Here is a 121,896-nt window from a genome sequence, read left to right on the forward strand (position 1 = left end):
CGTTTTCAATTTTTCCAAATCTTCGCTCGAAGGTACGCTCGTCCGTAACGATTCCAAATCACCCTGTATGTTGTCGAGTACGTGATGAAAATGAGCAAGATTGGATTCAACGCTCAAATTTTCTAAATATTCGATCTTCTGCTGAACCGTGATTAACGTGTCCTGAATGCTCGTCAACGCGCTCGCTTCAGCGTGAATATTTTTAATTTCTTCGTTGATCAACTCCAGAGATGCCTGAAGCGTAGCGATGGTGGTTTGAATGTGTTCGAAATCTTGATAAGCCTCCAATTGAATTTTTATGTTCGCAACGCTCTTGCCGATGACCTGCAGTTCGTCCGACGATGGTAGGTTCGTCATGGTATCTTCCAAAGTCTGTAACTTGGATTTAATTTCTTCCAACGTGGTGGCGAATTCTTCTTGTAATTTGGAAACGACGACGTGCAAGCGTTCTACATCAATATCCTTCACGAGGGTTTGAAGTTCAGAGAAATTTTTTTCGATTGCGGAAGTTCGTTCTTCGATTTCGAGTTTCAATTTTTCCAAATCTTCATTTTTCGATTGAAATTGCTGTAATTTGGCCAAATCATTTTGAAGCGAATCCACGCTCAACTGTATATTTTGAACGCTGTCGTAAGAAGGTACGTCGACATAATTTTTTATGAGCGTTTTCAGTTCGGAATCGATTTTCAGAATGGGGTCGAGACATTGCGTTTGGAGCGTAGCGATTTCCGACTCTAAACTTTTGTTTAAGGTCTCCTGCAAAGCGATTAAATCGCTCCTCAACTTTTTAATTCGGGCGTCCAACATGAGAATCTCTTCTGCGTGGTCTACACGCTTGGTGTTGCCGAAAATGTCGTTAGGCATTTGTTGGTTAACGGTTATTTATAATAGGATAGACGATACGTAATTCTACGAAGAGAGGAATGAGTTTATCGTAATCTCCGAGGAGTTCCATGTAAAGGTAATCTCCTGCAGAAACATCGTATGCCATGTTAGAAAGCATTTTGTCGTGCTTGATTCGAAAAATGTTCTTGCCGCTAGATATTTTGATTTCGCCTACGTTCTCCGGATTCACGGTGATTTGAAGTTTCCCACCGATCGGAATTTCGTAGAAATGTAAATTGTTATTAAAAACATAAAATATCTTGCCCACGTCCTCATCCAATTTCGTCCAAATGCTGTTGAGGTGAATGATCAACAGACCGTTGAGTTTAGTTAATACGGAAGGTAGAAATTCATGATCTGTCGTCGTGCGGTGTACAGTCTCCATTGTTTGCTTTCGGAAACCAAAGAGATTCATGTTGGTTATTTAAGAAAAAATTGAGAACGTATCTAATATAAATAACACCACAAAAAAATGAGTGCAATTTAGCAACTTCATCTTTTTTTTCTTAGCAAAAAATGGAGAAGAAGGAAGCGAAACGTGCATGCGACCAATGTGGGATATATATATCTATTTCTAACTTGAGTAGACATCGGAAGAATGTGCATGGCGAAGGATCAAGTAAGAGAGAGCTCGATGTTGACGATCAAGCGCCACGAAAAAATCAGAAAAGTGCCGGCGAAAATATTAGAAATATTTTAACCAAGGAGACTTTCCAATCTGAAGAAACATCTGATCTAAACAACTTTTTTCATTCGGTCAAAACCAAGTTAATTTCGTCTATCACCGAAGCTTTGTTGCAATGCTCGTTGAAAATCCACCTCATCGTTTCCGTCATTTACGAAAACGTAAAAAAAGAGCGAGAAACTTTCCATCATTACACTGGTGTAAAGAGTCTCCACGCCGCCGACGTCGATGAGGTGGATGCCATTTGCAACCAGATGTTTGACGCTTTGTTGAACAAGCACGAGACTTTCCAAGAACGCGGATCGGGTTGGACACTTTGCGGTTCGTCTCACACTTTAACTTTGAAGGTGGCACGATACAACCCGATGGGAGCATCCAGCTACATCAATTTGCCCCCGGAAATAGCCAGTAAGAAAGCCATCATCAACATTCAAAATGAAGATAACAGATGCTTTTTGTGGTGCATCATTGCCGATCATCACCCAGCCGATAATAAGAAACATCGTTTATACCACTACAACAAGCCAGAATATCTCTCAGAATTTGAAAAACCTATGGCTGGCATTAATTACCCTGTAAATCTACGAGACATTAGTAAATTTGAGGCACAGTACAAGACAGATAAAAACGAAAATATAGCAGTACACATCTTCGGATTAGACAAAAACAACACCATCTACGTTCTCAGACACAGCAACATTAAAAGTAATCGCGTCATCAGATTACTCCTGATCGAAGATGATGATAATTATCATTACTGTCTAATCCAGAATCTTCCAAAATTAACAAGAAGTCAAATTACCACACATCACCATAAAATTGGAGTATGCGACAGATGCCTGAGTATATTCTACGGTCAAGGAAAAAAAATGCTGATGAAGAACTCCGAGATCATCATGAAATGTGCAGTAAACATTCGGCTACGACTATCAAAATGCCCTCTCGAGACATGACATTTTCCAACTACAAGGCGTTACTCTGGCATCCCGTGGTGATATGCGCCGACTTTGAAAGTTTCCAACTTCCACTCGCCACATGCGAACCGAATCCCAGCGTATCGAGCACCACCGAAATTCTACATCACGAAGCCTGCGCTTTTGGATTGATGGTCAACAACACAGGCAATGTTATTTTATATCACGGCAATGATGCTCCACAAAAATTTGTTCAAACCTTGAAACGGATGGCCATACAATTCGCTCCTCTACTAAGAGAAAACAAAGCAATGGAGCCTCTTACCCAGGAAGAGAAGGAAGCATACGACCTTGCCTCTCAGTGTGATGTGTGCGAAAGTAACTTCACCCTCGAAAATGTCAAAGTTCGCCACCACAATCATCACACGGGAAAATATGTGGCCCCCCTGTGTAACAACTGTAATCTACAAATCAAGAAACCAAATTTTATTCCTGTATTCATTCACAATTTGGAGGGCTACGACGCCAAAATCTTCATAAAGGAGATGGGATGCGACGCTCAACCCATTAGCGTCATAGCTCGCACCAATGAGAAATTCATTTCATTCAGCAAGAAGGTGGACGTTGGAAATGGCAATCACATAGAAATTCGCTTCTTGGACTCCTACAATTTTCTGTCTTCGAGTTTGGCGACACTGGCATCTCAACTCACCGACGATGATTTGGTCGCCACCAGGAAATGTTTTGGCGACCAACATTTAGCACTGTTGAGACGCAAGGGTGTTTACCCCTACGAATATATGACGGATGCTTCCAAATTCTCAGAAACATCGTTACCACCGAGAGAAGCATTCTACAGTCGTCTTAGCGACACCTGTTGCAGCGAAGAGGACTACCATCATGCTCAGCTCGTGTGGTCTACATTATCTTGTCAAACCATGGCCGACTATCACGATCTGTATCTGAAACTGGATGTTACGCTATTGAGCGACCGTTTTCATCTCCATCGCTCGAGAGGAATGGCAGCATATGGTTTGGACCCCGCTTTCAGCTACACCACACCGGGTTATTCTTGGCAGGCGATGTTAAAATCCACGAAGGTGAAGATAGAGCTCATCAAAAACATCAATCAATTTTTGTTTGTCGAAGAGGCAAAACGCGGTGGAATCGTCCAGTGTCCCCTTCGATACGTCAAGGCCAACAATCTATATGTCGGCGATTTCGATGCAGGGAAACCGACAAACTTCTTGGCATACTGGGACATGAACAACCTGTATGGTTATGCCATGTCCGAGCCTCTGCCCATCGGAGAATACGAATGGATGAGCGAGCAGGAACTTCAAGATTGTTTGGAATGGAGCGAAGATCATGAAAATGGATGTTTCCTGAAAGTAGATTTGGAATATCCTGCATCGCTTCATCGAGAACACCATGGATTTGCGATGGCACCTGTAATGGAAACGGCTCCGGAGAAAAAGCTGATGCTCACCTTCAAGAGCAAAAAGAATTACGTGGTGCATTATCGTCTCCTACAATTCTACCTCCAGCATGGATTGGTTTTGAAGCGCGTGCACTCGGGATTAAAGTTTAGACAGACCAGGTGGCTAGCACCCTATATCGACGGCAACACTCAACGTCGAGCATCAGCCTCTTCTTCCGCAGACAAAGACCTATACAAATTAATGAACAACAGCATCTACGGCAAGAGCATGGAAGATGCCAGGAAAAGAAGAAATATCAACTTGGTCTCCGACCCGAAGAAAATAAACAAGCTCGTCGCTCAGCCCACGTACAAGAACTTCACGATACTGAGCGACACGTTGGTATTGATCGAACGTGCTCTCCGCCACATAACATTCGACAAACCAATCGCCGTGGGAGTCGCGATCCTCGAGTTGTCAAAGCTGGCCATGTACAAGTTTCACTACGACATCATGAAACCACGCTATGGAGAGGCGATCGAGGTGGCGTACACCGACACGGACAGCTTCGTGTACAACATCCACACCGATGATCTATACGAAGATCTGAAAAACATGAGCCAGCATTTCGACTTCTCTAATTATCCCAAAGATCACGCTCTCTTCGACAACAGCCAGAAAATGACGATCGGGAAGATGAAGGATGAAGTCAACGGCCGCATCATCACAGAGTTTGCGGGTCTTCGAGCGAAAATGTATGCCGTGAAAATCCAGGACGAGACCGAAATAAAAAAAGCAAAAGGGGTGGGGCGTTCGAGCACAAACAAACTGACCGTAGAAGATTACAAGTCGTGCTTGTTCGACAAAAAAATCAAACGCATGACCGAACATCGGATCACGAGCACCATCGACCAGTTGCGTACATCCACGATCAACAAAGTGGCGCTTGATCCCCACGACACCAAATTGAGGCTACTCGACTGCAACATCCACACCCGAGAATGGGGATGCCATGACGAGGAAGAAACCTGCTCGCACCATTAGACTTCTTCATCAAAAAAAGTATGTATTATTTCTTGCACCACTTTTTTTTAAAAAAAACAATTATTCAGACTAATTTTTGCATTCACATTTTTTTTATATTTTTCTATCATTTTTTTAAAGAAAAACAATCATTCACACTTTTTTATATTTTTCTATCGTTTTTTTTAAAAAAAAAAAACAATCATTCACACTAATTTTTGCATTCACATTTTTTTTTATATTTTTCTATCATATTATGTACACTATTTTGAGGATATTTTTTTTTTTCAGATGCAGCACCCTACGGAAACTTTTTTACTTCTTACACTTTCTATTCTTAACCAAAATTTTTTCTTCTCTTCAATCATAAAACACACACATTACACACGGAGGTCCTCTGTAGGGAGTTATGGGGGGGTTAAAAAAAAACACGTGAAACTCTACAGAGGCATGACTTTGTTAGCCGTGGCCATTAGAACTGTGTTGGGCACCACGCACCCTCGCGAGGTTATAGGGGCCAGGTATCCTAAAAGACAACAATTATTATTTTGTTTGTTTGCTTGCGTCACAATACAGGTGTGTGCGCGCGCGCGTGTGTGTGGCACATCGTTCCCCCGAGAGAGGTTTACAAAGGTCACGATATACGGAGTTGGAAAATTACGATATGGCGCATTCGCTCACCACTGTTGCCAGCCATGGGTCTCTCTCTCTCTCTCTTCATCTTACACCAACGTTGGCATCTCTATTTTTTTTTAGTTGTAAGTAAATTGCCAACACACTCTAGTTAATAATGCTACATATTATACACACACACGCACACACATACTGCGTTGCCATCCACCCATCTCTCTCTCTTTTACAGCAGTGCCGGCTCTCCTTGCCCAGTGTGTGCAGGTTGGCAAAAATTGCTTTATGCGCTGTAAGGCAAGCCTCAAGCAAAATTGCCAGCTCCTTGCTTTAGGTTAGGTTAGACCAAAAAAAATCTTGGTGATTTTTTTTCGAGTGAGGAGTTGGCAACGCTGATCTCCACTTGAGGGCGGTCAACCGGGTTGATTGCACAAGCAAAATTGCCAGCTCCTTGCTTTAGGTTAGGTTAGACCAAAAAAAAAATCTTGGTGATTTTTTTTCGAGTGAGGAGTTGGCAACGCTGATCTCCACTTGAGGGCGGTCAACCGGGTTGATTGCACAAGCAAAATTGCCAGCTCCTTGCTTTAGGTTAGGTTAGAGCAAAAAAGGCTGTGGGTAAGCTGTCGGTTGTTTAACTCTTCCCTTTCTCTTTTTTTTTTCTTGTAAAAGGCTATGGCAAAAGTACCAGTGGGTTGGCAACCTTGCTTTATGCACTGTAAGGCAAGCCTCAAGCAAGGTTGTCAGCTCCTTGCTTTAGGCTAGGTTAGACCCAAAAAAAAAAACCTTGGTGATTTTTTCGAGTGAGGAGTTGGCAACACTGCGAGAAAATACCTCAAGCAAGGTTGCCAGCTCCTTGCTTTAGGTTAGGTTAGACCCAAAAACAAAAACCTTGGTGATTTTTTCGAGTGAGGAGCTGGCAACACTGCGCGCGAAAAGTAGGTCAAAAGGCCCTTCCAGAATCGCCCATTCCACCTACTATAAAGCACGATTTTACTATCTATTCTCACATATTAATGAATATTACATTATGTTCACAATATGAATGCATAGGATACACAATCCGAAAATTAAGTAATGAGACTGATTTTATATTGTGAAAACGAAACAAAATAATTTAACACTGCCTGTTTATTACTCAAAACACATCCCTCCTGCATCAATACAGCAATTGGCACGGTTGGCCAACGATCGATACGACATCTGCAAGTCTTCATGTGGTATGACTTGAAGATTGGACGTCACAACCTGTTGGATGGTCCTGTGTTCATTAAAAGTGTGTAATTTCAGCAGCAGCTTCCCTTTTGAGAACAGAAAATAATCACAGGGGGATAAATCTGAAGAGTAGAGAGGAAGATTCAACACATTTACTTGCTTTTGGACCAGGAATACCCAGACAAACACTGCTTCCTGGCACTGTGCATTATCGTGGAGCAGGAATGAACTGCCCGCCTCAGGAAACAGCTCGGAGAAGTTCAGTTCTCTTTCGTACATTCAGAGCACTACGATAGCAACAGCCAATTACAGTTTCATCCTCTGGAACAAATACATTATGAATAATGCCTTTTCTGTCGTAACAAACACAATATTATCTTTACTTTTGAGTCTTCGAGCTGCATTTTCTTCCCCTCTTGGTAAATTTAACGACTTCTATCCTGCGATTTGTCGGTTCGTACAAGAAACGTAGTGAAAATGCTCTGTTTGGTCCTCCACAACAATACAATTCAAGAAATGTTTATTCCCATAATCAATTTTCAGAATGTCTTTCATGAAACTTGATGTTCACTCGCTGCTCCATAGCTATTACTTGACGACATGGCGGCATAATTTCCCAGCATGCCCATCGCAAGTTCATGAGGTGTTGCCAGGTTGTGGATTATGGACCACACTACATCATGAATGCGTTACTTCACAGATAGAATGCACACGTGGGACAATATAAAACCATTTTCATTACTTTATTGTCGGACTTTGTAGTTCATTATAATTTCATTTCTCTTCATCGTACAGCGAGTCAATTTATTCCTGGTTTTTAATTCCACATCTCAATTGCTAGTATGCCTATCCTTTGTCTTTCAGTCAGTTGACCTATTGCGAAACATCGAACTATTTTCTTTTTACGAGCCCTCACTTCTTATACGCTTAAAATTCACTTTGGATTTGTGGACCCCCTTTCCTTCCTCTCGTCTTCTTTTATTAAAAAAGCGGAAGCGAAGTTGTGTATTACGTAAGTTCGGAACTCCCATGAAAGTTTCGTCGTTCCTCTTATTTAGGTAGAAGTTTAGAAAAGGCGGGGGACTTAAACAGGAAGAAAAAGACACCGAGGGGGGGGGGGAGGGAAGGAGAGGGAGAGAACGGATAAAGTAGGAAAAACATAATAATACCCCACAATACTTGCGATGTTAATGAAATACTCAAAGTGCTTCGGGTAATATATAATTTTGCATGAGAAGTGTATTTCATTTTATGGAATAAAATTCACATGACGTAACACAAATTGACCAATTGTTAAACGAAAGGGACTACAACCATTTAACAGGAACAACACATAGAAAATCTTTAGCTGCTGGTAAATAATAAGAATCGAGGGTTAGAATCTCAATATCACTTTTGATTTGTGTGTTTTTAATCCACTTTATGCTGAGGAAACATGCACTCCTTCCGTGAACTATGAGTTACAGTTAGTTATTTTTTAAGGTTTCAATCCATGATCGTGATACAAATTTTTATGATTTGGATCCCACAAAAAACTGTAGCTCCAATCCTCATTATATTGTGAGTATAAAGCGAGCTTAACCATCGATTTGCCCATATCGAAGAAGGAAGAGCCATGCCAAATTCAAATTGAAGAACTGCAATTACTCTACCCCAAGAGCGATTGACCAATGCGACTGATTCATAAAATAAGGCGGCGTTTCCCATTCTCTCCGACTGCCGCTCGGATTCCAACAAGCTGTCGATTGATTGCAGGCGTGCCTCGGATCTTCTAGCGTCTTCGGACTTTTGTGGGGCCGCGGGGACGCGAATTCTCTCGCCCATTGTTGCTCAGTTGTTGACGACGGGGCAGAAGCCGAGCACAATCCATTACGTAGTCGAGGGACGAACCCTCCGCCATAAAATAACCTCCCTCTTCTTCTCACGACCGCGTTACCTCGTTCATTCTCCACCGCTTCGGAGATGAGAAGGGTGCCCCCGCCTATTTCCCTGGGAATGGAAACAGATAAAATTTGTTGTCATTCTGTGAATGTCTGCATGCAAGGACGTATTGGCCAATGGGGCAGGGACGCATTTACCTCCTGTGCCCACCATCCTGCGGTGATGACATTTTGGGCCGCTCGTACTGATGCTGAAAAATCAAATCATCTTATATTAAACTATCGATATGAAATTCAGTGTAATATGGTCGATTTAAGAAGTACGTACTGTATGAATAAGCAAACAATGTCCTACTTTATACACAGACAGGCCCATCGTGGTTAGAATACTTGAGCGGGTATCAGAGCTGTTGAAATGCATATTCCTAATAATACATTATTTCCTCTCCCCTATAAATTTGATAAATTGGAGTTACGTTTATCTGGTTCTCACACGACGAATTTAGTATGTTTTCTATCCAATCTGAAATGTCCAACCAATTCTCAGTAATAGCTAAGAAGTGCACAAAAACATTGTAATAGTCTTCAATATGCTTTGTTGCGTTACTGCGTTCAAAACCTTGGCTATCTCCTAGATTCTCTAGTGTGCGAATAGACAAAAGTATCTGTCTGTATGTACGTGGGTCGTTCAATATATAAGTTTCCGTATGCTGTAAAAAAATGTTATTTTTAAGATACATTAGAAAACTATATATAAATGTGTAGGAGGATCCTTCCTCACTTCTCCACATAATCCCCATAGAGATTCAGGCATTTGTCCCACCGTTGCACCGATTTGTCCATACCCTTTGCAAGAAAATCAGGGCTCTGGCTATTGAGCACTATTCTCACATTCCGCTTCACTTCTTCATCTGTTTCGAAACGGTAACCTTGCAATTCAGACTTTAACACCGGAAAAAGATGGAAATCACTCTGCGCTAAATCGGGCCTGTATGGAGGGTGGGGCAGCCGTTCCCATCCCAATTCTTCAATTTTGTGTTGTGTTTGCACTGCTGACTGGGGCGAGCGTTATCGTCAAGAAGAATGACACCAGCTGACAGGAGACCTGGTCGCTTATGTCGAATTGCGTTTTTTCAGTTTATCCAATGTTTGACAATAACGGTCAGCATTAATTGTTCTTCCTCGTTCCAAAAAGTCCATAAGCAGAACGCCCTTAGCATCCATGCTACTGAATTCCTTATGACGCGAACCCGCGTTTTCCGAACACACATTTACTTTTCGCCCTTGAGCCCATGCGCCTTCTCGTCTGATAACGAATCGATTGTTGTTCCTTGTAGACGAATGATGGCGCTTGTCAACCATGTGCTTCTTTTTAATGGCATTGCTTTATACAATATTTTATAGCACAGGGAAACTTATATATTGAACGTCCCTAGTATTTTCTCAGCTGTTGAAAGAGTCTCGCTTTTTGTTTTCAATCTAGCAACAAACTATGGAAGCTGGACACACTGTTGAGCTTTGAGTAGAAGGAGGGATGACAAACTTTCATCAAGAATCCAGGTTGACAACTCATGAACCACGATCGCCTTATTGAAATGAACAATTTTATGTACAGGGTGAGTCAGAAATATGGCTACACGTTTGAAATAAATGTAGTGTGTTATTGTGCAATGTAGAGGGAAATGTTACGTGTAGCCATATCTCTGACTCACCCTGTACATTTTCTAATCGTTTTTCTTCTTTATTTTAGTCGGTAGGCTTCGCAGTTAGCCTAGCTGGCCTAGAATATACGTCACAAGAATCATTTTGGCCTGGTGTGCCATATAACTCTCATATCATTCAAATTCTCTGCCACTGAAATTGTGTAACAAATTCTGTATTACTATATGTAAAATTTGTATTGTAGAAACCTATTGATGGTTATATTCAGTCATTTTTGGATTTAGACCGATTCGTTTAATACTGCCCGGGCTGCTCGGGAAAGCAAATGGTGAATACTTTGCACTGCATCTGTTTTAGGGGGCAGAAAATCCCCCAACAGAAAAACCCTGTGAAGCGGAGGGTGGCAGAACGTGAGGGTTAATCCTCCTCCGCCGTTTGTTCTTCTGGCTCCACAGCCCATGCGTGTCCCAGAAGAAAGATGACCGCGTTCCACGGGCTGGAGCGTGTCCAGTGGTGGTGGCTGGGAGGGCGCTTATTTGCTGGAATTATTCAAGGGGATACTTTACATTTCCCTTTGTGGTGAATTAGTAAAAGCTATCGGGATTATTCTTTCTGGAAGCCCCATGTTCCCTTGTAACATAAAGTATTGAACACTCGGCATGAATGTTTTACCTGGAATAATGGGCTTTACTTTTTTTGATTGAATGACCATATTTTCCTAATGCATATTATCATGGAAGGTCTTTAGGGATCCGTACTTGACTGGTAATGGTCAGTGCTGATTTCAATCACGTAGCACATACATTTACACACACACACAAACACACGTGCCCAGAGCTAGAGATGGGAAGAGGTGTTCAATTCACTTTTCTTTCCCGTCTAGCTTTGTACCACCTATATCTTTTAACTTCTATTTTACACTTCTTAATAAAGGGGAACATTTCAGTTCTGGCTACCACATACCCTTTTCTCTCCTGTTTGGCAATGCCTACACTCTATCCCAGGAATCTCTGGAGCGTGCGAACGAAAACGAGTCCTCTGCGCAAGTAGTGACTCGAGAGGGCTCGACCAATTAATGCGTGCGAGGGGAAATGAGTGGGAGGAAAACACACGGATACAATTACCAACCATTTTCAACAACGCTCACTGCTTTTCTCTGTCCGCTCGCTTTCTCCCCTTCTCTACCATCATGCGCAGTCTTGTTCCACAGATTTCCAGAGATAGAGTGTAGTCTAGTTCAAAACGCAGAGTGTAGTCGAGTACAAAACGCCCACTACCCCAGGACCAGCTGCCATGTTGGATTTACATATAATCAGCATTAAATATTGTCATTATTATTCTTCTTACTATTATTACATTAAGGAAAGACAGGACTTGCAACCAGCGGCAATCTTAAGAGAAAACACCATATTACATAACAATAACAAATAATTTGCATTTCTGTTTTACAATTTGCATTGTCAGTATTCGATTTTGGTCTCCTCTATGCTGAGGTATGCTGAAAAGGACTAGAACTATAGTTTAAAGTGGGATCCGAACCGCTCCGCGAGACATCAAAGGTGGGAGCCCTTGATTAAAAGACTACGGCGTTTCCACTACGCTAACAGGGAGGGCTTAGTTTGTATTACATAGAAATACATATGTTTTAAACATAGGAAAATTATCATAAAAATCAATTGGAAAACTGAAAATTTACCTGTATTTTGTACGTGTACATTTATGATATGCTGATTCTCTTATTTTTAAAAACATTAGTTTGAGTTTTTGAGAAACTTTATATGTAACCTTCCAATATTGGTACTTCGGTGGCCAACCGTGTTTCGAAGGTTCTGGGTTCGAATCTCTATCGGGCATTGGTGTTTCGTCTATTCCCCTTTCATTTTCATTGCCGCGGTTAACCTGTAAAGGCTGAACAGCAACGTTAAATAAGGCAAATTCGATACAGTTCAATACATTTCAATCTACTATGCAACGAACATACCCTGCACACGAGATCATGCAGCACATCCAACATGAGGTAAACGATAGATCATTGTAATGCAGAGAACTCATTATATTGTTCCGGCAGCTTGGAATTGAATAAAGTATGCTTCATTCGTTTATTTAACGCACACAGGAGCCGAATCACATTACACGTGATAGCACGACACGAAATGACATAGCTGCATGGCTTTGTGCCTGGTGTAACACACAACAATGATGCCGTAAAAGCCGTGTTTGGTGAATTATCCTCCTACAATGTCCTCGATGTTCACACGGTGTTGTGCAACAATGCCGCCTAACATATTCACTGTTCGTGTCATGCAGTGTTAATTGCACTGTTCTTCAAACCGAGCGCCATTATGGTGAAGCATTGTCTCCGTATGTGCGCGGTGGGGATTGGCGAACGTGCTTAGCTGTTCGCACAAATGGACGTGTTCGTGGGAACAAATAGGCGTCATGATCATCCAAATGAAATCAGAATTATTATAAGATTTTTTTTAAAAAAAAAATGCAAAAACCTCATTTGGTTGCGTGCACTTCGATGGGTGAGTTTGACATGCTCGCGTTCATGTTTCAAATCTATCCTCATTTGTACCGACAAGTTATATCTTGCTTTATTTACCCCTTACGTACTTATTTGGAGTCAGCCAATGGTTTCTATTCTTCTGGAAGGGGATAAATTTGTTATGTGTCATAGCATTTGTAACATTTGTATCATTATGCATGGCGAACTGGAAGCTATGACCAAGTTTAATAGTCTGTGCATAGCAACTATTACGATCTTTGTTTGTATTTGTCTTGTTATTGTTTCAGAAATTACCAATTTTAGGGATTACAAAAATCTGCCGCTAGGCGACAGTTACCCTGTAGGAAGGCTAAGTCGAAGATGGAGGGACAACATTGAGATGGACCTAAAGGAAATCGGTAGGGATGGAAAAGAGGATATAGATCTTGCTCAGGATAGGGACAGATGGAAGGCCTGTGGTGTTGCTGCAGCCATGAACCGTCGGGTTTAAGAAGGCTAGAGAGTTAGTTAGTTAGGCGACAGTTACATCACTTAGTGTCTTGTTCAGCTGCTCTGCCACCCCCAAGATCACCGGACCTAACACCGTGCGACTTCTTTTTGTGGAGTTTCGTCAAAGACAGCTATTCGTCCCACCGATGCCGCGGGATATTGCAGACCTAAGGCGTAAGGGAACTTATCATTGCAGCGATAGACACTATCGACATGTCCATGTTGATGCAAGTGTGGCATGAACTAGACCAATTGTGTCGATGTGTGCCGTATTACCCATGGTGCACCTATAGAACATTTGTAAGTGTCAAAAAAAAAGTTTTGAGTTCCTCTTTTTGTTCTGAACTGGTTTCATTAACGTAAGTTCAATACTTGCAATATATATTTTTTGTAACCTCTCAATTATTTCTGAAACACCTGGTATTTTATGAAATTCCTGTCTTGACATGTGCATTTCTGTGTGTGTCATGAAAATTAAGACTTAACAAAAATGTGCGACAGTGACAATATTTATAGTAACTTTCAGTCTAATTTACCACTACACAATCTTTTCACACACTGGCATGGATATTAGGTACCTGCGTTCTGGAGGGGGGTGGGGTACACAATAAAATATTTCTTAAGCTTCGTCTTCAAGCTTGTTCAAAGACAAAAAAAATGTAATCGGGGGTAATTTTAAGACGGGATTTCAGTCACCACCACTTTGGTTTTCCCGAGTTCTTTAATGCTTTCATTTTGAAAATTTCGATTTTCTCAAAATTTCTGGAGGGGTTGTAGCTCCATCAGCACCCTCTCTGCCTACGCCAGCATTTTGAATTTGAATTTTATTTTTCTTCCGTTGACCCTTGATTAAAAGGGCATTGAAAACGTCAAGATACATAATGAAATAATAATTAGTTTAGTACATCATAACAAAAAAGAAGAAACATTGTGGAGTACATTAGGCTACATCACTACACCAAAGCAAAAATTGAAAAATACACTTCATTACACTACAATAAAAATAAAAACACATTATCATTGTTGCATGATTGAAATAAGAATACAATTAAAATACATATTGTTTAGTACATTGGCCCTGTATTGTCTTGTTCCATGATTCTCTGATACTGTAGAGAGCTCTCTTTGTCAAATATTTTTTTATTGTTTGTTTATTTTTTGGAGATATCAGTTTATAGTCAGGGGGAAATTGCAGGTATGTCAACATTCGTCAAGCTTCAGGAATGAAATTGTAATTGTAAAATGTTACTGGACATGCAAATGAAATTGCACAAAAAGCATATGATTCGGCGAATGGAAGTTTTAAATGCATGGAACAGAAGAGAGCGTGTTGTAAAGTCCAGTACAGCATCAACATGACAGAAAATTGATTTTACTGATTTTTTTTTATGTCCCATCATATGCACTCTCTAACTTGTAACATCGTACTGCACTTAAAAAAACTCTCCTAAATTTTACACAGCACAGCTCTGCAAGGTTTCAAATTATAACAAGCGGGTTGCAGAGGTTCTGGAGGAAATCAACACAAAACGAAAACGAGATTATGCGTCGTTTCGCTGGGAACTGTGGTTGAACATTTCACACAGGAAGGCAAGTTTCGAGGCCATTTGTCGGGCGGTAGTTTCTTCCGTTTAGGATGCCTCCTTCCTAGGTCACGGGTTTGAGCACGGAAATGAGCCCTCGTTTCCTACAGAAGGCGCCACCCTTAATGAAACTGTGATGGAGGCGCTAGGGTGGAAGAAGATATAAGAACAACCCCTATTACGAACGTAATCACAATCGTTATTGCTGGATAAACGCGCCACTCGGCGACTAATACTTCGTTATTCGGGACCTCTTATTGTCCTCGGTTTATGCTAATATAAATGCCCTCACTAGATTCTTTTCTTAAAGAAAAAAAAGATGGCGGCACTTTCTTCCGGTCTCACTCCTGGTCCTCATTTAGAATTTAGATACTTTCCCCCACCTGCTTTCTAAACTTGGAAGGAATCCGTCCGACGCTGCAGAAGTGTTTCAGTAAATTGGTTTAGTTTTCAGCACCGAAGTAGGTCCACACTCCCGATGACGTCATCACTTTGAACGCCCCTTTATCTTGCAAATCTTGCCATCTGCATTTGAAGGCGGGTGAAGTGGAAGCAACAATGGCATTAGAAACTCGTGTTCGGGATCCACCAACAATGGCCTGAATGCCTACGTACTGACAAAAGTTAAAGAGCGGTCATTTCTCTTGTGTGCCTCTATTATCTTGGTTTGAGAAGTGAGTTCGTTCACCTTGTTCAAATTCAGAATTGAAGTATGGACCTATTGGATGGGATGGTCGAGAATTTTAAAAAGAGAACAATCATTTTTTCCCGTTACTCTGACCAGAATCAATCGAATAATTTCCTGTTCTTTTTCGTAAAAAGTACTTAATGAATAATTAGGAACCTAAAGCAGAATCACCCTGAAACCGGAAATGACATAGTACTGTCTGTCTTAGGTAGGAGTCTATGGAGCAACGCCACACACAACAGTAGGGAAGGAGAGAAAGGGAGTGGGCGGAGCAAAGCAGTGCGCTATGCAAATGATACTGCTTCATAAGAGCTTTTTTTTCCGGAATGAAATCGTAAATATGCTTCTGTACACACATGTTACAGCTAAAAATTGAAGCACTAGGATCAGTGCCACCTCGGTGTCCGAGATCTCGCCATCAGAGGTTCCCTGTTCGAGCCTTGGAATGGGTAGTATTCCTCTTGAGAGTGCCCCTTCATCAGAATCATGTACACTGTGGAGCAAAACCGAACGAACGCAAGTCCTCGGCGCAACCAGTGCCTTGGAAGGGATCAACCAATGAACGCGGGAGATGGAAACGCAGTTGCAGCTACCAGCCGTTTGAAGCAGCGCGCACTGCTGTGCTCTGCCCACTCGCTTTCTCCCTTTCTAACGTTATGCGCGGCCTTGCTCCACAGATTCCCGAGACAGAGTGTAGCCAAAAGTAGCAGAAAAGTGAGCTAAATAACAAAAATACAAATAGGTGTCCAGAGAAACCTTCCCTTACATCCAAAATCTCATTCCCAAGGACAGCTACCCCAAAGCTGCATTATTGAGTCGGTTATTTTACGTCGCTTCTCTGTCACTGTTAGCTAAATGCAACGATGAGGATGAGTGGTGATAGGATTGAATTAGTGAGAGAACACCTGTGCCAGACTGAGATTCGAACCCGGGGCGTCAGAACGCTCTTCTAACCACTTCGCCACGGCCAAGCCTGCATTGAACAATACATTTAGTATTTTGGCATTAACATCCCGCTAAATATGTAAACATAATCAACCGTATTCTTTTATATTCCACATAAGGGACAGTGGTACAGAACTGAATGTCTGCTTTAAGCCTTTTGCTCGAAGAACGTTTGTAATTCCTCTTCTTAGCACCAGCTGCTCCAGATATGTTCGCTAATTAAAACGGGCTTTTACCAGTGCTAAGGTGTGGTAGACTTAATTGGTTGAATAAGGTGCCCTAATAAGGCAAGGGAAAAGGAGTCCTGTTTATGTTCGCTCAGGTTGACATATTTTGTACGGTTAATCGTGTAGGGGAGGTAACCGAAACAAAACACTATCTCCTCCTAGCAACACCTGGTGGAGAAAAACGTAAACTGACTCAATTAACTTGCTAATGCTTGACCGCAGAGCTGCTATAGATTAGTGAGCAGTTCTGCGTCTCGTAGGGTATTACGAAGAGATATACTGGGGTGGAACCTCCCCCAAGGATTCCTAATGGTACAATGTGGAGCAGTGTGCGTTGTCTTGTGTGTCCGGAATTACCTCTTCTGTTAATTTGCTTCACCTTGAATGTGCACAGCATATGTTGGTGAGAATAACATATTTAGGAATGCCCCAGTGGACGAATATAAACGGAGTAGAGAAGTTGATTTCGTCCTTCGACTGTGAACTACTTGAAACACGGATTTTTGAAACAATACAATGATTCTTTCTCTAGGAAAACCATTAAGCGTTTAATTATTGAATGGTTCCCTATGAAAACTGAGATGTACGGTCACCGGCAATAAAATTGAAACTCCTAGATCCATGGAAGACGTTGTGTGTGTTGCCTAATTCTGAGGAGGTGAAATTGCCATTGAAAGTATGCTATTAAAATCCACTTAGCGCCGTAGAGTTAGGCAACACACATATCGCCTTGCAGGGAAGCGAGAATTTCAGTTTTGCCGTTGACTGTACTAACCTTGTGTGTTCCAATATACAGTAGGATCTACCTACACTCTGGCTCGAGAATGTGTAAAGCAAGGCCCCGCATTACGATAGGGAAGGGGAGAAAGCGAGGGGATAGAGCAAAGCAGTGAATGCTGTTGCAAACGACTGAAGCCGCGTTTCCCCTTCCAGGCATTCACTTCCCGTCTCACGCGTTCATTGGTCGAGCCAAAACTTGCACAGAGACTTGTTTTTGTTGTCTCGCTCCTAACAGACTGTAGAGCATTTGCAGGAGGTGGCCTCTGTCCAGCATCAAAGCACTTTTTTTATCCGGGTCTGCAAATTGGCGAAGACATGTGCTAATGTGACATCGGCAATGAAATCGGTAATATTCCTCAAGGTCTAATTTCCTCTGACGTTTACAGAATCCTCACGAACTCGGAAATCCAGAAAAAATTGAAAAAGTGATGGAAATAGAACAATGAAAGTCATGAAAAGGGTGGAGAATAATAACAATGATTGCTTAGACATTGAAAATATTTTAGTACATATTTGTAAGCACACTTTCATATATAAAATGAATTGTCTTTTAATAAGAACCAGTACTTAAGTAAGTTAAAAGACTAAAATCTTGAAAATACAGTAAAACCTCGTTATCCGGACTAATGGGGGGTGTTAAGTTTACCGGTTTGACGAAAGTCCGGATTAACTGAAATAACCTAAAATAACAGTAGAAAGTGCATTAAAACTCCGTTTAAAGCAACAAAACACGTTCATTATGGTGTATTTAAAGTGCATAGGCCTAAATACACCATGCAGTACAGTACAAAATCTGCGGGAAACAGAATTTCATCAGCGGTTGACTCCCTTTTCTTTGGGAAGTTATCTTGTTGGCTTCTAGCCACATATAAAACCTTGTATTCTTTTTTTGGTGTTGTCTTTTACCTGTCCGGATTAAGCGAAGTCCGGCTTATCTGGGTCCGGATTAACGATGTTTTACTGTACCTGCAAAAATCAGGGAATTTATTTTGGCAAACTAAAGAACTCTGATAGGTAGCTTTCACACCGAAGTGACAAACGACACAGCACATGCAGTCTGTTAAATAGCTCCAACTGTGCATGCAAGACCAACAGACCGAGACGACACGATTTTTGCACGAGGAGTTGAGAATTTCGATTCAGAAATGACCAGCTTGAATTCTAATTCGACACCGAATTATGTATCAGATATCAGTTCGCCATCCCGTACTAGAACTGATATTGGAAGGAATCATTTCAGTTCTGCCCGTACTAGAACAGATATTTTTAAAAGAATCATTTCAGTTCTGCCCGAACTAGAACTGATATTGGAAGGAATCATTTCAGTTCTGCCCGTACTAGAACTGATATTAGAAGGAATCATTTCAGTTCTGCCCGTACTAGAACTGATATTGGAAGGAATCATTTCAGTTCTGCCCGTACTAGAACTAATATTGGAAGGAATCATTTCAGTTCTGCCCGTACTAGAACTAATATTGGAAGGAATCATTTCAGTTTTGCCTGAACTAGAACTGATATTGGAAGGAACCCGAACTGAAATTAGTTTTAGTCGCGATTCCTGGTAAGATCACAAGTTTCCTGTGCACGCCCATCCGATAGAAGTCGAGTTAGGTTTCAAGGGAGTGCTGGAATAGCAACTTCAACAGAGGCCACATGCGACACAATTCACGTTCTCTGATAGGTTCCGTTCATTTAACAAAACGGTATAAACACTAAAAAAATGTTTGTATGCTTCACCTAAGCCACCTTGCTAAAAGCAGCGTGAAATATTACTCCCATTAATTTGCAAGGCGTTAAAGAAAATATACCTAAGTGCGACATAATGCAATACAAGGGGCTTTCATTTACTCTTTCTTCACGATTAAAGATTGCAGGATATCCCACAACCCTTTGAAGAACACTGCCGTTAAAAATATGGTTGGAGAGAAAATACTTTATGCTCCGTTGGCTTTCTTTCTGTATCGTATTTTATCTTTTTTTTTTTGTAAGAAATTTTTCTTTTTTATTTGGAACGTCTGAAGAGCGTCGATAGGGAAAGCATTCCTCTCTGGTATTGAAATAAAGTTTCTTTGAAAACTTTTAAATTGAATTCCTTTGAATGCTGGCCTGAAGATTAATTACAAAGGTTGTCTAAAGAGAGGCGGGCCCAGGGAGCTGGGAACCGAGGAAGATGCTGTGCTGTGGGAAGATCAGTCTATTCTGATGTTTGAGAAAATTGATTACATTACTAGATAAACTGAAGATTGGAACTTACGCGTTAGGAATTTGGACCCGTGTATTGTACTACTCTGAAAGATGTTTTTTCTAGTCGAATAAGGAAATTAAAGTTGCATTTTCTTTATTTATCCAGGATGACCACGACGTTAAGTTAATCAGGTAAAATTGTTCACGGGAAAGCGGTGCAAAAATAGAAAATTCAAATATATGCCACATTTCTGGAAAAAAAAAGTATCTAAGTAAGTTGCTATGTTAAATGATACAAAATTTTGTACGTTAGCACAGCGCGCTACGATGCCAGGGTTCGAATCGCGGCCTCTGCACGGGTGTTCTATGTGAGTGTCCCTTTAGCAGTTTCACCATATCATCACTCCTCATCCTCAACTTTAGGATTGGCCAAAAGTGGCAGAAATGCGTAGTGAAATAATCCAAATCAATAAAACAATAATAATGAAACAAGTTTTAGTGATGGCTTTCAGCTTATCAGTGTACAAAAAATGACTTGAAATTTTTCTTTCCGGATTTTTTGCATTTACTTACAGCAGGAGAAATGTACTTTTCCTGCCGTTCTTACTGCCATCTGCGACCAGGAAAAGAAATGTTGTTCATTCTGTATTGTGTATGAGTGCTGTTTGAATTCCTTCAAATTTTCACGAACTTGAATGCTGTCGTCCAAGGTCTCTTGCATTGTACGGCTCTCAGATTGTGGGAGCCACCGACGCTACTGATATGTCCTTTGCGGGGACGTGCAGATTTCATGTTCGGCTTGAGCAACTAGCTTCATTTTGCGGAGGACAGCGAGCGCTCCGTACGGTGCGAACGTCCCGCCTGCACACTGCACCCCAAGGCCAGTAAACATCTGAAGAGTGGGTGAGTCGCTTCATTGATTAATCTGGTTTATTTTAGTTCGCCTTTCTGACACATTTGGTTAATCTCGAAGATGAATATGAGTGATAATGTGATGAAATTGATGGACATCCACAAAGAATAGTCATGCCCAGGCAGGGATTCGAACCCGGGACCAAGCCAACCTCACTTCCACGTAGTACACCCTGGACTGAAGACTAACGAGGCTCTGGCGACTGGCACTATGGCCAGTATATTTTTTTGTGTTGTCCTGTTTTTTGTCCTTGTGTGTGCTGAGTGCTCGTTTACAGCGTCAGCTTTTAACAGAAGTCAGAAGATTTTAAGATTTTTAGTTATGCAACGTTAGAGTTATTATTTGTAATGATAAGGGGCTGGCCCCCGTATAATGTGAAGGGTGCAAAATAGCCTAAGTGCTGACGCACCCAAAATTTTAAATTCAAAATTCAAATTCGAACCCGGGACCAGAAGTTGCGCTTGCGTTCAGGATGCTGTAGGGAGAAGGAGCCCTTCTTTCCACGAAACCACCTCCGGTGTCTTCTGCCATGGTTACAATGACACACTGTTAGTGCTACTCACGACTCAGATGGCGAGAGGTATCCCACTGCACGAGCGAGACCGATGAAGACTCCCGTCTCGTTCGCGCCCTTTATTTTGCCGCTCTTAAAACGCTACAGTCCCGCTGCTCGCTCTGACGTCCACACACGCATACGAGAGCGCTCTTTCACAAATACGGCAAATTAGCAAAACTTATGTAAATACACATCAGTAAATTCAAGTTTGCTCTGTCTGTCCATATTTCCAAATGTAATCGTGAGAAAATGAATCGGTTGAGCAGAGATATGCCAATCTTCGTAGCGGAGTGGTTGATACAGTAAAGGTGCCAGGTTACCGGGTTCGAATCCCGGCCTGGGCATGCGTTTCTTTGTGTGCCCTCAATTTCATCATATCACCCATCATCATCGCGATGAGCCAAAATTGGCCGAAGTAAAATAAACCAAATCAATCAATCAAAGATATGAATTTCAGGTACTTGCCTAGAAATTTCCCCAATCTGTATTTTTGCCCTTCTGGGTGGGAATAATGTTCGCATTTCGATGAAGAGAGATTTTTTTCGCGTGCTTGCAAGCAGTTTTACTCCCATAGGAAATTCAATCATCTTCGGGTGACGATTTTTATTTTTTTTTAAGGAAGAAAGTGAGTAGTTGGGGGAATATCCCCTCTCTTTCTCTCCCTCAAAAAGAAATAACGTAGCGCTTTCAGGGTTAACCTCGTAGACACGGAATGCAGACAGCGGCTGTGCATGAGATATTGCCGTCGTCATGCAGGATTTATTGTTGCCCGAGGGAAGTAAACATCACGTTGTTGGTCATCCGGAAGTAGACCAGCGTTCATCTTCATCCTTCAGTTTTTTCCCTCTCCCACTGTAGCTTGACCTTCCATGCAGCTAGGAGACAGTAAAATTTCCCTCTGTAGAAACACGAACGGGAAATTCCGCACGATACCAAAAATCCGGTTTTTGGAGCAAGTCCTCTAAATCATTCTTTAACATTAACTGCCATGTATAACAAATTGTTAAACAGGACGTCTCCTGTCGCACGCCATGCGTATCAGATCGATACACAACTTGCAGACAGCTTGTATAGCTCTTATACACAACTCCTTGAAAACAAGTGTGTGTATAGCTCTTGTACGCAGCTCCTATGAAAGCAAACGAATATATAGCATTTGAAAACAAATGCGTGTAGGCCTATACCTCTTATTCACAGCTCCTTTGAAAACACCTGCGTATAGCTCTTGTACACAGCTCCCTTGAAAACAAATGTGCGTATGATTGGAATTTGTTACTACAGGGTGGGTATAATTTTATACACACGGGCTAGGGAAGAAGAAATTGCAAAAAGTGTATTTCACGGGCCGTGTGCATGTTAATCATACACACCATCAAAATAGCTCCGACCTCCCACAAGAAAATGCAAAACTCTGTTTGGTAGTTGAAGTATTGAACACCAGAATCTCAAAGAAAAAAATTACGCATAATTTACTTAAAATAGCAATTACAACGGTTGTGTGTGTGACATGTGTGCAGTGGCGGGGCGATTAGGGGTGCCAGTTGCCCCCCCCACTTTTCGCCACTTTTGCCCCAACACTATGCTAAATCTTATCTACAAAGGGAAATATACTGTTGTGACCTTTGACGTTGGATGCGACTATTGATTGTTCTAGCAAAGTATCTGTGACACCTAAAGACCGTGCTTTCACACGGCCATGGCCCCACCCACACCCCCCACACGCTGAAGGAAGATGAATCACGTTACTCGCCCTATCGCTCACCGCCCGCCACTCCCAGCCCCCCCAATTAAAGCGCGGCTCCCAATGTTCTCGACATCGGCAGGTACGCGCTGAATGATCTCTTCAAAGGACGGGTGCTAGAGCGTGGCTATTCCTTCAGAGCAGGACTTGTTCCTTCAGTGTACATCTTATTCCTAAAGTGCATGAAGTGTTCGTTCAAAGCAGGAACAAGCACTCAGTGTAAAAGTCCTGCTTGTTCGGAATATGCCCTCTAAACAACTTTCCAATGTTAAGCACCGCACCACCCCCCTCAACCCGCCCTCCACACCCGATTCAGCTGTAACTTCACTTCCTTCCCCAAAAATAATTAATTTATAATTGGCATTTAATTGCAGTTATAACCCACTCCTCCCTCCGTACTTTGCAATTTTGTTAGGATATTAGGTTTTGTTACGTTGTTTACATTATTTTAATATATTCAGTCTCTAAGATTTAGTCCATTGGTGTTTATATTCTGATTACAGTTCCATCTCGGCTGTTGATTAAGACAGTATTCAATCGAGAGAAGTCCCAAAAGTTCTGTTTCTCGCGTCAGCGACCTGTAATATTTTATCGAATTAATACTATTTTAACATGAAAACGTCCCATGGGTCGCGAGATTTAAAATAAAATTAAAACTAATGATAGACTCAAGAATTGACCCTTCACACTGAAACATTGTTCTCATGTGCTTGATTCCATCATCACATTGCATACATAACCCCTGGTCCAGAAAACCGTAAAACAACGACAATGGGACTAGATGGAAAATTACAAGCCTTGGTTCTCGAAAGGCTATTACTATTACGCCACTGATTTTGAGTGAAAGTTTATATTTGTATCTACAAAATGCATGTCTTACTTGTACTACCGATATGACTGAATGTATATGATATATAACAATCTTTGAATCCTGTTAGTTTATAACCTATGGAATTTTTTTGTAAAAATTCAATTTCAAACTTAACATATGGCGACAACCAATTATGTATTGCCCTCCAATAAATTACTTACGCGTGACATTTGAAAAGAATTTTACCAGATTTGTGCATCTTCCCTTTCAATGGTCTTCCTTTGAGCAGCTAAATTTTTATACTAAACCTTACTCTGCTCACGATGAATATATATTACGCGTATGTTTATGCAAACAAATCATTTGTTTCTGGGTAACATTCGAGTATTGGAGTAATGTAAATATCAACAATGCGAGGAAATCGTCCCAAACTGTCGTTCCATTGTTAAGACAATCTAATAGACCTTGCTATCGCTTATTGACAATAATAATAAAGACAGTAAACAAGACAATAATGAAATCTTACATTCACATTATACTGACAGAAGTATGTGTTGACAGTTATCATTAAAAGAAAAATAGTGATGGACACATCACTATAAAGAGTTGATTGAGGAAATGACGGTCTCGTCAATTTTCGCTGCCAACAAACTACAGTTAAAAAAAATGAACGTGTCCGTTTATAAGTAGAGCGTGCCCTAATTAATGTAAGTTAATGATTTAGTTTTGTAAAATATATTTATGGTTTAAGCAACTGTAATTTATAATTGTTACTTATCCTTATACATGATAAAATATTCAAATGACAATGAAAAACGGTTGTGTACCGCTTTTATAAATTAACTACTTTTTAACGGTAGAATATTGTGAATTTAACGGTAACTTCTAACAGTGCACAAGGGAAATAAAACTTGCAGATTACAATTTTTAAAATCGTCGAAAGTGAGAATAAATTTAAATTGTAATTCGAATAACCTACTGTACATAAATAATTAAATAGGATATTTATCGGTGAATGTAAGTTTGATGTAACATTTGAGTCAAGTCTTTTAGCATTCCTCAAAAATTGTGTTCCTTTCTTTCATTGTTAAATTTTATAAATATCGCAATCTTAATTCGACACATTTTACAGTTTTGCTTTCGTTAGTGCATCAAGAAGCAGTTGTTTTTAACACCAGCAATTGTATTTTATCGCGTTATACATTCTGCGCCATTGTTGTTCCATAGGCTATTTTACTGTACTACTGATATGCTTGAATGTATATAATAGATAACAGTATGTTTAAAAGACGGCCACTTTTTCGTTATTACGTAATATAATTAAGCCTTGTTTCCATATTAAAACCAATAAGTTGCTGACCAAGGCAGTTTATTAAGATAAAACACTTAACACGTAACATTTCGACCCTGTATCAGGGTCTTCCTCAGACGAAGAACTAAACTAAAATGATGAAATATATCTTTCTGTGTGTAGTATATTTCATCATTTTAGTTTAGTTCTTCGTCTGAGGAAGACCCTGATACAGGGTCGAAACGTTACGTGTTAAGTGTTTTTATCTTAATAAACTGCCTTGGTCAGCAACTTAATGGTTATTACGTATATTAACTATTTTGAATCCTGCTACTTAATAATTTATGATAATAACCTGCAAAAACGTGCATTTAGATTTGAAACTTTGCAAATAGAGAATACAAGGTGTTTTTTTTTAATAAATATGAATTTCAGGTACTTGCCTAGAAATTTGCCCAATCTGTATTTTTGCCCTTCTGGGTGGGAATAATGTTCGCGTTTCGATGAAGAGAGCTTTTTTTCGCGTGCTTGCAAGCAGTTTTACTCCCATAGGAAATTCAATCATCTTCGGGTGACGATTTTTTTTTTTTTTTTAAGGAAGAAAGTGAGTAGTTGGGGAATATCTCCTCTCTTTCTCTCCCTCAAAAAGAAATAACGTAGCGCTTTCAGGGTTAACCTCGTAGACACGGAATGCAGGCAGCGGCTGTGCATGAGAGATTGCCGTCGTCATGCAGGATTTATTGTTGCCCGAGGAAAATAAACATCGCGTTGTTGGTCATCCGGAAGAAGACCAGCGTTCATCTCCACCCTTTTTTTTCCCTCTCCCACTGTAGCTTGACCTTCCATGCAGCTAGGAGACAGTAAAATTTCCCTCTGTAGAGACACGAACGGGAAATTCCACACGATACCAAAAATCCGGTCTTTGGAGCAAGTCCTCTAAATCATTCTTTAACATTAACTGCCATGTGTAACAAATTGTTAAACAGGACGTATCCTGTCGCACGCCATGCGTATCAGATCGATACACAACTTGCAGACAGCTTGTATAGCTCTTATACACAACTCCTTGAAAACAAATGTGTGTATAGCTCTTGTACGCAGCTCCTTTGAAAGCAAACGAATATATAGTATTTGAAAACAAATGCGTGTAGGCCTATAGCTCTTATACACAGCTCCTTTGAAAACACCTGCGTATAGCTTTTGTACACAGCTCCCTTGAAAACAAATGTGCGTATGATTGGAATTTGTCACTACAGGGTGGGTATAATTGTTATGCACACGGGCTAGGGAAGAAGAAATTTCAAAAAGTGTATTACACGGGCCGTGTGCATGATAATCATACACACCATCAAAATAGCTCCGACCTCCCACAAGAAAATGCAAAACTCTGTTTGGTAGTTGAAGTATTGAACACCAGAATCTCAAAGAAAAAATTACGCATAATTTACTTAAAATAGCAATTACAACGGTTGTGTGTGTGACATGTGTGCAGTGGCGGGGCGATTAGGGGTGCCAGTTGCCCCCCCCACTTTTCGCCACTTTTGCCCCAACACTATGCTAAATCTTATCTACAAAGGGAAATATACTGTTGTGACCTTTGACGTTGGATGCGACTATTGATTGTTCTAGCAAAGTATCTGTGACACCTAAAGACCGTGCTTTCACACGGCCATGGCCCCACCCACACCCCCCACACGCTGAAGGAAGATGAATCACGTTACTCGCCCTATCGCTCACCGCCCGCCACTCCCAGCCCCCCCAATTAAAGCGCGGCTCCCAATGTTCTCGACATCGGCAGGTACGCGCTGAATGATCTCTTCAAAGGACGGGTGCTAGAGCGTGGCTATTGCTTCAGAGCAGGACTTGTTCCTTCAGTGTACATCTTATTCCTAAAGTGCATGAAGTGTTCGTTCAAAGCAGGAACAAGCACTCAGTGTAAAAGTCCTGCTTGTTCGGAATATGCCCTCTAAACAACTTTCCAATGTTAAGCACCGCACCACCCCCCTCAACCCGCCCTCCACACCCGATTCAGCTGTAACTTCACTTCCTTCCCCAAAAATAATTAATTTATAATTGGTATTTAATTGCAGTTATAACCCACTCCTCCCTCCGTACTTTGCAATTTTGTTAGGATATTAGATTTGGTTTGGTTGTTTACATTATTTTAATATATTCAGTGTCTAAGATTTAGTCCATTGGTGTTTATATTCTGATTACAGTTCCATCTCGACTGTTGATTAAGACAGTATTCAATCGAGAGAAGTCCCAAAAGTTCTGTTTCTCGCGTCAGCGACCTGTAATATTTTATCGAATTAATACTATTTTAACATGAAAACGTCCCTTGGGTCGCGAGATTTTAAAAAAAATTAAAACTAATCATAGAGTCAAGAATTGACCCTTCACACTGAAACAGTGTTCTCATGTGCTGGATTCTATCATCACATTGCATAACCCCTGGTCCAGAAAGCCGTAAAACAACGACAATGGGACTAGATGGAAAATTACAAGCCTTGGTTCTCGAAAGGCTATTACTATTACGCCACTGATTTTGAGTGAGAGTTTATATTTGTATCTACAAAATGCATGTCTTACTTGTACTACCGATATGCCTGAATGTATATGATATATAACAATCTTTGAATCCTGTTATTTAATAACCTATGGAAATACCGGCATTTAGATTTGAAACTTTAGAGAATACAAAACATTTTGTAAAAATTCAATTTCAAACTTAACATATGGCGACAACCAATTATGTACTGCCCTCCAATAAATTACTTATGCGTCACATTTGAAGAGAATTTTACCTGATTTGTGCATCTTCCCTTTCAATGGTCTTCCTTTGAACAGCTAAATTTTTATACTAAACCTTACTCTGCTCACGATGTATATATATTACGCGTATGTTTATGCAAACAAATTATTTGTTTCTAGGTAACATTCGAGTATTGGAGTAATGTAAATATCAACAATGCGAAGAAATCGTCCCAAACTGTCGTTCCATTGTTAAGACAATCTAATAGACCTTGCTATCGCTTAATGACAAAAATAGTAAAGACAATAAACAAGACAATAATGAAATCATTTGAGGTGACTCCCTCAAATAAATTACCTACACTTCACGTTTAAAGATAATATTGTCCACTTTCCATTTCAATGGTCTTCCTCTTATTTTACGTTCCAAAGTTTTACACTATACCTTGTACTGCTCACGATGAATATATAATATATTATGCATTTGTTGTGTACACAAATCATTTGTTCCTACGTAGCATTCGAATGTTGGAGTAATGTCAATGTCAACAAAACCATTCTTCCATTGTTAATGCATTGTGATTTATTACCGGTTCAGGACTTCCCAACTCTGGAACTATGGAAATTCCAATGAAAACAGTGCAATTTCATGGATATTTCAGTGAAATGTCTTCCAAACGTCCTAATTGCCTGGGGGAAGATGAATTTATGTTTGAAATAGTTGACATTACACACACCTGTGTAACTGCTAACTTAACCTAACCAACAAGCTAAAGATCTGAAATATACTCAAAATACATTAGACGAAATATTACATTAAGTTATATTACGTCGCTTTTCTTCCACTTTTGATCAATGGCGACGATGAGGAGCGATGGTGTGAAATTTATGGAGGTTCATTCACAAAGAACATCCTTGCCTAGGCCTAGATTTGAACCTAGAAGCCTTAGTACAGATACATATAGGGCAGATCTATTTCGTAATAAGAGTTGAGTAACGTTCAAATCTTACCATCTGCACATCTGCTGGATGTGACCGTTAATTAAAGTGTCTGTGACACCTAAAGGCCCCACCCCACGTTCGCTGAAGGAAGCGTCAATTACATCGCTGGCCCTCCCCTCACCGCCCGCTCCTCCCACCCCCCGCTATTTCAGCGTGACTCCCAATGTTCTCGACATCGGCAGGTACACGCTGAAAGATCTCGTCAAGGGACGGATGCTAGAGCGTGGCTATTCCTTCAGTGCAGGACGTGTTCCTTCAGTGCAATACTTGTTCCTTCAATGCATGAAGTGTTCCTTCAGGAACAAGTCCTGAAGGAACAAAACCTGCACGTCAGGAATAAACCCTCTAAACAACTGTCCCCTGCTAAGCACCACACCGCCCAACCTCACCCACCCATCCCGGCCCGGAAATCAGGTGTAATTTCACTTCCCTTCCCCTAAATAATTAATTAATTTTTAATTCTAATATTTTACTACAGTTATAACCCACTCCTCCCTCCGTACTTTGCAATTTTGTTAGGTTTTTTAGGTTTTGTTACGTTATTTACATTATTTTAAAATATTCAGTCTCAAAGATTTAGTCCATTGGTGTTTATATTCTGAGTATAGTTCCATCTCGACTTAAAAATAATACAGTATGCAATATGTAGGCTGAATCACGCGAGGCTAGATTTCTACTAAAAATGGCAGTTGGACTTGGACTATATTTCTTTTCCGGAATGTCTGGAGGAGCGACTCGCAGAGGCGGAAGCTTGTGGGCGGGGCCAGTTTATGAGGCGCTGTCCTAAATGCAGAATTCCCACAGAACTACTGGACCACGAATGACCAGTCGAGTCACCCCTCCCGCGCGACCCCTCCCCTTCGCGCGTTCATTGGACGAGGCACACACCGCAACGTGCGCGGAGTACGCGTTCGCATTCTCTTACTCCAGACATTCCGGAAAAGGAATATAGTGGTGTGGTACTGGCTCACTTGATAGTTTTCGCCTCACACAATACTTTTTACCGTACTTGTTAGTAGACTGTAGACTTTTGTTCCTACAAACAGCACTTGAAATGGAACATGTTAGCTATGTTTGGTCGAGCTGGGGGGGATACTACTATATTTTAACACGTCAACAGTAAGACAGCTGGCGGAATGCTTTGCGAAAAGTCCAGTGTATCAATGTATGATGACAACCAACTATGTATTGCCCTCCAATAAATTACTTACATGTCACATTTGAGAATTTTGCCTAATTTGTCCATCTTGGCTTTCCAGTGTCTTTCTCTTGCCGTCTGATGTTTTATACTAAACCGTGCTCTGCTCACGTTGAATATATATATATATATATATTACGCATATGTTATGTAAACAAATCATTTGTTCCTAGGTAACATTCGAATATTGAAGTAATGTCAATTTCAACAATGCAAACATCGTCCAAAATTATCATTCCATTGTTAATACAATCAGTGCGTCTTTACAGTGATCCAATGGACAGTTCAGCATTTAACATTGAATCGACAAGAAACAGAGTCTACAGCAAACAAATTAAACTTAATTTTGATGGTGATTACGTTGAAACAGTAGTCATACACAACGACTGAGGACCAGTCAGGACCTATAACAACTTATACTAAGCTGCAGTACAGAAAGATGCAATGACGTACAAGAACATCTTCGACAATTATTGCCATCACCACAGATAGTAATGTTTACCTGCGTAAATGCAAGCGCCCAACGACATTGCACATCACTTCGCGACAATACGTTACAACAATGAATGCAAAACAAAACTTAACAGTGGTATCTACTTCCAAAGGCAAGAAGAACACTGGAAACTTTAAAGGACAGGATATGATCTATAATGCAGTCACATTTACTAACCACTCTTGTAGGTTTTCTCACATGGCATGCAGTGACCCAAGAAATACACAGATGGAAGACTGAATTCAGTGTAAATGCTGTTTGGACAAAATTTGTATGTGGCATGTGTTAGGTTTCACCACTTTAGTGCAGTGTCATCAGTAGTAATCTCATGTTACCCGCTAGTTGCCCCGTTAGTGATCTTTTTTACTCCTGCTTTCAGAGTAAAACAGATCAGCTGCAATGCCTAACTTTAAAAAAAAAAAAAAATCGTGTGTTAACTTGTGGCTCATACGAACATGTAGTAAGACTTGTTATTATTTTGATGTAGTTTTGTGTTAATGAAACTGCTGTAAAGAAATATTCGTACTGCCCTGATCTACCATACTGCGTGGAAGAGAAGTTTACATTTTGATGTCTTCAAGAAAGTTCACCTCTTATATCATTTATCATTACTGCTCTGTGCGGAGCCGACCTCCATGCCGTAGTTATCACATGGTGCTACGACGCTACTGGTCCCGGGTTCGAATCCCGGCCTGGGCATTGGTGTCCTTTGTGAATGGCCCTTTCATCATATCATTACTCATCCGTATCTTTGCGATAAGCTAAGAGTGGGAAAAGCGAAGTAAAGTAAGCCAAATCAATCAAGCTCTTTGTGGCGCTTAATACTTTTACTTCACAACAAAATAAGGCCAGTCTGTTTCTCCTCTCTAACGAATCTTGCCACTACACCCGGTGAGGTGAAAAATCTATTGTCGTCTCTTTCAGCTCACCGTGCCCTAGGTCCGGATGAACCTGTTAAAGTCGTCTTAGGTTTACTGTACCGTTTCACTGAAATTAGTGTCATCTCACCTTGTACTTCAAATAATTAATTTCCCCAATAATAGAATACTGCTCTCCCGTCTGTTCCATGGCATATCTTTTACTTATTTGTTGTTAATTTTCTATTCACTTTTGTTTTATTTTGTTACTTTTTTATTTTCTTATTTTTTTTTGCTTATTGTTATCATTGCATTTTCATTGTTCACAATTTCAGTGTAAAATGGCCACCGGTGATGTATCTGGAATTTTCTCAATAAATAAATAAATAATAAAAATATATGTACAAGGGATTAATCTTAATCTCCACTACAAAAAATAAGAGGCAAATAAATAAAATAAATACCGAAACTGAATACATTCAGTTCAACCATAACTCTAATAGTCAGGCGCTTGCTTTAGTAACATGAACTAACTATAACGGCTCATCAGCAATTCTGGATAATTAGCGTGAACTGAACAAATCAATGGGAAGCATCTGGCCAACTTACATTGATTTCTTCATCCTGATGTTACAACATGTAGTAATTTATCTGTTACTCTTATGCTGTTGATCTTTGTGCAAATAACTAACCCCTTGTACGTTAGTTCAAGACCTTCCGACTACTGGTTTTCGTTCGCTTGCTACAGAGATTCCCGAGACAGCGTAGTAAACTAGCTTTTAATATTTTGTTTGTTTACAAGAACAATTGTTTTAAACCGGGTTTTGCCGCAAATTCATGTGACATATATGGAAGTGTAATGCATGTAACTAATTACCTCCGTCCGTCCCATATCCCCCTTCCTTTCCCCTTGCTTCTGCAGTTGTTTAATCTTGAACGTATTTTTAAAAAGTAGAATCAGAAGAGACAGTGCCTTTGACACTCTAAAAAAAAAATATTTGTATTTGCTCAAGGAGCTTCTTCCTTCTTTTCCTTGAATAGGATTTACCTCGTGAAGGTGTCCTACCATATCACCCCGGCAAAAGACAGTCGAGAGCTTTTGGCCGTGTTTTCCTTCACCTTCGAACTTCGGGGTTGAATTTTCCCTCTGCGCTGGCGAAACCTCCCCCTTGGGAAAAGGAAAGCTTTCCCGCTACAAGAAGGGGCGGACGAACCTGCGTATCTCAGCATCCAAACATCACGCACGGAACCTAAGTAAACCCGAAGGTGTTGTATGCACCTTGGTAAACATCATTCACGGTTAGCGGAATTGTATGCACAACGGCTTTTACAGCATCCCTCCCCAGAGTTTACTGAAGCTACTAACGAAGTAAAGAAGCTTCCGACAAAGAACTGCCGACAGACGGTTAAAAGATGTTTTTCCATGCTTTAAGTTTATTTTGATAATGGAAAGCGTTTGTATTACCCTTGCAAATGCACATCTAGGAGATACCGCAGTGTAGACTGTGTGGAATAACCTTGCAGCCTGTGAATAATAGTCATCCCGCATGTACAGGGTGACAATTAATGAACTATATGAAATAAAACCGTCAATTTCTGAACGGTTCGCGTGATGACGTCCAACTGGCCACAGGGCATGATGGGAATTCGTATGCGTATGCGCACGCAACGTGTTGATGTCGGCCATTTGCAAGCGAAAATGTCCTGGAGGAGTATTTTGGGGACCGCATTCTGGCTCTGGGGTACGCAGAGGCCACTGGAAGGGGGCTATGTTAAGGACAAGGTGTACAGAAATAACCCCAAAACCATTGCCGAGCTGAAAACTGCCATTCAGGAGGTCATCGATGTTTCGACACTTCAGCGGGCCATGCAGAATTTTGCTGTTCGTCTGCCCCACATCATCGCCAGAGATGGCAGACATATCGAACATGTCTTAACCTAAATCCGAATGTCTGTAGTGCCGTTTACATGTGCAATACAGTTTGTGTACTACGTGGTTTGTCACTAATTTCCGTTTTATTTCATATAGTTCATTAATTGTCTCCCTGTAGTAACCATTACACTTGCATGTTTTACAGTAGAAGAACTATTATTGCATAATTTGTGATTTTATTTTGGGTACAGATAAGCCTCGTTGGTCTTACGATATTCACATTCCCGATAGCATAGTGGAAACTGTCGCTTTGGTGTCAACGATTCTTGGTTGATTGATTTATTTTACTTCCCTTTTCTGCCGGTTTTGCCTAATCGCAAAGATGAGAATGAATGATGATATGATGAAGATGGAGAAAGGGACACTCACAAAGAACACCCATGCCCAGTCGAACCTGGGACCCCCGGCCTTCGAATGCGATGTGCTAATCACTCCGCCACGAAAGTTGGCACAACGTTTTTTGAATTCAACCCTCATTGAAGCTACATTTCAGTACACAAGACTTCACTCTGATATCTGGTTCAGGTCACCCTATATGTACATAAGTGGACTTGATACAAGTTTGATACAACCGTTCCGATAATACTCAATAGTTATTAATATTAAAATACATTTAATGGTATTTGAATTGGGAATGTTTTGAAGAAATAGAACACATTGTAACAAATATCGTAAAGTATTAAAAATTTAAGTATTGTTTATAATTCAAGATAGACTCTGAAATTATAGAAAATTTCAAGCACTAATTTTAACTTTCTTTATGCAAACATTCAGTACATATTGTATCTCCATTACTGTTCCTGTTGCTGTGAATGAAGTTTAACTGAAACCTTTAAAATGACACATATTTATAATTTTTATGAAATATTATATTTTCTGTATAATTAGAAAAAATACATATATGTTTGAAAAACTAAATATGCTGACCAAGGCAGTAATTTATTTTATTAAAAACATAAACTAAACGTAACGTTTCAACCTTCTAGCAAGGTCTTCTTCAGACTCTGTATCAAGTACAAAAGTTGAAGTTGCTAGAAGGTTGAAACGTTACGTTTAGTTTATGTTTTTAATAAAATAAATTACTGCCTTGGTAAGCATATTTAGTTTTTCATAATCATGGAAACAAGGCTTAATGGTGTTATATATGTTTTGATATTTTAATTTTGTATTTGCCATGACGTTTTGGTGGACGGACAGTTGCCTCATTTTTCCGTCCCTCGCACGTTTTTGTAAAATTATCAGCCCCCTTCTGTGTAATGATTTAGCTTTTACTCTCCCCATGATACCATACGGTATCATCAGAGTAATGTCGTACTGACCCGATGATACCATATGGTATCATGGTGCTGATTACGAAATGAATGTGCTTTTTCGACCTTCATACTCTTATGTTTGGATGGAAACGCTGACACAGGTCTGGAGCAAACCTGGGAAATTCACATTGATGACCAACCTCCTCCCCCCCCCCACTTGCAACATATCCATGCCACATTTCCGAACAGACTTTCACATTTTGGCTCATTATTCAACTTGTATGGCACCCAGAAACATGAAACATGCTTCATTCTCTTGAGAAATGTCCATTATTTGAAAAGAATACTAAAGTTTACGCCCTCTCCCCAAAATAGCGGGAGAAGAGGGGGCAAACTCCAGATGTTTGTATTTTCCATTGAAATTCAGGGGTCGCGCCCCCAAACCCCCTTTCCTCGGTCCGGAGTTCTGCATTGTACACGGTTGCATGCTCTGATGTTTTACCTGCAAAACAAAAGTTATCCGAAGTAGATTGCTTCCTTAGTGCCCGAGTTATAACACTTTTCCTCCAAAAGTGCGAATTACTTATTTTTCGTAAAAAAAAATCACATTTTGGCTTATTATTCAACTTGTGTGGCACTCAAGAACATGAAACATGTTTCATTCTCTTGAGAAATGTCCATTCTTTGAAAAGATTACTAAAGTTTGCGCCCTCTCCCCAAAATTCCGGGAGAAGAGGGGGCAAAACTCCAGATTTTTTTTTCATTGAAATTCGGCGGTCGTGCAACCCAAGCCCACCTTCCTCGGTCCGGCGTTCTGAATTATACACGGTTGCATGCGCTGATGTTTTAGCTGCAAAACAAAAGTTATCCGAAGTAGATTGCTCCCGTAGTGCCCGAGTTATAACAATTTTCCTCCAAAGAGTGTTCGAATTTAAAATTCCCGCCGAGAAGCCCGGGCGAGAACGGGGGTATTTTCGTAAACCTGCTCGGGAGTCTAAAGGTTAGTAGTGCTAACTTGCCAACCCACGTTCCTAAATGGTTAAGGTAGTGTGCTACGAAACACGTTCCAGGTTTGATAGTCTCTTTATATTATCTATTTCATCAATTCATCATTAATCCTCGCTGACCCCATTATTTGAATAACACAGCGTGCTAGGACACCAGGGATCCTGGGTTCGAATCCCCTCTTGGGCATGGTGTTCTTTATGAGTGTCCTTTCAGCAATTTCATCATATCATCACCCACCTTTATTTTAGCCAATTGTGGCAGAAATGTAAAGTAAAATAAACCAAACCAATTATTTTAAACACGTAGAAAAGCGGCTTTGGTAATATTAGTACATAAACCTATGTTTTACTTCAAAACAATCTTCCTGCATGACCTCTGGTGGGAAAAAGAAGAACCAACCAGTATTGATGGCGGACGGATACGTTACACGGATCATATCAGCTAACATTAAATTTCAACGATAACAAGAGTTAACGAACGATTTCGTTGAAATTGTGAGTTATTGATGTTCAAAGCATGTTAATAGATAATCGAATCGTAAAGAAATTTATAGGCCATGAAGCAAAAAGCTCGTGATTTGCAAACTTTCATGTTTTGTTTTTTTCAAACTGATCTCAATCGCTTTCTGATAACTCTCGAAGAAGCGGGATGAAAAACCCAGCTTCATAAATAATTATTGCTCTCGTCGCTTCGTATTTGCACAGCAGACCTAGGCAGTATTGAAGAAGCTTTAAATCCAGCAAACACCGAGGCGGTTTGAGTGTTTACAGTTTATACCACTGTGGCGCTGTAAAACGCTCCGAGCGTATCGGGCTGTAACCGCAAATGTGGAACGGCTTTCGAGTCCTCTTGGCGAAATAAGCTAACGCGGAATTCATCATTGTTGAAGGTACTTTATGGGTTTGAAATTTTTCTTTTACGACTTGCGTTTTCATTATGAATGCAGGTTACATGGAAACTATAAAAATTATATCTAAATGGCTTTTCATTAACAAGGGATAAAGGGTTGTTTTTACGTTCTATTTGTAGAACAAACGATGGTTCTGGCAATACCGGAACTTTGACGGATTTATTGGATATGATTGCTGTAATTGACAGTTGGACGAGTGACTGGCTAAAAGATCGTTTTTGTTAATTGTTCAGTTGTGTTTTATGCCTTTAGAACATTAATTATAAAGTTTTCTGTTGCGTTTCAGTCAAACAACATTTATATTTTATGCCGGGAATCTGTGGAGCAATGTCAGCATAACGGTAGAGAAAGCGAGTGGGCGGAGCGATACATTACACACTACTGCAAAGGCTGGTAACTGCAGTAGCGTTCCCACCTCCACGCAATGCCGTTCCCTCGCACGTGTTCATTAGTCGAGCCCTCTCGAGTCACTACTTGCGCAGAGATTCGTTTGCTCCCTCCAGAGATTCCCGGGACCCAGTATAGTCATGGACAATTTTCCCAGTAGTACTTGCGCATCCCACTGTACAGGGTCAACGAAGTTAGTAATAAGGTGTGTTTTGTACAGTGTATTGTATATTGATACACCTGTAGATTGAATTGTATCGTCTGCAAAAATGCTGTATAAAGAAACAAACTGCCGGAGAACTAATTGAGGTGAGTGTACACTGGGATCCATGAGTAATACCGTGCAAATTGCCCATCACCATGATCGTGCACTTTATTTGACCCAATAAGAACTTCAAGAATTAAAAGAAAACTGGAAACAAGCTGTTGACAACTTCTGCACCAGCATACATAAAAAATCCATCGCTTAAAAACACATAGTATGTAAGAGAAAAATTAATGAAAATTGACAATTTGCACTGTAATACTCATGGATCCCACTGTACATACTTAGCTACTCGGTATGCAATCCAGACTTTATAGTGCACTGTGATTGGCTAAGGGGTTCGGATAGAAATGACGTTGTTCATTTGCTTCTGATACTGACTGTACCAGAATTTATTTCGGCCTAACCACCGGATGACTCTTCTCCATAAGCATTTGCAGACTAATGTTAAAAGGCCCAAAGCACACCATCTGCTGTGGTCTGTGGCAGCGCTACCTGCATTGGCGTCTCAGCCAATCCGTCTGCGCAACCCTCGAGTTTTAACACAATTACCCAACATGGCATCAACCCTGAGGACGCATTTACAATGGCTCATTCAGTCTGTACCGTGTATTATTACATGCCCATGCTTCGTTCGCTGTATGCATATTTATTCCCAGATGAGAGAACCCGGAGTGAGTCGTACGGTAGTCAGTAATTTTGGTCTGAGATGAGAGCGAGACGCTTAAGTGTTCTAGGTCTGGTAATGGAATGGATATGCACCGGCTTCGTTTAGGAGCCGACTCAAGCTTCAATTTGATGACGCAGGTGCTAAAAGGTCTGTGCGTGTAGAGGGGGAGGGTTAGCGTTCTTCGAGAGGAAATTTCGCGAGTTTAGCCTGTTGGAGAGAATTTCTCTGGAGGGCTATAGAGCTTCAACGTTGTGTCTTCCCTACCCCTCCAGTCATTGCATTGCCTTTTATGTTGATGACTTCTATTGGCGTCCCTGGCCGTGGGACTTTGTGTTCACGACGTCCGGTGTGTCTTAATTTCCGTTGCAGAGGAAGGATTAAATTAAATCAGATTAAATTATGCACATTGCCGCAGTATTGTCGTAATATTTGCCCTATTATGTACTGTGTGTCGTAGTTAAAAATAGCCAAGCTCAAAGACATTTGTCTATGAGGCAAATGACGGCTATAGTAAAATGGAATAGTCCATTATAATGTGAACCATGGTAGGTACTAAAGGTCATCAGTACACACATTTCATTTCTTTTCGTAATCCTTGGTATGTAACTGTTGATCAGACCCGGGCTACTTTTAACTGGGACACCCTGTATTATCTAAGTGAGGTTACTAGGAGGAAATTCCTAAAAATGAGGGATGTGTCCAACTTTTTTGGTCATCGAGGATATATTTTAAAAGAAAGCTGAGTCAGTGGGGGTAAATACCCCCCAGAACCCCGAGAATGAGTCTTTCCTCCCACTTCCTTGTCCCATTTTCCTTGCATGTCCCCATTGCAGCTATTCTCTTGATACAAATAAATGACGTAATTCAATCAACCAACCAATCCCAGTTATTTTCCACTTCTCGACGAGAGTGGATGATGAACGTCTGAATAACCTTATGAAATATGTGCGTTCTGGCGGACTACGGACTCTCTTTTTTAATGCGTATCACAACAGCAAGACCACGGAGTCGTACCATCTTTATCATGTAAAAAGTGCTACTCTCTGACTCGGGAATCTGTGGAGCAAGGCCGCGCATAACAGTAGAGAAGTGGAGAGAAAGAGTGTGCGGAGCAAAGTAGTGCGCGCTGCTGGAAACATCTGGTAGCTGCAGTCGCATTTCCACCCTTTCATTGAACGACCCCTCTCGAGAGACTACTTGCGCAGAGGACTTGTTTTCGTTTGCTTGCTCCATTGACTTCCGGAACAGAGTGTAGTAAATATGGTTTAACTAGGGCGTCATGCTAGTACGCCACTTAAAACTCGTCAGGAATAGCCTTCGACACTACTAAAACGAACTAATTATGTTATATCTTTGAAGATGAAGTAGAAAAATACTCTGTAGTGAACCGTAGCAGATCATGACATAGGTTTATCCAGAATTCTTAATTTTGGGAGGGGTGTAAGGTCGTTTTGGGGAGTTTCCAGTTAAATGTAAGGCCAAAATACCCAAAACTTAAGGCCAAAATGCCCATAAGTTGGCCTTATGTGAAAAATTTAAGAAGAACCTGTTCCAAATTTTGTAACATATTAGGCAAATAGTGGGAACATGTGAAAAAATTAGTGTCTTTAGGATACGTTGCTGTCATTAAATACTATTTTAACGGCGTATTTGTAACACATCGTACCTGGGCAGAATTTTGAAACATAATTACCACATGTACACAAGAAAGTAATATTTGCTGAGACTTGACATTTTTATATGTTCTGGTTGTGCTTTCTTTTCCACAATGTCTTTCGTCTTACTTTTTGCACTTTTTCCTTGTATTATTCCATTGGTCAAAAGTTCCCTTTCTCAGATGTGTGAAGTGGGTTCTTTCTACCATACGTCAGCTGTTTCCCCTACTCCTGCTCCAGTTTTCTTCCCTTTCTTTGCCTGCTTTATGTGGAAGTGAATCCCAAAGAAAGGACTTGTTCCTTTTTGCTTTGAGTCAGCACTTTGGTCAAGCTGTAAAATTTGAAGGAAACCGGATACCATTCTTTGCTTTCTTTCACAATCTCTCATTGTCCAGAGACGAAGGGTTCCTTCCACTTCATCACCTATTCTTATTCTGTTTTTCTTTAGCAGATAACAGATGCCATTTGGCACCAAGTTTAAATAGTTTGTTTTTCCTCCTCAGGCACGTATCCAGGAATTCCTTTCGGGGGGGGCTCAACACCATTTTTTAAGGGGTATAGTAAGAACCTCACAATTGTATGTTTAAGACCAATGGTGGCAATTGGGTTCCAAAACTGGGGGGGGGGGGGTGCGGAGGGCGTTGCAAGGAAAGTTTACTTTCTCTTGGTAGCCAAGGCTTAACATTAAGAGGCCATAATGTTGAGGCAGAAAAATAAAACATGGGGAGCAACTATCCCTTAAATCGTTGCCACTGTAAGGCTATCATTTTAATCAGAATGTGAAATCGGAACATTTTTTACCACTCGACTCCTCTGTTTACATGCATTAATAATGTGTGCCGGAACCATCTCAGTATGTGTGTTTGTCCATTTCTTCTCATCAGGCATAAAAACATCTATGGTATCTTTGAGTGTTTTTACGAAGCTGTTACACATGCACGGGATGGACAATCCACTCAACAACGCGAGATTCAAATTGTGGGTTGCGGACAGCTCTCTAATATTACTCTCTGATTCGAGCCTGAACACCACTAACGTGTCTTGTCCTCCAATTTTTTTAGCTCTTATAAAAGCCGAAACCCACCAAATTGTTCAGATTCAGGCCTTAGCACTCGCAAGTGTTCAAAAATGCCTGTCACAGCTTCCGCTGTCTTGTTATATATCGGCACGAAACAAAGGAAGTCTTCTCGAATACAGGTGGATCACGAAACAATTAATGCACAGTGAAAAACCCTTCCGTTCCCAACACATCTAATGTTTCGTCTCCCAGTATGATCAAATGCTTACTCATTTATCTCCAGTGACGTGCCCAAGGGAGGGTTGGTGAAGTAATAACCCCATTTGACCCAGTATTCCTTTTTTTAAAAAAAAAGAAAAAGAAAGGAACGTCAAAGACAGGTAAAAATGGCAAAATCAGGACTGACCACCAAAAATAGTATGCGTAACCCCTCTCCCTTACGAAAATCCTGGGCACGCCTCTCTTTATCTCGGACAATTTTTTTTTAAAATGCACTCACCAGAAGTTTTTATCATCGTATTGGAGATGCGTTCTTCCTGCAGGTTTGAATATGATCCTTTAGGGTGCTGTCGTCTGCCTGCCTTCACACCTAACCTTAACAAGGCCCTTATTTTCCATCCTTGTGACTTGGATTTTCAAGACTTGACTTCCTAAGACTTAGGAAGGTTTCAGACCGAAGGGACACGCGATACATGTCGATTGGAATGGGCCAATCAACAGCAACGTTTCACACCGTAGCGACACAAAAGGCCGCACAAACCTAATCTTCAGGCGACACGGTGTGAAATCTCCCTTATTAGGCCACTGTCATTGTCACCTCGAAGTAGTAGCTCTTGTTGACTACAGAAAAAATTATCCTCAACCGGTGATAATGCTCCTCAGTTTTCTTCTCTCTCCTATATTTTCTGTGCTTGTTCACTATACAGGCAACACCTTACGATTTGATATACACAGGACATGTACTATGTAGACATTTTAACGAAAAATCGGTTGAAGTAAAGGATGACTAGGTGGCTCAGTTGGTAGAACCCTGATTTGGATCCTGGTAGAGCCTGCAATTACCGCCTAAAATGTCTACATATGGAACATCATCTTGCTTTCTCTTCTCGACATTCATAAAATTTTCGGCTGTCTCCTTATGATAGTTAAGTGTTTGAATGTGTTTCGAACCCAGTAGGCTTAAACAAAAGTATTTTTTTATATCATGAAATTCTCACACTGCATATACGAAATTTAGTTCTGGCAAAACTAAAGCATCACTCAAAACTTTGATTTTCAGTTGATCTATGCAGTTTATTTCTGTTTTAATATCTGGTACTGATGAAATATTCACTTGAGAGAAGAGAGAAAGAGAGAGGCATTGATCTCTTCGGCCCTCGAACCGAACTAGCACTACACTGAGGCCCGGAAGTTCTGCTGTCGTCAATGTCTTCATTTTCGAATCACTATATCTTATAAAGCAATCAGAGGACGCTGACTGATCTGATCACCAATCGACTGTATGAATTGTCACACTTACCTCTGAAATCTCATTAACCGATTCTTTGTACAGATCAATCGAAAAATTGAATCCGCGTATTTATATCCTCATTATATTGTAGAACGTTCCGCAGATGAAACGATTCGTTAATATTGCCAGTAGTTGACTCCTTCTCTCATTCAAGAACGTTCCCTCTCCCGCCTTCCAGAGATTAGAAATTACAACGAATTGCCCTACGTGTGGCGCTACCTTTGTTGTGCAGCTTCCAAATGCTGACAAGTCTCTACATAGTCCTCAAGTGCTCTGAGACAACACCGAAAGCGCAAGAAAAGTTTACGTGCAATATTATCAACAACAGGGTTATAGAACATTCTCCGTCTTGCCTCGATACTTGTCTATCTCCTTAAATCATCGTTACATTATTCAAAAAGCCAAAAACCTAATTTTATCTAGTGTAAAATAAAAAAAATCATGGGGGGGGGCTCGAGCCACATCAACCCCACCTTGGATACGTGCTATTAACAATAACAGGGTTATAGAACATTCTCCATCTTGTCTCGATAATTATTTCTCCCAAATTATCATGACATTATTCAAGAAGCCAAAATCCTAATTTTATCTAGTGTAAACAGAAAAAAAATCCTGAAGGGGGGCTCAAGCCTCCTGATTCCCACCTTGGATACGTGCTATTGACAATAATAGGGTTATAGAACACTCTCCGTCTTGTCTCGATAATTATTTCTCTCAGATTTATAAATTTATTATCTTCACATTATTCAAGACGCCAAAAATCTAATTTTATCTAGTGTAAATTTAAAAATTTCCTGAGGGGGGGGGGGCTCGAGCCACCTCATCCCCACCTTGGCTACGTGCTATTAATAATAACAGGGATATAAAACATGCTCCGTCTTGCCTCGATAATTATCTCTCTATTTACATTATTTTCACATTATTTAAGAAGCCAAAAACCTAATTTTATCTAACGTAAACTGAAACATTTCCTGGGGAAAGGGTCGAGCCCCCTGTGCCCCATCTTGGATACGTGCTTTTATCAATAACAGGGTTACGGAACATTCTCCGTCTTGCCTCGATAATTATTTATTTCCTTAAATTATTGTCACATTATTTTATTTCACACCACAAGAAACCAAAAACCTCATTTTATCTAGTGTAAACCTAAAACTTTCGGGGGGGGCTCGAGCCCCCTAAGCCCCCCCTCTGGATACGTGCCTGTTCCTCCTACAAGATACTGAATCAGGAGGATGTGTGTTGTCAAAACCTATCCAATCACGTGGTACAATAAAAAAGCATGTTGGCTCTCATTGGTTATGTAAACCAACATGGATTTGCATCATGGTAGAAAAATTTCCTGGCTGATCACATTAGGTTGTTGACTAGATCTAGACATCGAAGTTCCCAGTTTTAAATCCCCTCCTGCACAAGTATTCTCTTTGTGAGTGTCCTTTTTTCAGTTTTATCTAATCGTTACCTATCTTCATCGTCGCGATTTACCAAAAGTGGAAGAAAATTGACGCTAAAGAACAAAAAGAAAAAAAATTCCAGTAGCTTCTATCGAAGCATCGATATTTATATGCATATATGTGGATAAGTATATATAGTGCTCGTAGTGAGGAGGATACGGGGATGGTATCACCCCGCTGTCTGATTGTCATCATGTTAAACATAGGAGCATCCCCCCCCCTACCCGACTAAAATTTCCGCCTCAATCGCTGGATATAGCATCTCCCAGGGATAAAAAAATTACAATAGGGGATACCCCCTCCATACCACCCTGTATAATTGACTACCTGAATGAAAGTGGTCAATCTAAGAAGGCTGATGACGTCAAAAGACTGGTCGGTCCTATGTTTTGTGGAAATACCGTAACAATCCCTAAGATTGTATGTTTATTTTATTAAGTCTCTCTGAACGCTTCATGTTGACCAGGGCATTCACTTGTTTTTCTCAGCTGTCTCAAGCCTCTTAGGTATGTTTACATTGCATTGTGTTGTGCCATGCAAACCTCCTGAGCATTCAGGAAACAGGTAATACTTCTGGTTATGGAGTCGGCGGTTTGCATGGTAGCAATTATAATAAACACGATTCGGCATTGAGGAAGAGCTCGATGGCCTGGGAATATAGAGGTGAGACAAACTGAGGGAGGACTGACTTTTGGGATTGAGTTGAGAGAGAGAAGGTGGTCAGCAAGGCAGTAGGTCAGAGGTAGAAGGACGGTTTGGTCAGCATAGGAGAGAAGCTTACAGAGGACTTCGCTTATTTTGGATTCAGCTAAAGACTTCAGATAGACAGGTAATTATCCTACACCCAGCCATGATTCAGGCTCAATGGTTCGCAAAACCCAACGAGTGACCATTGTCTTTTCTGTAGTCTAGTTCCTAGTGTAATAGTGTACCTTTCGCATTGCCAAGCGATAACTCGCGTGCCTGGTTAAAAGAAAAGGTCTTCTACAATCTAGAAGAATTCGAAATCCATCCCAAGAATGATTTAATATTCTAGAATGTTTTGTATTGTTTATTTCCTGTTTTATGAATTATTGTTATGTATATTGCCACTGCCATATTTATATTATTTCATCGTCACTAATATTATAATTGTCTTATGTCTATGTACTCTTACTTTATATATGCATATACTCTCATATTAGTATCTATAACATATTGGAGTTCCATGTAATCCCTCTCTCTATATATAATTATATATTTACATATATACAATAACAAATATGTAACCAATAACTGACGACATCTATTGCATTGTACAATGTCTAACGATGAATAAATATATTGTATTGTATTGTATTGTCATGCTAATGACGAGTGGTCTCATCAAGGATGAATGATGACCAATTTACATCACCCCAGCAATTAATTGCATAAACAACTGGTTCAGATCCCCTCATTCTTTAGAATGATACGTGGTTGAGGTGCTGGGATTTTCATTTATTTCTTCATGAACTAAATGAAAATTGAAAGATTAGTTTTTGTAACCAGTTTAGAATTATTTCCCACCCCAAATTTTGACACGTAGTGGAGTGCTTGATACCACCCCTAAGTTCGTTACCCACCCCAAACATTTTGCTCATTTGTTTAGTTTTTTAGTATGTCCTTGCCATATTTTATTTTGAAAATACATAGGGCTTAAAGGTTTTAACATTAATGGGGGGAGAAGAATTTACTTGTGCCATGATAGATGTCGAGCTTTCACCTTGCTGATGAACTCGACGAAACATTAGATCAATTATTAGATCAATGACGTTACGTGATTCTGTGATTGAGACACTCCACGCTTCACCCATAGGATTTACCAAATGTTACAACGTTGCATTATCACGAATTTATTTTCCAAATATGAAGTTATTTATACAGAGGAATATTAGGGATTGTTACGATACACCTATTTGAATGAGCTAGTAATAATTCGTAAAACAGCTCCTTTAAAAATATTTATTTCAGAGTAAGGATTATAATTTCAAATTTAAAATTATTACATAATTAAAAGACTAATGATTATGCTACCTTCGCATGGTCAAAATACCGCTGCCATTAAACAAACATAATTGGGCAGGTTATACTTCATATAAAATCATGAAGAGATGTTTTTGATAAACAGGCGAGAATAAATTTTTGCCTAGTTCCTTTAATTAATTAACATTTTTGCGTTTGGATGTATAGCACAAAGGCCATGTCCGAAAGATGCAAGACCGTACTTGAAGCGAGCATCGTCCAAGTATTGTCTTGCAGTGTGGTCTTGAAGCCGTGGACTGGAAGTGAAAGTCTTTTGAATTGCACTTCGACTGCAGTGCCAAATAGATCAGTAGATAAAACTGAGGACACTGTATTTTCCCCGTGTTTTAAACACTTGTTTCTCACCATGGAAATCACATAACATTTTCAAATGTTCTTGAACACACATATCCACACATTAGAAGAATTTTAACCAACAACTTGCTGGCCCATGACGTATATTTAACCTGTGGCTTTCAACCTCCGTGAACAACGAGTGCGGAAATCACGTGACCTAGTCAGCAACGATCTGTGCTGCGAGCTGTGTACTTTTGTACTTCGCGCTTTCGAACTGTACTAGGTGACGTCACTTCTGTCAAGACCATACTTCAAGTCTGTACTTTGTACCTTTCGGACAGAGCCAGGGGCCTCCCCGACGGCGCAATGGTAGCGTCGTTGCCTTGTAATCAAGGGGTCCCGGGTTCGATACCCGCTGGAGGCATAGTGGTTTGGATCCCACTTTAAACTGTAGGTCCATCCCGATTAGCCTTACTGTGCATAAAGTGGACTTAAAACACCAATTCAATCAATTGGACAGAGCCGACACTCAATGGGGCTGTTGATAGCAAAACTTTTCTGGTGACGTCGTCAGGTTCATTGATCCCAAAGGAATTTCGTTCCATCATTTGGTTGTAAGCTTTACATTGAGCGCGATGGATTGGCTATTCAAACTTTATTTTCACGAAGGTAGGAGTTTCTCGTGTAAATTGATAATATAAATTTATATTTAGTAAACCTTTAAGACTATGTTACACATGAATGCCCCTTATTGACAAATTAAATCCATACAGATAAACAATTCTGATTAGAAGTGATTCAAAATGTCGCCACCATTGTAATTCATTGAATATATACAATAAGCAATAAATGTACACATTTATGGCACACATGTACACACATCACCTATCTATCTGCTATTACCATCATTATTAAGTTTAATAATATGTTTACATATGTCTTGCAATACATACACAACTGATTAAATGCATGTACACTAGATTTTCTTGAGTACTTATGCATTCCTTTATTTTTACAGGTGGACATCACTGTGTGGTGGTAGTGGACATTCAACCCAAGGAAGCAGTTGTAAGGGTTGGGGACAACATAAAGATAATGTGTAAAGTACCTGAAAGAATACAATATTGTCGATTTGAATTACCAAATAACAAGAACTATAACCTTCGTCCACAAAGTACACCTACTGATGGTGGAAGAATCTCATATTATGGAGCTAGTTTAGAAAGTGGACAGTGTGGTGTCGAAATTAAAGATGTGCTGGTTGAATACAATGGGCGGATCAAGTGTAGTATGGGAGTTTTTTCACAGGCGCATGAAGTGGATGCAGAAACAACATTAATAGTTGCAAGTAAGTGAAGACTTTTCCCTTTACCGTGTATACCGTATTTCAAAAGTAATGTGGGTGTATTTCTTTTACGTTTTGTGTGAACAGTGTATCTGAAATAGATTAAGTGTTACACAATGGTTGCTTATGATTTAACTACATTCTAAGTTCTCCATTAGAAAGAAATAAGATGTAAAAAAAATTAGAGAAAAATAAATGCAGAAAAACTCTGATTTCTACTGAAAATTGAATCAAAGAGGCTCGAAAACAGATCAATATGAGAGAAAATCATTGCAGAAAGGCTGGAAATCAGATCAAAACTAGTGAAACAAAGAAAATCAGTGTAGTAATGCAGTACAGACAGAAGTGGTACTGGTGGGTTCTGCTGTAAATAGTAACCTGAGAGTGGAGTGGGACCAGAGATTTATTGTCACGATCCATGACCAAAACATAACAATAAAAGCCGTACTCAATGTGGAAATTGGTAAGTAGAGAGATGCTTTTTGGAGCCTTATAGAGAGGTGCAGGCAATTTTCCTAGATGTAGAGGTGTTGTTTGCATCCCATCACATTTTGTGGGGAAAGACATACAATATCAAATCAAAAAAGGTCTATACAGAATGGTTTAGTAAATTTTTCTTCTTTGTGAGGAGATCAATATTAAATCTCAGCACTTGTCAATTACTTAAAGTACTATTTTACTTCATTAAATATCCCATGTATGCTGCCATAAGAACACACAGAAAGTGTGAAAGTTCTGATCAGAACAGAGGATGGAAGTGTTGTGATCAGCACCACATTAACTGCATTTTCCATCAGTATTAAGACCAGGATTATTTCGTGGCAGGGGGCGAGGGGTCATGGCCAACATTGTGATCTGAAAAAAAAAAAAAAAAAAAAAATAAGGTTCTCAGTGAATTTTTACATAAAATTTCATATTTCATGGGAGTTATTTCATTCCAGTCACAGCACTTTGCATTATCATAATTGATTATTAATTACATATTTTAATTATGTCTGTCTGAACCATTAATAACTTAAGATATTTAAGACAAGGTAATGCTTTACAAAAGAATGCTAAGAAATGTCTGGCATGCAGACAACAGGAACAGTTCACTACAATACTTTCCAGCCCTACAGAGATAATGTGGACTATATCTCACACCTTGGAAAGTTTGATGGGACCTTCCCTTTGAGAATGCAAGAAATGTATGGTTCTGGTGCTAAATAGAGGGAAGACAGTCTACATGTTAGTGGAAGAAACCAGATCTATGTGGGAAATATAATTTCATTTGGTTTGTCAACTTGAGTTATCTGTACTCTTATGTAAATAAACTCTGCTAGTAGATGCCTGTTACGTCACACTCACTCTCAGTCTCTCCAGAGTTACTGGGCTATATGCATACACAGACATGTAAAGAAGATATTGTGTTTTTGAAACCATTTAAAGTATACTTCTTTTCTACTGTGGGACAGGTAGGATGCTAGATGGGGGCTGACAGATCCCTGGTCAACCAGTCAGCCCATACAGGTCTCCAGGAAACAAAGAAACTAGATAAATAAGTGTCATTATAGGTCAAATATACAGAAAATATTTCCGCTTCTCTCTGCTTCTCCACCTTTTTTTTCCCCTAGTGCCTACACTGCTTTTTGTAGGGGGGAGTCTTGAGCCCCAGAAGCTCACTTCCCCCCTCATGATTGTGTTCGATAAAAAAAAAATGCCTCGATGTCATTCCCAACAAAGGTCTGTTTTAATTATTCCAAGTAGCATCAAAGTCAAATAAATGAAACAGAATAGCCCTTGCATGTGTTGAGGAGGATAATTTCCTGACTGAAAACAATTAATTTAATTAATGTTTCAAAGTGTTAAAATTACTTAGTGGTCGAAATGGAGTAGTTTAATAGGGATGGTATAGCGGAACCACAAGCAAAGAAACCTGCGCAGACCCGCGACTCCTGTGCACCGTACTCCCGCATGGAGGGGAGGGGGAGAGTGGGCCATGCTTCCTTATGGCCCAAGCTGAACGGAGGAAGGGAAAACTGTGCAGGGACTTTTTGTCCAAGATTTTTTTTTCCTTATGGTCACTATATCAATATCAGACATGGTAGAATTTCATCTCGAGTTCTAAATGTCTATTCACTCGCTTGCTAAGTGAGAGGAACGTTGTAAGAGAAATGGGGTAGGTCTGAAGAGCTACGTGTACACTCAAACTGCAAGGGGACTAGCCCCGTGAAATAAGCACACACTGACATTTATTTAAAAACACTACCTTGGACTGAACAGGCAGGGTGAGGAAGGACATAAGGAATGTTCGTTTACCTGTAGTTCTGCGGCGATCTCTTCTCTGCTGGTCCTCATTTGTGATGTTGCCCTACTCTGTAAGAAAAACGGATGAGGGAGCAACTCTGGGTTCCAAACTCTGTACTTTCGTAGACCGATATTTTAAACGATAAACTTTAACTTCCCGATCGTTCGTTCGCTCCTTTTTCTAAACTTATGACAACTGTGGAGCTCTCTCGCGATAACTGGATTCAACGTAAACTGAAAACCACTAGAAATTGAGTTCTTTTGTAACTACTTCATCTGACGTAAAATGGAAGACAACTAAGAAAGAGAATTTCTCTCGCGACCTATTTAAATGAAATTTGAACTATCGACCGTTAAGACGGTTGACTCGATCGTGTCTTTTGGCAATGGCGAATCTGAGGAAAAATGCTGATTTCATGATTTTCATACTGTGTCGGCCTAATGCAATGGCAGCGGTTGTTTTCCAACTATGCTGAAGATCGCTGTCATAATTAGCTTTTAAGAAGCTCTTTTTCAATGCTTCAGCGGGCCCGTTTTTATAACATGATTAGCTTATTTATTTATGATGCCCGGGTACTAGGTTCGACTCATGCCTGTGGTGTGATACGATTCTCAGTCTCATTCTAAGTGGGCAAATCTTAGTTTTGTCTCAAATCTTGGAATACATAGTATAATCAGTGTCACTTTACACACTTTCACGGCATATGGAGGTCAGATTTTTTTTTTTATACACACACACACACACACACACACACCTTGATGATACAAAACCTCAAGAAACAGAATTTTAGTCTGAAACGATGCATCCTTACTGCATAGGTTGCCATACTTGTCACTACTAGTTAAATTTTGGAATCTATAAAAGATCAGGTAGATCTCTGCCTGTGTGTCTGATTAAGTCATATGTAGAGTAATTTTGCACGCATGGGAGATAAACTATTAAGAAATTTCAGCAAGAAATGTAGGCTTGACCAGGACTCAAACTTGGATCTCTGGCATGCCAGTATGCTGACATTATGGTAGTGTATTACACACAATATGAATTGTTATTTGAGTTAATTTCCTTTCAATGACACCTTTCAATTTAGTGTTTTTCAAGTTACTTTTTTTGCAATGCTCTTTACTAACATAAATTACTGTGAATGAAATTAAATTATACATGTAAAATACATAATTTTAGGTTGATATTCATTTTCAGGGGGCACTTGCCCTCCCATCTGCATGGCTATGTGAATGAGTGTCCCTCATGTAATGAAACGCGCACATCTAAAGCATGCAAATTAATACAGTTTTGAATGAAAATTATTTTCTAACCATGAGAAGATTTTGTACTGTTTAGTTTCATTTTTATCATGAATTAATTCATACTGGAGACCATATCACCTCTATTAGGGAGGGGAGTATGGGTATATCTAGCATTCTAGCATCCACTCCATTTATTTTGCAACCTGTGTGTGTGTGTAAGTGTTTTGCCAGCCTCTGTGATTGTAAAGAACTTTGTTAACAGACTTTTCCAAAATTTCTAGAGCCACCAGATCCACCTGAGTTGAGAATTACACCCAGCTACAAGATGGACGGTGGCTATAAAGAAGGAGACTCATTTTCTGCAGTGTGTGAAGTGAAGAGTGCTCGTCCAGCTGCCAACATCTCATGGTTTTTAGGTAATGTCCTCAAATATTTTTTTTTTTTTTTGGCATTTCAAGAAAATGTTATGCTTCATATGATATAAAGGTGGTTCAGGATCTTTAATATGACTCAGTGAAGGCTTTTGTGAACAACTGCTACAATATTCCAAATTCTTGAATGTTACACCTGTTTAGTAGTCAGTCTCGAGCAATCATATGAATTTATATGAACTTGATAGATATTTGTGATACAAAATAGGCTTATGGAGCCATGAATCAGTTTCAGATATCTAGGCAACACTCAAAGCAAACCACATTAAGATTTGCTGCAATGCTGTAGAGTAAATTCTAAATACAAGTAATTTTGAAAATTGGAATAACACAGAGCTTTTTCAAAATGTGAGACATTTTTACAAAATGATTTTACTGAAACATTTCAAATATCCAGCAGCACTTTAAGATGTATGTGTGTATTCATCCAAGAATATATCTTACTTTGATGATTAAAAATGTGTGATGTAGAAAATAATGAACTTGTTCAAGCTAATCATTATAAATAATTTCTACTAATTATGGTTCTTTAAAGTTGTTTTGAAATAAGAACTCTTTTCCCCTTGAGGGTAATTTAGTAATGTGTATAAACATGTAATATAATGTAATAAACAAGTGCTTTTATGCTGATTGGAACTATAATAGAAAAGAGAAATTGTTGACATTTCTAAATATTTGTATTAAAGAATAATGATACATGAATAAATCATAAATTTGTATGTGTTTTTTATGGCAATTGGCACTTTCTCATTAAAAAAGATTGTTAATTATTCACATGAATGTTATCACACTTTCTCTGATCAAAAAGGGGCTTACCAAACCTTGGAAACTAAGAAAAATCTGTGTAAAACATATGCCATTCTCTGTATCGTGTTCCATATTATGTGTTGTCTACTTGCAACTGGAATGAACTTTCTCAATATTGTTCCCAGTTCCCAGAATTCTTTCCAAGATTTGTAGAAATCTAAATAAATTATCTCCATATGTAACTGTGGTCCCGCACTGTGACTATGTTGTCTAATGCATCAGGCTTTGGGCTTGGTCTACAGGACACATGCTTATTTGAGTCTCCTAGAGTGAAGCATAAGAACTTTTCTCCTGAGATTTCGGCCATTGTATAGGACCGGTGGCCATCCACCATTGGGAGTTAATTGGGGAGCTCCGAATGAGTAGCATAACCCAGTCATGGAAATCTACGGCGATGACTGGTTGGTTGATCTCCCACCTCTGCTGAGGCATGCAGTTGGTGGTAGGTAGGCCCTGGCCCTCAAGGGCTGTTGCACCATGGGTTATTATATGTTATTGTGGTTTTCATCCATTTATAAATATAACAGCGTATGGAAGTTGTCACACCAAAGTGGCATGCTACACATGAATGTTGAATGATGTCAATTGAAATGTTTAAAGAAAATAATTTAACTCCTCTTTTTTTAAGTAATATTTCATATTTAGAAAGTTGCCTTATTAAAACAATAAACTATGGTTTATTCACAACACACATTGTATATTAATTGTAGCTGTATGTTTATTCTTCTTTGCAAGTAAAAATAATATTATTTTCCTTGCAGAAGATGTACCTGTCAGAGAAGGCTTAAGCATGCCCCTCATAACAGATGTTGCAGGTCAAGATCTGTTCACAGTCAGCCAGAATATCACCAAAACACTTACTTGGGCAGACCATGGGAAGAAATTGGTCTGTGTTGCTGAGCACATAGCAATGGATGATCGAAACAATCAGACGTCTTATCAACTGAATGTTTTGTGTGAGTTCAGTATATGTACGATACACATTATCTGTGAATACATAAGCTATCTCATTTGAAAGTATAATAAAACAAAAAATTATTTGAAAGTTTTTAAGATATTTCGTTACAGTTTTCCCTACTAATACAGTAACTCAATTATTATTTTCTTTTTATGTACCTAATATACACCTCAATATATGCACCTTTAGTGATGTTACAGACATCCAATGTAAATTTAATTTCTGTCCATGTATTGTACAGAATTGTAGGCATCACATTCTCAATAACAGCCCAAAGGTGTCGTCGTTGATCAGGAAGATCAGGTATTTCTGTTTGGTACATGTGACATTATACAAATCCTCACAGAAAATGAGTGTAACAGACTTCAGCTTGGTGAGAGTAAACATGTAAAAAAACCTTCGTCAGTGAAATCCACATGGTTACTGATACAGATGCTGACTGCTTGCTTGTTCAGTCAGCACTGTCAAAAACAAAAAATAATTAATATATATATATATATATACAGAAGGTCTTCTGTTTCTTCTCACACCGATGATGCTATAAATTAGCGAAAATTTTGAATTTTCCTACTGTCCGGTGAGTGTTTCCTTTTACCTTATTTGATTTTTATATATATATATATATATATATATATAGATATATATAGATATATATATAGATATATATAGATATATATATAGATATATATATAGATATATATAGATAGATAGATAGATAGATAGATAGATAGTTAGTTAGTTAGTTACTCTGAAGAAACTGATCAAGTTTCAAGTTATTATTTTCTGTTTTATTATACTTTTAAATTAGACACCCTGTATGTAACCTAACTGCAATTAATACATTCTTAATTCCACAAATCTGGGTACAACATGTCACATTCTCACACATACAATTAATTTCAGTCAGTTTTCTCTAAATGTCATGCACCTGTGTACTTCACCTATTACTTGGTCAAAGATTTATCAGATGTTGAAACATTCCGTATTAAAAAAAAATGACCACAGTGTTATCTGCATCAAAATCAGGAAATATAAACAACTCAAACAGCATGAAAATAGAAGGCTGCAAAGGGCTATTGATCTTTCGGAGCTATCTCATCCCCCACATTAAGGATAAGAAGGAAGGAGAAAGGATTAAAAATAAAAAAGAATAACACAGAGAGATCCCTGAAACGTCATTAGGCCATTGCATCCTTTTTCATGTTCATGTTTTGTTCCTGGTTTTAATGCAGGTAAGATTGTCTTCTTTTCTGGATGACACATGTGTTTATACATATTTAGAGCAGGAAAAATTAAGTTCAACATATTTATGTTTTTTGTTTGTACCAGTCATACAATGATCCACTTGTCTAGATTCGTTGTACTGTAGTTACACAATCGAATTCTATTTTAAATTCCAATTTTTAACTTTTTCCTATGTACTGTACTTTTAATCTCCCTGGTCTCAATGAAACAGAAACTTAATGCTTTCATAAATTTTATTTTTTCTGTGGTGTATGTTATATTTTACAATCCATATACATATATTATAATCATTGCAAAAACAATCACAAATGGCATGATTATATGAATTCTATAGATAAAATAACCGGCAGATAGGTATGATTTAGTAGGATTATCAACAAATCTACAAATTAGAAACTTGATCATTATCTTAATTGGCCATATTGTTAATATAGTCTATTTAAGAAAAAGATAAGAAAAGTCTACATATATCAAGAAACTGAAGAACTTATTTTGTTTGCTAATAGTGTGCAATGCAACAGTAAAGTGATCCATGTGGGTAGTAAGTGATAGTGTAATGTGATTATTTATATCACAAATTATGTTGTGGAATTACTTTAAAGTAGAAAAATCTGATAGCTTTCAAGTGTCATATGTTTCTTTCAGTGTTAGTGACAGTAATTCTTTATTAGTATGCAATGTTAATTCGACATTATCCTTTTTCTTTTACTTATTGTAATGCTGTATTTCAAGAGAGTATGTCTTTGCTGAACCTGAAGATGAAACAAGAGGTGCTCAGAGTGTTATTGTAGACAATAGTGAAAGAACTAAAGAACGGATAACATCCAACTAGCATTATTTGTTAATTCAAGTGCATGAAATAAAAGACGCGGTAGTATATTGAATGGATGTAAAAAAAAATACTGCAAGATCACAAGTTTCCAAGTGGATGGTGGCAGGGGCCACTGAAATTAACAGAACAATTATAAGTAAGTCTCACAAATAAAATTAGTAATTCGCTTACATGCATTATGTGTTAATTCATATTTGGGGAATAAAAGATGTGGTTGATAATAATTAGCGTAAGTGAGTTACTTACTTTTCACACAAAACTTACTTGTAGAAGTTCTATTAATTTTAATACATGTTCCCAAGCAGAAGTTCTATTAATTTTGGTACATGTTCCCAAGCAGATGATGGCAGAGGCCACTGAAATAGAACTTTTACAAGAAAAAGTTAGTCTATTATGTGTTAAATTAGCATCATTATGATAACACTGAAGTGTGTATGCTATTGATATCATAATTAATAGTGAAATACATTATGTGTATTCTCTGTGTTCTTTTAGTTTCCCCCAAATCAGAAGCCAATCCAATAGAGCAGTATGGTTACACCTTGGCAACAGAAGGTTCTGTTACTCTGGAAATCCATGCAAATCCTCAGCCTAGATTTACGTGGACAGTTAGAAACCAAGAAATTAGTGAAGGCAGAAGTGATGAATCTGGGCTCTACAGTGTAATCAACACAATTAGTAAGGTCTGTATAAGTTATATTTTCTAATAATCCTCTGTCAATTTTTCTTTTAAAATGCAAATTTTTTGATAGACTGTAATTAAATTGGTCAGTTTTGTCAGTATTTTTGACCCTTTGATTAGTTGCCACCCTGGATTGTGTCAGTTTGATATAAAATTGCAAATGTTCCATGAAAACCGTGAATTAGTAATTCGCCTCCTTAATTAGTGTATAGAAGCATGTGACTTTTATGAGGTTTGCTTTAGATAACTTTGTCTCTCTCTTCAAAACCAGAATAGGTGATTTACAAATTTACTCAAGAAATACTTGCACCTAGATTTTGAAAAAGGGGAAATAATTTTTAGGGCTGAACCAATACCAATGCCGATACTCTTACTGATACTGATACTTGAAAATTGCAATAATTAAAACCAGTCTTGATTAGCCTACTGAGCTTTTTTTTTTTTACTAACTAGTATCTGTTACCATTGAAAATAGGAGAAACCAACATTTCTACTGAAAAATTATCACACATTTGTGTAAGATGGATGTTATGATCAAAGAAGTCTTGCTTGAGAAAAAAGTGAGGGAGATTTCATTGGAAGATTTCATTATACTCTCAAATTTCCTGCTCCCAGTAAAATAAAAAAAAATCCTGTATTTTAAGTTTTCGACCTTGGTCTCATGAATAAAGTAAAATTGAGGTTTTACTGTGATTTCCATTTACTAAGATTCATTCTATCAACTGTAACCTGTTGTAACTATTAAATTAATGGTAGTTAATAATTTGGGCTGATGTAATTTTAGGACTGTACCATTACAAACTATTTCAGTTACAACCTGTAGTAGTACTTGGTAAATGATGCTTTGATGTCATCAAGGCCGCGGTGGCTGAGTCGGTAACGCGTCTGACTACCATGCTAAAGGTCCCGGGTTCGATCCCCAGCCGGTTCAAATCCAGGAACTTTTCTAACGTTGGAAGCGGCCCCGGCGCCCACCCAGCGTCGAATAATATGGGAACCTGGGGGAAACCCTGGGGGGTAAAGGTGGGCTTTTACCCCCACACCCCTCTATATGCCTTCATGGCATGGTGCTAAGCACAGAAGAGCACTTTACTTTTTTTTTTTATATCATCTGCTTCAGTACAGTAATTCTCGTTTGTAATTCTGATGGGTGTTTGATATGAAGTATTTGTTTCTTCAAGTACATGCTTTTCTACTGTAGTAATTGAATTTTAATATATCTGTGGCATTTGACACAAATTTTAAGTGTATAATTATGTTTATTTTTGTAAATTGCAGGGAAATGGTGTATATGAAACAACATTAAGAATAATGTCTGTTTCACAACCAGACATTGATGAAGAATTCAAAGTCCTTGCTCGTAATCAAATGGGTGAGAGAGTATACACTGTTAAATTATCCACAGCTACCGAGCGAAGTGGTAAGTATTATTGTTCTCCACATTTTTATTATTACTGTAAATATAACAAGCAAATGATCATCTATAATGTTTTGATTGATACTATATATTTTTGCAAAAAATAATCACTACAGTGAAAGGAAATATGACCAAACTACAATTTTTAGTAGAATTTAATATTTTTTATATTCATTACTGTAATTAAGGAAGTTAAACATTGTAAGAATGTGTAATCCACGTATCAATTATATAATAGTTAAATAGCAGTATTTAAGAAGTTATTTTAAAAAGTAACTAAGTTACAGCTACTTCGTTCAAAAAGTAACTAAGTTATCATTACTTATTTTAAAAAATAGCTCAGTTACAGTTACTGGTACTTGAAAAAGTAATTGTAGGTTAATTTTACACTTACTTTCTGCTCTTATTTTCATGCAAACAAATTACACACAATCATCATTAATTGTAATAAAATAAATATATTAAGCTGGACATGTGTCTTATGTACATATGTTTCTGGTACATAATATGTCATTAAAATGCAAATAAAAATAATGGAACAAAATACTGAATCACAATCTTGATGAGGTGTGAAGAGGCATGTGGCCAAGCCATGTCAATGGAGAATCCATTTTGTACATGAAGTTTGGAAGAGGTAAAGATGGTGGCTTACCCTCCCTGCAGTCCAATGGACTACATACAGGACATAAACCACTCGCACCTCCCCTAACTCAACAGCCCAACTGATCCTTTCCCCCTACTTTCTGGGGGATTTAAATATTTTTTTAGGAAGGCTTGGTGTTCAAGCACATTGGTGGTCCACTTTAATCTCACTACCACTGCAGAGATCACCTTGTAATCAAGGGGTCCCAGGTTCAATACTTAATGGAGGCATATAGTGGTTCGGCCACTTTAAACTGTAGGTCCAGTCCCAATTAGCCTATTTGGGCATAAAGTGGACTTGAAAACTTCAATTCAATCTCATTACCAAATTTCCTCAGTTTGAGACCCAACCTGGGCACAGATGTTCTTGTGAGTGTAGGGTGACCAGACACATACATTCAAAAAAGAGGACAGAGCATGGCGAAAAAGGAGGACAGATCATGGAATAAAAGAAGGACAAAGCCCCAAAAAGGAGGACACCGCAAAAAAGAAAATCGTTACACATTTGCCATTATTACTCTTAACCCTAGCTTACCCGATGGAGATGGAAAGGGGGGAGGGCTTTCAGACCCACCACCTCTTCATAAAAACATAATGTAATGTACATAGATAGATACATAGTGATCGAAATGGACCGGAATGGCGTTCCGGTTTCATGAATATCTGGAACCTTCCCGTTAGTGACTGACTACTTTACACCTTGCCTCATATTTGTTTTTCCCATCCTTAAAACCTTAGTATCGTGATAATGTAGAGACTGTATAATACTCTCTTATGATACTGATACGTTTGGATAAAGTGACTGTAGATCAGCTCTCAGATCCTCAGTGAGCATTGCTTGAATATGTAACGTGCTCAAAGCGAGGTAAAACATCCAAGCTTTAGGTATAAAATAACAAATGATGATCCTTATCCATGGATACATTCTCTGTGCAGCACATTCGCTATGGCCCATGCTCTTTCCAAAAAAGGAGGAGTTTACGAATTTCTAAAAAATCCGCCCAGATGCCAGACAGACACCTAAAAAGGAGGACATGTCCGGATAAAAGAGGAGGTTTGGTCACCCTATGTGAGTGTCACTTCATCAATTTTACTAATTCTTACTCAGTGACAGAATAGTGATGCTAAATAATAAATAATACAAATACAAAGTTTTGATCTTAATCAACAGATTAACTATCACACCATTTAAGTTACTGATCAATGGTTTCTCAGTGGAAGTTGTCCAGTTAAAATACACAAAAAAGTATAATACAAGAAACACAAAAGATAATGTCAATTACACATGATTAAAATAAAACACTCTTAGCATGACACTGCACTAATAAAATGTAGGAAGAAGTATACATATGGTAGTAAAGTACTATGCTCTCTATTACCCCTATTCATACTTCAAATTGCCGGCCCTCGTGGCAGAGTGGTTAGCAGATCAGGGGTCTCAGGTTCGAATCCCGGCTTGAGCATGGATCTTTGTGAGTGTCTATTCATCAATTTCATCCCCATCTTCGCAAATTAACCGAAAGTGGCACAAAAAGCGAAGTAAAATAAAGCAAATCAATCAATCAATCATACTTCAAATCAAAATCAACACCATGCACAATTAATTTCAGATTTTCTCTTTTGTTTGACATAATCCAATTTTCTCATTACAGTTATAGAACTGGAAACCGGGGCAATCATAGGAATCGTGCTAGCTATCCTTGTGGTATTCCTTCTCATATTCTTGCTAATATTTGCAAGAGCAACTGGAAGATGGTGTTTTGCTGGTAAGTTGAAGAAATATTTTTGTTCAGTATTCTGTCATTTCCTGTGTACTTATGCTTTTGTTTCTATTAAGAGTTTACGAATCCAAATCGTGAACAGCAAAAAATATTTCTCTAGGATTTTAAATAATATGAAAATATTGTGTCCTGTATACTAATTGAACTCTCCTTAATTAAGGATGAATTTTCAGTTAAAGTTAGCACTTATAGGCTGACACCTTTATACATATATCTAGCAGCAGCTAGACAGTGGCAAATAACACACTTGTGTTACTACATAATGCATCACCTATTTGGTGCTTGCATTATTAACATGTTACTTTTTTGCGCTTGCACTAGTAATGTGCTAATGTACTTTTGTTACCTAAATAAATTCCAAATTGGAGGGTTTATTTGCCAGGATAAAACATGCTTGTTGTATTGTTTTTAATTTGAGCATTAAATGAAAGATGCAGTATTATACATATATAATACATGTAAGAGAATTACTAACTTTTTTGCAAGGTATATGATTAAAAGATATCAGTGAAATAACAACTTTCCATGTAGGTGATATCGGGTGTTACCAAAATTAATAGAACAATTATGGAAAAGGTTAGTAATTCACTCACATGCATTTATTTGAGCATTAAATTTGTACTACAGAGAAAAGATGTGACTCTTGTGTAAACAGTTAAATGTCCTGATTGTGTGACAAGATAACAGTGGCAGTAACCCATTAATTTTGGAAGCAAAGTAACTGTAATGTATTTACTTCTTTGAGTAACTTGCCCATCTCTGAATCTAGATATGAGCCAAGTACGTAGTATCAAGTTGTGTGCAAAAGTGCTACTTGGCGCATTCCCATCTGTGAATACTGGGGATATATACAACTCTTTGTACAGCAAGTTACACACAGACAATGTCCATAGAATTCATATTTACTTCATGGTTGCCTTAAAGTTTCTCCTGTTGCTAGCAATTAATCTGCAGAAACAGATTTACTACTGTGTATACTGTTGCTTCCCAGTGGAACATAATGAACAAACATATTATTTGATCTCAAGTTCTGATCTTTGAAGAATTGTGCATTAACTTCTTCAGTGATTAATCTGTGAGGAGGTGCTTGTCATGAACAAATAAAGTGAAATAATAAGCTGAGATAATATTTGCTCTTTTCGTGTGATGTTTCTGTGATTTTTGGAGATGAAATAAAGTATAGATTGGTTGTGTACTTCAATTGAAGATGTATTGAAGAAGATACTGGTAGTGAAACATTCTAAATGCATATTTATGCATTTCTTAATCCAATATCTATACTGATACAGTATCATATCCCAAGAATTTTGATTCACCTATATAATTTCATTACATAAAATCTGATATCACATCCAGTGGAACATAGATTGATTGAGTAAATATGTACACAACAGTGAAAGCTGCACAAATATTAACCTGAATGTTCTGTGATAAATTCTATGACACTCCTCAAAATTAAATGTACATCTTTTTATTCCTAGTGAAGCCATAGCAACTCTCTAACAGAATAGTAATGCAAACATGTTTCCACTCTGAAATTTTCTTCTGATACATGAAATTAATAATGTCTTGCAATGTTTTGAAAATTGTTCAATGAAGTGTATGGAGGAGCAATGAATGATCTACTTGTGTGCCAGCCTCAATTGGCTGTTATATTTAATATGAATTTGCTTGAAAGAAAAACTCATTCATCTACTCGTTCGGTGATCAACTCATGCTGTGAGAATTTACGGAAAAATATGAAGGTATGGCTTACCATGTTATTTGGAAATAGCTCTATGGATCCCGTGAGTGTATGAGGTTATGATGAATATAAGCAGGATTTAACTGTGTGTAGTAGTGAATACAAGCTTGCATTAGAGGTGTTGGAACTTTTTAAAATGAATGTCAGTGGTGGAAACTAACACATACTGTGCCAGCTACAATGTAATCTAATTGAATCAGGATATTCTCTGGAATGATTAACACACTTCCATTTTTTTTAATGTAATCTCAGGACATGGGCAAACAATTTGAGATTTTTACTGAAGTTTTTCATGCTTGTAAATAAGCTACCGGACAAAAAATTAGTCACCCCCTGGAGACATCACTCTAATACCGAGTAACACCACCTCTTGCCCTGATAACAGCCTTGATTCGACAAGGTAAGGAATCCACAAGGTTCTGCAGATATTCCACATCCAGTTGACACTACTCGCTGATCAGAAGATCACGTAAGTCCTCCAAATTGCCGGGATGCTGATTTCGGCGTTTCACCCGCTGTTTCAAATAGTCCCACAAATGTTCCTTGGGGTTAAGATCAGGTGATTTAGCGGGCCAGGCAAGGTCTGAGAGGGTGCCTGAGTGTTCATCAAACCACCCACATACACGTGCTGCCCTTTGAACATGGCAGTTGTCATCTTGATAAATAAGGGTGTCCACAACGTGCTCATCATGAAGATGTTGACTGAAGGGAAGCACCTGATCACCGAGAATGTTCAAATAAACATACTGGTTCATGTTCCTGGTCACCTGAATGAGTGGGCCCAATGCATAGTAAGAAAAACACCTCCAAAACATCTCAGAACCACCCCCTGCCTGAACTACACCTTCCACACACTGCGGATGAAATGCCTCATTTGACCGTCGGTGCAGTCGACGCCTTGCATCATTTGAAAAGAGGCAAAATCGCGATTCATCAGACCACATTACACGCTTCCAGTCTGCCACTGTCCAAGTTCGGTGTTGTCTGGCCCAAGTCAGACATGCAATTTTATATGTCGCTGTGATCAAAGGCATCTTTCGAGGTAACAGACTCCATATGTCCATGGCATGAAGTTCTCGTCGCAATGTTCACTCGAAAATTGGTTGGGATGGGCCTTCATTCACTGACTGCAACAATTCCTGTCTGCTTTGAAACCGATTGTCATTCACAAGACATGACACTCGTCTCCGGTCCCTCTGGGCTAGGATCTTTTTCCGACCACAGTTCTCACGCCGTGTTTCATTGCCACCAGTGGTACACCATTCCTTGTACACACGTTGGACAGTTCGCGTCGATACACCAACAAATCTGGCAACTTCACTCACTGTGTGACCATGGGCACGCCCAAACATGATAGCCCATTTTTGCCCCTCCAAGACATCACTGGCTTTGCCCATCTTGACACACTATTCCCGTACTGGACAGCGTCTTCCACAATCAACATTACTGCTAGTCACACAGAACTGATCCAGACATAATGCATCTTGCCACTCCTCTGCAATGCCATCTGTAGGGGCATCAGGAAACCACCCTGCTTTTGCAGGGGTATATAGTGTTAACATATATTATTGAAAATTTGCAAGAGTGCCTTTCACCACTTGAAAGAAATTGCCTTTTAATCTAACTATGAATAGCATGAGAACTACATCTGATTTCATGTATTAGAAATTGCTTTGTTTATGTAACATGAAAACCACATGCTACAATTTATACAACACCAAGTTGCCTGTCCTTATATATCACCACCATATTTAGGCATATAAAAATTAGAACATTGTATTTATCTGATGAGTCCTCCTCCATGGCTGTGCGGTCTAAGGCACTGTGCTTTGGGCTCCGACTGCGAGATGGCATGGGTTCGAGTCTGCCTGGGTTCAGCCTCTGCATTTAGGGCCAGTGGCAACCCACCATTGTGAACAAAATTGGGAGCTACGAGTGATAAAATGTTTAAATGATGGGGGAAAAACAAGGATGAGTCTGTGAAATTCCTCGTTATGCCGGAAGTGGCTTACGCTGCCCAGAAGATGAAAGAGTTTGCATTGGAAGGAACGTGACCCACGTCTGCATCTGAGGTCATTCAGCCGTTTGGGTGGCATGGCAATTCAGCTCCACTTTTGTTATTACCAAGGCATCTATAGTTTTTAACAGTCATGTAATTTTATGCTTTTAATCCAATCCTAGATTGTTTTTTAACATGACAAAGTATTTTATGTGCTGATAACGGTAACCTGAAGAAGAGCACAGCTCCGCGAAATGTCGTATGCAAGACTTTTTAACGATACTCACTCATGTAAGTGTTTATACATATATATTATTTTAAATATAAATAGTGAGTAAACTCACAAACTCAATATTTGTGAGTGAGTAGCGTAACCCAGACTCGAAAATCTCCTATAATGGCTCAGGGTTTGATGTGCTGACCCCACGTTACCCCATTACCAGTTGAAGATCTTCACATCTCTAGGTAGGATTGTGGGAGGGAGACTGGCAGTCAGGAGATTGGCCTAGGCCCTTCAAGAGCTGTCGAGCCACGGGTTATTTATTATTTGAAATTTAATCACCAATACCTGCCGATACTTTTCCGGAGTTCACAAAAATTATGTGTGCATGGAAAAACTGTGAGGAGGCAGAATAGAAGACTGAGGATAAACATCCTGGAAATTATGCAAAATTCATGATTTACATTATTTTTTGTAATACCATTGTGGATAGAAATGCATTTTGCAGTTAATTTATTATCTTACATGAAATTATAGTCTAAATATTTTAAAGCAAAACTCTGGTACCTTGATATGGTATAGTTCCAATAGAAAATGTGTAAAAATGTAACAGAAGTGTTAAAATTTATAAATATCTAAGCTACTTTAAATTGTTTCAATTTCAAAGTATCGGCATCGATATCAACTGGAATCTATAAAATTATTGGCACTGGTATTGGTATCGGGTAAAAATGGTATCTGCTCAACCATGATTATAACAGGTACTCACTTTGGCATGTTGTAAGCTTGTGATCCTATATATTTACCATCTTCATTTGTCAGATATAAAACCGTAAGAAAATTTGTCAAAACGCTAACACTTCTACATTTGATAACGATATAATTATGCATATGTGCAAAATTCTAGTTATGAGTCTTGAATATGGCTGAGACTATTTCACAGACTCATTATTGAGCCTTAAAGTCTTTTCTCACTCCTGTTTTCTAAATATTAGTATTTATAATTTCAAATGGCAATATGGAGTGTTGGTACTCAGTAAACATCAGGAATGTCCCCTTCTTATTTTTGTAACAAACATTCTATGTTTGGCCAGTATTTTTATGCATGCATCAGAAGCAAAACTACTTTAATGAGAAGTTCTGATTTTCTACTTCCTTTTTGACAAATTGTGTGACTAGTTTGTCTGCAGATAAACTAGACAGTCATCCTTTCATATTAAGGTATTTAAGCTATCTTCCTGAATTGAACTTCTATTGAATAGATCAAAATGCCTTTCAGTTGCCAAAACGTTTGTTGTATCTAACCAAAAGTGGCATTAACCCGGGATCGGTCATGCTCGCTGTAGTCACGTCGTCGGTCGCCGGTGAGCGCGGCTGATCCTTGCTTTCCAGGCATATTTCACCGTATTTTTTTTAAATTTATTTTTTGTACTTGTAATGATCTATTTATTATAATCCTTCTTATTCATTACATTTTTATTTCAAAATGTTTATTTGTTTTCAATCATCGTCAAAGCCAACAAGTCTCAGAGTTAACAAAAAGTGCATTTCCGCTGAGGTAGTTCCATCTGATCTCCAGAAATCTGATATGATATAAAATCATTGCAACACTTTTCGAATTTTCGTACGAAAACTCACTAGAAACAGGATAGACCTATTGACAAAATAATGCACATGTGTAAATAAAACAATATATAACGTAATCGGTTTCATGTGAACTGTGCGCTCACTCTGACAACATTATTTCCACAACAATGGTCTCTCTAATAATAATGCCATATACTTCCTCTAATAAAAATTTGATCAGGTCGTTTGTGAAACTTTAAAAGTCAGCTAGAGAGCACCACAGGTCAATATTTTAAATACTGTTAAAATGGCACTTCATTAAAATTTAAAGCGAGCACAGTGCTCAGCCGCGACCGATCACAGGTTAATGCAACATCAAATAAATTACATCAATCAGTCAGTCAAGTTGCCAAAGTGCTGAAAAATGAAATGTATACCTTCTTATATCAGTGTTCAATGGTCTTTTGGTCTTATTGTTTGTCGATAACACAAAGGGTAGATTTGAATTCATACTAAAAAATTATGAGAACTAAACACAACCAAATAGATTATTTTTCATGTATAATTGGAAAGTTTGTCACAAAATATGGAAATACATGTAACAATATATTGGAAAAGCAAGTTCTGTTTTTACTTACTTTCATGATAAAAAATGTAGTGCAGTTTGCAGATAAACCTTTTTTGCCTAAAGCAATATTATTGAATTATTAAACTTGAGTAACTGCAGCATGTATTCTTATTTGTAAATATGATGCATGAATTAAATTATAATTTAGTTATTTTATAAAATAGTGAAATTTTGTTACTGCTGTAGTGGTGATTTATTTATTTTTTATATGATTGCACAGGTATAATAGTGAGTAGTAAGAGTTCCATTATTTGGTGTTTTGTTACCTGTAGCTATTTATAATTCTTAGAAATATGGCACAATATTCAGGATCATTCTTCTGAAGCCAAACTTACATTCATTACAGCAAAAATTATACATAGTCCAAGAATAGTTATAGAAGTGACCTCAACCCTCAGTTATTAAAAAATACCTTCGGTTCCATGGAAAAATTTGAGGAGAAAAGCTGAAGAACTTTCACCAATCTGCCTTAATAGTAGGTTGGTGAAATTGTTTGTCTTTGGTGTTTCGTATGGTGTTGTCAAAAATAACTCTTTAGCTGGTTTGTTGTTTGCTTCTTCGTCTTGATAAAACCTGCAGATATTTCTGCATACCATGCCAACCTAGGGTTTTCATACATTTCAAGTCTCAAAAGAAAAACTAGGATACCAGATATTCTTTCAACAACCACCAATATTAGGGTCATCTTCCATTTTCTGTGTCAGAAAAAGCACATCTTTCAATTGTATAATATTGTGCCCATTTTTTTAGAAATATATATTTACTTCTCCGTATTTCGAATATTTCTACTATACAAGTATTTTCATGATGCAAGAAATCATACATAAGCAGAAAAGTTGTAAGTTTGCACATTCATTACATGGAAACCCTGATCATAGCTTCTTTTTTTTACAAATTATTCAACTCAAAAGTGTCATGCAACACTACAAGGATAAACAAAAATAATACTTAAGAAAGCATGTTTTTAAAGGCAGATTTTGTATTCTGTGTTTTAGTTCCATTTTGCTGTGCATGCCATATTGAAGCATGGATGTTTCATTACCTGTGTCTATTTGATTTTATTGATGTTGATTCAGGATATTATTGTAATGTTGCTGATGGTTTATTTACAGAAATAAATTACACCAAAATGAAAGAATTGAAACCCTACTTCTGTACTAAGTATTCTGGTTCATGCATTTTTTTTTCCTGAAGTTGGTGATGTTTCGTAATTCATAAAATTATGTGTCAAATTTAAATGTTTAGTCACCTCACCTGTGTCCATTTTATTTTAATTTCTCTCTTATTAGTTATTTTATGTTTATTGGTAATTTACATGCTTAACAATTATTTTGCAAAGACTTCAGTTAGATATAAAAGGTTTTGTTTCATTGTATTAAAAGCTATGGTTTTGTGGGGTGAAAAATTTTTGGGGTTTGATTGAGAACATGTGATTTCTCCACTACATAATTGTTTTTGATTTGTTATGTGAAGAACTACTATTTCTCGAACATGTCTGATATTTGCAATGCCGAAAACTTACCTTCGCTCATTTGTCTTTCTAAATAAAGGTATGCCATTTTAATGGTTCTTGATTTATCTACATTTGCTGATGGTAGCCAGTGGAATGTTTGTTGTATTTAAAATTGATGGGAAATGGTTATTATTCTGGAACACGTATTGGTGCATCAGATACTCTTGTTAAAGTATTGGTTAACCTGTCTGCACAAAATAGACTTTAGTGAACTTTTTTTTTATATTTAGACATGCACAGTCAATGGTCTTCATTGCTTCCAAGGTAACAGATCCTATTGCGGTGTCCCTGACAGGTACGAGTTCAGATGCCCAAGTATTTAAAATAGCCCCAGTTGCAATACATGCATTCTCCTACCTTTTGATGAACTTGAGAATGATATTTTACTACCTTTGAAAAGTAGAAATCTGAATCCAGATATGAATAACAATTGATTGTTGGCTTTGCACTTTTAATTTATTGAACAAGAATTCATTGAAAATTAATTTCATTAACATTACTTTATGTAATCAATTATTATATCCATTGACGAAAACATGGATTATTGTAATCCATATATCCGAAACAAAAACAATAAATTTATTTTTGTGAAATAAGAAGTAACACATCCCATTCATTAATATCGAGATAACAAATTCACACATGACACAGTATCCCTCTGAAATTGCTTGCATCTTTAATTATGTCCTCTGAGCCATGATGATATGACAGAATAAAGTAACAGAAGAACACACCACTGCATACAGAACTGTATGCAATCTGTTGGATATTGTAAATGAGGAAAAGGGCAAAACTAAAATGATAATATTACCTTTTTTTTTTTAATGGATCGAATGCATAGATTTTAAAAACTTTACAGATGATAATAGGCTCTGTGAGAGCTTAACACAGTTATTCTGATGGTTGAACTGTATAATAGATATATCATTTTGAAAATGATTGTATTACAATCAAACTTGTACAGTGTGTTGCATAGCATATAACTATTTCAACATTGGTAAACAAAAGAGGTTAAGAGTGTAAATGTGCATATGTGTGTGTGTTGTGGTAGGCATCTTACTAATAACCAAGGTGCTTCTGTACTAACATGTAGCAACTAAATTAATTCTCTGCATGTGTGATTCCTATTTCATTCTGTTAAGAAAAAAGTGAACATTTTGGTATTCCTAATTACTTAACAGTGGTATTGTGAGAAATATTTTTTTCTGAGTTTGTAATAAATGGCAAAAATACAGTAAGGAGTTGGTACATTTTTTTCTGAAAGTAATGCATTTTCTGAAGTATATATATATATATGATGTGACAAATTTACAAAGGTTAAAACAGTCGGTAGCCTCTACCTGGAATCCAGGATGCTAACTTGGTAGCGAAGCACTGGAAGTGGTCAACTTTCAATCTTGCCACTGAAGTTCCCAGGTTTGAATCCTGGCCTGGATTTGATTGTCCTTACATCAGACTCATCTAATCATTGCATGTCCACATCATTGTTAATATTCAAAATTGGCAGAAAGAGATGCTAAATAACATATATATGTCTATAACTGGAGTAAGTGAAAAGTTCTTGCATACAAGTGACTGGAAATGCATATTATCATTGACAGTCATGCTTTTAGAATGAACATTCAAAGAAATAAACAGAGCAAGATGAACATTATCAAGTATATATTTATTTACTTATTTTCTTAAAGCTTCAGATACAGTACTGAAATACTATTTTATGCTGGAACTGTTACAACAGGAAAACAAAAACAACAAAACAAAGTAATACAAGATGACAGAAATTTTAAAAAAATACAGGATGGAGCAGAAAATAAAATTAAAAGTTACATGTCCATTCTTAGTGATTGTCGGAAACTGTGTTCTGGCAAGAAAATGTCGATATTTGGAAGCAGGTTGTTATATAAAGGAAAAGCCTACTGAAAGAGACTGCTATAGAAGAGAGAGCCTTGTAGTTGTAGTGGAAATGTGAAAGAGTTTTACCTTGTATGTTGGCTGTGTGGTTACTCTTGGATTAAATTGATTGATTAGGAATTTGGTTCTAATTTTACCATTGATGATTTTATGAAAAAGAAATCATATCTGCTAGTTCACAATGTGTGTGTGGTGGTTGGATATTCAAAATAGACATAATACCTGTTTCATGGAGGTGTCTGAGCGAAGATATTCTATGGCGAGCAATGTCAAGGAAGAAGCTGAGGACAGAATCAATCCTGGAAAGATTCATTTTAGAAGCCATGGTCAAGATTGGGGAGCACTATTCAAGAATAGGGGAGATAAAGGATTTGAAAAATATGCTAATGGATAATTGGTTTTGGAAGAAAACGAGGAAAATGGTGTAAGGAAGAATGAATAATAACAATAAAAAAAGTTAAAAAGAAGGTCGTTAAGTGGAGTTTAATTTTAGAAGAGTGTACATGGAATGTTCATGTGGATACAAACATCTTACAGTTAAGATTTAATGCTTACACTAGTGTTTTGTTGACGATTTTTCTTGTTATTGTTGCGTTATACAGCACACATTCTTCTTTGTCCTAATTTCACATACATTTTCTTACAAATATAACTTCTTTTATGTGAATTTCAAGCCACATTTTTATTTTTTAAAGAAAAGCTTTGTGGACAGTGTTAAATCAATTGTTTATTGTTGTATAAAGACTGATTGACATTAATTTTGTGTAAATTTACATGCATTACAGACTTTGTGATATTAGTCACTAATTACCTCGTGGCATCATTATGTATGGCATCCATGATTATGGAGCTTATTTAATACAATAATGCACTTTCAGTTATTGAACATTTAGTTGTATTGTAAGTTATAAAAGTGAAGATAATTACTGTCCTGAAAGTACTACATAGAGATGGTAGTACATAGTCAATTTTATATCAGATAATGATGTACTGACTCTTCACGAACAACATAGTTGCTTGTAATACGTTTCTTCTTCATTATTATTTGGTTGCTTGTTAAAAAGCAATGGAGCTCTGAAATCATACAAGAATATCAGTGATATGCAGAAATACCAAATGGAAGACCACCATTTTTTCTCCACCAGTTCAAGTATTGTCTACATAGTCCATATATAAAATCCATATACAGTATGTCATCCTTGTTATACCAATCAGCATTCTGATTATTTTAGTATGTGGTTTCCAAAATTAACTTCAGTTTTACAATGGCTACATCTTCATTATTCATATCTGACCAACAGAACTGCAGAAAAATGGGACAAAATCGGCATGCAACTTGTGACTGAGATGAATACATATGGATAGTTTCTTTTTAGTTTTTTTTTTACACAAAGTAGCTCATAGTGAAATTTGTGCATTTGAATCTGCACCATTCGTCCCTTAGGTTTCAGTGAAAATAACCAGCTTTGGTAAGTTTCTACCAAGGAGGAAACATTGTAGGCTGAACTGCTAAAGCAATTCCAGGCCTACCTACACCAGTAATTTCTCTTTACAGAAAAGGGTGGTTTGGACCACCAAAATGTCAATCAGTCATCAGTGATCATCATCTGAATTCTTATAAGGATTTATCTCCAAGGTAGGTCATGTAGGGGCTTGCTTTGTTTGTCATCGTTTATGAGTTCGTAACACAGTTTGATCCTAAAAGTTTGTTCCTTTTTTTTCTCAAAAAATACATTCAAGCTGCACACTATTAAATACACATTATTTGTGCTTTCTCAATTCTTTCACTTAACCTCTGCAGCACACTTAACTAGGCTTTTCCATTCATAATTTCCAATTGCATCTCGAAATCTGTTCTCCAGCATGGTCCTGTGTTCTTCTTTACTCTACTGCTTCAGCAATATGGAAACAAAATTTCAACAAAACTGCATTTTTGATGTAATGTCATGAGACCACAGAAGCACAAAAAAAGTAGCTGTGACATTGTCTGTAGCATCATGTTTGGACACATTGAATGTGCTAGTGTTCAACACTTGGAGGCTTTATACACCAGTATCATTGTAGCTTATCAAGTAGACCTTGCTATGTAGAAAAAAAAATGTCTTGAAGTGCATAATACTTGGCTTTGTAAAATTTGAGTTTGTCAGTGTATGCGTTGGTAAACACTGAAAATTGGAGTTTATACTACACCTGTTGATTGCTGCTTTTTCCATATTGATAACTCCTACTGTATGAGCTTGGTGAAGAAACAAAAGTAGACATTGTCTTCTAGCAAGTAGATCCTGTATTGACAGTTTTCAAAGTTTATGTGTGTTATTTGTGTGTGTGTGAGTAAATGAGTGTTTGTGTATTAAGAATCCAACAATTTCCTTTCTTCGTAGATTGAATTTCACTGTTGAATAGTTATTAAACTGTTAAGCAAAATGGCAGAATACCTATTCAGTGGAAGTCACAGTATCATCGAGATACTGCTGCAACAGTTTTTGTTGCAACAGAGAGCCCTCTAGAGTTCATTAGAAAGATTAGATTATGGTGAAACTTGGTCTAGAGACTATTAAACCACCCAAGTGTCATGTAGCTTCAATTTTTCTTACGTCTCTTAGATACTGTATTCATATGAATATGAACCCATTGAATTTCCAAAGACCCTTGAATATGACATGAAACCATCTATGTGCTATTTCAATTAATTGAATTATTTGGGGGGGGGGATTATATTCCTGGAAGGTTCGAAGCAAACTCTGACAATATGTACGTATTCATATTAGAGTGCCACATCAAAGCTTTTTTGCTCGATCGTCTAATAGTTTGCACGGATGTCACTAGATGGCTTACAGAATTGACAGTATCTTCACTTGAGCGAATAACACTCAAACAGGCAAACAATCCATATACGCTTGAAACCCAGTAGTTCACGTGTAACCGTAATTTGTCTGTAGTAGTGGGCCTTCAAATATGAATCGTGAAGTGAAAGATGCAGTGAAATTGAAACTAAAGTGAACATAGTAATCATCTCCATGTGAAAATGTAATTTAGTCTATCTTACGAATACATAGAAATATATGAAAATGATTAGATGATTATGGGTTGAAACTACCAGCACAAATTTTACACATTTATTTGTACAATTATTGTCACATGAAATGATATTTGATATTCTATATATTCGAGCAAATCACGCTCGAGCATGGGGGATTCGATCAAGTTTCAGTGAGCAAAAGTGGTCCAATGCAGTACTATATTTTATATATAGAGAATGAATATAAATAGTAACTGACTACTACTACTAGTCGGTGGCTGCGGTGGCTCAGTCGGTAACAGGTCTGACTACCATGCTAAAGGTCTCTGGTTCGGTCCCCGGCCGGTTCAAATCCGGGAACTTTTCTAATGTTGGAAGCGGCCCCAGTGCCCACCCAGCGTCGAATGACATGGGTACCTGGGGGAAACCCTGGGGGGTAAAGGCTGATGCTGATCACATCACCCCCACTCATGATTGGATCAAGAAAGTGTGGGCGTTACCCCCACACTCCCTATACGCCTTCATGGCATGGTGCTAAGCACAGGGGAGCACTTTATCTTTAACTGACTACTACTAGATCTGAATTGACGGGTACTGAAATTTGTCTAAACAGTCATACCAATCTGTGGAGATCAGGGATTTTGTTTTGAGTTTTGGCGTTAGAACATGTAGCCTGCAGCAGATGTACGAGTATGTGGATGATGGAAGCATATCTCTGTGGTCCCCAGTCCGAGCCAGTCATATATTAACCTCTTGCTGTCCCCTTTTTTTGGTTCTTCTTCTTCCAACATTGATATTCAACAAGATGGGATTTTATTTCTAAGGTAGATGGAAAAAATAGTGGTGTGCAAATGTGGTTCGCTTTTTAGCAGAATTCAGGTATTTGCTATCTTATAGAACGCAACAAATAAATATTTAATGCATTTTGAGGGGATTGAAATAGACTTATAATACTCCTGTTGAGGAATTTTGGGGCTCAGAAAGTGCCTTGTACTCTCAAAGTCAGCACGTATGCTCACATATAAAAATGAACATTCCGTGTTGCTATGCAAATATAAAATCTTGCCGATTCAATTTGAATGAGCTCTATCAACCTTCAGCAGTGATTTTTGTGGCTCTAGGATGATGCAGAGTGTAGTTCATTCTTTGCACATTATTGCAACAGTCTTGATAACAAGAAGATACTGTGGTTTCTGCCATCTGCTGTCGGTTGTGAGTTTGTTTATTTGACCTTACACTTCATTGCTAGTTGTCCACAGTTGGATTTGCCCTTGCCACGTAGCCCATGCAGGCAGAGAGAGAAACACTGCAGAAGACAAATCAACTACGTTGCCATACTTTTTGGTGACCATGCATTTGTTACAGTAACTTCAAAACAAAGAATGCTGATTGGCTGTCAGTCACATGACTCTCCATTGTATCATGCATATTCGTTCATCAGCCATCGAATATGGCAAGCTGTATAACAGCACATCATAGTGGATTAAATTATCCATTTCCAGCTTTGCTGCAAGTCTTCAGATGGCAGACATAGTGTGGCCAATTGCATGTGTTAAAAGTGTAACAAAGTAGGCTACATATTTCTGTTAGATTAATTATTATGTGGAACGTACACAACGAAAAGTGGAGAAACTCTTCTTTATGTTATAATAAGGTGAAATAAGAAGCGTTGGGACAAGTCTGTCCTTTCATAGATTGTTTTAACTTTTTTATTTGTTTGTTTTAATTTGTATAATTTACACCAAACAACTTTTCCCTTTCTCATATATATTTTAAAATATAGGATCAAGTTTAGTGCTTATGCTTTAACTTAGTTGTGATGAGTCACACAGAACTCATTTCCTTGACATGACTGCCCTGTCTGCCAGTGGTTTGACATACTGTAGCTTTAGCACATCGTTTCTTCTTTGTCCAGACAGGAGTTTGCTACTTTTGTTTCACCAGCTTGCAAATTGTGCCAAGAATGATGGTTGGCATGAACAGTCTCAGTCCCCACATGGAACAGAATCTGTGATACAGATTATTATATAATATGTAATGCTGAGTTATTCTATTAGGTCAATAAAGTTATTAATATGAAGGGGTTAAGTATGAGCTGAGAATTTAAAATTAATATTCTTTGTATTTAATAAACTTAAGAAGAGAGTTTGAACTAGTGTGTGTGTAAAGGCACATCCCCACTATGCTGGTTGTCAAGACCGAGCAGCAAAATCAATCAGTTTGCCGAACTCAACAGCACTGTGGTCTGGTTCGATATCTAGCTCACAGCACACTTGAAATACTCCATGATAATATATGATGTAGAAGATGAGCTTTTAGCAGCAGCTTCTGTAATTTTTATTGCTAGTGCTATCAAGCATCCACAAAGACTTTGGATTCATCAGAATCTAAAAATTTGGTGCCCTTTTCTCTTTTACATTATCTTGCAAAATGGCTTAGCAGATTCTTAACCTTTCATTCAACTTTTAATTTAGAAGTTAGAAATGAAATTGCGATTTCCACTAACAAGCTGTTCCAATTTTTATAGTCCTCCAATCTAGCTGAGGACGATATCACGGTACATATCTATTAATGTTATAACTTCTGAGTTCGTCCACTCCACAAACATGACCACAGCACGATTTTTTTACTACTAGCCAGTTTGGAATCAGCATGCTGATCGGCCAGTCGGTGCAGGCCGATGGATTGTACCCATTTGTTTGGGTTTGCCGACCGGTATAGTGGGGATGTGCCTTGAAATAATGGCCCAGCATGAAATTTTTACCGATAACTGATATTATGCCCATCTGATATGAAATTGCAAATACCCCTTGAAGAACATGCATAGTTTAACCTCCTTAATTAGTGTGTGTAACCAGGTGACTGACTGGACTGCAATTAGTTTTGCTTTGGGAAAGAAGCTTCCTATTTAGACATTCATTTTACATAACTAGAGCAAAAGAATTGTATGTTTATAGCCAGTGCTTGAGCTCCATGCAGCCAAAGGCTTGACATTCTCACCTTTGGAGCAATGGCGTCGCCAGAAATTATTCTTGGGTTGGGTTCAAGGGTGGATAACATATTTTTAGGTGAGGCTTCTGTGGTCATGACCAGGCCCGACACTAGGAATTTTTCAAAGTTTAATTTGATTATTTTGGCACATATAATCATTTTTCGCACGTTACTGAAAGGAAACCAACTTAATGGAGAATCTAGAAACGTTCTGCACTTTTGAAAGGAAACTGAGTTATGTTAGTCAATTGTTAAGGCCGCTTTGTGTCCTTTATACTAAAATTATATACCAGCTTGTTACTTTGCATTATCTAAATAATATATATCATGTATTCATTGTATTTGGGTGGTCAGACGGGTTTGCTGATACTATTTTAAGGTGGGCTAGAGCCCACCCAGTGGCGACGCCCCTGCTTTGGAGCGAACAGTCCTGGGTTCAATTCTTGATGGAGCCTCTAAAATGTTGGTGTTGACCTGGCATCATGGTGGGCAGTAGCAGCCTCTGAACTCAAAAGCCAGAAAACAACGGCAATGGGACTCGATGTGCTGGCCACTTGGCAGGCCCTGGTCCTCAGAGGACCGTTGCACCATGGAGTTTCAGTGCTCAAGGGAAAATTGTTAGGTAGGGCCTGTTTGATTGAGCAGTGTGGCTGTCTGGAGTGGGATGCTCCTATGTTTTAGCATGGGGTGGGTCATGGATCAAAAGGATTTTGCATACTTCAATTGTGGAGTTTTGCACTTAATTACAGACTATTTGTAGACATGTCAGTTCGTAAAATTATAGCTTATGTTACCAATAAACAGATACACTGATATGCCTATGTTGGCCAATGTGCATATACTATGTCTAATCTGTCCCATCCCTAATGTACATATTAAAAGGTAGAAACTACTAAAGTCTACTCTTAACAAACCATGTGTGTCAGATTTCTTTTCAGCTTTGAAATTACATTTGTTATTTAAACATCTCCTTTATAGATATTATCCTTTTTGTATCTGATGTAGCTCTATCAGGATATCATTCTTTTCTAAAAGAAAGTTCACTTAGTATCATATACAGTGGAACCTTAATTATACACTCTTTAGGGGAAGAAAACCTGAAATGCAGGTAAAATTAAAGTTAAAATGTAAAGTTATCTCCTGTGCATTGCACTGCACCATGAAAGTATATAGGGGCTGACAAGGTAGGGATCTTCTACACATTCTCAACTGCCCTCTGTGGTGGAGTTAGTACAGCACATTATAATGCCAGGTGTTGTGGATTCAAATTAGAGCCTCTCTATAGTTACTCTTTTTGTGAGTGTCCCTTCATTTGTTTAATCCTCATCGTCTCAATTAGCCAAAAGTGGCAGAAAAGCACTAAGTAAAACTCAAATCAAATCAAATCAACACATTCTCAATCTCAGCCACATTGGAGGTGATGTGATCAGCACTATGCTCCAGCTTCCTTTTTGATTATAGGCTGGGTGAACTTCAGAGCTGCTTTGTGCAGGGACATTATTTCAAAAGTTTCCATCTCATATCACCCATTCTGGGATTCAAACACAGTTCTTCTGCATTGCAGTTACTGTTTGGACCATCGTTGGTCTACTATGAGCTTATGCAGGAAGATGTGTAATCTGTGCAAATATTATATAACAGTTTGCTTCCTTGGGAGGAGGTTGAAATTCATATAGCGAGAATGGTACTTATCCGATAAGGCCCGAACACCTCTCACTCATTTATTTCCTTAATTTTAGCATTGATACTTACCTATTCTGCATTGCGGAAGATTCTTTAAGGTGTAGTTATGCCTTTTTCCATAAAATAGTGTCAACTTTTCATATTACGAGTCATTATTTGTCTTCCTTGTTATGCTTGGGCAACAGACAATATGGCGTGCACTCGTCATAGATCATTGTACGTCGTGCTTGTGTTTTGTCGATTTGGAGTGGGTATGCAGTGTTTCATCCTTCTTAACCGAAAAATACCTACTTACCATTATGTCATCACAAACCATTGACGGATTTGCCCCAAAAACCATTCACGATAGCCCCAAAAACCATCCACGATAGCCCCATGAACCATTAACGGATAGCCCCAAAAACTATTCACAATAGCCCCAAAAACCATTTCCGGCAAGGTTAGGTTAGGTTGGGTTAGGTTAGTTAAAAAAAAATCTCGTAAAAAAAGGCACGTTTGGAAACACTGGCAAGACCGTGTGACTTTTGACGCTCACGCCATCTGCACGTACATAATGGAAACAACAGCTTAATGTTACAGAAGATGCAAGTTTCTTATGTAACAAGTGATTATTTCTTGTTCTGCAGCATTCTATGGTGAATTTTTCAGTTTCCGCGAAAGAAAATACCTCCAAGAACTTCGACAATGCTACAGAAACTGATTTCAGTAAATAGTTTCTCCTGTAAATTTGAAGAAATCTGTTCGGACGATATCGGATAATTACTGCGAGAACATGTAAAATCTTGGAATGGAAAATTGAAGTTTCACTGTATACATATGTATTTGTAAATATTCTGGTACAGTTATAACAAAATATTTGATATTTTGTTGTTATATCATGCACATCTGGGAATTCAATACTTTTGTAGTATATGTTTATCTAAAATTAGTTTGTTGTATGGTACTGGTAGAAGCAATAAATTGACTGTAATGTTTTGTAGTAAGTCACAGAAGGAGACTAACTAGTATCATAATAGTAAAGTTATATTGTATCCACTTTATGACTTGCATAGGACAGCATGAGAGCAGTGGGAAGTAAATCTATATGTGGTAATAAAAACTAGCATGTCAGGGTAAGTGAAATACCAAGCAATGTAATTTAGAGGATTATTTCATAGTATTATAGTAGAATTTTCTTAATGCCGGAAATAGCCAGTAGCAGTGGATACAATCAGCATGAATCTTGTAGTGCGCATAGTGCACATGGGTATTATATGTATGTGTGTGTGTGCGCCTGTGTGCTTTTAATGTGCAGCATACTAATTTTCCAATATAAATGTGTAGAAAGAGAGAATTGTATTGTAATTTAGTAATTATTTTGCAGTCCAGTACTTTAGTAGTATTGTTGAATTTACCTTAATAGTTGGGCTGAGCCGATACCAGCTTGAACAGATACCTATAACAATGCTGATGCTCTTACAGATTCCCACAGATGCTGATACTTGAAAATCGCAACAATTAAATATTGTTCAAAATATGTATTAATATATTTGGCATGAAATGTGGCATTTTTGCGGACCCTTGGACTGACTAAAATGCCAGAAATATATCTGCCGGTATCTGTAAATAAAATACAACCGATAGTTCCCAATACCGATATCACTGGTGTTGGTGTTACAATGATACATCTGCGGTATTGGCTCAGCTCTACCTTATAGTACGGATGGATCAATATTAACTTTCTTTACAGATACCAATAAGAGGAGATATAATTTTTTTCAATTTTAATAACCTGTATTTTAACGATCCAATATACAGGGTGAGCCAAAAGTCCCATTACCCCCTATATATTTTGCGCCGAGGGAAGGTTATGGATCTGAAGTAAATAGAGTATGATAAGACATGTTAGCTGAGGAGGTTACAGATAACAATATAGTCCAGAATGTCTGTGTGGACACCACCATTTTTATAACAGAGAAGTATGAGCCTCCAGGCATGCATGCCGAATGTGAGCCAAAAGTCCCATTACCCCCAGAAGTCCCAATCTCTCATCGTGTGATAATGCATTGTCGGGTTATATCAAACAGCAAGTTGCCGGCACGCATTACCACATAGGGGAGACCGGGGTAATTAGAACATGGGGTTATTGGAACATGTTAATGTAGAATAATTTAAAACGAAAAGACTGGTGTAATAACATTTCATACCTATGTACCTACACTAAACCTACATGCAGAAAATTTGTTATTGGAATAACTACACAAAAGTAAGTTTTATTTGACTTTTATTATACACCTGCAAAAATGATGTGACGCATGCTTGGTGTTTCTCTGCTTCTGCATATACTGGATGTGAATGAAAGAACCCTTTCAAAATTTTCTTCACCCCTATAATAAAACATAAGGGCACACATCATTTCATGTGAGTTTGGTTGTCTGTGGGCAATTTGCCTGGTTTTTATAAGCAAAGTTCTTATTACCCCAAAAATTTCTGCAAATGGGTTATTAGAACATTGCATAATTTGCTTGATTTCGCTTGGGTATACTAGATTGTACATGTAACTATTAGAAGTTTTTTCTTTACTACATTGTAGAATGGCCTGTAACCTTTCAAATAAATCATAGAACACTGATTTTCATTCACACATATTTGATTCACAGCTGGGAAATTGAACTTTATGAAAAAAAGACGTTAACTTGGGATTTTATTTAAACAAGCATTGATAACTCCAGAAGAAGTAGAGCTATTGTGTTCAAATTTGCAGGGTAAATGGGACATTTATATATGATGTTCGTATTACCCCAACAGCAATCTAAAGCTATTCAGTTGAAATTTCTAACTTATGTTCCATTAACCCCAAATGGGGTAATTGGAACAATTTTATGGTGTCATGACAATTTTTTTTTTTTTGGACGAGTATTTGCAATGCAGGTATGGTAATTATTTTTTTCAAAAATATGCAAAAGATGTTATTTTAAATGGTAGAAATTTTTAATAAATCCATCAGTAACTTTCTGAGTAATTTACAGTGGAACTTCTACAGGCTGTTTCCTGTTCTAATTACCCCGGTCTCCCCTAATTAACGAACTGAAAGAAGCCATTCAGCATGCATTTGCCACGATCACTCTCACAATGCTGCATAGAATTTCACACCATAGCTCGAGGTGCATAATTCTCTGTTATGAAAATGATGGTGTCCGCACACATGTTCTGGACTAAATTGTTGTCTGTAACCTCCTCAGCTAACATGTCTCGTCTCTTATCATACTCTATTTACTTCAGATCCAACCTTCCCTTGTCGCAAAATACATAAGGGGTAATGGGACTTTTGGCTCATCCTGTATATAAAGACAAAAACTTCATGAAGAATGCAATTAACTTGATCATATTTTTAAATAATGCATGCGATTATGGCCATGCAAGAGCTTTAGATACCAGGTTTTGTTCTTTGTTCTATGCAGAAAAATATCAGCCTGAAATGTTAATTGGGCATTATCAATTGTCTAGTGCTTTTAACTATATTTATTGTAAAACTACATTTTGACAGTCCTGTGATTTTTTTTTCTACAAATCCAGTGCACTAACCAACTACTACACCAAAATTTGTAGTAAAATCACATAACTGTTTTAGGTGTGATCCCCGCCAAACCAACAAAGAAATTTGTTCTCTTGAATATGAGAGAAGAGGTGCTTGTAAATATAGTGTTAGAATAAGTAAAGTTAAAAGCACTTGACAATGGATGATCTCCAATTAACATTGCATGCTAATGTAGAACCATTGCCACGAACATTCAGAGAATTATTAGGAAAATATCACTGTAACAAAGTAACAAAAATTCTCAGGATATCGAAAATATCAGTTTTTGATATATCGATAATTTTGTAGGCCAATGTGATTTTTGGGTATACCAGTATTTTCAACGACCCTAGCAAAACATTGGAATGATTTGTTGCTGTCAACTTCTGTCTTAATTATAACATCCAAATCTTACACAATATATTTAAGGCATATAGCAGTCTTTGGAGAATTTTAGCTTGACAGAAGTTTGAAAATAAGGTCTCCAATCAAAATTCGACTTATCCTAACTATCTTTGAGTTTCTTTGTGCCATAGGTATGTCACATAAAGATAGTGACATAGTATCTTTTAGTGAAAGGAATGTGTGGAGAGGAGGGGATAGGTGTGTAGTTGTGTGCAGTTCATACACACATAAACACATGTGTGTGTGCATATTTTAGAATGAAAAATATACTTTATTTTGCCATGACTTTCTTAACCTCAAATAGTCATCCTCTGGTTTTGTTACTAATGAATCAAACCAGTTATATTACGATTATTCTACAATTCCATATGATTTGAATACATTCTTCCTTTTGTTTTAGTTTTCTACATAATTCTGACCAAACTTTACTTTAGACATGTGCATAGTATTTATATCAATGCCATATATGTTTTTATTATATTTTAAAAATTGAAACATAGAATGAGTGCAACTGAAAGAATGGTTGTTTATTATAACTCATCCCCTTTTCCTGTTTCAGTATATTGTGAGAGAAAAGATATGTTTTCCATTATATCTTAGGTAAATTACTTGTTGCTCCCATATTATGTAATATATATTTTGTTCCAATTGTGCATGAAAATTTACGTGAAAGGTATGTTCTGAGTGTTGTCTGTTGTAGGTAACTTATTTAGTACTTTTTATTTGCACAGGTCATGTGTTTCAATCATAGAATTATCTCAGTTCTTGCTTGTGTATTGGAACTTTATAAGAGAAACATAAAGTTTAGTGATACTAACTTTTTCATTTAACCTATTGTAAATAATGGTGTACAGAATTAAAGATTACTCAAATGCCTGACCAAAACGCTTGCAGTCAGATGTTGATTTGAAGTGATATATTTTTTAAGTGATGTTTGAAAACTTGGTAGTATGTTAGACATCACTTAATATAGAATAATCACATTCAAGTATGTATGTAGTTCTGCACTATTCAGATTTTGTACATAGCTACTACTTTTATTTTTTAAAAAAGAAAACAAAAGTATTTTTAGTACTTTAGTGTTCATGTACAGAAGTAACATGTTTTCTTCTCAATGAGCTGTATCCTTCTTTTCTTGTAAAAACAAGAACTAACCAATTACGAAGGCAAGTGCTTTGGTCACCCTTTTCTATTTTCTTCTTTCATAACTTAGAGGCATTTGACTTCTTGTTGCTTGTGGGTTGAATTTCCTTAATTTCCGTCAGAGTTATTTCTTAGAATGTGACAATCTTCATACATATCAAAAAGTTTTAAAAAGAAAAGAATATATATTTTTAAAACAGTTGAATTTTTGCACTTGCCTTCAAATTTGTTAATTCTTGTTTGCAGCACGTGTGAAGGCCAGTCATTCGAGTAGCGAGGCTCGCATAGACCCAGATAATATTGCACCACCGCCACAGAAGGAAGGCATGGACAACCCGTCAACAAACCACACAAAACCTGATGGGAGTACGGAATATGTGAACGGAACTCATCCAGAAAAGAAAGATGAAATTGACGACAAGGATACTCCTGTGTAAAAAAAGTGAACTTGGGACGTGCTTTCTTATAGCAGAATGGCCAAATCATAGGATGGAAAAAAAACTGAAAATTTGCTTCATATATACAATAATGTTTTATTAAACGATTAAACTATGTCATGCATCATGTGGATCTGGAACAATAGTGAGAGATCTGTGTGTATATGTGTGCATGCATGCGTGTGTGAAAGAGAGAGGTGGATTGTAAGAATTTGCTATAAATAATCACATCACAATATTAAGAAACATGAAAACAGCCCTCATTAAGCATTCATGGTTGTGACTTCAGGATTCCTGCTTTCATTGTGTATTTTTCTGTACACACTTAACGTATTTTATTTTTTCTGTCAAAAAGGGGTACCTTATCTCAAAAAGCTACACATCTATATTATTCCATTTGTTTTATTATTACTGTTTAGAGGGCATGTAGAATATTAGTTTTGAGTTGTATTTTCCTCTTTGTGTGTTTTGTAGGAAATTTCTTTTAAAGCTCAATGAAGTGAGTTGGTATAGTCTTCATTTTTTAGTAAGATAGGACAAGCAGAGGATTTTTCTATATCTTACATGTCTATTTTGTGCCAATTATATTCTGATATCTACGTCTTTAAGTAAAAGTAATAATGAAGTGAATCATTAGCCATCAATGAAATGTGTAGAGAATGTTGCAAAAAAAATAGAAGAAAATGCCTTACATAGATGGTAGTGGCAGTCTTCTCTTGTTTTTAACTTTGCTTATCAGTTTGAGAATTTTAAAATAGATTTTAAACAAAAATAGATCCTCTTTTCTTTTTAAATTGTAGACTGATTTAACTTTAACTTTATGAAACTACTGTTTACATTATTTTAATGTCTAATTGTAAATGATTTATTTTTGCAATATCCTCTACAAGCAGAGGAAAGGGGCTTAATACCGTCCACTTTTGTTTGTTCATTAGCTTTTGAAATGTACAGTTTTAGAGCAAGGGTAAGTCTGTAAAAATAGTTTCCACATGTGATTAATTCAGTCTGGCGACAGAAGAATTGTGGATTGCTTTCACTGATAAATTGGAGGAAGTATTTGCAAAGTATATACATATACTTTACATAGCTTAACACCACAAGATGTACCAGATGTTAATTTTGAATCTCAAGATATTTTACACATCCATAAATTTTTATGTGATGAGAAAATGCTGTTACATAAGTTTTTTTGTGTGTGTAATATGTGCAAACATTTAACACATGATACCATTTTTTCTTATCCAAGTCGCTGCAATATCTAGAGATTTCTAGCAATGTTATTATTACAAATTAATTAATGATAGGCCCCCTTCCTCTAGAATAACATGTATTGTTAAGAATATGTATGGAGTAGAGTATGTTAATTTTTGTTCAAGAGGGAATGTAGAGTGTGCATGAATTCATTATACAAATACCATCAAAAATATGTTTGAGAGAAACAGGTTTTCTAGTTCATTGGAACACTCTTATTGTATTTGTATTGTTTAATGTTACCAAGGTCAGACAAGTGCATTCCTGTTTATTAATTCCTATATACGTGAAAGTTCCATATAGTCATATTTTTTAAAGTAGCAAGTTTAGTTTTGCATATTTCAGTTAGTGTAGTGTATTTTATTGTATGCAGTGGCTTCAATTATTTTGTGTAGCAGCTGCGTAATGTGTGTTTGAGACAGTGATGGTGCCAGGGGGAAGGAGCAAGGGGAGCAGATGCCCTCCCAAGAAACAAGAAAACTTAATAAATGCTCGCATAGCCCTATTGTGCATTTTTTTGTATTATTTTAGTGGTATATTAAATTTAACTTCTCCTACCACAGAAAATAATTCCTCTTTCTGCCTCCTTGCTAATTCTTTTCTTGGAGCCACCACTGATTTGACACTAGAGGAGGCAACAAAATCATTTTTTTGTATTGTTCTATCGGGTAAAATATAAAGGCAGCTGTTTTTGTAACTTAATATAATGAGAAAAAATAATGGCACCTTGCATCCTTTGTTTGTCGTATATTTTCTGTAAATATTATGTTTATTCTGAGAAGGGAAGTAAATGGCAACATTCCATCCAGACTGCCAGTTATGAAGATATTTTGTGCAACTGTGCAATTTGTCTTGAGATCTGATTTTCTACTATTGTGTTATTACATTTTGCTAATAAGCATGTTCATAGTGTATATGTTGTTTTTACAGCATATTTTCCTTAATGATGGTGATCCTCTAAAGAAAATACTGTAATTTTAAATTTTTAATGGATTGCTAATGATAATACCTAGGTAATTTAAAATTATTTCTATTTTTCTGATATTAAAAACACATTAAATAAGATCTTATTATTCAACATCACTTCTACATTAGTCTTAATTTTATTTCATGATATGAATTTCAAAGTATGTTTCTAAAGAGCTTTGTGCCCAATGGAAGTAAATACAATTAAATATCATATCCGTATTGGGACAATTATGTGTTTTCAAAATGCTCAATTTTTTCTGCAATATTCTCAATTTTTTTTATTATTGTTCAGTCTACTTGATACATAGATCTGTTAGTTAAATACTGAAATCTCATGAAATCTCAAATCATGTAAGAGAACCTGACATAATACTAATATATTTGGAAAGTTTACTTATTATAAATTATACTACATTTTAAGCTTTTAATTTTTTCTTAGGTTTGTTCACTATTTGGGCAGCTATTTTTCATTTTTTACATTTCTCCATTTCACAGACTACAATTTATATATTCAGTATTAACTAATGACGTTTTTTCTTCATTTTGTACAAAATGCAAGTAGTCAGCATTATTTCAAATCATTATTTCAGAAGCAGTATTTTGTTCTTCTTGATCTTTTTATCGCACACACAAACAGGATGTGCTTTGTAACTTTTTAAGAAAAGTTTTGCAGGTGTTTTTCCTGATTAATATATAAGAATGTCTACAATGAAATTTCTCATAAACTGTAACCAATATAAAATTGCAAATGTTGAAAAATCCTACTAAGACTAGTGCAGGGAATATTTTTAACTGATATGAGTTAATGAAACTTCATTAGATGCAATCATTATTTATTCCTCCTGTTTATTATTATTATTTTTTTTAATGCCTGCAAGTAGTTGTATTTTTGCCTATTTCTGACAGTATTTATTATCACCATTAAGCACTTTAAAAATATTGGAAACAGATGTTCGTTAAAACTTCTGGATATAAAATGAAACATGCAAATTTTTAGATAAATAGTTGGTACTGAGTAATTGAAGAATTCGAGTAATGGTCAAGTGGTTCAGATTCTAATCATAATTGCATTGTTTTTTGTGAAATTCTTGTATTATGTAAATAATTTTAATTTTTGGTTTAAGCAATTTGAAATGCAGGATATTTTCATTAGAGCATGCACTTAAATAAAACGGTCATAATTTTTAGTTAAAAAAAAATTACCAGACCACATGTACGATATCTCATCATTTATGAATAATTTATATAAATATCATACTTGCACATATGAATTGCTGTTCTATTATCCATTTGACATTGCCAAGATCCACTCATAACCATAACTAGCATTTGCTTTTGACTGCAGAAAGTATCTTGGTATGTGTGTGTGTGTGTGTGTGAGTGTATTTGTAAAGGTTTAATATTTCTTTTGCACTCAAATTAAATTGCCTTGGAAAATTGCATTAATTCTCTTTTGAAAGTTAATTCCTTCTGTACAAAAATAATTGCAACTGGTCAAGGAAGGATAAGATATATATATAAAATGATAGATACACTCTGTTATGGAACATGGAATCAATGTATTAATGTATTTTCTTTTGTCATGCAAAATAGCTTGCTTTAAGAAATTTCAAGGTTGAAACATCATAGTAAATTTTTGTTAATTTTTCCAAATCCACTTCAAATGTATTTTAATTTTCATATAATGGTTTCCTGCAATTTATGGATTTGGCCTTCAGAAAAAAGAATAGGGATCATTGGTATATTGGTACCAGTGTGAATTATTTGAATATTTACAATGATAGGGAGAGTCGGTGTTATGTTTTGTGCCCAGATCTCACCTTGTTTGTTCTGGTATCCATAATTGATACTCACGCACTGCCAGCCCTTTTCAGGAAAGAGTGAAACGTGGTAGTGGATTCCGAAAGAGAAAATAAGTGAAAGCAAAAAAAAATACATATATTGATAAACGTTTGCTCCAGCTAGATATTAATGCTGGTTGCCACTGTGTTTAGAGAACACAGTTGCAATAATCCATTTGTTTAAGTGTAGTTTGTAAACCTTGGAACTGTGTAACAGCATTACCTGTGAGGTGTAATTAGTGCCAATGTCCATGATGATTTTGTCATGGTGTGATTTGATATTCAGTGGTGTTTGTGACACGTGCAGAGTCAAATTTAGAAATGAAATGAAATGGAACAAGACCTCATTCTTAGAATGAAGCTCGTGAAGTGATGTGACACCACTGGCATTCTTTTGTTTTATGAATTTGCATGTTAAGTTCTTTCTGTGATTGTTCATAATGTATTAATCAGTATGGGTATTGCTGCAACTTGTGGAAGTGTTAGTGTCCAGAATGCTTTAGAACTATTTTTAGATGTAAGAAATATTTGTGGTTAAAGCCACTAACTTTTTTTAATTTTAATTTTCTATGCTTTCTTGCAAGTTTGAAATGTTTCTGCATAAAGTCTTGCAAGGATTGTTCATATTCAAGATGATAATAATAAATACCTAATTTAATTTTTGAGTATCGTAAGATTTCAAAGTTTAGCATATTAATCTACTGGGTGATAATGAAAAGAAACCTTGTTTTTTTTTCTAATTTACAGCCACAATACTTCCTCAAGTACAATGCTAAAAAGACATGTTAATAATTTGTTACAATGTTGCAATATAAAGAGTTACAACATTAGGTTTCCATTTTTAGCTTTCACATTAATTCTAATGGTATATAACCAAAGAGAATTTATTGGTTTTTAAGACTTTACATATACACAATAAAATTAAGCATTGCACTTTTCATTAATAACAATTCAGAACTTTTTCATAGTATAACTTCCTTTCTTCAAATATTTTTTTGTATACCACACCCAATATATTACCTAACACTATTGTATTATTCTAACAAGTTATGTTTGAATATGACACCTGTGAAAAATTACAATAATTTGAGAATCATTTTCAACATTAATCTCAGTAGATTAAATCTATTGAGCATCTACATTAAGAATTTGATCTTAGTTAATACTGAAAACTTCAGCAGAAATTAATCTTCAATATCCAGAGCACAATGAAGAAAATTAATTCACTTTAAGAATCTCTTTGCTATGGTATATAGATTTTGTCAGTATTAAGAATTTGCTCATACTTCTCAGTATTAATGATGTCATCATGAAGTTATCAACTATCAATTCACAGTTTTTGTAAAATCATTATACAGTAAAGAAAACTACTGAAGAACCTAAATTTCATTTGCTTGTTTTGAAATAGACATGTGAACAAGATAATTTCAACATTACTATTTCATTGCAAAGTCAAGATAATATCTTGGAATATTGTAGCTGTAAATTATCACAGTGGCACTATGCGGGGAATTATTATTGCTACAAATAATAAGTTCATTGTAATGTATAACATTCCATTTTTCAAACACTATAAATTCTTATTTTATGTAGTCGAGCATATGTAGCTTGACGTTTCATAACTGCTCATTCCAAAATATTTGTACATGGGGCCAATACAATTGTAAGTATTGGATGATATTTTCTAACAGTTTAAATTGTACTGTCCCGAGTTTTTTTGTTTCTAATTACTGGTGATGCTCTAACGTGATTGTTTTTCTTGTAAGTATGCATTCATTACACAAGGAATTATGAACAGAGTTGAAAGATATTTTTGATGAACTAGTATTGGAGTCATTATATTATTATTGATTTGTTGGAAAACTACAAGGAGCATCATTCGTCTTTAATTGCCTCACTATACCAAACAAACTAATGTAAATGCTGTAAAATAGAAATATGGAATTGTACTTAACTGAATAGAACAGATGATGTTATATTTTGCTGGAAATAAGAATTGTTTAATTCAAGTGTAAGTTGTAAATTTGTCTTGTGAAGGAGAAAATATAAAGTAGCTAAAAAAAAAAGTATTCCATGTATTGGAGTATGAGTACCTGTGTACGTGGATTTGTAAATAAAAAAAAATGGCTTTATTCAAAAATATATTGACTGTGTGGCTTGTGAATCTCAAGAGAATATGTGTTTTTAAGTTAAGGAAGGCAGCATCTAAACTGAAGTTGAATTAGAACGTTATGCTAAGCTGTATTTTGATATTCATATAAGTAAATATGTTAAATGCTTATACTTCGCTACAAAATTTAATTTTGTTCACTTGAAAACTTGAATCAATTTCATATTGTATATAGTTGCAAATTAAATTTTGTGAAATTAAAACTCTTTTGTTCATATTTCTCAAATATAGAACGTAACTCATGTGAAGTTTACTGCAAGCAATATTATATAAAAGTTAATGAATTAGTATTTGATATATTCTTGGTAGATAGTAAGTACACTTAGGTTTATGTAAGAAAGAAACAATCTCTTCAAATTTTGCCACATTTGGAGCAGCCATTGTCATGTGGATGATTATTATTAAACTGTAAATAATATCATATTGTGTGATATTGTGAGTGTGCTTGTTTATGTTTTCTTCAGGGGGGTATGAGTAATATACACATTAATCAAGTGTTATGAACTATACGTAAGAATTTATTTATTTGGAAATACTATGGCTGGTTATGTATTAAATCCTATCCACTGACTTCAAAAGATTGAATTCATAGGTTTCAAAATTGCCGCAATGCTTTCTTTGTTACACATAAGATATACAGTCATGTTGTTCCATAAAAATTCCATTATTGAAATGTTTTAAATACATAATTACATATAATATTGATTTGTTATTTTTCCTTGCTCCAACTTAGTGACTATTGTGTATTGAGAATTGATTAAGTGTGATTTCTATGTTGTACAATTTGCTCTGTGTGTCTGAGGATTTTCAAGTCCATAGGTGACAAGTAAAGTTAAGGGGGAAGATATTAAATGTATCAAAAATATTACCCCATATTTTTTTAAAAATATAACAAACAATTTATTCAGTGCCTCTGTGCTAAAAAGTCAACAGTACAGTTTTATAAGTAGTACAATATGCTCATTTATTTTGGATTTTTAACAGTGTCTTAACTAAAATGTTGGGAGTGCAATGCATGTCATGATATCCCTCCCATTACCCCATTACCCCAGCTATAGATTTTTTTTTTGTAATATGAATTTAGTAATATAGATATACATTCAATATTGATAATGTTTAAATCCCTGTTTAGGTTAAGAAAGCAAACTAAACTTGTAAAATCCACATTGTGTGGCTGATGTTTATTGGAAAAAAAAGAAAGTATGTTTTTTACATCAAAATAACTAATGAATGCAAGTTTAACATGTATCGAATAATCAAGATTCAAAAAATAAGTCATGATACAAATTCACCAGAAAGTATTTAGTTGCAGACATTTTGTTTATCAACAAACTGCTTCATTTTTAACAGTTCAATTTTCCTGTGTGCTCAGTGCTCAAAATGTAAATGTTTGTTAATCTTTGCTGAGAATTACTATTCCATAGATATTTTTTTCTTAATTTAAGTTTTGAAAGTGCACTTCCTGGAGAGCCCACACTCATTAGCAAAATGAGGAAAGTGAAACAAGCACAAAAGATGTGCAATAGTCATTTTTTGGAATGTAAGCAATGAGTTGCACTAGCACTCTTTCCAAAATGCACTTTCTTCTTCAATTTGTTGTTTTAAATTCCTGTTAATAGTCACATTCTTAATCCAAGCAGATCTGACTTTAGAAGATTCAATGAGAACACCAGTTTTACCATCAATCCTTTCCAGTGAGAAAAGAGAAGACTTTCTCACATTTTTTTCAAAATGGTTTTGTTAAAAGCCCACCTGGGTCTTCCAGCTGCACATGTGTGTTTAGTAAATGCCTGTTTTAATTAACAGGTGATAAGTAATATGTTATTGTTTTCTCCGATTTAATCTTTATTTAAATGTATACAAAAATAGAAATGAGTGTTCTTTATGAGTTGAAAAATAAAATAATGCTGGATGCCTGCCTCCCAGTCCTTATGCAACACCATCGGTTTATCTTGCACTGATTTTTAAATTTAAATAATTCTTTGATATCTTTTCCAAAGTCCGAATACCACCAGCCTAAAAGATGTCAAAGTACTTACTGGATGTGTCATGTTGCATTAAGAGTTACTCAGATCCAGGGCCTAGGGATACCCAAATTTCTACAGCAAAAGTGGTCCATGATAATGCAATTCAGCTATGGGCAGTGGGGTGCCCAGAATTTTCAAAATGGGGGGTATACATTTTTCCTGGTCAGTCCTCATTTTTCAGTCCTTTCCTGCCTTTGATGATCTTTGTTTTTAGGAATACAGCCTGAATACACACCTGGACTAGCCAATGAGACAAGGCTAAAATAATGCCATTGCTTTGTGTCACGCTTGGACATGGCAGGTGGTGCCACTACACTTATTATTACACTAATTCATGTAGCCAAACCTGTATAAGGTAAGATTGGCGAGACAAAATTATGCATGTAAAATGAATTTCAATGTGATAGTGATTTTAAGTAAGATTGGGGGGAATGCACATGCTCTAATTATGTAGCACTCTACTGTCACAGAAAAAAATTGTACAAATGCAGCACTTCAAGTGTTTGGGAGTAACTAGTCACTTTTTGAGTAATTCTAATTGTAACTAGCTAATTTTATATGTAAGTAGCTACAACTCGAACAGAGTTACTCTTTCTCCAATAGAAGTAATGTTATCAAGAGTTACATTTTAAGTTACTTTACAACAGTTCAATTGTTAACTTGAAAATTTATAACTAGGGCGGAAGAGTCTACTCTGGATGCTAATGTGAAAGGATTTTCATGGAATCTCCTAATACAAGGAAGCTGGTCCTCGTTGCCTGCTAAATTTGGAACATCCACACTGTATTGCAATTCATAATTTCTAATTGCTAGAGGCAAATATTGGTAAATAAGAAAGTAAAATTTTTGTAAAAAAAAAAAAGTCAATTTTGGGTTCAAAAGCCGTTAATAAAATAATATTTCTGTGTTATAGCAGTGAGAAATTGGATCAAAAGCAGTGTATAAAATTACATTTTGGTTCTAAAATTGTGAATATAATCCTAAATTTGATTTATAAACTACACTTAATACACAAAATAAAAATATCCCTTCTAATAACACATTTATATAGTTCCCATTAATTTTATTCCTGTAAAAGGGGGTCCATTTCTGCTTCACAAATATTTACAGCAGAATAAACCAATTTTCCATGAATTGCATAACTTGCAGGAAAATTCAAACTTCAGAAAGTGTTGCATCGGTAAATATACTAAGTTTCGTGTTTGAGTCTTTTTCGCACTTTGCAGTTCATTTCACATCATTTTGTGACAAAACAGGTTCGGAAAATGCACCTCACACCTTTCAGCATGCTATTTCACATTTCGTTTTTTTCGTCAAAAACAAAATATGCATACCTCTACTAATTGCACATTGGTGTTTTGGGTGGATTGCTGCATTCAGTTGGAAGGTGATAGTAAAGCTATTGAAGTCATTGTTGAGTGGGTGGATCTTGCCATGCTTGGAATGGAAGAGAAGAAACTAGTGCAAGTAGATTTGATACCACCACATGCGAAGTACTGTATCTGGCATATGAACAATTTTTTCAAATTAAAATCATTCAAGTTAGATGACCCCTTGTTCCATCATTTTATTTTAAAATTCATTGTTGAAATGTAGATGTATGGAGACTTACACGAGAAACGTAAATAAAACATCACTACTTATTTTTTCCAAGTATCTCCCCAATTGTCCTCATGATGCTGGATCAATGCTGAAATTTTGTGGGTTTCCATCAGGAATCGAACCTGAGACCACTCACACCAAGGGTGAGAGTGTTAACTACTTGCCATGCAGGAGCCCTTAAGTCTTCATATTTTTTTTTTTTTTACAAGTAATGATCATTGATTGTGTGCATTTTTTTTTGAAGCAAATTTTCAACAGGAAGTTACTTTTCAAGTACTAGTAACTGTAACTGAGTTACTTCCTAAAATGAGTAACTATGATTCAGTTATCTTTTGAGGCAAGTGGCTGTTTCTGTAACTCAAGTTACTTTTAAAAAGTAACTTTATAACACTGATAAAGACATGTAGTTACCTGATGAATTTTGATTATAGAGATCCTGAAAAGTAACCGAATTCTTCAATTTCCATGCATTTTGTTTGAGCAGCAAACCCAGAACATAGTATTGCTCCTGAAACTGGTATAAGGTAATTCCAAAATGAGTTGTAGAAGTTTTTGTTTTTTTATGCCTTGGTCTAAGATGCCCTAAAAATAAGCATGCCTTATATGTGAAAAGACAGGAAAATATAGGACTGACAATTAAGAAAAGAACTGTATTTCCACTTGTATGGTTATCCCTCCCTATCTCCCTCATAAGAAAATACTGGACATATCACTGACTATATTGACTCATAATATGCATTTCCTTCCAAATTTAAAAATATAAGGACGAATTACATCTTTATTTTTCAATAAAAAAGTTCCAGAATGGTGCAAAATTTCTATCTGTACTTTTCATACACTTAACAAAAAGTTTTCATGTGCAGGTCTTCGTACGATCTGTCAAGCTGAAGTGTAAAAGCTATTTTTTTTATCAGTTTTTCAATTTTTCTTTGAATTTTTCACTATATTCTTAACCTGGTAACAAAGGAAACAGATATTTTTTACAGCTGACTTGGGAATCTTGAAGAAACACTGTCACCTTCAGGTCTAGCCTAACATTCACTGATAATATCTATATTATTTTTTCTAATACCAGCTTGAATTGAGTTTTGTATTTATACATTGAAGGAACTATGTAAATTGATCTGTAGGTAATAGTTTAGCAACAGATACAAAGGTTGCACAATTATCCTTTGGATTTCTCTCTAATTCCTGTTGTCACCTTGTAATCAAGGGGTCCCTGGTTCAATTCCAAGTGACGGCATTTAACACAGTGATTCAGATCCCACTTTAAAACTGCAGGTCTGATCCCAATTAGGCTTCCTGCGCATAAACCCTTATAACCCATGATTCAATAGCCATTGAGGGTCAGGGTCTACTTACTGACTGCCAGCCTCACATCCACATGCCTCAGCAGAGGTGGGCAATCATCATCCAACCAGTTACGGGGTGACATGTGGTCAGCACAACCGTCAGTCATTGTTGTAGATTTTCTATGATCGAATTACACTACTCATTCTCAGCTCCCCAGTTTCCTCATGATGGTGGGTCGCCATCAGTCTCATAAACTGAGCAAAATCTCACAAGAAAAGTTGTTACGCTTCCCCCCAGGAGACTCGAACCAGCACATATCTCGTAACCCAAGCCCAAAGCCTGACACCTTAGACCACATGACCATGGTCTAACCCGTTGACCAGAAGTTCTTCTAATTGGACACAGCCACCTCACCCATTGTCACTTGATGGAAGGGCTCTCCAATATGTCATGTCTTTGTCTTGTGCAGGTCCCTTTACAACCTCAAACTTTTAAACTTTCTCAAGGGGATTCTTACATCCCTTGTTTTAACATTTTAAGTAAGAATTTTATATAAAGCGATATTTCCCCGAATACATTGAAGGGTGCAAAATGGCCATATGTGCCGACGCATCCACCAATTTTAAATTGATCAATCATATTTTGTGTTAAATTATGGAATAAAATTATTCAATCTGCACTTAAATTCCAAGTAACAGTTCGCAATAACATTGAATTGGGGTTATTTTTGTGACCTCTACATGTTCTTTTTTTTTCTTATTCAAAAAATTATGGTTAATGGTTCTTACTTTTCTTTTCAAAAGTTCTCTGCTGTATTATACTTGCCAATAGCTTCTTTGTAAATATCATACAATGACCACAGACCTTACAATTCACAATGAAATAACTGCTGATCATTTCCTTTAAAAAATTGTTTCTTGTGGTATGAAGCTTAAGAAAGAGCATGCTTGAATTAAATGTAAAATTTGCATGTGAGAAGATGAACAAAACATTTTCAAATTATGGTTGAAAGGAAAACAGAAAATATTGCAACTCTTTATTTTCTATGCTATAAAATTATTTGGGTAATGTTGTAAAACGAAGAGTATAGTGATGGAAAGGAACATTTTAATCCCAGAACACAAATACACTTATGTAAAGAAAGAACAAGAAATAGTTTGAAAGGAAGTACTGTCTATCTAATGCTACTCACATTTCTTTCTTTCTTTTTTTAGCACCCTCTCTCCATATGACAATTACATTTTTTTATTATTATTACCGAAGGGTCTTCAATTAAAAGAAAATATTTGAGCAATGAGAAACGAGATTTTTATTTATTTGATTTTTCTCTCATGCTTGAAAAAATGTGGAGGAGTTCCGTAGCCAGACCTTTGCACTGGTCACCCACCTCCAACCCTGAGACCAGCCCTAAGAACATTGTGAAGCCTTCTCTGTACGATTTTCTCCTCCATTGTCAATGTCATTCTGCCAATATGTGGGAAAGCAATCAGATTGTTTAGAATTCCACAGATTTAGCTACTAAGAAGACACCTGGCGAAGTTTTTGGTGAGGAGGTGTCTTAGAAAGTCAGCTATCAGAGGTCATTCATTCAAGAGAACATAGAAGAATAGGTGAAAATCTGTTGGGGTCAAGTCCAGAAGGTATGGCATACATTTTTGTTCTGGTTGCCATGTTTTGCCTAACACAATATTGACAGTGTGACTGATTCACCATGAATGGTTTCTGTCGGTAGAGTTGATTACAGAAGAGTGAAGCAGTGATACTTCTATTTCTTGGAAGCATCACAATGCCCAAGTTCAGCAGCGATGTTTTTTTGTTTCTTGCCAGTACGTGGGTGAACAGCACCCTCGATATTCCATGATACATGCAACGATTCTTGGTTGGGTGAAGCACAGGTGAAGAACAGCTGATAATGTGGCTGATTCACCATGAATGGTTTCTGATAGGGAGTTGATTTCAGTAGACACTAGGGCTGAGCCAATACTGTTGCCAATGTATCAGTACAAGGGTCACTATTTATATTTTGAGCCTAACAATGAAAAAACAGGGATTTGGCATTGAAAACTGCTTTATTGTTTTTCGAAGTATTCTCCTTTATGGTCAATACACTTTTGCATTCATTCGAACCATTTGTCAAAGCAGATTTTCCAATCTTCTTGAGACACCTCCATAATATAGTTTTTGAACGCATCAACGGTGTCTTCCGCCGACGAAAATCGTTGTCCACGCAATTTATTCTTGACATTCGGGAACAAGAAGAAGTCATTGGGTGCCAAATCAGGACTGTACAGTGGATGACCCATCAATTCGATTTTTTGACTGTTCATAAAGTCGGTTGTTAGACGAGATGTGTGAAAGCTGGCATTGTCTTGATGAAGAATGATCCGACGGCGTTTGTTTGTTTTCCGTATTTGACCGAAGACCTCTGGCAAACAAATTGTTGTGTACCATTCAGAGTTGACCATTCTACGTTCCTCTAAAGGCACAGTTGCCACATGACCAGTTTTCCCGAAAAAACAGGCGACCATTTGTTTCGATGTGCTTCGAGCGAGAACAACTTTTGTTGGATTGGGTTCATCTTGAAACACCCATAGAGTCGACTGCTGTTTACGTTCCGGCTCATATGCATATATCCATGATTCGTCACCTGTTACAATCTTATATACGTCTTTTGAAGCACCACAATTGTATTTATTGAGCATTTGTTTGCACCAATTGACGCGAGCGTCTTTTTGAGTTTTTGTCAAATTGTGTGGGATCCAACGAGAACATACCTTTCTCACAGCTAAATGATCATGTAATATTTTATATATGCTGGTGGAACTAATGCCTATGGTTGCCTCAGTCTCACAGTATGTCGCATGACGATCTTGCAGTATTAGGTTTTGCACAGCATCAATGTTTTCTTGAACAACAACTGATTTTGGACGACCTTCGTGAATCTCGTCGGTGAGCGAATGGCGGCCATGATTGAATTCGTTATACCAGCGTTTCACAGTGGCAAAGGATGGGGCTTCATCGCCAAATGTGGAAGTAAGTTGATCGATGCACTCTTGTCTTGATAATCCATGTCGAAAATCGTAAAAAATCATCGCACGAAAATGTTCATGAGTTAATTCCATTTTATTGTTGTCGCGCAATCTCCAAGGCAACATAAACAACACAAATGAAGCTATTGACAAAACATTTGAAGTACGTTATGGTCAATAATTCCAGACGATTCCGTGCAAATGTCAAATTGCGCCTAACTTCAATCAGTGTTGCCAAGGCTCAAAATATAAATAGTGACCCTCGTATCGGCCAATAACAGTGGTATCAGTATCAGAAAGTATCGGTCGGAATTCATCTACCGATACTGCCTGACACTTTCACGGAGTCTAATTATCCTGGAAATTATGAGAAATTCAAACTTTACTTCTATTTTGCACCAATATTGCATGAAAAACTGTATTTTGTTATTACATAACATCTATCTGATGTAATTCTTGAATATTCTAAAGCAAATTTCTTGGTAAATTTACATATAATTGGAGAAGAATACTTACACACCAATATTGATCAATATTTTGAGCAATTTTTAATTATTGCAATTTTCAAGTATTGGTATCAGTGGAAATCTGTAAGAGTAGCAGCTTTGGTATCGGTTCAAAGTAGTATCGGCTTAGCTCTAGTAGACACACATTGAATGATGATGCAATGTGGGCTCAGATAGTCTTGCTGTTTGACATATGTTCACCACTATTCATTGTCTATGACAACAAAGGACGAAAAATATTGTAGTTGTACCAGAAACCAAAATTGTTCCTACCACATATGAGATGGTTTTCCTGGTCAGGTGGTATAAATTTCAACACATTTTAAAAGCTATGAATATGTACATAGCTTGTGAGAAAGATACATGTGAAGTGTGGTGTAGGAAAATAAAGGGATTTAGTTGATGCAACTACGGTTTTTCATTAATATTAGTTCTGCTATGACTCTGACTACATTGCCAATCACCAGTTTAATATTTTCGCATGTGTGCTGTGGTTTTTAAAATGTAGTTGAAATTTCAGTTCCTGTTAAGATAATCTCTCAGGATGTTTTGCACATAATATGAACACATCCGATTTACTGATTCAATCAAGAATGTTATGGAATTATTGAAACATACAATGCAATTTCTCCAATTTGCATTCTTCATTAAAGACAACCTTCCCTGACATAATATTCCTTGTTTTTTTTTTGTTACCATTATTTAGGTTATCTGCCAGCAAGTGATATAAAATCATAACAGATTGAGAATCTATTTCAATGAATCCATAAACATTTTTCATGACTATACATTTGTTACAGTGTAATTGTACACCACATTCATAATTAATTGTTGCTTTTTTCTCTCTGCAGGTGGTGTTGCACCAAGAGCTGACAAGGAGTCGTAAGTTACCTATCAGAATATTCTTCTCATTTAACAATGCATGATTAAATTCAATATCTTACTTTAAAACATTTGTATTGATGTACAAAATTAATAAGCATATGCATGTTAGCCGCATGGCATTATTAGCATGATACTGATAATTCTGTGTAATTACCTGCCTAACTGCAATTGCAAGTATTTGCAAATTATTTTGCTTCCTTGTGTCATAGTATAATGCATGATAATATGTGTATATATTGGAGGAACTAGTGTGTATATATTGAGAGCATATAGAAACAAAGGGTGTTGGGATTTTACATATCTTCTTAGTATCTATATATTAATCACTTCCACATACACACACACAACACATATGTAAACGATTATAAATAAGGAACCTTAATGTATGCTATTGATTTTTCACATCAACAAATTTAACAAATAACTACACTTTTCAACCATTGAAATGCTAAAAGAAATCTACAAGAATCTCACAATGCATATTTTCTGATACTGTGAAACATGCAACTATGTTTTGAAATATGACTTTGTGACTATATACTCTACATTCAGTTCTCATCAACTTTATTATTACTACTAAGGTTATTGGCTTGCCCAAGTTTTCATATCATAGTACTAATATTCAGTATACAAAATTCACTCAAACGATTTCCTCAAATATTAACAGGTGAAATAAATCTAATAAATTTCATTAAATTTAATTAACTGCGTTGTAAGCAGTGTTTGTGGTTTCTTGAAACTAACATGAAATTTCTCTAAACAAAAGTTGGTTTTTGTTAATATTTATGCAAGTTCTTTCATTTAGACTTTCAGATAGATTGTATAAATAAAAATAACAAAATACTGTTAGGGAAGAATGAATGGTCTTTTAAATATGTACATAACTGATATCAGTTTCAATTTCATGTTAGGAAGAGCGCAAAAGTGATTCATATCACAAAATTTTCTTTTTTAACTTTTAGTTACTTACTCGTATTATTTTTTTTTATTTCTTCTATTTATTTATTATCTGGAAACCATATCTTTTATGTAAACACAAATTTGGTACATCAATGTGTTTATCCCTTACAATCATGCAAGTAGCCAAACATGGCACTTTTATTGTAGAGTATAAGGTATTTACACATTGTCAACCATATTGTTTTTTTTATTTCAGTGGTATTTTGCATAGTTTTGGTTTCCTGCAGCCTCGATTTTCCCGTACTAAGAAGGGGACAGATGAACTAGAGCAGAATAATGAAAGTACAAATCTAAAGTCAACTTATGACGAAAGTGAAAGGCAAGCAAATGCTTCTTATATGAATATCATTTTCAACAATATTAAGATTTATTTTCCACAGAATGGCAAAAGTGGTAAAAAATCATCAAAATAAAATTTGGATGTATAAGCTGGGTTTGTCATTAACTGAGTAATATAACATTTATTGAAGTAAGCCTTGAAGCTTTCCTGGCGACGAATGATGAATAAATTCTCAAACTATCGACCAGGTCAATTCCAAACAGTTTCCAAGCTATCAAGAGCTAACGTCACTCTCATCTTCAGGGTAGAAGTGAAGATGAGAGTGACATTAGCTCTCAAAAGCTTAGAAACTGTTCCAGAATTGACCTGGTCGATAGCCTGAGAGAATTTATTCATAACATTTATTATTCATTATTCCCTACATACATTCTTAATAACCGAGAGAGAGAACATCTCATACTTTTTTCACTCATGTGCATGTACACCTATGTTCATGGAGAAAATATAGAAAAAGATGAAATTTTGTAATGGGAAAATGAATTCTCATAAAAGTTCTTTTTACGTCCATGGTGAATGTGTTAGCACAACATATGATGCCAGGGGTCCCAGGTTTAAATTCCAGCCTAGGCATGGGTGTACCTTCATCAATTTAATCATCATCCCCATTGTCGCAATTAGTCAAAAGTGGCAGGAAAGCAATGTTAATAACAAAAATCAAATCCAAATAAACAAAAGTTTTATCACTTTTTTTACTTTCGTTCCCTTTTACGCTCCCTAAGCTAGTAAAATTGCATCCAATTCCATTCAGTCTCGCATCTGAATCAAAGCATCACTGATTCTTTGAAGAATGGTAACGTTCTCCTTTTATGAAATTTTACTGTCTTTTGTAAGACATTTCTGTTATTTTAAAAATAATATAATGAAAATTGTAAAATTGAAACTCAAAAATTGAAAACCTTTGCTATTTACTTGTATAGGAAGAAATTTATTTCAAAGTATTCAGTATAAAAATTGTAGAAAAGTTAATAAGCTTACAGAGACACAATTTTACTTACATTATTACGAGGGCCATTTTTTTTTCAACCTCTGATGGACCATAAAAAAAATACAAGTGTAAGTAACAAAATGAATTTATTACCAAAATTTATGTACATACCTGGTTACTTTTCGAAATCGTGAAGATTCAGGCATTTGTCATATCGTGGGACGAGTTTTCCGATCCCCTCTGTGAAGAACGTTGCCGCCAGTGATGTGAGATGGGTCTGAACGGTGTTTTGAAGATTCTCATTGGTCTGGAAGCTTCGGCCTCCTCACCCGTTATGAGGCTGTAGGTGAAGGTTTCTTGAAAACAATTGTTACTGGAGATGAGACCTGGATTCAGTACGTCACCCCAGAAACAAAACAACAGTCAAAACAATGGATGCACTCAAACTCACCAAACAAACCGACGAAGTTCAAACAACCTTCAACAACAGGAAGGTTATGGCTACCATTTTCTGGAACCACAAAGGTGTGTTGAGTTTATGGAACCGGGGACTACCATCAATGCAGCTGTTTATTGTCAGAAAAGCTTCAAAACAACATTCAGGCCCATCTCACATCACTGGCGGCAACGTTCTTCGCAGAGGGGGATCGGAAAGCTCGTCCCACAATATGACAAATGCCTGAGTCTTCACGGCGATTATTTCGAAAAGTAACCAGGTATGTACATAACTTTTGGTAATAAATTCATTTTGTTACTTACACATGTCTATTTTTTTATGGTCCATCGGAGGTTGAAAAAAAAATGGCCCTCGTATGTTAAATGGAAGGCAAACATCTTTTATTTAAGCTAAACTTAATGGCTCAACAATATTTTGAGAGCCAAGACTCGCTTGCCAAGAGGATTTTTATTGGGCAGTGTGTGAGAAGTGACAATCGCAGTGTAAATGCTTTCAATTTCTGTACTACTTACCAGGTCTATTAATAAAAAGAAACAATTCTCATTAATTTTGCACTTCAGCACTTTCACTGCTTCCAGTTTTTGTTCTGTGCAGCATGTAAGTACTATTATTTTGTGGATTTTATTTTTCTAAATTGAAATAATACAAAACACAACTAACGCACACTTACCAGCCTTTTAATCGAGGTTCACTAATAAAATGAAAAGATCGTTACATGCACAGTTGCCCACGCTACTGCACACAACAACAAGTGATCTAATAGAAACTGAAAACTAATGTGTCCACATTGAGCCTTGATCTGTGAACATAAGCATATTTTCTCATATTTGCAACTTTAATGCAGATATATAAACATGTAATAAAATGTGTTGCATCAAGGAGAAAAGTGATGAATTCGTTATGTTTCATTCTTCTTTCTTCTTTATCAAGTTGTGCACTCCTGTGACGCACTGGAGACAACATCCACAATGGTTCTGCAGGGCTATTCACTATGCCATTGATAAACATAAAATTTGAATTATTTTCAATTTGAGAATATTCATTTAATTAAGTTACTTAGGGCAGGTAGTAAGTGAAAAATTATTTCTTATGTGTGGAAAATGTGAATGCATATTAATTTAAAATTAAATATATTATATTAGTATATAAACCTGCTTGAAGCCACTCTGCCTTCTTTTTGTCCTATGATTGGTACAGCATGTTTCTCATTCAAAGATATTGGTTCAAATCTCATTGGTATTGTTTTACCTTAGTTTCCTTTGTGTTTCACTGTAACTTATTAATTAGCTAATCAAATATTATATTATAAATATGGAGTATATGCATAAAATACAGTGCACAACCTTTCGTAATTTGCATAATAGCATGTTGACACTCTGTTATTTGTACATTAGCTTGTGTAGCAATTTATATTGGTAGACTTACTATTGCAATAGCAGATGCATCTACAATCATTCCACATAACATCTATATCAGTTGTGTTTCACACACAAAATAATCTAAACCATAAAATAAGCCCAACATCTATTGCCACGCACACCATTCATATTGAACCCTGGGTATCTTCACCAACAGGCAATAAACAATAACATTTCAATCACGAGAAATTTTGAACTGTTCAACTTTCTTCAAGAATTTGAAATGTAATAAACTTATTAGGATTTGTACTTACATTTGTAGAATTTATTTTTAATTTTTTCGGTTCTTTTGAAAGTTCAAAATTATAAATGCTGGGATGACAATTTGATGAAGACTACAGATATAATTGAATTCTAAAATAAACACCTAATGCCATGCTGGGACAGTCACATTGGGTTCCCCTTGTACAAGGTAACAAAAGTAATGCACAAAGGCAGGTAACACTTTCCTCTCTTGATCACTGGCATACACAGGATTTTGTTTTCCGTAGGGCTGGAATTATAAAGATGGATAGTTGTGAGGGTCCTGTGGATCGGCACAATATAATTAATTGGTAAATTTCTCGTATCGGACAAACGGCTGAAATTTGCTACTTCATTTAATTTGAATATTCGTACTTACGTATTCTGCATCGAGAAACATTGTTGAAGGTGGCATTTCACTTATTTCACGGAAATAAGCTCTATTTGCGACATATCGAGTAAGTTTTCTTCGTTTCCTTTTGCCTTCGGTAACACGCAATATGGCGGTCACAGCTTCACTACTGTACTCGGCATGCAGTGTTTCCACCCCACTGCACCCAAAAATACCTACGTAGCACCACAAACCATTGATGCATAGCCCCTCGAATCATTCATACATAGCCCCACGAACCATTTCCGGTAAGGTTAGGTTAGGTAGGGTCACTATAGGTTACAATAGTGAAAAATTGGTTTCGAAATAAATATGCGTAGCCACATACACCATCCTCGCATAGCCCCACGAACCATTGACGCATAGCCCCACGAACCATTGACACATAGCCCCAAGAACCATTGACACATAGCCCCAAGAACCATTTGCGAAAACGTACCTTCTTCAGCTACAAAAACACGTGTTTGGAAACACTGACCGGGATTACGTCATCAGACACAGGCTACATCCACCTGGAAGTAAATGGATGCAAGAGCTTTCGTGCATCGGTCACACATTTATATCAAAAAATAGATGATTTACCGGCAAAATTCAATGAACGATGCAAGAAAGCACTTCCCCGAACTTCCACAAGTCTAAAGAAACTGCATTCGGTAAGTAATTTCTCCTGTAAATTTGAAGAAATCCGTTTGTCCGATACGAGAAATTTACCAATTAATTATATGTTTATTGAAATTATTAATTTTGTATTGTACATGTCACTTTCTACTTCTTCTTCTTCTTCTTCTTATTGACCCTATCAACTGTTAGTCCATTCTGGTCATCTTTCTGAATGTTTTTGACAAAATTAATGTAGTTCACTATGCACTTGTTTTTCACAAGGAAGAAAGAGAGAGACAAAAAAAGGAATATATATACACACACACTGTTTGTTAAATTGTTAGTTTACATCTTCTTGCATATCCATAAAGAAGGCATATAATAGGAGGAATGGGATCCGTGAGCAGGGTAAATAGTGATGCAGGGAATGGAACACCATGACGGCGCAGACCATTACATAGTTTGTCTCGTTCTCTGTGAAATTTAGGACATTGTGAAAGATGTGTAGCATCTTGATTAATTTCCCCACATGTGCAGGCTTGTTTTGTTGTAATATATAAATGTGCTAAGTGTTCATTAGTGCGAACATGGCCTGTACATAGTTGTATAATGCAAATTATCACTGATCTTGGAAAATTATATGTGTAGAACCATGGTTTACTTTGCGAATGTTCTGCAATCCATTTGTATGTATTACCTGTGGATTGAAATTGTACCATACACCAGTGTTTCCATTTATTTTGAAGTTTAGTTTTAACTCTTGGGAGTAAATCCATATATGGAAGCCTCGCAAGTGAGTAGATTCCGATGATCGGGCAGCTTTAGCATATATGTCCACACGTTCATTTCCCATGTCACTTTCTATTAAAATTAAGAAAAATGTATAATTACTACTTTGTACAATGTTAATTATGTTTTATGTTATTTATTGCGCTATGCGCTGTATAAATAAGGTAATATTTGGAATTCTAACGTTGCTATAGCAATGAAAATCAATATTCATTGTAACAAAGTCGAAATACAGGTAATAATGAACTGCATATTGCTCAGTTATTTTACTAATTCACAGACCCATAGAAGTTGTATCTTCACCTTCGTGTCAAAACTCGAAATATTTATGAACTAATTCGAATCAAGCAGAATGATTAACTAGTGATCATCACATAGTACATAGGTGCTTTTTAGGGTATTTTGTATATTAACAACTTTCTACTCATAAAAATGGCAAACATGGATCATTTTAAGGGAGTTTTGCATTTACCACTCTGGTTTTTCCAGAGTTCTTCTCTGTTTTTATTTGAAAATTGGTTTTCTCAATTTCGGAGAGGGCTGTAGTCCCATTAGCCCCCCTCTACGTATGCCAGTGCTCCTCATGATAACCCTGACACATCCGTTGTTTAAATTTTACACCTATGTTCTGTATTTGTGTTATCTCTTACAAGGTAAGTTGAACTTGGTGCTTCAGATATACTTTCTTCATTTCATTAACTCCTTACCCTATGTCATAGTTGACGTAACTACCAATTTACATCAAATATAGCCATGACTTAAATTGTCATGGAAATATTGGTGGTTAACCTCAATACTAAACTGCAGTGGTCCAGTCATTACGACATTTGTTGCCCTGCAGGAGGGCCAAGTTTGGTTCCCAGGTGATCCCTGGCATTAATGTTCCTGACTGTTACTTTATAAGCTAGGGCTCACCCAGCCTTTTATTAGTGGATACGTGGGATCAATTCTGGGAAGTAAAATCAAGCAGAGCATGGTACTGCTCACATTACTTCAAACATGACTGAGATTGAGAATATGTGGATCCTTTTTCCATCTTCATGGTACTGTGCAAGGCACAAGGGGAAAATTTAACTTTTTCTTTTTACCTCTCTTCAAATATTGAATAACTGAGTGTCAAACAAAGTGCAACAAGATCCAAAACTGAAATAAAACTTCTTATTGCATATAGTAATGCAGTGTATGAATGGAAAGCAGGTGATTTAAAAATACAGACCGCTATCCTTCTTTTTCTTGGTTGTATTTTTCCAAATATACCTACACAATGAATTTCAATAATTTAAATGGCAAATGTTAGGAGTTTGTCTTCTTGTACTGGCCTTTCTCTTTGCACCCAGTCTCAGCATGTTCATTCATATTGGAATCATATTTGTGTGGAATATTAATTATTTGAACTTTAGTTACATTTTCTATTTATGTTGCATGATCTGCATTTTCAGTCTTCTATGTGAGGGTGGAAAATTAATTTTATCAAGCATGAATGTATTCACATGTAATTTATGCATAAATATCATTAAGTTGAGGTTCACAGGAGTAAACTTATTCCAACATGTGACAGTTGTATTTATTACTAACAGAAATATCTATTATGAATGTAAAGTGTGCATGTATGCAAACTGCCTAAGCTTTTACTTTCCAATTTTTTCTTAGTTTTAACTTTTTCTTCCTTAATGACTCATGTAGTTTTGGAAATCATTTTAGAAATTATCATAAAAAATCATTCCAAGCCTACTAGAATGGTGTATTATTTGAAGAAAATATGAATAATGTTTGTAAAATTGAATAAAGATTACAGCAAATGCAATATTTTTACTTTTCATTGAAGGGATTATAATTGAATCGCAAATTAACATTATTTATCTCAACATCACTTCATTAATCAATATGTTACTTCGTTAGCTGAGCATAGTCAGTTTTCATCTCTGCATATATTTTATCCAATTATCAAATCCTCATCTGTACAATTAGCCTAAAGAAGTTAGAAACTGACATAACATAATGAAAAATCCAATACAGAATGTAATGTACAGAATGTTTCATTTCTAAGATTTGGATTCTGATAAACTTAAACCTTAAAAGTTTCCTACATCATTAGGAATTTTTTAATATTTTCTTCATGATTATTGCATAGAGATTTGTAGTAGTTGGTTAAACCAGTACTATTTTCTATTCTAAAACTGCAGGCACAAGGTGTATAATCCAAAGAATTGTCTTCTGAATGCTTCGGGTGAAATATTAACAAAATGTTTAGAATATCATTGTTTCTCATCACTATCGATGTTTTTTTTTTAAAAAAAGTAATTTTACTCAGTATTAGGGTTCAATCAGTGGAAAGCATTAATAAGTTGAAAGAAATATTTAGAAGGCATTACAAAAAAAAAAATGGAATAACATTATCAAATGTAAAAGTAAAGAAGATGGCAAAATATTTGGTAAGAAATTCTTGTTTCTCAATGTCTGTACATATTTCAATTTTCACCTTTGTGAAATTGTTAATAGATAATAAAAAGAAACAGAAGCATCTGATTCAGAGAAATACCATTTATATACTATGTATCCATACTAACCAAAATTAGGTTACTTTGCCCATATTACAGCAAATAAAATTTACCAACAAATAAAATATTATGTACTACAGTGACTGAACATTTATGCATGAATTTCAAATGCACAAAATTGAACAAAACATTTATTTAAAAGTATTTAACAAAAAAAGGAATATTAAGAAAAGCACTCATAAAGAATTAAACGTAATTTTTGTTTACAGTGCAACATTAAACAATGCACCAAGAGACAACATTGCAATTGTGGAAGCAGGTCTACAACAATCTGCAGAACCTGATGAAAATTCCAAATTAAATAGCTCTGCAGAGTGTGATCAAATATATGAAAGGCAAGAGGAAACGTGTTATCATGTTCCATTGGAATGTTTGTATTGAATGTCTTGTGTTGTAGGTTTTGTCACAAGATATGCCTGACAAAATTTCGTTTCTCTGTGGATTGTTATTTTTGTTGCTGTTTACTTTCTTTCTCACTTTTAGATATTGAATGCAGAATTTTTAATTTATACAATACTATTTTGGACTCATTGTTTAAAATGGAATATGAATTTCTTGTGCATGTAAGGTATAATTAATATAAAGGGAAATTAGTTGATCGTGTATTTAAAAAATAAATTTTGCAGGTAAAACTTTCTCAAACACTTATATAATGCAAAATTTCCATTTGAAACAAGTTTTCATGAAAAAAGTTATATGTACATAAGTTGTCAACATTGTTATCACCATTTTTTCTGTGCAGGTGTACACATTGTGCCATATTTTTCAGAGATACATTGAAAATTACTTTTCCATTGAACTTCTGCTGATTGCGAGATTACCATTTTATTTTCAAGATTGATTGAAGAAACATCCTGAGATCATAGCATCCTAACACAAATACAGAATATTTACTGTTATCACACAATTTTCTACCTCGCCTTGCATATTCTGTTTTTCTTTCTTAGAAAAAGCAGCATGATTGTTTTGCACTAATAATGCCTTGCACTTAATCAAATTTGAAGTATATTTTGTAGATAATGTTTGTATATGTCTTAAGTTTTATGTAGATGTTTTTGTGATTATCGTTTCATGCTTTGTTTAACTTTGTTCTGTCCCAAAAAATGATGTTTAGGTTACATTATGTTCTTGTATCTTGTTGATATTTATATGTATTCAACTTTAAGTACACTCCTGTTTAGATAAAGTGGTACATACTTGAACTATCAAGCCTTATAAAACGTGCCACTTTATGTGAATAGGAGTGTACAAAGATAGAAGAGTTAAGCTATTGTAGAATATCTTATACAGTCAAAGTAACTCTCTAGTTTCATGACTGCAATCAACATATCTAAAACTCAAATTGGTAATCTATATGTAGCCGCCACTGTGGCTGAAAATATTGAGTACCCAACTCTTGATCTCACCATCAAAAGTTTGAGTCCCACCCAGCCTTGACATGGATGTTCCTTTGTGAGTATACCCTTTGCAAATTTCATTTTATCATCATATATCCTCAGCATCGTGAATAGCCAAAATGGCCGAAAAGGGGTAAAAAAAATCAAAATGCAAATAATTTACTTCATATATTAAACAAAAAGAGAACTGGGTTCAGCTAAGATACATTTTTTTTTAAATGCATGTGATGAATATAACAGTTTGAAAATCTAAGAATAAGTGTTTATATTTTTCGATAGGAGTGACACAGAAAGTGCAGATCATGGACCATCAGTTAAAAACAAGAAGAAATCCTCTACCTTGACTGCTCTTTTCAAAAAGAAGAAGGACAAAGTTTCCGCAGATGTGGATGTTGTGAAGGTAGGTTATTAAAATCTGAATAGTTTATATTTGTATATTATTTTGTAAGTTTTCCTTTTATCTACTTTGTTCATCATATTGATTTATATTCCTTGGAGAGTTTTTGCATCAGTTTTTCTTTTTAGATTTATTGCTTTCTCTTCTACAGGATTAAAAAAATATAATGATAAGTCTAGTTTTGGTTATTGGGCAGGTTATTGGATTGATTAAAACTGTAGTCTTTCAATTCACATTTCCGAGTTTTTATTGTGTGAAATGTTGTTTTACATTTACATATTGCAAGTCAGCCCTATAGATAGATATTTTGGCACCCTAGGCAGATTACCCTCCCCCAGCATTACCAAGCACCAAAATTTACTGTGCGTCCTTTGATATTTTCTTCTTATGTCATGGGGTGTGTTATTTACATCCTACTAACTGAGGATGTCAGTAAGTTAGCATTATGTAATTGGGACTGAACCTACAGTTTAAAGTGGGTTCTGAACCACTATGTGCCTCCACCAGGTGCATAAGTATTTGTTTTTTTTTTTAAAAAAAGCTGGATTTATTATAGGCAAGAATTAATTGAAGTTACTGCTGCATAACATAACAAATATATTGCAAAATCATGTAGCAGCTTAAGCTAAGAAATTACTTTATCATGATGTTATGATGTCATTATGTAGGTATTAAATAAACAAATAACTACAATAAATGTGTTCTTTAACTGTAACACTTAAAGTATTTTGAAGATAAGGCTATTATTTTTAGTAATTAAAACTGTAAATATGCAACATTGTTATCTTTTGTTTTTTCTTGGAGGAAGGTGAAAAGTAGGAGGGACCAGGGTAAAAAGATATGGGGGGGGGGAGGTTGGAAATTATTGGTGCCAAAAATCCACCTTGCCTGGGTGAAAATTTTATCTTGAGCCACCCCTGCCTTTATAATATTTTCTTCTTGTTTCAACACATTGTGTGTGTCATTTTTATTTATTTATTTTCTAAACTCCTGGAAACTGAACTAAAACACAGGGAGGAAATTCAGAACATGGTTCACTCATAAATACCTATTCATATTATAAATTCTGTTACAAAGGTACAGGTCTTGCCAACATAGAGCACCATTCACTGTTCAAAATGGCCACCTCTGGCGTTCACACATGCCCGAAGTCTCTTGAAGCCAGTCATCGATCGCAGCATGCACAGTCTTGAGGGGAAAGTCCGCCACTGCCTTGACAAGAGAATGCTTGAGACTCGCAAGGTTTAGATGTCTTTCTACAGACCATGCCCTCCAAAACGGACCACAACCTGTAGTCCAATGGGCTGAGGTCGGGGCTGCTGGAGGGCCAATCAGCCGGAGCAATGAAATCAGGCACATTCCTCTGAAGCCACTCCTGTGTGGTCTTTGCCTTGTGGGCCAGTGCTGAGTCCTGCTGGAAGCTCCACGGCTCATTGTTGAATATGGTGTGGGTCAACGATTTCACAAGTCGCTTGGTACACTTTTGCAGATGTTTTCACACCATGTTTACAGAAGTGGAGGTCAGTTGTGCCATAGCACGAAACCCCCCACCAAACCATTACTGAAGCAGGATGATGGTTTCTGAGGATCTGTGGTGTGTTTTCACGAGCTTCCTGGGATGTCGAGACATTAACATGGTATTTTGATGATTGAAAGACTCTTCATTCGTGAAGATTTTTTCGTCCATGAACAGGATTATCCTTTGGCCACTATTTGCGTAACGCTGAAGGAGTCTTTTTGTTTTCTGCTCCCTCTGGACCTTAACTTGTGGAGTGAGAAAGTGGCCAGTACTTTGCCGATAAGGGTGGAGTCCTAGGTCACTTCGGAGCATATGCGACATCGACATTTTTGAAATGTTCAGCTCTCGAGCCATCACTGCTTGTTTCCTGACAGGATTTCATCGAATCCACGCCGCCACTACTTTCACGAGCTTCTGGCTCCTCACGCTGCGAGGTTACCTTTCCTGGGGCGGTCCTCAATTGTCCCTGTGTCACAGTGTCTGTTGATGTTCCGATGCATGAACATCCTGCTGATATTCAGCTTTTTCAGTTTGTTGTAAATGTCCGATGGTGATTTGCCAACTTTGTGCAGTGCAGTGCAATACTGCCATATGGTTCTCCTATACACCCCATTCCATTCGACTCGCAGTGATATTCACCTTTCCGCTACCACAGCCAAACACACAATAATACTGGTTGTTTTTTGATCCAACATTGTGGGGTTATCATGCCAACCAGTGTTGCCATCCCTGTCTAAACTATGTAACAGAATTTATGATATGACTAGGTAGCATTATAAATGATAAAGGTAGAAACCTTTTTTTTTTTTTAAGATTACAAAAGTATGTTAGCAATCAGAACAAATATATATATGCATACTTGACTTGCGTGTCCTCCTCTGTGGCTGTGCAGTCTAAGGTGCTGTGCTTTGGGCCCCGACTGCGGGACGGCATGGGTTTGAGTCTGCCTGGGTTCAGTCTATGGGCTCTCGGCCTGGGTTCAGGGCTGGTGGCAACTCTTTGTTGTGAGGAAATTGGGGAGCTATGAGTGAATAGCGTAACCCAGTCATGGATATCTCCTATAACGGCTAGGGGTTTGATGTGCTGACCCCACATCACCCCATTAGTGGTTGTGAGGAAATTGGGGAGCTATGAGTGAATAGCTCAACCCATTAGTGGTTGATGATCTCCACAGCTCTAGGTAGGATTGTGGGAGGGTGAGTGGCAGTGATAGGCCAAGGCCCTTACAGGCTGTAGAGCTATGGGTTATTTATTATTATTATACTTAACTTGCTGTACCAAGTTAGGTATACATATATTTTTTTTTAATTCAGGGCTCAACTTACGTAACCTAGCTTCCAGGATATCCAGTTTATATGCATGTTATGTGACTGTGAACAATACAAATCTGATGAGAAAAATAATCAATATTTTATGTATTGGAGTTATGAAAGTAAATAAGAAGATTATTTCATGATGTGCAAATATATGAGTGACTACAAAATATACTCCACCAAATAATTAATTTTCTTTTTTTTTACTCAGCGTACATCAGCAGGAGAAGGAAAGGTAACAGAAGTCTGGTGACATTTTCAGGAAAAAAAAGTGGAAAAATGTGTAATGAAAGAAGTAATGGATTTGAGAATTTCAGCAAGACACTTTTTCATTATTCTTATTTCAAACAAGAATCAATAATGATACAAAGAGATCCCTAATTTGCATACGTGTCAATTACTTTACTGTTTTTACAGTGCCCAGCTGAATACATAATAAAAGCCAAAATATATCTGCATTGTTAGTTGATAAAGTGAAAAATTATAGAAATACATGATGACTGAATGTGAAAAATCTTGTTAATATTCAGCGAACATGATTATCCTAGTAGCAGCTTGTTTAGACCATAGTTCCAGAAATGTCTAACTGATTACAAATTATGAATTTCATAAAGCTAATTTTTCAAAGCTGCCATCATACTATTGAGGTACACTGCCTTATTTCTCCTTGTACAACAAAATAAGTGACGCAATTATGGTGATAATTTTAGAGAACAAAAATGAAAGCTATGGATAATCAGAATGTCACGAAAACAGTAAAAATAGATGTAAAGTTGTGATATTTCAGGACAAGACTTCTGTCCCTACAAAAGTTTATCGAATGCCTATATTTGTACACAGATGATGAGAGAATGGCAATCACAGAAGATATTTAAATGTTATGTGTTGGTTATGTGATGATAATTGTGTAGAACTTGCAGTGAGCAAAATCTTAGAATGTTTAGTAAATAAAAAAAAAACTTACATGAAGAAAGTTTCAAGTATTCAGAGTTCCTCTAATAAATTTTTGAAGATTCTTTTTTTTTTATTAAGAAAAGGTTCTTGGTTACACTGTATCAGCAAAATATATAAAGTCAGAAAGTAGTCAGGTTTTAAGTCATCCATAAAAATTATGTATTTTTTGAAAAAATATAAATATGCTGACCAAGGCAGTAATTTATTTTATTAAAAACATAAACTAAACGTAACGTTTCAACCTTCTAGCAAGGTCTTCATCAGACTCTGTATCAAGTCTGATGAAGACCTTGCTAGAAGGTTGAAACGTTACGTTTAGTTTATGTTTTTAATAAAATAAATTACTGCCTTGGTCAGCATATTTATATTTTTTCATAATAATGGAAACAAGGCTTAATGGTGTTATGTATTTTATGTCACTTAAAGATTGCCCACTGGATCTTCTTGCTGTATGATAATAAACATGTGAGCTTCCTCTCAGCAGCTAATGCAAAGTTATGAATGAAATATGTTCCCTCGTTGAATACTTCCTCTACTAAATCTTCTTCAATATTTCACTTCCATTTTTATAATTTCGACCATTTTGCCTGTTTTCATATATGTGTGTGTTTAGTATATGCATTTTCTCCCCATTGACTTGGCTACTGTTATGTATTCAGGTGAGTAATATTTAACAGTGAGTTTACTAACAATTTAAATACACTAATTTATCAATTAATCCCATTCTTTGTACATAGTATTTTTTTTTTGTATTAAAGGAAAACTTATAGTGATTCATGAACTTCACATGAGATGGTGTTTTTCATAATATGTATATTGGTGTATTATTAATGTGACAGTGTGTAATAATAATGAATATATATAGGAGATAAATTACCAAATGGCACATTTTTTTGTTGGCCTTGTTCAGAATAGAAGTTCAAAATATATTGAACAGTTGCGCTTGATATTTGAACCACAGCAGTTCATTATTAACTTAGATTGTATAATATTCAAAGAAATCATATATTCATTAGCATCAAGAAGTATTATGCATTTCATTAAGAATGTATTACATTGTTGCATAATGCATTTATTTTTAAATATTAAGATGGATTTCTATGATTTTGTAAAATAATAGAACAAACCAGAGTAGTTGTGATGCCTTACTGCTTTAGCTATGATTAATGTTAATAGCATGCAATTTGCATGTAGTCTGTTGTGCATGGTTAGGTGCTGTCATGTCATTAGTTTACATCCTTCAAGCTTTTGCATGAATTTTAAATGATTTTGTTTTGATTATGTATAAAAAATAGCATTTCAAAAAAATTGGTGTGACATATGTGCGAGTTGGCAAGTGAAATATTTGATTAAATTTAATTTTTCCACTGGAAATGTTTAACAAGATAAACAGGACATTGTAGGAAATGATAGTTGTTATACGTGACTGTAAAGTAGTACTGTAAGGTTCTATATCTTAAAAAATGTACTTTTATATGAGCATGAAGCACAGGGAAGTAGCAAGGTTCTTAAATCAATTATGTGTAAGGTAAAAAAAGTATATATATAATTTATTTTAGCTGTACTAACTTTTAATTAGTTTATTAGATTAAAGCTTCATATTTTGATTCATCACTTCTTTTGTAATCAGCTGCATGAAATAAAGTTAATTATTTGCTAATTTCTTTGTTTGCTTTTGTGACTACCTTTCTTTTATAAGCCTTGCACTAACCCACTAACATTACAACTGCTTTATTTTCAACTGGTTTTATAACACTGACACTTGGCTTTGCACAGTACTTGTAGAGTTATATATAGTGCAACTAACTGCACAAGGTAATGCATGTTCACTAAAATGCTGCACCCTTTTTCTACTATCACTTAGTATTACTCGTTAATCAAATTATCCAATAATGCATGGGGGTTAGCTGCTTGGATTGATATTTTAATTACGTAAGTGGAAGTAGAGATTTTTAGTGTTGTATGTTATACATGGAATCTCATTATGAACTATATTCCATTCTAGAATCCACAGATTGCTGCTTTGAAAGCAAAAACCACTGAAAATTGTGGAAAGCAAATAACTAGAAATGTCTGAATTTTGTTTGGATTTATAACTGACATCTTTAGACACAAGACAGAACATTTCTGAATATTTCCTCTTGTGTGTGTATTTTTTATGAATATAGTACCACAGCTTCCTTATGTCATGATATGTGGCAGTATGTTTTGAGATTAAGAAAGAGAGAATAGTTCAAGGGAGTTATATCAGTTGAAAAATATGGGTGCAGATCAAATTGAAAGTCACATTCATGCACTGTGACTATGGCAATACCAGACAGAGGTAGTCATTTTCGTTCAACCTCCCTCACTATCAGTGGCATGCCCAAAGGGGGGTTATAACCCCCTCTTTGGCCCAGTATTCCTAAAAAAAAGAATGTCAATGGTAGAAAAATATGACAAAATGAGGGCTGACTACAAAGTAAAAGTATACATAACTCCTTCCTTTTGAAAATGCTGGGCACGCCACTGCTCACCATTATGATTCACCTTTCACCCTCAAGGCATACCCTAACCATCATGGCTTGCCTTTACCCTAACACACCATCACCCTCACAACATGCCCTTGCCCTCACCCTCACACACCCTTACCCTCATGGCTTGTCTTTGCCCTCACGTTCACATTCCCTCATCCTCATGATTTTCCTTTCACCCTCATGGCTCACCTCTGTCCTCATCCTCAAATATCACCTTTGCCTTCATGGCTTGGCTTTGCCCACACCCTCACAAGTCTTCAGAGGGTGAGGGTGAGCTCTTCCCTCATGAGGGCCACCCTCCCGATGGTGGCCTCATCCGGATCAGTCTAAAAAATCTGTAAAACTTCTGTGGGCAATTTCACTTTTTGTTGCTTTTAATCAACTGAAAACAATCTTTGGATCCAGTGTGATGAGATTGTATGCATGCCAAGAACCTTACATTTAGGATGTGCTGAAAATGATCCTGGGATATCTTCAAAGCCTCAGCAATTAACCTGGTAGTACAGTGCTGATATCAGTGTATTATGAACTTTATCCACCATGTCATCAGATGTTAAGGTGCAAAGTCATCTGGTGTAGATGTCATCTTCGAGCTTGTTTATGCTATGTTTAAATATAGCTACCCTCTTTATGGATCTCATTCGATATCCCCCCCTTTTTTTAGCTCCCTTGGCAATTTTCTCCATTGTCATAAACAGGTTGCACTTACCTCTATTCAATTATGTTAAAACCAAGAATGCCGGCTGGTGGGCATGTGGTCTATAACATATCCATGTGAAGCATTAATGATGATATATATCAATTTTTCCAACCTCCATGGCAGAGTGATTCGCCATGACGACAGGTGTCCTGGCCTCAGCTTGGGCATGGGTGTTCTTTGTGAATGTCCTTTCATCAATTTCATCATAGCATCACTCATCCACATCTTCGCGATTAACCAAAAGTGGCAGAAAAGCAAATGAACCAAACCAATGTAAAATCAATCGTCATCCTGACAACAATCTAGCCTGTGGTCACCTATCATTTTAAATAATAAAAGTTGAATTCAAGATGCCGGAACCAAGATGGCGTCCGTCCCCATGACATACTCCAAAAGGTGTCCCCCTAGGCCTATTTTGTATCGCTCATATCAAATTCCATGAAAATACATCACTGCAGATTTTACAAGGGGTGGTAAGGGACATCTGATGCACCCTGTATATACCCAGTGGCGATGATTGCGTGCCAAAACTGGGGGAGCAAAGATAGTTTACTTTCTCTTGGTAGACAAGGTTTTGCATTGAGGCCGTAGTGCAGGGCAAAAAATGGTGAGCAACTGCTCCCCCCTATGTCTCCCCTACTGAATTCCACCCCCCATTTCCTGCAACTTTGCAGGTAATATAAGTGTAGGTTTCATCTCCTTGAAACAGGAACACATAAGATAGAATATAAAAATCCTGAAATGGTGCTATAGATATGACAATCCTGATTCAATGATCCTGGCAACCAACATTTTACAGCTTTATGACAGTGGTTGGTGGGATTGCAACACACAGTCTGAAGGAAGACGGGATGTGCCTGGCAAAATTATTTTTGAGCTTGTGCACACAATATGGTGTGCCATTTTTATAGCTGCCAATTTGGTTTCCATCATATGTAAGTACCCTACTTGCATAACCAATGGTAATCTTACCCAAGAAGCAAATGTAATGCTCAAATTGTTCACCTGCAATGTCACACAAAACTTTTGCTTACCATTATGGCATTGCTCATATGTGGCATGTGATCAATTAAATTATCACATGCCGACAGCCCAACAGAACAACTAGCTATAATTGCACCCAGGAACTGAAAACTCACCAAACAGTAAAGAACAGTCTCCAAGATGGATGGTGGCCAGCCACAGAAACTAATGAATCAAAACTAATCAGATTTGTGAATAAAGTAAGTACTTGGTTTGCATATATATTAACTACCTCATTAATTATCTATCTTTAGACCTCAATGAAATGCATAATTGTACATCATGTACGATGATCAAGATTGTGCTATATTTTTTTTCTTCATCTCTGCTAACTTGGTACTTTCTCTCCTTTGTTACTTGTAAATATTTAACCATAGTTACTTGAATCAATTCTGTTAGAGCTGCTAATTTGTTTATTAAAATTCCAGGAACCACAGAGCATGACAGAAAAGCCAGTAGGAAAGAATCCTGATGGAATTGTGTACGCTGAACTTGACCTAACCGCAGCAAGCAAACGCCCTGTTGTTCGCAAAGAAGATGAGAAAACTGAATACGCTGAGATAATCTGCACAGTGAAACAAGAAGACGAAAAAAAGTGAGACTTTGGACTAAATGATGAAATGTTCATATGTTCATGTACATGTATGTGTGAGTTGTACGTGTGCATACATAAGTATGTGTGAAATTTAGAACAGTTAAGACGATATTTTAGTTTCATTTTATTGTGTGTCTTTGAAGATTATTCATAAACAATGAAGTGACAATCTATTGCAAAACCATAGGCGCAGCTAATTTTCATTTATAATGAGAAATTGAACTTTTAGTGGTTTAATGGTTGTGGCTGTGTGTGCTGTTGAGTGTATATGTGGAACATGTTTTATTGTACATACATTTCAACTGGTTGGATAGAAATGTGTTTTTAAAAAAAGAACAGAGTAAAAGTCAATGGAAAAATCAAGGAAGGATTTAGCAGTTATTAAAAAAATGTATTTGGAGTAACTTTCCTATGGTAACTTGGACAAGAGCTTCCTAATAATTTTTATAATTGACTTTTTATCAAATACATGAGTATGTTAAGTGGCCTAGATACCTATGTGAAACAAATAAACCTTCCTTTTTATTTCCATTGGGTTTTGCATTAGTTATTAATAGTCTTAGGTTGGTTTAGTTTTCCATGTTCTTGTGAAGTAGTTTAGAAAACCACATTTAAAACGAAAATTCACATTTTTGTACTTGAGCAAGGTAAACCAATTTTGAAGAAATACAAGTTATTTTTCATGAAAGTAAAAATCTATGAAACAATATCATTTCATTGTAATGTTTACATTTTTATTTTTTATTATATTTTGTTTTTATGCATTTGTACATGATTTTCTTTATTTTTCTACTTTGTATAACCGAAAATGTATGTTATTAAGCATTTGATACCTAATTCTATTTGTATGCATGTGATTAGAAATTTTAAATGATTATTTTTATAGGTTGTTAGAACATTAAATAGTGACATTTCTCCACAAACAGTTTTGATGTATATAATCAGCAAATATTTTGTTTATTACTGCGTAAGAATAAGCCAAGATATCAAGCCTTCACTTGCTGTAGAATGGAGCGTGGTTCCATCAAGGAAGCTGTGAAAGTTGATTCTACATTCTGCACAGGACGTACAGTTCATCCAAATAATAATATCATGTAAGGACAGAATATGATCCTGAATTTAGTATCTAAAAAATGAATTACAATAAGAGATTAAGTGTCTTTTAACCTTCAAATTCCAATTATGTAAATCTAGTTCCATAAATTTTACAACATTCTAATTCAGAGTTAATATTAAATTCCATTATTTTAAAAATTAGCAATAAGTATCTGCCTATGTACATGCATGCTAAATTGTAAGTTATTGAAGTACAAATTGCTAGAAATATTCAGAAATAAACATTCCATGTTTTTGAAGAACATTCCAAGCTGAATTACTGATGTGTGCATTGTTGCAAGGTCGTGTGATATTAAGTATGAAATTATGCCAAAGCTTCAGTAATTCAAATAATTATATCCTGTACATAATTGTTAATTGTAATCTTCAAAACTGCATATAGATCTTCTTACTTTAATATTTAGTATATTTTTAACATTTTAGTGAATAATATTTAGCTTTTAGTACCTTGGCTTATAATATTATTAAATTCACATATGGTACTGTATTTACTAATGCCAGTTTGTACACATTTTTTTTAGTTATTGCATGCCATTTGCATATGTAAATGTTCTAGCTTTTGTGAAAATATGGTACCCAAAAAACATGAAATAATTTATGAATGTAAATTTACACAAGCTATATTTTGTACTGAATTAGTTCATGGTTAACACCTAGAAAACAATTTGCAAAAATATAATTAATGCACTTAGATATAGTATTGTTTTTCCAAATTAAACTTAGCAAGTTAAATTTAACATAATCTAAAATGTGGCACGAAGGTTGTGTGGAAGAAAGAGAGAAAATGTGTGTACATATATATAAGTTCTTATACACCCTATATGATGTATTATCATATAAACTAATAATCATAAAAATTATTAAGGGTCTGGGCTTCCTGTGCCAAACAAATTTGGTAAGCTAAAACCTAGATTGTAGCATTGATGTTCATAATGAACTTGTGAGTGATAACATGAACTTTTGTATTGTAAATACACATGTCAATGTATATTTCCAACGATTTTTTTTATCCTGTTAATTATGTATGCTTTGTACTTTTGTTTTATCAATTAATTTGGAGTCAAATTAACTGCCTGTTGTTATTGCATAGATAGTAGAAAAATATAGTGAAGTCTGTATTGTAATTTCTATAACTGATATCTAGAGAGCACAGGTTTTCATATTTTCGATTTTCTTACTATGATTTTTGTGATTTGTATATCTGTGATTAAAAGACATTAGTATTTTCAAAATTGTACCATTTATTTATCATTACTGACTGCCAACGTCACTTCCTTATGTCTCAGTAGAAGTTGATGATCATCCAACCGGTTACAGAGTGATGTGTGGTCGGCACAAGGAATCCCGTGACCGGGTTACGCTACTCATTCATAGCTCCCCAATTTCCTCACGATGGTGGGTGGCCACCAGTCCCATACACTGGCCGAAATCTCAGGAGAAAAGTTGTTATGCTTCCCCCCAGTAGCCTGAGCCCAAATCCTGATGCCTTACACCACATGGCCATGGTGCGGGACAATATTTTAACAATCCTTTGCTCAAACTGCCTTCTTTGGTGTAAAGTTTAGCATAATGGTGCTGAGAATTCACAGGTCTTTGAGTTCAAATCATGATTAATGTAATAATATTTGTTTGTGGTTGTTAGTGTATCTATTTTCTTATCCATCATTCATAATTATTTCCCAAAAGATGTAGAAAAATAACATGTGGTGGTCTAGGTGGACACATGGAAAATTCAGGTTCAGTTCATAGGATGGATGATCTAAGGTGAGAATTTTTCTTATCTTGTCTCAGCACAAAGCAGCTCTGGGGTTCACTCAGCCAATAATAAATGGGGATTAATCTCTAGAAGGCGGGAGCCTCTTCCACGTGTAAGCCTCTCCAGGTGGAAATTTTCAAAGCATGCACTTTTCAAACTTGCAGCAATTTACAAAAAAATGTAGCTCGAGAACTAATTCTCATAGATATATGAAATCATTTTTTTTTCTTCTGAAAGACAGAGCTTTAAGTGCAGGTGAAATGTATGTGTTGCACCTCTCAATAATTAGTGTTAAAGGAAGAAGAAGAAGAAGAAAATTGAATTTTTTCAAATAGAATGCCACCTGTGGCCACCACAATACACCAAAGTGAATAAAAAAAATGTAATATGTAGCAGTGGTACACTCTTCCAACCATGCAAAGTTTTGTTGAAAACAGATTGATACTTCTTGTAAAAAATAGTCAGTAGGCCATCTGAATGCCACATGGGAGACAAAGGTTCGATTCCCTGGCATGGGTGATCTAAGGTTAGAAATTTTCTGGCCTTGTCCTTGTTGGCCAGAGCATGGTGCTGATCACATCACCTCCAAAATTCTCAATATCGAGAATGTGTGGAACCCTACCACCACATTCCCTAAATGTGCCTTCATGGCATGGCATGATGCTATATACATGGAGAACTTTACTGTATGAGAGCGGCAGTATTGCCAGTTTACAGAAACCATTTCTGGAATTTCTCTTCATGAAAATAGACCGGTCAAGGTTGGAGCTCCTCTGCACTCCTGGCCCTACAGGGTTGCCACCCTTCTTCCAAGTTGCTTAGTCGACACTTTGTGTGTTGTATGTATGTGGTTGATTTCCTCTTCACAGGTGTACTGTCTAAGGGTTATTTGGTTTTGTATTCATTATGAATGACATTGAGGAGCAATGTCCTATGTTTGGTACATTAGCAGGTGAAAGTAATGGTGGTGTACGTGCTTGCCAAATGGACAAACTAAGCAAGATAATCACTGAAAATGTTTTCAGAAATCTTGCCTATAACAAAGAAGCAAGGAAGAACATTAACTTTGCAAGTACATTCTTTGATTTTTATGCTATTTGTGCTTTTTACTTATTAAATTTTCCTGCGTCTTTAGTCACATTTATTTCCTTATAGAATAGGGGCACCACTAGGGGTCCCTTTTCAAAATATATGTTTAACCAAAAACATTAATAACTCGTGTAGTGCCACATTACGTTATAACTTGTTAAATCTTTGTCGTTATATTGAGTGTAGAATGTTAGGTTTTGATGTGACACCACTATTTTTACATGCAGTAGAGAAGTCATTGATCCTAATTTGAAAATGAAGCAGCATTTGCACTGATGTTGTAGTGGCGGTCTCTACAAAGATCATCTAGGGCCTCCCCCATGGCGCAGTGGCGTCATTGCCTTGTAATCAAAGGGTCCCGGGTTCGATACCCGGTGGAGGCACAAGTGGTTCGGATCCCACTTTAAACTGTAGGTCCAGTCCCGATTAGCCTTATTGTGCATAAGTGGACTTAAAACAGCAACTCAAACCAACTCTACAAAGATCAGCTGCTGCTGTCTCTTCTTTCGCCAACATTGTTGTTAAGAATTGTTCCTCTTTTGTTTATTCAGAGGTTTGTCGTTTTCGGTTTACATTTTATAATCACTTTCTAGGAGTCTAATACATAATATAGAATGCCATTGGCCTTCCTTGAACAAGCCTTGTTCGTTTCAAATTACAAAACATGGTTTGTTGGCTGTGGTAAAATCTTGACAAAAATGAAACACCACCTCGAGGGCACAGTTCAATAAGTGGTCGATTTTTGTTCTCGCCACTGAAGTTCACTGGTTAGAGTGTGCATTGATTAATGTCATCTAATCATAATTTATCCTCATCGTCGCGATTGGTCGTAAGTGACAAAAAAGCAATGCTAAATAAGACAAATACACAAAAAATAAGCCAATTGGTATAGTGGTCTTCACTTTCATTAGCATATGTTCATAGAAACGTACTAAAAGTTGATTGATATTTGACATAGTTGTTAAAACATAAAAAAAAAAAAGGTAAAGTGTTCCCCTGTGCATAGCACCACGCCATGAAGGCGTATAGGGGGTGTGGGGGTAACGCCCCA

At 36.8% G+C, this 121,896-nt stretch overlaps 1 protein-coding gene across 1 annotated transcript; it reads left to right on the plus strand.

Annotated features, from left to right (window-relative positions):
* Positions 1-46,726: 46,726 nt before the first annotated feature.
* On the plus strand, positions 46,727-119,232 carry LOC145986995 (fasciclin-3-like). The gene is made up of 11 exons (XM_083121458.1): positions 46,727-47,078; positions 50,888-51,022; positions 52,606-52,800; positions 55,375-55,562; positions 56,840-56,981; positions 59,273-59,386; positions 97,756-97,786; positions 98,946-99,068; positions 106,680-106,805; positions 108,147-108,267; positions 116,718-119,232. Exons 1-11 carry the CDS (start codon positions 46,727-46,729, stop codon positions 116,886-116,888), a joined length of 1,698 nt encoding a protein of 565 aa, XP_082977584.1. The 3' UTR covers positions 116,889-119,232.
* Positions 119,233-121,896: the final 2,664 nt, after the last annotated feature.

This window comes from Lepisma saccharinum, chromosome 4, assembly GCF_977018435.1.
Source record: "Lepisma saccharinum chromosome 4, izLepSacc3.1, whole genome shotgun sequence".
Classification (NCBI taxonomy): Eukaryota; Metazoa; Arthropoda; class Insecta; order Zygentoma; family Lepismatidae; genus Lepisma; species Lepisma saccharinum.

Coding starts and splice junctions, on each gene's coding strand:
- LOC145986995 (XM_083121458.1), top strand. CDS start 46,727: ATGCATTCCTTTATTTTTACAGGTGGACATCACTGTGTGGTGGTAGTG. Junction 55,563..56,839: donor TAATCAACACAATTAGTAAG/GTCTGTATAAGT, acceptor TGTAAATTGCAG/GGAAATGGTGTATATGAAAC. Junction 59,387..97,755: donor TGGAAGATGGTGTTTTGCTG/GTAAGTTGAAGA, acceptor TTCTCTCTGCAG/GTGGTGTTGCACCAAGAGCT.